Source organism: Convolutriloba macropyga, chromosome 12 (genome assembly GCF_964194025.1).
Source record: "Convolutriloba macropyga chromosome 12, txConMacr16.3, whole genome shotgun sequence".
Taxonomy (NCBI): domain Eukaryota; kingdom Metazoa; phylum Xenacoelomorpha; order Acoela; family Convolutidae; genus Convolutriloba; species Convolutriloba macropyga.
Window position 1 is genome coordinate 32,893,028 of NC_134479.1, and position 127,273 is coordinate 33,020,300.

The 127,273-nt window shown below is 35.2% G+C and overlaps 2 protein-coding genes across 2 annotated transcripts; both read right to left on the reverse strand.

Moving 5' to 3' along the window:
- Window positions 1–12,237: 12,237 nt before the first annotated feature.
- LOC142350468 (neuropeptide S receptor-like) lies at window positions 12,238–14,239 on the reverse strand. Its single transcript, XM_075402318.1, has 2 exons — window positions 14,178–14,239; window positions 12,238–12,845 (listed from the first exon to the last, which is right to left on the reverse strand). The coding sequence occupies exons 1-2, from the start codon at window positions 14,237–14,239 to the stop codon at window positions 12,239–12,241; spliced, it is 669 nt and encodes a 222-aa protein (XP_075258433.1). The 3' UTR covers window position 12,238.
- A 1,841-nt stretch (window positions 14,240–16,080) lies between these two features.
- Window positions 16,081–89,238, reverse strand: LOC142350682 (neuropeptide S receptor-like). The gene is made up of 3 exons (XM_075402608.1): window positions 88,430–89,238; window positions 18,085–18,155; window positions 16,081–16,688 (listed from the first exon to the last, which is right to left on the reverse strand). Exons 1-3 carry the CDS (start codon window positions 88,775–88,777, stop codon window positions 16,082–16,084), a joined length of 1,026 nt encoding a protein of 341 aa, XP_075258723.1. The 5' UTR covers window positions 88,778–89,238; the 3' UTR covers window position 16,081.
- Between the last annotated feature and the right edge of the window lie 38,035 nt (window positions 89,239–127,273).

The following is a 127,273-nucleotide window of genomic DNA, read 5'->3' on the forward strand; positions in this document are numbered from 1 at the left end:
TTCATTTGCTACGCTCAGAATTAGGCGAGCCGTCGTGTTGTATTAAATATTAAAACACTCACGTGCACATTTTAAAATGCCGAAAGTCTGTAGTGCCAGAAGTTAAAATGCCAGAAGTTGCTACTTAGCCAGAAGTTGACTTCCGTTGACTTTCATTTCAAAACGCGCGCGTTTCGTGTTTTAAGCATGGTTAAGTGACACTGCATAAGTCACTTCGAAAATCTGACTTAATATCTATAACCGCTTCGCCGTTATCGATAAACGCCAGAAGTTCTCAGTGACTTCAAGCAGAGTCACTTAACCATTACGTAACGACGTAACACATTCTGAGAAGACTTAGAAACACACTAAATTTCAGCTTCAGCACTTACTTATAGTCAGTCCCATAAAGTTGCAACGCTATCGAACGTTTCAAAGGTCAAAGTTCAAATTTAAAACATGTAGATATCTAGCAAAGCACTGCCCATTTGCATGCCCCGAGCTTTTCGAACGTTCGCTTGCTTTGCAACTTTATGGGACTTACTATTGAACATCCAAATTGCTGTCAGCTAGTTTTGAATAATCAACTCTAAGTTGAGTCTGACGTGAACTTTACCGAAAATTTTACGCATGAATTTTAAAATATTTTGGATTTGGAAAATGGATTTCGTAATGCCATGTTGGGTATAATGTTCTTACGTTCTATCAGAGTGTCGGATTTGTCCAGACCTATGCACCTGACGGCGTCCTTATTAAAACACTGGCATTTTGTTCCCACGCAAATATCTCGAGGTTGAGGTTGCTGCCGGTTAACCATAAGCACCGGGTGAAATTGTGGAATTACAGGAGTAGTTTGTAAACACAGAATGATAAAGACAATAATTGTAGCTTCCTTTGATGATTCCATTTTGACACCAGAACTTAAACGAATCAAATGGGCTCTTAAAAAGTAAAATTTAAAAAATTCGGATCGTTTATGTTCTTAACCCCACCTCACACACGTAACAAAATGTGTACAAACATAGAACAAAATCATTCTGTTGATTATAGCATTTGGGTAGCAAGTAATGTGCATCCTGGAAACTATGGGCGGAGGGGCAAAGCTCAAAATACCCAAGGTTTTAATCTTCTTAAACTCTTATTATTAATATAATAAACTGGTACGTTTCACTTTTCGGATAATTTTTGTAACAGTCGACGATCGTGAACAAAAGTTGAACAGAAATGTTTTTGATACTTTTTTGGATGAAAAACAATGCAATAAACGAAACAGTAATCAAGATAATCAAAACTGAGGCTTTGAAAACAATTTTAGCGTGCTTTGAACAAATAACAACTTGACTATTTATTGTTCAAAAGAATTCAAATTTTGAACTACTACAAACAAGAATACCAATTTATCATCTTCCGGCACACATAGCCAGTGCTTTCAAGTTATAACGCATTTTGCACAAACAACTTGTAATTGGAACATACTCTTTGACGTTTTCTTTTCATTGTATCATTTGAGATTGACAGTATGGTAGCACTTCATTTTCAACAATAAAAACTACAAAAAGTTATAACAAGTGACCTGCAAAAAATAATAATTGTACTAAATTTTCGGAGTATTAGATTGGTAAACTCTAAAAAATGATGTTACACTCTCTTTGATGCAATTATTTCAGCGTAACCTATTTTTTCACTCAACCACACCTGGACCAGTTTGGGTAAAAAATTACCTGAACTACAGCTCAGGTGCCTTTCAGGTATCTGAACACCTGAAGTTCACCTGAACCGACAATTACCTGAATAGAGTTCAAACCTGAACAAATTTACCTGGACTTTTTTAAAAGTGTACCCGAAATTTTCAGCCAAAGGTTTTTCTTACTTTAGTTTTTTTTGTTTTTTTTTATAAACTCAATTATAAAACTCAATGTTTTTTAGCTTATAAACTCAATTATCAACTCGCACATACATTAAAAAATATTTTTTGTCATCGTTCTGAAATTGTCTAGATTGCATAGTGTTGACGAGCAGCAGGAACGCGGAGTTTTCTTATAATTTCCGGTACCAGTGAAATTTAAAAAAATGTACTTGACGCCGGCAATGGGCTGAAAATTTTGAGTCACACTATAAGCGCGCAAAGTAAATTTTGACATCTGTGATATCTCTGACTGTAGAGATATAATTTTATGTCACTAATCCACTTAGATTTAGTTGAATGGATTCGAGGCGCGAATCCAACTTTTATTGAATTAGTGGATTACCACTTTTAGAATTAGTAGCAATCGTGTTGCGAATGCAGACCAAATTACTGAGAGTGGATTTCCTTCTCAAATCCAATAGGATTTCGATTGATGCAAAACAGACTAGATTGAATGCAACTTAATTCAGTAACAAGATTCAAGAGAATGAATAATAATCAAAAGTGGGCGATGTGAACAATATGAAATATTCAGTTTTAGTCGGCGGTAAAATACTAGTATAATGAAATGATGACTTTTAGTCTGACAAGGACAAGAATAAATTATTTAGTACAACTTAATGAATATGAACTAAATTAAGGTACAACCGTACCACATATCCTGGGCTGAGCAAAATTTTAAACTGCACAGTTGAAAATTTATGATTATATTAGCATATGTACTGATTAGTATAAATAATAAAGATTATGAGCAACAACAGACAAGTGGGTGATGAACATTGGAAAAGTGGCTCGAATGTTGAAATATTTTAGAACAATGTAAACGGTTAATCAATTCCCGTAAAATGTATGCGTGCAAATTAAATTAAATCACATTCGCGATGCGAATCCAGTAAAAGTATAACATCAAAGATATGGCTATATTAGCAACATCAAAATTTAACAAAGAGTATCCAACACTAACACAAATTTAAGGTAAACATGAAACATAAAATGAGTGGAAAAGTAATACTATTCCACGTTTAACTCAACAATTACAAGATTGAAATTTGAACAATTGAACAAATAATGATGAAGTTTAATTAGTTTTGAGTTAAATTTGATTTTCGGCATCAAAGACGCTCATACTTATCTCCCGTGCATAATCGTCATAATCATACTCCACGGGTGACCATGTTCCCACTGGAGGGGGTGCAGGGGGGCTCACCACTTGCAATTCATAATCCGTATCAGGAACGGCAGGCTGTGCTGCTTCTTCTTGTATAATTGTTTCTATCACTGGATTTGCGGATCGTTGTTTTTTAGATACGGGTGCAGCTGCATCGTCACTCAGGGAGCATACTGAACTTTCGAATCCGTAATAGTCAGGCGCGCGGCGATTACGTTTAGTATGTGAAGTTGATGGAGAGGCAACTGAAGATGTCGCAGAGGAGGCAGCAACTGATGATGCATAAGAGGTGTTCAGTGTCGTGGATGCAATTCGGGAACGTTTGCCTCCTGCTTGTGGTTTTCGGGGTTTTCTAGACGCCATCGCTTTCGAGATGTTGCTGTTTGCAGACGAGACTCCCAATGATGCATCAGACTGATTATGGCGATGACGGATCTTTCTCCGCGAAATTTTTTCTTCAACTCTTTTGTGTGTTGCGCGATCTTTTCCTCGGTCGTTTTTTCATACGGCAAAGGTCGACGTTTTGCATACTCCCATAAATCAGTATTACGTTCGGCACGAGTTACACTGACTTCCAGTACTCCTGGCTCCTTGATGACTCTGGTTGTGTTGGAAGTACGGACCACTGTACTGCCGGGGGCCAGAGTTTCCCAGAGTCCGCGAAGATCTCGTTTCGAGCGCTTCGTTACCTTCCGGGCCAACTTTAGGTCAAGTGATTGCTCTGTCCGCGGTATTGGGTTGTTCAATTTTGGGTGCAGGATGAAGCGGGAGACAGACTTGTTGTGATCGCCATTGTAGCGACGACCCGCGTCTACCTGAGCCCTCTGCATGGCCTCGTCAATCAAAATGTCGCTGCGATCGCCCGTTACCCATCCATTTTCGTCTAAGTAGTCCTCAACCGGGACAGTATCAGCGTCTAAATAGTGGTGAAGAATGTTCTCATATGAAAGATTAGATGTTTTAGGTGTTGTACTTATATTACTTAGTGGTGTATTTGGCTTTCTTCCAAAATGTGCTTGGAAAGGTGTTACGTTTGTTGTCTTTTGTTTACAGATACGTAATTGATATACAATTGACCTAATTGCTTCTTTAATTGTAAATGTATTATTTCTAGTGTCTAATTTCATGCAGCCTAAGCGTCTTTTAATAGTTTGTATCAAACGCTTCACTAATCCTATAGCTCTATGATCATTTGCTGGGGCAGTGATAATGTTAATATTATGTTGTTTACAAAAGTTTTTAACTTCATAACCTATTAAGCAACGTGCTTGATCTAATCTGATGTTTCGAGGGACACCGTGAATTTGAATGTAATCATCAAAAAATTTAATAACATTAGGTCCATTAGCTTTATCAACTACTTCTACAGAAGGATATTTAGAAAAACTATCAATACATGCAAGAAAATAGATATCTTGATCTTTTTTATTGGTGAAGGGACCTCCAAAGTCAATTTGTATTTCTTCATTTGGTTCTGTACATGGCAATAAAGGTTTCCATTTAGACGCCGGAATAACAGGTTTAAGATTCTTACCAATGTCTGTGCAAGGCTTGCACGTGGCCGCTTTATTCAAAATTTCTCGATGCATATACGGCCAGAACGCGTATTGCCCGAGCGTTACCATGCCCCAACTTCCTGGGTGCGTTAAGTGGAGGCTTTCCAAGACCGCGTCTTGAATTGAGTGTGGAATCGCAACGCGTTCGTCCACACAAACACATCCCGAGCGAACATGCAAATCCCTCCAGTATGAGAAGAGGTAAGGATTTACTTCCTTACACCTTTGCGGGTCGTTTTGGAGAACGCAGTTGCGTACTTCTTTCAGAACAGCGTCCTTACTAGTGAGGACCGCTAAGAATCCCTTTGTGAAAAGTTGTGTCAGATTATTTTCAAAGACCTCTTCTTTTGACAATTCTAAGTTGGGGGAAGTTTGTCCGTCATTTGATGAGCGGGTGGTATTGAAATTGGGGGTAGATTGGAATGTGACCCGGCTGTGTGTAGGGGGAGTTTGCTGATTAGATGCAGAGCTGCTCATTTTGTGATTACTGATTGAAAGGATATGTGATGTATATAAGGGGCAATTGAATTAAGACTGGATTTGAACTGGTTTTGTATTGCTGGTAGAGAGAGAGTGGAATTGTGCTGCGTTTGCAGAATTTTCAAGAAGCAACTGAGTTGTATTTCGATTAATGGCAGAAAGCAATTGAGAATTGTTTGTTAAGCGAGGATGCGAGGCACGTGTGGAATTTGTGTGAGGAACGCTGTTAAAGTGCTGTGATTGACAAGTTTGTGGTGTGGTAATTACATAAATTGCTGAATCGCGTCACGAATGCGGGTAATTGTTGCTACCGCAAATTCCTCGTCATATTTGTTTGTAACTTTTGCTTTTTGATTTGGTTGACGAGAAATATAATCTACCAGCCCCATTTTTGCACCGGGTATATGTTCAATGTTAAAATCAAAATGTAAAAGACGATCAATCCAGCGTGTTAATCTACTATTATAAGATTTGTTTGATCTATGTTCTTTCATGATGGATAGTATTGCTCGATGATCTGTGATAATTGTGAAAGATTTGCCAAATAAATAATATTTAAAATATTCTACAGACTACACCACACCTAATAATTCGAGTTCAATAATACTATAGCGTTCCTCATTAGAGTTGAGGAAACGAGACGCGAATGCAACTGTGTGCCATCCTGAAGGCGAACGTTGTTCTAATGCTGCTCCCAAACCCGCTCTTGAAGCGTCGCATTTGATCCGCGTTTCCAAGTGAGGATTATAGTGTGTATTTTCTGTGGTGTTTGCAATTTTATCTTTAATTGCTTGGAAATGTGTATCATGTTCAGTGTTCCAAATGAATTTTGTGTTCTTTTTTAATAAAGGACGAAGGGGATGACACAGTTGAGACAAATTAGGAATAAACTTTCCGAGGTAATGGACAGAACCTAAGAAGGATTTAAGTTGTTTTAAATTTTTAGGTGCTGGTAGTGAAGCGATTGCCGCTGTTTTTGACTCAAGTGGAGCTATTCCTGATTGACTAAACTTATGACCCAACCATTCTATTTCGGTCTTTGCAAAATGACATTTAGGTAAGTTAATTCGTAAGTTATCCTCGTCTAATTTTTTTAAACATTTATAGACAAGTTTTAAATGGTCATCTTTAGAGCCACGACTAACTATTATATTATCATCCAAAAAACAGTAAGTATTTTGAAGTCCGACTAATGTATAGTCCATTACTTTTTGGAAAGCTGCTGGCATATCGGTTAAACCGTAGAAGCCCGTAATAAAACGGTATGTTCCAGTTTTGTCACCGCTTATGATATTAAAGTTACAATGTTTAGCCGTTTCCGGATCTAATTTAAGTTGACTGTATGCGTACTTCAAATCCACTGTTGAATAATGCGCTGTTTCCTGTTATGCGGATGTATTTAAATTCTGTTGAATTGTGTCAATCAAATTATCAATATTTGGCATTTGGTATTTGTTTTTATGAATAGATTTATTTAAGATTTTGGAATCTAAAGCTAATTTAACTGTTTTATCTCTTTTAACTGTAATGACTATAGGAGAAATGAAATTTTTATCTGAACAACTGTTTAATTTTATGATGTGTTTTTCATCCAGTAGTTTTTTAAGTTCCATATTAACAAGTGGTTTTAAATTAATCGGAACTCGTCGTCCTTTTTGATGTGTAGGTGTAAATTCATTATGGAATGTCGACTTTACTGAATGTTTTAAAGATTTACCGACACAGGTGTTGAGGTCTGGAAAATCAAAAGAGATCTGCCGCTTGATTGGACATTGATTTTGATCAATATTAGCAACTTGTTTCAATTGTATAACAGAAAGGCCTAGCTTTGGGAATAGGTCTCGTCCAATGATGGGTCGGTGACCATCTTCCACGACAGTGACATCAATGCCCCGTGGCTATCCAGTCATTACACTTTATTGATGTGTTGATTACACCTACAATCTTGATTATATCATTTGAAAAGGTTTTCAAATCATGTATTTCGGGTGACTCCACCCAATAGCTTTCGTTGCAATCTGACACCACTGTGTCCGCCAGACTTTTGTTGACAATAGTGCATACGCTGCCCGAATCCACCAATGCTTTTGTGTATGTATTTCCAACACAAATGTTGAAATTTACAGGTTCTACCTCACGTGTGTTGTTTTTGATGGAAATCGCAGCTACACAGTTATCGTTATAGTCATCGTAATCAGAATCATAATTAGCATCGTAAATACTTTTCTGCTGTAGGAGTTTGTTGATGTTGTTAACTTGTTCTGCCGCCGTTGTTGAAGTACCTACTGTAGCCGCCTCAGAAACCGAGTCATCTACATAGTTTACTCTAGGTTTCGGTTTACTAGGTTGTTTTGGTTTGCGACAAACTTTTGCAAAGTGATTAGCGATTCCACAATTTTTACACGATTTTCCACGTGCAGGACAATTTTGTCTATGAGAGGGAGTCCAGCCATAGCCACAATTTGGGCAAATCGTAGGTTTGACAAATTGATTTGTCGGTGCTTGGGTTCTATTCCACGATCCTTGGACACTATTTATTGATTGACTTGAAATTTCATTTGTAGTGTTGGGGATGGAATTTCCAGAAATTTTCAATTGGTTTTGTATTCCCATTTCATTGTTCATTGCCACCTCGAGAGCTTTTTTAGCCGTCCGTGTCTCTTTGAGTAGTTCCCGTTGAATTTCACCATCTTGCATATTAGCAATAAAGACATCTCGGATGATCGATTCTTCGTGGCTTCCCAAATCGCAGTTTAGAGACAGCTCTCTAAGACACCCGTAGAACTTTTCCACCGGTTCTCCTTTCATTTGTTTCCGAGTGAGAAACGTGTATCGATCAAATGTGATATTTTTTTGCTTCGTGAATACACCATCAAGGCAATCCCAAAGGATTTTTGTTGTCACTCTATCTATCTGGATATTCGGTTCTTGTGAACCGAATGTTCGTCTCCCTTATATTCCCAAGCTGAGATATATTAGAGAGACTGCTTTACTATCACAGTACTTCCAAGGTTTTTCTCCACATAGTATGCCAACCAGTTCTATTTTTTGACATCTATTGAGCCACGAATTTTTAAGTTGCTCGTTTCTAGTACGACGGTCTCGTTCACTTTGAGCTGTGCTATTTTCGACATCAGCTTCGTAAATGGGTTCTGGAGGTAGAGTGACTTTGTCCGGAGGATCTTCAAAGAGAGTGTCAATTGATATTCCTTCTTTAGCCATGATAGCCAGTTTTAACACAATCTGCCATCTCTCCCATCGCAATGGAGGTTCGAGTGTAGGTTTGTCCCAAAAGGGTTCGATTCCCAAGAGTGCACGTTCTTTAGTTGCTGACTGCGCCATGTGATATCTCTGACTGTAGAGATATAATTTTGTGTCACTAATCCACTTAGATTTAGTTGAATGGATTCGAGGCGCGAATCTAACTTTTATTGAATTAGTGGATTACCACTTTTAGAATTAGTAGCAATCGTGTTGCGAATGCAGACCAAATTACTGAGAGTGGATTTCCTTCTCAAATCCAATAGGATTTCGATTGATGCAAAACAGACTAGATTGAATGCAACTTAATTCAGTAACAAGATTCAAGAGAATGAATAATAATCAAAAGTGGGCGATGTGAACAATATGAAATATTGACTTTTTAGTCGACGGTAAAATACTAGTATAATCAAATGATGACTTTTAGTCTGACAAGGACAAGAATAAATTATTTAGTACAACTTAATGAATATGAACTAAATTAAGGTACAACCGTACCACAACATCTTTTTCGTACCTTCCATTCAATGTAAAAAAATATTCGAGTTTTCCTTGAAAAAAAATTACATTTATCAAGATCCGTGGAATATTTATTTGCAATATGCAAACTCAAAACCTCCACTCTTGCCTCTCTTCGCTGCTCACCGCTTTTTTTTCTGCCCTTTCAAAGTGTCATCTTGTTAAATTTCTTAAATTTTGACCACCAACTGAAAATGTTTTGTTTCCTAGAGTTACTTTATTCTCTTTATCTTCTAGAGACTCCACTTATTTGCTCCCAATTTGATCTTTTGTTAATTTAGTAACAATAAAAGAAAGCTGCTTTAAAAAATTTCACTAAAAACTCTGTACAGCTGTCTGATCAGTTGTTTATGACATTTTGAGACTTCTGTGAAGACACTATAAAGAAATATTAGGCCGAAACAAAAAAAAACTCACAATATCTCTTTCAGATCTTGCTTGTTTCACACGCAAATTTGATCAAGCATCGAAAGTTTTCGTAAATTTTGCGCTTTAATTATCAATTTCAAAAATGAAGAAAAAGACTATATGGCATAAACAACAATTTGTTTGTTTGTTTCTCACGTAAATCATTAAAACTTTAATTGTTTTGTTTTTAGCCTTAAAATTGAAATTAATCGTCTCAGAAATCATTTTCGGATTCTGTTTGTAGAAAATACTCTCTACTTGTGGCGTAAATTAAAGAATTGGATGAGAGCTGTGCAATCGGTGTGCAAACATTTCAAAAAACGATTGGCATAATTGTTTTTTCAGGTTTCCAGATACGTAGTATGTAGAAAATAGTAATTTTGATCGTCCCTTTAACTCACTTTAAGCATATGAGTGCCCGGACTTGGCCCTAGTCGAGAATGGATGGTAACCTTGTAGTAATTTGGCAGATTCTTACAAGACGATGCATCTGCCAGAAAAATCTGGCAGAATCCTACAAGATAACCAACTTTCTTCCAGATTCTTACAAGATAACCATTTTTCCGCCAGATTCTTACAAGATAACCATTTTTCTGCAAGATTCCTACAAGAGAACCACTTTTCGGCCAGAGACCTACAACATAATCATAGTTCTGTCAGATTCCTACAATATAACATTTTTTCTGCAAGATTACTGAAATGTAAACATTTTTGTGCCTGGCTCTTACAAGGAACTAATTTTTGTCAGATGAACTAAAGATAACAATTTTTTGCAAGATTCCGGTAATCTAAAAAACTTTTTTGGGATTACCCACGAAATTATTTCTTCTCTGGGAATTCTTTTATGTAAGTTTACTGTGCATCAACATAACGCTAATTGAGCTTTTTTTGTACTAAAGTGTTTGAAAAACTGATTAATAAGGAACACGTTTGTTGTAATTATTTGTGTTTCGTATAGGCACAATAAGTATGTCATGTATGGAAGCAAATTTCTGAGAAATTACTTTAAGCAGATTAGATAATATTAACCAATTGAAATGCAGCTCAGACGGAGCGAACTCTTTCTCTTTTATCGGAATCTTGCAAGATAACCTTTCTTGTACCAGAACCTTAAAAGATCGCCATTCTTCTGGCAGGTTCCGCCCGATTGTCATTTTTCTGGCAGATCTTGCCAGATAAAACTTTTTCTGTTTGAATCTTGCAAGGTTATCATTTTTCTGCCAGATTTTGGAAGATAACCATCTATCTGTCAGTATCTGTTCAACTAGGGGAGTCTCTGAGCATTTCAGTGCCGAATCACCATATTTTAAGAGTAAAAACCCGATTTAGTTCTGACATTGCATCTCCAGAAAATTTTAAGTGCCTTTTTGCAGTTTTTTTTTTCGAGGTCAAATTGAGGTTATATAACTAAAATTTTTCTGTATAGTAAAAAAGACTCATGCCCAAAAATTAAGTCTGAGCAGAAAAATGTCATACTTTTACTGCTAATAGTTGTTTATAGTTGCTAATAACTATAGTAGTATACACACTCTTTATAATTAAGCTAGTTTGTAATTAAATTTTGTTGGCGGGAGTTAGGCTGAATATCTTATTTTTCAAGCAGCAAATTTTACTGAAGAATCAAGGCTAGCCAGTGTAAATTGCATCATGAACAGAGTACTAGCCATCCAGAAAAGACAGATTGTCTCTCGACTGGTTTAGCGTTGATTTGGTGTGCAGCCAATTTCCGGGTGTTCTGTATCTGATATTTTCTGAAAACTGTTTTTGTTTGTAGAAACCTTAGTCAAACCTTAGGAACCCTAGTCAGGAGCGGTTTTAAAACTTGCAAGCTGACTCAAAACTTTCAAAATTTTTGGGCCAATCTTGCAAGATATCAATATGGCAAAAATAGAATTCAGAGTTCTATTGTTTCAAAAAAAGCATTTAGAACAAACCAAAGTTGTTAAACAGCTTTCGGAAGCCAAATCGATGGAAAAATTTTTGCTCCTGATTCAAAATCTTGCAAGGATCTGCAAGCATCTTGGTACCTGTATACATTCTTTCGTTTGAAAGATTGATTCCAAAATGCTTGCAAACGTTTCAGTTAATGGACCACTTGGGTACTTACATCAAGAATCAAGATCTTAAATGTATCATGTTTCTTTTCACTGGGAACCTTTCGCCTTTTTAAAAATTAATTATCTTTTTTATCAGTTCAGTGGAGTAAAAATCTTCAAAGGACTGTGTTGGAAAATTGTATAACGGAAGGAGACAAATACGAGACGCCGTATTCACATTATTATCTTTATAGCAAGCTTAAAATTTGGTCTTCTAAAAAGCTGACATGAAAAGCGGTATAAACTAATTCGTTAATTTTTAATTGATAGGAAGTTATCGGGAGAGAATGGCAGGAACGCAGTATTAACATACAATAATTGAAATTAAGTGAACCAAATGGAATAGAATCAAAGAATTAACTATCAAACCTCCCTCCCCCATTTTTGTGTTCTCGTTAGACGAGAGTTTTTGTTTTTTTTTCGGGAAATTGATACTGGGGAATATTTCTATGTTAGATTCAAAAAATTTACTTCTATTAGTTACAAAAGGCTAATTGCGGGTTGTGTTTCAAGCATTGTGTACATTTGTCTGATTCACTAATAAAGGGAGCGAGGGGAGGGGGGCACGAATGAGGGAGAGGCGGAATCTGATAGCTAATAGGTCGAATTATTATTAGACCAAATAGTTGCCGATGAAATCAATCTTGTTTCATTCAATCATTTCAATAGAATCATCGAAAAAGCATCAAGTTCAATAATATTTCGGGTTGTTTCCATTTGTGCCCCCATCGACCATTATTTAATGCCCCCCCCCCGCTCTTATGGGAAAGACGCCAATTTTGAGGCAATAATTTGGTATGGCATATTTGCCCCCCCCCCCTTCAACAGCTATCAGCAAACTTAGCTATTCCATTCGATGCAATATTCATATTTGAGAACTGGAAACTTTAACTGGGCAGTTTCTCGCTCGTGTATTCACGACGTTTTTCCGTCTCGTGCTGTACCCGCAACACAATAGCGGGTTGATCAACGAGTTCAACATAGCCAGACCTTCTGTAATTGTGTACACCCACGGGGGCAAATGAACTTTGGCAAAAACAGCCAAGAACGCCCCGATAAAATAGGGTAACCAGCAGCCTAGATAACTCACGACAATCGCAATTGCCAACTTTGTTGAGTTTTCTCGCTGTGTGATTAAATTTCGGGTTTCGGCTACAGAATTTCGTACTGGTATGTTGACACGCTTGGACCCGTAAAGATAGTACAGAGCTCTTCCATAACAAAACGCATTTGTGGCTGTTGGGATTATAACCACAAATAGGAAAACGGTTCCCAGATAAAACGGGAAAATAAAGCTGGAAAGCCATGACTTCTTAGCTTCGCAGTAAACTTTTCCGGGATTACTGTCGTGTTCGTTCAGGCCGAATCCGTACAATTGGGGTAGGGATAAAACTATGGATAAAAGCCAGCTTGTTGACACCATTATTAAGTTCTGATGCTGATGACGTGTGTTCAGCACAATTGCGTAATATCTAAACACAAAATCATTGTAGAGATGATTTGAATCTTAAAAAAACAAACAGCACCCTTATTGAGGTCAAAAGAAATTAAAAAAAAAATAAAATTCTCCGTTTGTTTCACTACTTGAGCATCAGACAAGAATTGATGCTTTCTGGACAATAGTTAATTAACGACTTTTAGTACCCAAGACTAGTTTGGGTCGCTGACTTGGGGTGTAGATCGACCAGACCGAAAATAGGAGTACTTTCCAGTCCTACCAGACTTTGGCCGCCCTTATCCAGATCAAACAGACGAATCTTTTTTCCATTTTTCCGAGGAAGATAACCATTTTTCCGCCAGATTCTTACAAGATAACCATTTTTCTGCAATATTCCTACAAGAGAACCATTTTTTGGCCAGAGACCTACAACATAACCATAGTTCTGTCAGATTCCTACAATATAACATTTTTTCTGCAAGATTACTGAAATGTAAACACTTTTGTGCCTGGCTCTTACGAGGAACTAATTTTTGTCAGATGAACCAAAGATAACAATTTTTTGCAAGATTCCGGAAAATCTAAAAAACTTTTTTGGGATTACCCACGAAAGTAATTCTTCTCTGGGAATTCTTTTATGTAAGTTTACTGTGCATCAACATAACGCTAGTTGAGCTTTTTTTGTGCTAAAGTGTTTGAAAAACTGATTAATAGGGGACACGTTTGTTGTAATTATTTGTGTTTCGTATAGGCACAATAAGTATGTCATGTATGGAAGCAAATTTCTGAGAAATTACTTTAAGCAGATTAGATAATATTAACCAATTGAAATGCAGCTCAGACGGATCGAACTCTTTCTCTTTTATGGGAATCTTGCAAGATAACCTTTCTTGTACCAGAACCTTAAAAGATCGCCATTCTTCTGTCAGGTTCCGCCATTCCTACAATATAACATTTTTTCTGCAAGATTACTGAAATGTAAACATTTTTGTGCCTGGCTCTTACAAGGAACTAATTTTTGTCAGATGAACTAAAGATAACAATTTTTTGCAAGATTCCGGTAATCTAAAAAACTTTTTTGGGATTACCCACGAAATTATTTCTCTGGGAATTCTTTTATGTAAGTTTACTGTGCATCAACATAACGCTAATTGAGCTTTTTTTGTACTAAAGTGTTTGAAAAACTGATTAATAAGGAACACGTTTGTTGTAATTATTTGTGTTTCGTATAGGCACAATAAGTATGTCATGTATGGAAGCAAATTTCTGAGAAATTACTTTAAGCAGATTAGATAATATTAACCAATTGAAATGCAGCTCAGACGGAGCGAACTCTTTCTCTTTTATCGGAATCTTGCAAGATAACCTTTCTTGTACCAGAACCTTAAAAGATCGCCATTCTTCTGGCAGGTTCCGCCCGATTGTCATTTTTCTGGCAGATCTTACCAGATAAAACTTTTTCTGTTTGAATCTTGCAAGGTTATCATTTTTCTGCCAGATTTTGGAAGATAACCATCTATCTGTCAGTATCTGTTCAACTAGGGGAGTCTCTGAGCATTTCAGTGCCGAATCACCATATTTTAAGAGTAAAAACCCGATTTAGTTCTGACATTGCATCTCCAGAAAATTTTAAGTGCCTTTTTGCAGTTTTTTTTTCGAGGTCAAATTGAGGTTATATAACTAAAATTTTTCTGTATAGTAAAAAAGACTCATGCCCAAAAATTAAGTCTGAGCAGAAAAATGTCATACTTTTACTGCTAATAGTTGTTTATAGTTGCTAATAATTGCAACTATAAACAACTATTAAGTTGCTATATAGTAGTATACACACTCTTTATAATTAAGCTAGTTTGTAATTAAATTTTGTTGGCGGGAGTTAGGCTGAATATCTTATTTTTCAAGCAGCAAATTTTACTGAAGAATCAAGGCTAGCCAGTGTAAATTGCATCATGAACAGAGTACTAGCCATCCAGAAAAGACAGATTGTCTCTCGACTGGTTTAGCGTTGATTTGCTGTGCAACCAATTTCCGGGTGTTCTGTATCTGATATTTTCTGAAAACTGTTTTTGTTTGTAGAAACCTTAGTCAAACCTTAGGAACCCTAGTCAGGAGCGGTTTTAAAACTTGCAAGCTGACTCAAAACTTTCAAAATTTTTGGGCCAATCTTGCAAGATATCAATATGGCAAAAATACCATTCAGAGTTCTATTGTTTTAAAAAAGCATTTAGAACAAACCAAAGTTGTTAAACGGCTTTCGGAAACCAAATCGATGGAAAAATTTTTGCTCCTGATTCAAAATCTTGCAAGGATCTGCAAGCATCTTGGTACCTGTATACATTCTTTCATTTGAAAGATTAATTCCAAAATGCTTGCAAATGTTTCAGTTAATGGACCACTTGGGTACTTACATCAAGAATCAAGATCTTAAATGTATCATGTTTCTTTTCACTGGGAACCTTTCGCCTTTTTAAAAATTAATTATCTTTTTTATCAGTTCAGTGGAGTAAAAATCTTCAAAGGACTGTGTTGGAAAATTGTATAACGGAAGGAGACAAATACGAGACGCCGTATTCACATTATTATCTTTATAGCAAGCTTAAAATTTGGTCTTCTAAAAAGCTGACATGAAAAGCGGTATAAACTAATTCGTTAATTTTTAATTGATAGGAAGTTATCGGGAGAGAATGGCAGGAACGCAGTATTAACATACAATAATTGAAATTAAGTGAACCAAATGGAATAGAATCAAAGAATTAACTATCAAACCTCCCTCCCCCATTTTTGTGTTCTCGTTAGACGAGAGTTTTTGTTTTTTTTTCGGGAAATTGATACTGGGGAATATTTCTATGTTAGATTCAAAAAATTTACTTCTATTAGTTACAAAAGGCTAATTGCGGGTTGTGTTTCAAGCATTGTGTACATTTGTCTGATTCACTAATAAAGGGAGCGAGGGGAGGGGGGCACGAATGAGGGAGAGGCGGAATCTGATAGCTAATAGGTCGAATTATTATTAGACCAAATAGTTGCCGATGAAATCAATCTTGTTTCATTCAATCATTTCAATAGAATCATCGAAAAAGCATCAAGTTCAATAATATTTCGGGTTGTTTCCATTTGTGCCCCCATCGACCATTATTTAATGCCCCCCCCCCCCGCTCTTATGGGAAAGACGCCAATTTTGAGGCAATAATTTGGTATGGCATATTTGCCCCCCCCCCCCCCCCCTTCAACAGCTATCAGCAAACTTAGCTATTCCATTCGATGCAATATTCATATTTGAGAACTGGAAACTTTAACTGGGCAGTTTCTCGCTCGTGTATTCACGACGTTTTTCCGTCTCGTGCTGTACCCGCAACACAATAGCGGGTTGATCAACGAGTTCAACATAGCCAGACCTTCTGTAATTGTGTACACCCACGGGGGCAAATGAACTTTGGCAAAAACAGCCAAGAACGCCCCGATAAAATAGGGTAACCAGCAGCCTAGATAACTCACGACAATCGCAATTGCCAACTTTGTTGAGTTTTCTCGCTGTGTGATTAAATTTCGGGTTTCGGCTACAGAATTTCGTACTGGTATGTTGACACGCTTGGACCCGTAAAGATAGTACAGAGCTCTTCCATAACAAAACGCATTTGTGGCTGTTGGGATTATAACCACAAATAGGAAAACGGTTCCCAGATAAAACGGGAAAATAAAGCTGGAAAGCCATGACTTCTTAGCTTCGCAGTAAACTTTTCCGGGATTACTGTCGTGTTCGTTCAGGCCGAATCCGTACAATTGGGGTAGGGATAAAACTATGGATAAAAGCCAGCTTGTTGACACCATTATTAAGTTCTGATGCTGATGACGTGTGTTCAGCACAATTGCGTAATATCTAAACACAAAATCATTGTAGAGATGATTTGAATCTTAAAAAAACAAACAGCACCCTTATTGAGGTCAAAAGAAATTAAAAAAAAAATAAAATTCTCCGTTTGTTTCACTACTTGAGCATCAGACAAGAATTGATGCTTTCTGGACAATAGTTAATTAACGACTTTTAGTACCCAAGACTAGTTTGGGTCGCTGACTTGGGGTGTAGATCGACCAGACCGAAAATAGGAGTACTTCCCAGTCCTACCAGACTTTGGCCGCCCTTCGCCAGTTCAAACAGACGGATCATTTCTGTGCCCCCCCCCCCAGCTTAGTGGGTTGTGTGCATATTATTTGCACCCCTCCAGGACGCGCGTGCCAAATTTTTAAATAATGACTTACAATGTTATGACACGTGCTCTGTAAATGGGGGATGCATAAAAATACGGGGGGGGGGGGGGGCTTGGTGTGGCACTAACGGAAAAGATCCAAACAGAATTTATAGTCACTATTGGCTAGACCGAGAAGGCTATTCTCCAGTCTAGTGGCCAGGCGGAATAGACCTTAGACAAGATCATTGGCTACACCAAACAGATCAAAATGGGGCTTTTGTCCAGACCAAGCAGACTAAACTAAGCAGTAGACCGGGCCGGCGCGTCGGACCACTAAGATTAATATTTAACATATATCCCCCCCCCCCCCAGTGGGCTGATATCTTTTACGCCCCCAGCCGCACGCGCTGTATTTTTACATAGTAACGTGCTATATAACAACATATAATTTGTAACGGGGGGGGGGGGGTAAAAACACGGGGGGGGGGGGGGGACAGAATAGATCCCATATCATTTAGGTCAATCACGGGACTCCATCAACTGAAACCATTACATTAGTGTTTTGCGAGTTCATTATTGGAGATGGTTAAAATAGGCAAAATCAATATGATCATGACCCAAATATATCACAGGAAATTGCTCTTTCGCTTTCCCCGCAAATATGGCTTCAGGTCGACCTAAAATTGAGGAACTATTAGATAGCACTTCAAACGATTTCAATGCTTTCTTTTCTTTTCATTGCACAAATTCTGACTTGAATGAGCTATAATTAATGGAACGCAAAGCCGAAGACCAATTGCGAAATAAACAATAAACAACTCAAAGTTTGTTGACAGAGTCAAATGTTTTGCATCTTTCAACCTGAACAATTATGCGTGACAGAGACGTACTCTTCGCTGCAGCTCCTAACCCTTCTCTCAGTTCCCTTTTACAATATATGCGTGGCTTTATTTCAGGTCACTTTTGTTAGAAGTTCCATATACATTTTTTTTTGGGGGGGGGGGGGGGTTCGTGCGTATGATTCTACAAAACTCGTTTATTTCCCACCACCTCACCTCCCCCATTTTCAATGCCACCAACTGTTACCTGTCACATGCCATACTGACGAGAAGGAAACTAGTACAAGCAGGTGCCACAACTTGAACCAGAGCTCTCGCCTGAAACAAATCGAATCCAGACTTTCCAAAAACTTTGACTTGTAAGATGTGAGAAAAAGAAGTGTTTCCAACCAGGGAACTTTTTTCTAATTTTCTTAAGAATTGTATGCTCATTGCTATTACATCCCAACTTCTGATTAATGGGGCTAAATTTGAAAGCCTCTAAACATTTTGGTAATAACTTTTGAAGGCGGGAGGTTGTTAAAACCCCTGATATCATTAGACAGTGAAATCTGGCTGCCTGGGTTGACCAAACTTACGTACCATAAAAAGTACCATACATGGTACATTACTCACCATAGAACGGACCATATATGGTCCATCAAAGCCATAAAAAACCGTTTTTGTTCTTGCTATGGTTTATAAGGAACCATATATGATCCCTTTTATGGAAACTAACTTTCAATAAAAAAAAGTAAAACACACTTTCAGCGCCATAAAATTGAGAAAATGAACGTTTTTTAAATGTCTTTGATGGACTAAATATGGTTAGTTCTATGGTAAGTAAGGTACGATATATGGTCCGTTATATGGTTGGTAGGGTACCATATATGATCCGTTCTAATAAGACAGAATTTCTTATGGAAAATTTGTAACCATAAAAAAGTCCATAAAAAAATTTTAATGGCGTTTTATGGTAAATAGGGCACCATAAAAGTAATGTACAGAAATTTGAATTTTAATGCACAGAAAGGTTGTTTTGGAACTACAGGTGGCTCTTTGGAACGTTTGTCTGCAAAACCCAAAATTTTTTATGATCGTTATATGTTTAGTAATTTTTTTTCTCCATAAAATCCATGCATGGAGATTTATGATTGATATGTTTCTTTTATGGTGGTCAACCCAAGTAGATAAGGTTATATCCATAAGACATATCCTTGCAGCAGTCATTGAAAATAATCCAGTCATTGAAAGCAAACATGTCGTTCTTGGAAATCTTACTTGTATCATAATCTTGTAGATTTTAGTTTTTTCGAGAAATTGGGTTATTGCTTGCAAAAGATAATCCCGAATTGAGTTTCTCGCTGAAAATATTAAGTAGCTTCAAAGAAGAGCCTCCTCGGGTTACACTACGCAAACAATTGACATATTTTAGCTGTCTCTGTATTAAGAAGGCTTGTTTAGATACTTATAACTATTCTTCAGCAGATTTACTACAAATTTTCAAGGTTCTTCAGCCGTGTTGTTTACTTTTTTCATCACATTGAGCTTTTGTATGTCCATTTCCCCGCCTACACCACCTATTTGTCAAATTTTCTTCACTTCTACAAAAATTCGCCACTTTCATAACATTTCTCACATATTTTCAACATTTTCCTTACCTAATAGAGGCTATTTTCAGCGCTTATCTTATTTATTGTCAAAAGTTTCCTTACGCAGTTTGGACTGTTTTCAGCAATTGTCCTATATATATATATATATATATATATATATATTTAAATATATATGTAAACATATATATATATATATATATATATATATATATATATATATACATTATCAACCTTCTCTTTATGGAATATCAGCATTTCAGATTTCAATTTTTAAATTTTTTGCTGTTTTTTCTTAAAATATCAGAAAATTTTAGATTAACCAGAAAATATCACAATAGTTTTTGAACTCGTCTCACGCATTTTCGAGAAAGTAACGACGTTTTATTGTGTTGAATTTGATTAAAGATTATATTCAAAAACATGCTAAATTTTTGTAAAGGATGATGCAGAAATATGTGTCTATGTACAAAATTGTTTGCAGAATGTGCCGAGACTTCCTTAAAAAAATTGAAAAATGTGAGGAAATTTGCATGCGGTAGAAGATATTTAGGGAAAAGGTTAAAAATGCTTAATTTCAGAATTTTGGAAGTGCTAAAATATGTACGTGATGCGCTGAAATGGTGTTCAATTTCTGCATTAAATTCAATGATAGAAATTTTGTCAGCGCATTCAGCCACTAGAACAAAACCAATCACCACTTATCATATAAGTTTAGCACATTCATAACATTTTTTACAAGTTTTTGACAGGCAATCTTGCCTTCACCCCGTTGAGCGATGAAAAAATTATTCTCATTGCTCACAGCAGTAGCAAACAATAATAAACAATTCTGAAATAATTATTGCATATTAAACATGATTACAAAATAAAGAAAATATAGGCCAAGAAACGCTTTTCTATTGAAACCGGCCTTCCGCTAAAAAACCCAAATATAAAAATATAAATTTGAAAAGAAAACAAACAAAAATTTTTTCAAATTTGTACGTTGAAAAATCGGCAGTTTGGTTAGTATAAATTCCTTCTTTTGAAGCTGAAGATGTGCTGAATTACATAGAAGTTTCAGCACATTTCAACCCATGTATACATGAAAGAGCATCGTTGAGATCTCCACCTAATGTGTTTTTTTTTGCCTGCAACAATGAATAGTAACTTTTGCTTATGACTGATTAAAGTTCATCAAATATGAAAAAAACACTTTAATAAAAAAAGTTCACTGACAAATTTTATAATCCTTTCAACAAAATGTTCAAAAATTCTTTATCATCTTTCCAATAAAACCACAACCTTAATTTTCATTTTGGGAGAAAGATCAGTATATTAAGTGAAAATTGCAATATCAATACCAAAATTTAAAAAAAACACAATTTTTTATTCAGTTTTATGTGATTAAACTACGTAAATTGTGAAAAATGTATTAGACAAATTTACCATTTGAAAGAACAGATTAGAACACAATTTTGTCACTCATGGGAATATGTTACAATTGAAAAAAAACTCAGTAAACATAGCGACATATCATCAATAGTTAGAAAGTAGTCCAACATGAATGCAATAATCTGACAAATGCATATTTTAATAGTGTTATAATTTTGGTGTATTACTGAGAACAATCTAAAACACTGAAAATGAAAAAAAAGAATATTATAAAATACTGAGGCAAAGTTGATAAAAATCAATTAATCAGTCATGGAATCTAAGTAAAGAAGAAATCAATAAAAAGGAGGTGAGCCTGACCTAATTAAAACTTTTAGACTTGTAGCAAAAAAGCCAACTTGGTCAGTTTGCTACAATCCAGAAGATCATATTAGAGCCTTGGCAAAGAAAGATTTATGATGTCTCAATTTGAAAAAAAAGTAAACTTGCGAAACTTTTTCGAAACTTTTCTCTTTCTTTTTTGCCAGCAACTAAAAATTTACTCAAAAATATGCGAACAAAGGGTACTCTCGGTATCTGAATAACGGGAATGATGTTGAACGTCAAAAATTTTAGGAAATTCATTTAACACATGGAAAACTAAATAATGAAAAGTTCCGGTAAAAAATATATTTCATCTAAGTTTTAATCCAATATTAGGGTACTTTTGATTTACCTACAGATTGAATAAAAATTAGGAAGAAACATTTAGGTGAAATTAAATGCAATTTGTAGGATAGAAGGCTATGTAATATATTTCATTATGGGTTTTCAATTATGGGAATTTATTTAATAATTTTACAGAGCAAGTTTTAAAACCCCAACTTTTAATTTAGCATATATATACACATTACTTTCTGTTTTTTGTTAGTTTTTTCGTTTCCATTTCAAAGCCACAATAAAAGTTTTCACAGTAGGCGCTTGAGCATTTTTTTAAAACGTTCTGCATGATAAATTTTTTCAACATATTTGTAGTTTTTTGTTTAGGTTCTTAAGCAATCTATTTTAAAATTGATAGTTAATCAATCCGTTTGTCGCTTATTAAACCACCTTCCTTTTGTTCCTGTGTTTGTATCGTCGTCAACTCTTCAAGTCAGTTCTCTTGCATTGTTTCGTCTAAACTCCGCTGTGGATTGTGGTTTTCAAAGAAACGTTTCCTTAAAATGAAGAAACAAACTACACTAGCTTTTATGAATTCTTATAGAAAAACCATTTTCGGTCCAAATTAGCGTTAAATGAAAGATCCAAAATAATTCTTGGCTCACAATTAACTCAGTGAATTATCATTTGTATCACTTATGTTAGTTTCTACGGAGGGGTTCTAAAACTCTAATCGATAATAATGGATGAGCTTTTTTATTTAGTGGAAAACAGTAAAGTCAAATCGCAAATAATAACAAAGAGTATCTAAATTTATCGCTAATGAGGACTTGCTAATGGGTTCCCATAAACCTTTCTTTTTGTGTCCGAACAATCATGGCGTCGTATTCAAAAAAAACTATTGAGTTTAAATTTTGAATAGTGAAATATCAACAAACATTTGCAATGAAAAATGCAACTATTTTAAGACTTTTGTAGGAGTGACAATTGGAAAGTCTAAATTTAAATAATGGCGGCGAAGAGAACAGTCTGTCTACAACAAGGTGATGAGTAAAGAAGAGCAAGTGAAAGAAAAACCCGGGCCAATATGCCAGCAAGTGTAGCAAATATTTTTGTTTAATATACACTGACGGCTTTGAAACTATGTAAGAATTGCCCACAGTTTGTTAAAAAGTTAAGTTCTAGATGATAAATGAGGTGACAAAGTTACTCAACTTCACCAATATTTTCAAAAAGCTGCTAATTGGACAGAAATGAAAAAAAATGTTAATTGGTATGTACCCAGTGATATGAAACATGAAACACCTCGATAAAACCAAACCAAACTTGACAAATCTTGATAAGATCTTGGAAACATTCCTGCCACGAAAAGGTCAAGAGTAGTATATAGCGAGCATATGTGTCGGTATTTTAGGAGGGCATTCTGATTGGTCGAGAGGTTTAGTGTAATAAACATTGTAGATGAACTTTAATTGAAAGGAGGGGTAAAATTGAGTGCTGTTTGTGTTCGTTTATTTAGTAAAAATGTTGTCAGAGAAATGTTTACACACAATCCGATCACTCTCACTGTTTTGAACACTTTTTGTGGTGGGTCAAGTTGCGAGGATGGGTGAAAACAAATGCTGCTTGCATTTGTTTATTTAGCAAAACGTCACATATGATTACACATGCTCAGATCACTCTAAATTTTTAAAAAACAATTACTTGAAGGGATTAAAAGGATACAAACTGATTGACAGTTTGGATCTTTTAAATGTTCTCATTACACTGTTTAATTTCACAACAGCGTAGACTGTAAGGATGATAAATGATGTGAGAAAACGAACTGTTTGTCAGAGATCGTGATATACTCAAACCGTTAACGCAGCATGACTGCTGAGAAAAAGCAGGTAGCAGGTTGTCAAGCCAAATAAGGTAAAAAGTGGCGTAAGATATTTAAATTTTTCAATCATTCTTCCCATTTTTCTTCTAACCTTGAGGTGATCTCTTTAGATTATTTCGCAAATGGCTTCTCTTAATGTCACACTTAGGAGAATACCCTCCACGGATTCTTATTTAAGCGAAGGAACCTGGTCCCCACCGACCCCTAAATTCTCTGTACCTCAAGCGGCTAAGAGAACTGGGGGAGGGCCGGTGCTAAGACAGGGTCTCTCTGAGGAGCGTCCCGAAGTTCCGAGTCGGGTACTAAATCAGCCAACAGTTGTTTACGAGTCTCAATAACATCCTATAAGATCGGCGAAGCTTGTCTTCAGACTGCAAACGATGGAACTCAAGTCCGCTGGTCGTATATAGGTTCCCAATTTCTAATTGAGAACAGTAATTACGAAAATTTTCAAAAAAAAAAAATATAAAAACAAAAAAGAGAACACCCACCCAAACAAGTTTTAGATACAGAGATAAGCAAATACTCCTCTCTATATTTAAACTTGTTCAGTGTGGAATGTTCACGACCATAAAAAAAATACCATCAATTGTTAAAACTGTAACATCATCAAAGAATTTGCATCAATTATTAGGTTCATTCAGTTAAAGATGGTTTTGTATGTGTTCTTTCAGGTTTTGTGTGATCATCATTGTAGTCTAAAGAAGGAAGATGAATTGAGGATGGCTACAAAATCAGGTATTATTTATAAGTAAATACATAATTATTCAAGTTCTCTGATGAAGGTGTCCCATTTTAACATTTTTCAATTTTTTTTCCGAAAATTTATCCCAAAAAATCTTTTCTCTATTTTTCATAGAAAAACACGGAATTGTAGGTGAAAAGTAAAATTTTGAAAAATTAAAATTTTTTGGAAAAATCCAAAGGGTGTTCCCTCTGAACTTTTATAAAAAAAAAATGCGAAATTTTCCTCCAAAATTTTTTTTCTCAAGTAAAATAAGTTTTTCTAGAAACTATTTAACTCAGGGGTGAACAAATGGTTGTGCGAGCAACAGTTTATTGATACATAATTAGAAATCAGATATCAAGTGGTTCTTTATGTATACCATCATCTATAACTTTACGTTTTGGGTAGAAGTAGCTGAGTACATTATTTCTAATTTCATAAGTGCACACTTTTCCATGACCAACAACTCTAGATCCTCGGTTGATTGTCTCCTCGCAATGATGATAACTAAACACATTTGAATACTTTTCCAAAGTTGAATTGTTGATAAGACTATACTTATTCAACTCTTTACTGCTGATTTTAACGTTTCCACTTCGCTGATCATAACAGCAATATGTTTTGGAAAACAATGCCACCATTTCCGTGCATCAAAACTCTTCTTTGAATAGGCCTGGGGTTCACTGATCAAATTTGAAAGGTTTAGAATAACAAATACGCGAAAAGAAATTGTATTGTCCATCAGCAAGAAAATCTGACTGACAATCAGAGATTCGATAATGATTCCAGAGCTCACGCATATCCTCCCTTATTATGTCTTCAATCTCTGGCTCTGAAATTGCTACATTTAAACTATCGGTGTCAGTTTCAATAGAATCGTACTTCGTAGGGTCACAAAACTTATCAAAAGAGTTGTAGACGAGCTGTAACATGACAACTTTTGCGTACTGTAGGATGAAAAAACCAACAATGATAGGTTCTATATGCACCACTCGATTTTTGTTTAGCTCTACCTCATATATTTTTCCTGGTAGCTCATGAAGCTTGAAGATGAGTTTGCGTTAATCAGCTTGTCAACCAGAGGTTCAAGAACGTATTTTGTCTTCGTATGACGCGTTCGATCCATTATCTGATATCCTTGAGCGCTATTCCCAATAAGTTTCATTGTTTCTGCTACCACCGTTGAATGCTGATTTCTATCACCTTCTCGCCTAGCTTGCACAATTTGTCAACAAAGGATCCAAAGCGGTTTTCAGCTGTGTACTGTATAAAGAAAAAGATTCTTTTCAGTTCTAAACACTGTCCCAGATAAAACCGTAATAAAGGTGTAATGAGTGGTCCTTGTGATAAGTTCATGCTAGAGATCAACATTCTGCAAGGTTTTGACATGATGTGATTCTCAATGGAGAAAGAAAGCATGTGATCCCCAATATCATTTAAACTAACATCAGCGTTTTTGAAAATTCGAGAGAATTTTTTAAATTTTTCCTGCAGATGCACGGGAACTATATTTTCGCAATCAACAACCCCAAACATGGATCCTTCTAAAATCTTTTTAACAAGCTTTGAGTGTGTCAGAGGATGACAACGGGGGAAAAAGGTTTTAAAAAGGTCCCCAGCACCATCCAAGTTTTCTTGTGCCATTGAATTCCATTTACATTCAAAATAGTGTTGTTATCAACAGGATAATAATATTTAAATACATCATCCTGTTCAACGCATTTAAGAACTGAACCAAAAGCAAAGCTAATGTTTGCGGAACATTCTAGCTCGTCTTATATCAGTTTAATTTTTTCCTGAAGAAAATTGGTGTTTATTTCAGAAACACGAAAATTGTATATTTTCTTGCGCGTAAGCTCGGTTGTTTAATCCTTCAGAAAATGTTAAACGCTAGTTACTTCTTCAAGAAGTTTTTTCATTGTCTTCAAATTCTGATAGATCAATTAGATTGGTGTTTTTCGTTGATTTCTCTCTTTTGTGATCCGTTGTATGTTGTCGAAGCTGTTAATAAGTATAATAAGGTTTTTGACATATCAAGCAAACAAACTTGAGCTTTTCCGAGCCAGCCTTTGAAGGTGTTGAAGAGGAAGCGGAATAAGAATTTCTGTTGAGAGAGTTCGAGTTAACAATGGATCGATGCGTTTGAGAGTGTTGGAGTTACTTAGGTTTAGTTTTGAAAGAAGCAGAACAAGTTGTGCTTTTGAAAGTGTGTTTTTTTAAGTGTCTTGCCAAATTACCTTCCAGGATTGATTTTTTACAAACTGAGCCTTGAACATACTTTTTAGGTATAACCATTTTATGAGACAATTAATGCTTTCAGAAAGAAACAGTTGCGTCCGATGATGTGAGATATCGTACACCAACTGCTGAAAATCGTTACCAATACTAGAGCTAAGTGTAGTAGAAATTGATTGTAGAAAGTTGGCAGTAGAATTTTTATCTCGTTGTTGTGCTGATGAAGAGGGTAGTTGAGATGAAGAGGGTAGTAGAGATGAGGATTGATGAGGGTTTGATGGTGATTCGAATACAGTTGCTCTCAATCCTCTTCGACAAAACTTGAATCGTTTTCGTAGTAGTCGTTTTTTCGCAATGCTAAGTCTCCACAGAGCACGCAATGAAAGTCCAAAATGGAATTTTTGTAGCAGATTGTAGTTGTTTAAATAATTCTCCCTTCACTTGAGTAACACGTCCGAATTAATAAAGGAAAATAGTACAAGGACAATCAGTTCTTTGGAAAAAACATCAAAGAGTTTTTTTCCAAAAAGTTGATTTTCCTTTTATTAATTTCCTTTATTATTTCAGTCGTGTTCCTCAAGTGAAGGGAAATTCATTTAAACAACTACAATCTGCTACAAAAATTACATATTGGAATTTCAATGCGTGCTCTGTGGAGACCTAGCATTGCCAAAAAACGACTACTACGAAAACGATTCTAGTTTTATCGAAAAGGATTGAGAGCAGCTGTATTTGAATCGCCAGCAAAACCTCATCAATCTCCATCTCAACTACCCTCTTCATCAGCACAACAACGAGATAATAATTCCACTGCCAACTTTCTACAATCAATTTCTTTTATACTTAACTCTAGTATTGCTAACGATTTTCAGCAGTTGGTGTACGATATCGCACAACATCGGACGCAACTGTTTCATTCTGAAAGCATTAATTGTCACATAAAATGGTTATGTCTAACCGACAATTTGATGACAATTTATGCTTTTTCGGGCTTTGGCTTACGAAATTTATGGTGAGGAACCATATCTCACTGAGACGTACAATTTTTTCTCTCAATTCATCGATAAAAGCCAGGTAGAATTGAATTGGTTTTCCTCGGGTAAATGACACTCAGATTTCAATCGTTGAAGAGTTATTTCACTGTACCATTCAACTTTACTCTCTTTTTTTTGAAGGTGAAACTTTTTGTGATGAATTGACTTACAATTCGAAAAACATTTTTTCGAGAACAGTACCACTCTTGAAAATTGATCATCTTATTTGTTGGACTGACGATACTATCATGGTATTAAAAAGATTTCGTTGCTCAGTTTGTGATGTTTTTTTCTCTCGATCAAACAATCTCGCAAGCTGTCCTGAACGCATTAATCATATCTATCCGTCTGGACCGTCTCAAGTGAATCAGTCAGTTTTCAAAAAAATAGAAGATTTCGAAATATTTGTTCCGGATGATATGAAATTGTTCAAAAATTTGGTTATTTTTGACTGCGAATCAATTACCGTGCAAGATAACTCTTTACAAGACACTGAAGCTATAAAATGGGTGGAACGTCACATTCCTGTCAGTGTATCAATTACTTAAAATCTTCTCGAAAAGCCTGTATTTTTCTGTAATGAGAACCCATTAACTCTTATTAGAGTTTTTTCAAGAAATACAAAGCTTAGCACGTAGAAACTCCAAACTCAACAAAGAAAAATTTGCACCCTATCTTGAAACGCTGCGAAGGAAGCATAAAAATGTTCACCTCGAAATTCAACGACAAGATCCTCCAACAGCAGAGAATGATTTCGCTATGATCAATAGTGACGACGAGGAAGATTCTGAGTTGACTGAGCGAACAAGAGCTTTGCATTGTGAGAAACGGCTCTTGAAACAGTTACTCGATGAGTTTGAAGACTACTGCTCAACAATACCTGTATTTCGGTTCAAGAGTTCCAGATATGATATCAACCTCATAAAAGAATATTTAATGAAATTTTTGCTGTTTGAATATTAACGCACTCGGTCTGTAGTTCAGAAGTCGAATCAAATTCTAGCTTTGAGCTCCCTTGGAATACAGTTCTTAAACATACTTAATTTTCTTGGTGGTGGGATTTCTCTAAATAAAATTTTGAAAAATTACGGGTGCCAGGAAACCAAGGGATTTTTCCCCCTACGAATCGTTTGATGTGTACAAAAAGCATGAACTCAAAGAGTTACCCCCAATCGACTCATTTTACAGTAAATTGAAAAACGGTAATGCTCTTGGTATGGAGTTAGATGAATACAAACGACTATTATGTAATGGGAAAAGCAGCACTGAGGCCTTGCAAGTTATGAAAATTGACAAAATCCCAATTACGAAGGAAGAGAACTACTAGATGCTCGTTGATATTTGGGAGGAACAAAAAATAGAAACGTTTCACGATTTTTTGAAATGGAACAACGACAAAGATGTGGTAACAACTTTAGTGGCAATTCATGAACAAAATGACTCAGTTCTATCATAATATCAAGATAGATATGTTGAAATTAGGGTTGACACTACCCAACCTAGCAAACAGAATTCTGCAATCATCAACAAACTCAAAGTTTTCTCCATTTGAAAAAAATAGACAACCAGTATGACTGTTACATTCGATCTTGGTTAACAGGTGGACCTAGCATCATTTTCAATCGATATGCAAAAGTTGATGAAACTGTGATAGAGAGGATAACGAACATTTGTCGTGCGGTTATCGGCATCGATGCCAGTCAACTTTATCCGTATGTCATGACCCATGACATGCCAACCGGTCCTTATATAAAGTGGGAGTTTTCTGCTGACACTCAGTTGCTTGTTCCAATACGTAATATCAAAAGTTTTGTGGAACAAGTGGTTTTGTCATATATTGCAAAGAATAGACCCAAATGTGTCATTCGAACTCAATTCAATCATCAAAAGCAAAAGCAGTTTGGCCCCTATCAAGTTGATGGGTATTGTTTGCACTGTGAAACTGTTTTCGAAGTAATAGGATGCTTCCACCCCTTCTGTGAGTGTCAAGAAAAGAAGGTGTTGTCACCTGAAATAAGGACCAGAGGATTAGCAAAACGTGAACAAGATAATTATCGTCGCTCCTTCTTGCAAGAATTGGGACCTCAAATTTTTGAGGTTTGGGAATGTAAATGGAATTCAATGGCACAAGAAAACTTGGATGGTGCTGGGGACATTTTAAAACCTTTTTTCCCCGTTGTCATCCTCTGACACACTCAAAGCTTTTAGAAGGATCCATGTTTGGGGTTGTTGATTGCAAAAACATAGTTCCCCTGCATCTGCAGGAAAAATTTAAAAAATTCTCTCCAGTTTTCAAAAACACTGATGTTAGTTTGAATGATGTTGGGGATCACATGCGTTCTTTCGCCATTGAGAACTACATAATGTCAAAACCTTGCAGAATGTTGAGCTCTAGCATGAACTTATCACAAGGACCACTCATTACACCTTTATTACGGTTTTATCTGGAACAGGGTTTAGAACTGAAACGAACATTTTTCTTTATACAGTACACAGCTGAAATCTGCTTTGGATCCTTTGTTGACAAATTGTGCAATCTAGGCGAGAAGGTGATAGAAATCAGCATTCAACGGTGGTAGCAGAAACAATGAAACTTATTGGGAATAGCTCTCAAGGATATCAGATAATGGATCGAACGCGTCATACGAAGACAAAATACGTTCTTGAACCTCTGGTTGACAAGCTGATTAACGCAAACTCATCTTGAAGCTTCATGAGCTACCAGGAAAAATATATGAGGTAGAGCTAAACAAAAATCGAGTGGTGCATATAGAACCTATCATTGTTGGTTTTTTCATCCTACAGTACGCAAAACTTGTCATGTTACAGCTCGTCTACAACTCTTTTGATAAGTTTTGTGACCCTACGAAGTACGATTCTATTGAAACTGACACCGATAGTTTAAATGTAGCAATTTCAGAGCCAGAGATTGAAGACATAACATGGGAAGACATGCGTGAGCTCTGGAATCATTATCGAATCTCTGATTGTCAGTCAGATTTTCTTGCTGACGGACAATACAATTTCTTTTCGCGTATTTGTTGTTCTAAACTTTTCAAATTTGATCAGCGAACACCAGGCTTCTTCAAAGAAGAGTTTCGATGCACGGAAATGGTGGCATTGTTTTCCAAAACATTTTGCTGTTATGATCAGCGAAGTAGAGACGTTAAAATTAGCAGTAAAGGGTTGAATAAGTATAGTCTTATCAACAATTCAACTTTGGAAAAGTATTCAAATGTGTTGAGTTATCAGCATTGCGAGGAGACAATCAACCGAGGATTTAGAGTTGTTGGTCATGGAAAAGTGTGCACTTATGAAATTAGAAATATTGTACTCAGCTACTTCTACCCAAAACGTAAAGTACTAGATGATGGTATACATACAGAACCACTTGATATCTGATTCCTAATTATGTATCAATAAACTGTTGCTCGCACAACCATGTGATCACCCCTGAGTTAAATAGTTTCTAGAAAAACTTATTTTATTAGAGAAAAAAATTTTTGGAGGAAAATTTCGCATTTTTTTTAAAAAGTTCAGAGGGGCACCATTTGGATTTTTCCAAAAAATTTTAATTTTTCAAAAGGTTTACTTTTCACCTACATTTCCATATTTCGATGAAAAATAGAGAAAAAAATTTTTGGTGGAAATTTTCGAAAAAAATTTTTTGAAAAAAATTCAGATGGGGAACCCTTTGGATTTTTTCAAAATTTTTTTCAAAATTTTTACTTTTGACCTACATTTCCGCGTTTGGATGAAAAATAGAAGAAATTTTTCGGTGGAAATTTTCGAAAAAAATTTTTGAAAAAAATTCACAATGGGAGCCCTTTGGATTTTATCAAAAAAATTTTTTTTTTAAATTCTTGCTTTTCGCCAACATTCCCATGTGTTTCGATGAAAATTAGAGAAAAAATTTGTTGGTTGCAATTTTCGAAATAATTTTTTTGAAAAGTTTAATGGGGGAACCCTTTGGATTTTTTCAAATAAAAAGAATTTTCAAAGTTTTTATTTTTTACCTACATTTCCGTGTGTTTCAGTGAAAATTTGCTTATCTCTGTATCTAAAACTTGTTTGGGTGGGTGTTCTCTTTTTTGTTTTTATATTTTTTTTTTGGTTTTTTGTGAAACTTTTCATATTTACAGGGGGAACCCTTTGGATTTTTTCAAAAAAAAAAATTTTTTTTTAAAATTTTTACTTTTGACTTTCATTTCCGCGTGTTTCGATGAAAAATAGAGAAAAAATTTTTCGGTGGAAATTTTTGAAAAATTTTTTTCAAGGCTTCAAATGGAGTTTATCAAAAAAATTTTTTTTAAAAAATTTTTGCTTTTCGCCCACATTTCCATGTGTCTCGATGAAAATTAGAGTAAAATTTTGTTTGTGGAAATTTTCAAAAAAAATTTTTTTGAAAACTTCAAGGGGGGACCCTTTGGATTTAATCAAAAAAAAAATTTTTCAAAATTTTTACTTTTCACCTACATTTCTATGTATTTCGGTGAAAAATAGATAAATTTTTTGGTGGAAATGTTCGAAATTTTTTTTTGAAAACTTCAAGGGGGGGACCCTTTTGATTTTATCAAAAAAAAATTTTTCAAAAATTTAACTTTTCACCTACATTTCTATGTGTTTCGTATGTGAAAACACACGAATATTAAGCAATGGGAAAAGCAGCACTGAGGCCTTGCAAGTTATGAAAATTGACAAAATCCCAATTACGAAGGAAGAGAACTACTAGATGCTCGTTGATATTTGGGAGGAACAAAAAATAGAAACGTTTCACGATTTCTTTAAGTGGTACAACGACAAAGATGTGGTAACAACTTTAGTGGCAATTCATGAACAAAATGACTCGGTTCTATCATAACTTCAAGATAGATATGTTGAAATTAAGGTTGACACTACCCAGCCTACCAAACAGAATTCTGCAATCATCAACAAACTCAAAGTTTTTTCCGTTTGAAAAAAATAGACAAGCAGTATGACTGTTACATTCGATCTTGGTTAACAGGTGGACCTAGCATCTTTTTCAATCGATATGCAAAAGTTGATGAAACTGTGATAGAGAAGACAACAAACATTTGTCGTGCGGTTATCGGCATCGATGCCAGTCAACTCTATCCGTATGACATGATCCATGACATGCCAACCGGTCCTTATATAAAGTGGGAGTTTTCTGCTGACACTCAGTTGCTTGTTCCAATACGTAATATCAAAAATTTTGTGGAACAAGTGGTTTTGTCATATATTGCAAAACAATAGACTCGAATGTGTCATTCGAACTCAATTCAATCATCAAATCAAAAGCAGTTTGGCCCCTATCAAGTTGATGGGTACTATTTGCACTGTGAAACTGTTTTCGAAGTAATGGGATGCTTCCACCGCTTCTGTGAGTGTCAAGAAAGGAAGGTGTTGTCACCTGAAATACGGACAAGAGGATTAGCAAAACGTGAACAAGATAACTATCGTCGCTCCTTCTTGCAAGAATTGGGACCTCAAATTTTTGAGGTTTTGGAATGTAAATGGAATTCAATGGCACAAGAAAACTTGGATGGTGCTGGGGACCTTGTTAAAACCTTTTTCCCCGTTGTCATCCTCTGACACACTCAAAGCTTGTTAAAAAGATTTTAGAAGGATCCATGTTTGGGGTTGTTGATTGCAAAAATATAGTTCCCCTGCATCTGCAGGAAAAATTTTAATATTCTCTCCTGCTTTCAAAAACGTTGATGCTAGTTTGAATGATGTTGGGGATCACATGCGTTCTTTCGCCATTGGGAACTACATAATGTCAAAACCTTGCAGAATGTTGAGCTCTAGCATGAACTTATCACAAGCACCACTCATTACACCTTTATTACGGTTTTATCTGGAACAGGGTTTAGAACTGAAAAGAACATTTTTCTTTATACAGTACACAGCTGAAATCTGCTTTGGATCCTTTGTTGACAAAGTTGTGCAATCTAGGCGAGAAGGTTATAGAAATCAGCATTCAACGGTGGTAGCAGAAACAATGAAACTTATTGGGAATAGTGCTTACGGATATCAGATACTGGATCGAACGCGTCATACGAAGACAAAATACGTTCTTGAACCTATGGTTGACAAGCTGTTTAACAACAAACTCTTCGTGAAGCTTCATGAGTTACCAGTAAATATATATGAGGTAGAGCTGAAAAAAAAATCAAGTGGTGCATAAATAACCTATCATTGTTGGTTTTTTCATCCTATAATACGCAAAACTTAACAAGTTACAGCTCGTCTACAATTTTTTTGAAAATTTTTGTGACCCTACGAAGTACAATTTCATTGAAATTGACACCGATAGTTTAAATGTAGCAATTTCAGAGCCAAAGATTGAAGACATAATATGGGAAGACATGCGTGAGCTCTGGAATCATTATCGAATCTCTGATTGTCAGTCAGATTTTCTTGCTGGTGGACAAGACAATTTCTTTTCGCGTATTTGTTGTTCTAAACTTTTCAAATTTGATCAGTGAACACCAGGCTTCTTCAAAGAAGAGTTTCGATGCACGGAAAGGGTGGCATTGTTTTCCAAAACATTTTACTGTTATGATCAGCGAAGTAGAGACGTTAAAATTAGCAGTAAAGGGTTGAATAAGTATAGTCTTATCAACAATTCAACTTTGGAAAAGTATTCAAATGTGTTTAGTTATCATCATTGCGAGGAGACAATCAACCGAGGATCTAGAGTTGTTGGTCATGGAAAAGTGTGCACTTATGAAATTAGAAATAATGTACTCAGCTACTTCTACCCAAAACGTAAAGTACTAGATGATGGTATACATACAGAACCACTTGATATCTGATTCCTAATTATGTATCAATAAACTGTTGCTCGCACAACCATTTGATCACCCCTGAGTTAAATAGTTTCTAGAAAAACTTATTTTATTAGAGAAAAAAAATTTTTGGATGAAAAATTTGCATTTTTCTTAAAAAGTTCAGAGGGGCACCATTTGGATTTTTCCAAAAAATTTTATTTTTTCAAAAATTTTACTTTTCACCTACATTTCCGTGTTTCGATGAAAAATAGAGAAAAAATTTTTCGGTGGAAATTTTCGAAAAATTTTTTGAAAAAAATTCACAATAGGAGCCCTTTGGATTTTATCGAATAATTTTTTTTTCAAATTTTTGCTTTTCGCCCACATTTGCATGTGTTTCGATGAAAATTAGAGAAAAAATTTGTTGGGGGAAATTTTCGAAAAAGTTTTTTTGAAAAGTTTAAAGGGGGGACCCTTTGAATTTTTTCAAATAAAAAGAATTTACAAAATTGGAATACATTTTCAAAATTTTTATTTTTTACCTACATTTCCGTGTGTTTCAGACAAAAACAGAAAAAAATTTTTGGGGGAAATTTTCGAAAAAATTTTTGAAAAAACTTCATATGGGACACCTTCATCAGAGAACCTGAATAACTATGTATTTGCTTATATATAATACCTGATTTTGTAGCCATCCTCAAATCATCTTCCTTCTTTAGACTACAATGATGATCACACAAAACCTGAAAGAACACATACAAAACAACCTTTAACTGAATGAACCTAATAATTGATGCAAATTCTTTGATGATGTTACAGTTTTAACAATCGATGGTATTTTTTTTAGGGTTGTGAACATTCCAAACTGAACAAGTTTAAATATAGAGAGGAGTATTTGCTTATCTCTGTATCTAAAACTTGTTTGGGTGGGGGTTCTCTTTTTTGTTTTTATATTTTTTTTTGGTTTTTTGTAAAAATTTTCACATTTAAAGGGGGGAACCCTTTGGATTTTTTCAAAAAAAAATATTTTTTAAAATTTTTACTTTTGACTTTCATTTCCGCGTGTTTCGATGAAAAATAGAGAAAAAATTTTTCGGTGGAAATTTTCGAAAAATTTTTTTGAAAGCTTCAAATGGGGGACCCTTTGGAGTTTATCAAAAAATTTTTTTTTTTAAATTTTTTACTTTTCGCCTACGTTTCTATGTGTTTCGGTGAAAAGTAGAGAAAAAATTTTTTGGTGGAAATTTTCGAAAACTTTTATGAAAACTTCAAAGGGGGACCCTTTGGATTTTATCAAAACATTTTTTTTTAATTTTTGCTTTTCGCCCACATTTCCATGTGTTTCGATGAAAATTAGAGAAAAATTTTGGTTTGTGGAAATTTTCAAAAAAATTTTTTTGAAAACTTCAAGGGGGGGACCCTTTGGATTTTATCAAAAAAAAATTTTTTTCAAAAATTTTACTTTTTACCTACATTTCTATGTGTTTCGATGAAAAATAGATAAATTTTTTGGTGGAAATTTTCGAAAAAATTTTTTTAATTAAGTTCAAGGGGGACCCTTTGGATTTTTTCAAAACTTTTTTTTCAAAATTTTTTTTCACCTTCATTTCCGTGTGTTTCGATGAAAAATAGAGAAAAAATTTTTTATGGTGGAAATTTTCGAAAAAAATTTTTTGGAAAGTTTAAAGGGGGGACCCTTTGAATTTTTTCAAATAGAAAGAATTTACAAAAATTTTATTTTTTTACCTACATTTCCGTGTGTTTGAGAAAAAAATTTTTGAGGGAAATTTTCGAAAGATTTTTTGAAAAAACTTCATATGGGACACCTTCATCAGGGAACCTGAATAACTATGTATTTACTTATATATAATACCTGAGTTTGTAGCCATCCTCAAATCATCTTCCTTCTTTAGACTACAATGATAATCGCACAAAACCTGAAAGAACACATACAAAACCATCTTTAACTGAATGAACCTAATAATTGATGCAAATTCTTTGATGATGTTACAGTTTTAACAATTGATGGTATTTTTTTATGGTCGTGAACATTCCAAACTGAACAAGTTTAAATATAGAGAGGAGTATTTGCTTATCTCTGTATCTAAAACTTGTCTTGGTGGGTGTTCTCTTTTTTTATATTTTTTATTTGTTTTTTGCGAAAATTTTTGTATTTACTGTTCTCAATTAGAAATTGGGAACCTATATACGATCAGCGGACTTGAGCTCCATCGTTTGTAGTCTGGAGACAAGCTTCGCCGATCTTATACGATGTTATTGAGACTCGTAAACAACTGTTGGCTGATTTAGTACCCGACTCGGAACTTCGGGACGCTCCTCAAAGAGACCCTGTCTTAGCACCGGCCCTCCCCCAGTTCTCTTAGCCGCTTGAGGTACAGAGAATTTAGGGGTCAGTGGGGACCAGGTTCCTTCGCTTAAATAAGAATCCGTGGAGGGTATTCTCCTAAGTGTGACTTTAACAGAAGCCATTTGCCAAAATAATCTAAAGAGATCACCTCAAGGTTAGAAGAAAAATGGGAAGAACGATTGAAAAATTTATATATCTTATGCCCCTTTTTACCTTATCTGGCTTGACAACCTGCTACCTGCTTTTTCTCAGCAGTCACGGTTTGAGTATATCACGATCTCTGACAAACAGTTCGTTTTCTCACATTATTTATCATCCTTACACTCTACGCTGTTGTGATAGTAAACAGTGTAATGAGAACATTCAAAAGATCCGAACTGTTAATCAATTTGTATTCTTTTACTCGTTTGAAGAAATTGTTTTCAACAGGTAGAGTTATCTGAGCATGTGTAAACATATGCGACGTTTTGCTAAATAATTTAATGCAAGCAGAGATCTTTTTTACCCATCCTCGCAACTTGACCCCCCCCCACAAAGAGCGTTCAAAACAGTGAGCGTGATTGGAATGTGTGTAAACATCTCTCTGACAACATCTGTTACTAAGTAAACAGACACAAACGGCACTCAATTTTACCACTCCTTTCAATAAAAGTTCATCTACAATGTTTACTACACTAAACCTCTCGACCAATCAGAATGCCCTCCTAAAATACCGACACATGTGCTCGCTATATACTACTGTGAAGATATTTACAATCCTTTGCGTTCTTTGCAAGAAATTCAAGGAATGATAACTTGAAAAAACAAAAAGTAAGGAAATATTTGTTTTTATAAATAAAGAGAAACTAAAAGGCGCTTGGTATAAAAAGCTCTATAGAGAAACAAACTAACAAACAAAAACAAGAAAATGAAGTTTCAAAGTTAACAAGAAGCTTAGGTTTTTAGAGGTTAACATAATATACTGAACTGTACCGCAGGAGTTAAACCATGAGTTGACATCAATTTCTTGCAAAAACACACAAAAGGGGTTCATAAAGCAATCAAACATGTTAATGTTTTCAAAATAGTCTACAGAGAAGATTCCGGTTGTTCTTCTTGTTGGCCTTCATTGAAACGTGGGAATGCATTCCCGATTCGCAAATGGGGTAAGAGTTTTTTTGCAATTTTTTTTCAAACGATGATAACGTGCATGAACGCTGCTATATGGTATTCAGTTAGATACTTTTTTGTGAAAACCATGCAAATATCCTTTCAGTACTCTAACTTAGCTTGAGATTTCTTTTAAACAAAACCTCTTTTAAATCTTATGAAGATATGTGAAACAATCTCACAAGTGGGCGTAGGTAAGATATGGTATTTGGTCAATTTGGTATTTTGTTCATTCAGTCAGTCCTCAGCCTGGCTAAAATGCCTTGGGGACTTGATTCGCCTCTTGGTCTTGTGTAAACAAAAACTATTTACTGAAGCACTTAAAAGCCGCGTTTCTTTCCGGCTGTTGGCTAATTTATTGTCACTCCAACTTTAAAGCAATCATTAATTTTACGCAATTACATTAAAAAATTCTTCCAAGACTGAAGCCTTCTAATACCATGTGACATGTTGTTTGGGAAATTAATCGTTGTTTCGTTTGCTTTTCATTAAGTGAGAGTCAATATCGTTCAAAATTCTATAGAAATTTTGTTACGAGAGACTAAGAACTCAAATAATATACACACCCAAAATCAAATGTTGAGTATGACTACCCAGGTTTTGGTCCAGACCCAAATTGAGCTATGATCAGACCCAATCGAGCGCACAACCCTGTGTTCCCAGACCGAAATTACAGGGTCTGGAAAGTGGTTCGAGCGCACAATAGTCTGGACCATGGTCTGATTTCGGTCTGATCAGAGGTCAATTCGGTCTGGACGGTCTGATCATAGTCTGGACCATGGTCTGCGTTCGGTCTGATCAGAGGTCAATTCGGTCTGGAAGGTCTGATGACAGTCTTTATAGTCTGGACCATGGTCTGGGTTCGGTCTGATCAGAGGTCAATTAGGTCTGGAAGGTCTGATCACAGTCTTTATAGTCTGGATCATGGTCTGCGTTCGGTCTGATCAGAGTTCAATTCGGTCTGGAAGGTCTGATCACAGTCTTTATAGTCTGGACCATGGTCTGCGTTCGGTCTGATCAGAGGTCAATTCGGTCTGGAAGGTCTGATCACAGTCTTTATAGTCGGGACCATGGTCTGGGTTCGGTCTGATCAGATGTCAATTCGTTCTGGAAGGTCTGATCACAGTCTTTATAGTCTGGACCATGGTCTGCGTTCGGTCTGATCAGAGGTGAATTCGGTCTGGAAGGTCTGATTTCGAGTGCAATATTTTTTTTCAATTTTTTTGTTTTTTTTTATTGAGGGACGTTGGCTCTGCCAAGAGGCAACAATAAAGCAGCGTTAATTTCAAATTCTTTTTATACTCATTTCTTCTTTGGATATTTTTAACAAAGCAAAAACTAAAAACTTGTTATCTGGAAAATGAAGAAAATATTTCTTAGCGAAGATGTCACTTTCAATTCAAGGTTTGATGAAAATATTGAGCTAAAATCGAGCCGAGATCGGTCACAAAATGATGAAGAAATGCAAAGTACCAAGCTTTACTGCAGTCCCGGTAATCATAAAAAATGATTTTTTATGTAATCATAATATAATTTCCCGGTAATCATAATATGATTTCCTAGTAATCGTACAAAGATCGTACTAAGAAATAGCGCGTGATTTGTATGGCATCAGATATGATCCTTATATGAAGAATTAGCAACCCGGGTGTAATACTGATTATATTTTACAATTCTTGCAAATAATTGCAACTGTTCACTTGGTCTGATAAACGGATTATAAAAACATTTATTTCCATCATAATCTTCATCATATTTGTGAACAAAAGTCATCGGGGTGCAGATCATCTCGAGACACAAAAATTTTACTCAAGCAACTTAAGTAAATGCCGCATGAATGGCCCATTTATTTCTACCGCAACCGAGGAAATCGAAAATTGAAGCAGCAATTAAATCTCGATTTTCAGCATTTGCTTCCCTTGTGATTTCCCACCCATTTTTCCCTAAATTTTACCCACCCATTGAATGTATGAGCAGGCCATTAAACTCTAATTGTGTCGAGGGAAACCTATAAAATAGACAAATGCTTGTCTTTTTGTTTGCTCACAGGAAATGAGAATATTGTTCAGGCTTTCATCATTACAAATCTGAGTTAAGACAGTTTAGTTCACGCGTAGAGGAATAAACAAGAACGAAAAAAGCTGATCAAATGTAATGAGCGAATGTAAAGTAAAACCTTATCACAAGTAAAAGTGTAATTTAAATGCATGATTGCATTCTGTTTCTCTAGCATTATGGGTTTTTGTTTCGCTGTCAATTTTTGCCCTGAATTTTGGAGCGGGTTGTCGCAACAGTTTAACCCGTTGACAGATATTTAATTGGAAAGGGTGATTTTAAGTCATATATAGTTATTATGCGAAATACTGGGACTTACTTTCTGCTATCTTGATGTACAGACTAATCTCATTCTGGAAACTTAAAATGAAATTAACCGAAATTGTCATCAACTTGATCCATTATTATGCCGGTTCTTTCACACTTGCCGCAACCAGTTCTTATGGGATTAAGATTGGGCACGTTTAATTGTTGCCACCCAGACTAGAGGGCGAGGAACTACATGATGAACTGGCCTTTTTTCTGGTCAGAGAGTTTTGGACGATCGATATATTCATCGCATAGAGTTGTGGGTGGCATAAAAAAAGGCTTATCGGGTTCCGTTTTTTCAATGTTCAATTAATGACAGATGAATCTTCCGTTCAATTTTGCCATTTTAGCTCTTAATTGAAAACATGCAATGTCTACGGTCCCATCCGCACTTTAGTGAAGAACACATTAATTTCTCTATTGGTTTGCTGACTAATTTATGAAATTGACACGATTAGTTTTACGTAAAGAAGTTAGAGTTTTTGATAATGAACACAATCTGTTTATTCTCGTTGTTTTCACTTAATCCCTTTAAAAACAGGCGTCATTTATATTCGAATGACGTTCACTGGACATATTATACGTTTTTCAGAAAAAAAGAACCCAAGTTTAAAAATTTCATGCCTGCGTTTGTTGTCCTGTTTCTAATTTTATGACATTGTCTCATTAATCAAAAGTCCAATTCGCTTCCGGAAAAAAGTATATTAACATATATAATATCTCATTTGATATTTATTGCCTCATATGACTTTGAATACATAAATGGTTTGAAACATATTTGTGAACTTTCGAAGTTTGCTGCTTTTTCGGTCTTTTTTATTTCAATATTTTACTTGGTCTCATTAATGATAGCTCTGATAGGTCCCGACGAGAAAACTAGTTCTGTATGACGTTATTACGTTCTAACTAACCGTTTCGGGGACACATAGTTTCTCATTATAAGAATATGGGTCAACGCTAAAATATTTTGTCTTTTTAGCACATATTCGTTATTGTTTGTTGGTATTCTGTCACGAAAAAGATGTTCGAGAAAAAAGCATATGCATTGAAAAGGGGCGCAAGTTAGCATATCTTATGTTTTCGGTGAATATCCTTTTGGTTTCGATCAATGGGACATTGTTTTCATGCAAATTCTGATTGATTTGTAAAAATTTGTTTTTGCTTGGAATTTTTTTTTATAGTCGTTTGACTTTTTTGGATTTCTGTCATTTCTCAATGTCTTCAAATAATTTACAGGAGAATTTTTTGATGCCTGCATTTGATAGCTAATGGTTTAAGATGCTTTGCACCTATTTGTTTTCTACAAAGTCAATTTACTTTTGAACTTTGCCTTTTTTTCATCACCTTGTCAATGTGCAACTTATTATTCTTAATTACCAGTCATATACCCCTTCTTGTGAAGCAATAAAATTTTAATCTCTCTCTCGGTTCAAGGACTGTTTTATGATTCTGTTACGACGCGCTCTCATATAACATCTTTTTTTTTGTTTGTTACTGTTGTTGTGTTGTTTGTTGTGTTTCTTTTGGTTGTCTCTTCAATCTAGTTTTTTTCAAAACAGATCCCATCAAATCTTGTTTGCGAAAAGCTCTAGTGTCAACTGCAAAGGTTATTTTATAGTTTCATTATTAACTACAAGTTCAGTTGGCTATCAGAAAAGTCACATTTGAACCTTTCTAATACTTTTTAGTTGAAAGGTTAAATGTTGTAAGGTTAACTTTATAATTTTTATTGTTTAAACCACGTTTAAAAAATTTTTGAGCTTTGTACAGTTTGTTTTGTTTCTCAAACTGTTACCTAGTCTAATTAACGAAAAGTTCCGTTTGCTTTCCACTGGGATCATAGCTAAATTGTTTTAGTTCTGTCCAATTTAATATCAGGCTAAATGTTAAAACTAACGCTAACAATAAAAACTGGGAATCTTCAAACATTTATCAACGGAACATTATTGCCTCAAAAGCCTGAGAAGTATTCTTTGCAAGAGATTAGACGCGGTTATTAACTCTTGTTTGATTTCATGAAGGTTTTATTCGTGACCATTAGAATTTTTATAAATAAATTGATTTAGTCATAAAACTATAATGCTTGACAATAAAGACAAATTTGTGAGGCTCCAACTCATTTCCAACTCATACCACATCACTTTATAGTTTTAAAGTTTGTGCTCATCAGTCGAAAAACTCAATTGTAACAAGTTTTTCTCGGCTACTGGTATTACCCAGGTAAAGCCGCCCTCTGATCAGACCATTTGAGACCAAAGTGACCTCTGATCAGACTACCGCGAACCAAAATATTCTCCGGTCAGACTAAAGTACGCTTAAAACTTCTTATGTGCTCAAAGTGCGCTCGGAATTGTCTCTCATCAGACCATTACAACCGGACCGGACCTCTGAAAAAGAGCAAAAACAGACCATATTAAAGCTTGCAGCGTGAACCTAGCCCAGACCAATTCCAAATCATTGCACTTTTATGCACTCGAAGACATCACCGATGAGACCTTCATGCGTTCGAAACCACCACGACTCTGGAATTACCACGGCCCTTCTCCAGACTTGTGTGCTCTGAACATCAACTCTGATCCTACTTGTGTGCGCTTAAAATCATCTGATCAGTGACTGAAGTTTAACATGGACAAGATTTAAAGTATCGCGACAATATATTCTTTTCATTAAGACCTAACTCTCTTGAAATTATTGCAGTAAAGTCAATTCAAAATCCAGGGTGTTTCGTGAAACTTGAAATATTTTTCAGAAATTGATAAATTGAAGCTTTTGCGTGCCATTGCTACAGCTCGCCCACCACCTTGTTAATCTTACCCAGTCATTGTCCTGATGGTTTCGATGGACAGCAAGGGACTCCAAATGAATATCTCGACAGATCATATGTGTTTGCTTGGCTCTTGGCAGAACCAATATCACCTAATCATTACTGAAGAATGCGGAAAAATCAAACTGTTCTATGATAAGAATTTCATGTGCTTGAAGTTAATTCTGATCAGACCTTCCCAGACGAAAGCGAATCCTGACCAGACCAAATAGGACCAAAATGTACTCCGATCACAGTGAAATCAGACAGTTTTGCAGACTTTAGTGTCAAACCGATTTCCAAAAAAAAATAATTTTAATCTGCAAAAACACCTTGTGAATTTGACTTGTGTCCGATCAGAGGTCACTTTTATCATAACCTTGTTTACATTTTTTGATTACATTCCATACAGTGATAATTATTGGTTAAAATGAGTTACGAAATACTTTCTTGTACAAAATTTCTTGTACATTTTGCAATATTCATTGAAAATCATTATAAATCTTTGTTTGACACCAAAGAACGATTCCGATGTTTGAAAGAATGATGAAATCCACATTAAATTTATCGTTTCATTCTGTTTTTCTGTATTACTGCCCAAATTTTTTCATCAAATGAAAACTAAGTACGACTCCCTCAAACCAATTTTCCTGACATATATTATGCCCGAAAAATTTGTAAGTGTTATTAAAACCAGGAAAGTTTTTCCTCATGAACAGTTTTTCAATATCTGGTTAAACCGACTAGAGTTCAAAAATGAAACAAAAGATAAGCATTGATGGGCTTGTCAATAACCATATATGGACGATAAATAGCAAAACACTTTCGTTTTTTTTTCCTTCCATATTATTAAAATCTTTAATGTGTGCGAAATTTTTGTACTTCCAGACTCTCCTACCTAATCAAGGAAACAATGAGCATTTATGTAACAGATTTAATGTTAGAACTGTTAATTCCTAGTTCCCACCAATTTAATTATGATTATTTTATGTTAATTAGGATTTCATTGTTGATAACAAAGAATCCATGGACTAACCATTCATAACCACTTAAACATACAAGCTTACTAAAAGTTTAAAAGTAGAGAAAAGGTAAGAAAAACGAAAACTAAACGAATAATCAGTAGAAGGGATTATTCGAAAAACTTCAGTGCAAAATATTATATTATAAAATATTAAATTTTATATAACTTTGATGTCAACTTGATTGACTCATATCTAAAAAATTGATACTGTAATTGATACCGTGTAAATATCACAGAAAACTCATTTTGCCCAAGAAAAACAGCGAAAAGCAGCGAAAATGGCTGTTGAAAATGATGGAATAGATAGCGGAAGCCTATTTATTTTCCTACTCTACTTAATACTTTGTTGACTTTGCCAAAAGTCCGTTTGTGTGAAATTTTTGAGCAGCTGATCCAATTTCCTTTTGTTAAGGAATCCCAAAATAAATGCCCACAAAGGAGGTACCCGGAGGTTGACAGCAGAGCATATCAGCGCTGAATCAGCCTAGAAGCCTTCTGTTTTTTAGGATGGACAGTATTGTGTTCATGTCCCAATTTACACTGCTTAGACTTGGTTTTTGAGTAAAATCTACTGCATGAGAAATAAAATGTTCAGCTTAACTCCGCCAACAAGGCTTGCCTTATATGCGATTCGAACTTCCGCGTGGGTACTTGTAACATTTAATTTGTATAGTAAGTCGTAACCACTAAGCTAAACGGGCTTTGAGTTAATTGCCTACCCCAAAACTAGATTATGAATAGATAGTGTACATACTACTATAGTAATGACCAATTATAAGCCACAAAAGTATGATATTATTCTGCTCGGACTTAATTTTGGGGAATGTGTAATTTTCAGATAATACAGGGTAAATTTAGCCTGGGCGAATTCTATGGCCTGCATATAAAATAATGAACAAAAACTGCACATAATGAAACTTAAACTTTTCTGGAGATATAAAACAAATAAAAACCGGAAACGTTGAACAGAACGGGTTATCGAAATGATTATAAATTGAACCAAAAAATATTGGAAGTGAACGAAGGGTGAGCTAAACTCAAAATCCACCAACAATTTTTAGATAAAAGCTTACCAAAGTTCTTCGAAATAGATTCAACCCTGAATCGAATGAAAAATCTGTTACAATTATTCCTTTCCATAAGCAGCAATGTACAGTTGAAAACATAGTAATTTTGGTTGCAGAAAAAGTTTCACCTCTAAAAATAATATATTGTTTTAGTTTAACTTGATATTCATCCAAGCGGCCGAGAAAAAAAATGTTAATGATATAATGAAGATAAATGTTTTTTTTTAGTTTCATTTTTTTAGAAAGCTTTTACCGCCAAAATGTACTTAAATTGAGTTTTTCTCAAACATTTAGCATAATCATAAACAGAAGGAATTGCTCCTCTATTATTTGCGTTAGTTTTCTCAATTTTGGCTCAATTTCAATCCAGAAACTGAAGTCCGTTTGATTTTCTGAGAACTGTTCTCCAAAAGCAGTTTACACAGTATAGAGGAATAAAAGTACGTTTTAAAAGTAAAAATAAGTTAAACAAAAAACCTTTTTGGCAAAAATAAGAACGTAGCCTAACAATTCTTGATATAATTCCTAAAGAAGAACGAACAACGGAGCTAATTTTGAGCTAATTTGGTTCCAATGAGGTGCTTAGGAGATTTTTCAAGCTAAGCGTCCTAAGAAAGCACAAAATAAATGCTCTCAAAATTGTAGAAGGTGAGCTAACTATGCGCACATGAAATAAGAAAAAAATAGTGAACTCAATAAAGTTTTTGAAAAAAAAAATTGTTAAAAAGTCGGCTACAATGTGATATTAATCAACGAAAGAATTTATTTCTGATTAAAAAGAAAGTAAATTACTTGACAAAAAGTTTGGGCCAGATCAAAACCTGAAAAAAATTTGAGCATAACTGAAAAACTCGGAAAGATATCAGAAAAGTAGGTATCCAAGTTGTTGCAATGGAGAACCATAGAACATAAGGTTGAAAAAATCCTGTGAAATAAAAAAATATCTTCCGGTTTTCAATTCATTGGCAGCATATCAACATACAAAAAAAATCGAACAGCCGTTAGCTTTGATTACTCTCATTTTTTAAAAATTCTAACCATTTGAACAATGGGCGGAGAAATGAAGAAGAGACGGAAGAATCGCTAATGAAATTTGTTCAAATGTTTTTAGTTAAGAAACACCAAAGGAATTTTAACAACCAGAACAAATCTCTGCAAAATTTTGAACGCATAAAAATTTTCAAAAAAGTGCTGTTCAATTAACTCACAAATTTACTTTAACTTTATCATATAATTTTTTAAAATAAAATGAAGTCTTTTCTCGCTCTAAATCCCCGTTGATCTTTTCTATCTGATTTTTTTGTGCAAAGAACTCTAAAAACTAAAGACAAAGGCAGACAAAAAACCTAACTCGATTTTACTAAAACAAATGACTTTAAATTTATAAAATTCATTTGAAACCCATAAATAGATATACACAATTAGAACACTGAATCGATTGATTTTAATTGTTTTCTGTATTGTCGTTTTAAACAACAGGCGGTGAAGGTGGATTGAAACTTAAATTTGTCTGATATTTTTAAAGAGATATTTTCTTAAATGTGTTTCATTATATTGATCCAATTGGTTAAAAATGGGCTGAAATTTAAATTGTCTCTTTTTTGAATCAGTCAAAAACTGGTCACAAAGACTTCTTATCAAACAGTTCACTGTCACAAAATGCTAGACTCGAAGACCTTTAGCTCGATAAAATTAATGATAGTCTGGGATGACCTGAGAAAAAGATTTAAAAAATAAAAAAAAATGGGCTTGGCGTCAACATATCCCATTTCATCTTCAATTTTATTATCTTTTTTAATTGAAACTTGGCAGCAGTATGGCATTCAAATCAGAATTAAAGTTTAGTTTAAGGTTTTCTCTAATTTGAAAAAAAAAACTTCATCCGACCGAAAATATGTTTTTTATCATAATATCACATGTTTTCCTCTACAACACAATTAAATATATAAAGCCCACTGTGGGAGAGTCGATTTGAAAAATTGATCTTGATTTTTAAAATCCTCAGGTCATATAAAAACTGAATTAATCAATTAGTTGACAATTTCCGATAACACAAACAATAAAATGTTAGAAGATAGATGCTTTGTAGTATACAGCGATAATAATTTTTTACCCAACAAGACAAATTAATGTGACAACACCATTCGAAAGTCTTGTTGAGAAAATCGTATCATTTAACTCCTATGTCATTTCATCCCGCCAATTAGCTGTTGACGTTAAAGACAAATTTTGTCATAGTTAAGTAGATAACTTAATCCCAGATTCGGTTGTGATAGTTTCATATCAAGTCTCACGGGCTGCTAAAGCATGGCCATGGCCACCGAGGCATGGCCAAATGATTATATTGCTAATTTATTAGTCACTATTTTAAAAAAGATTAAAATCGGGATGAAATGATAGAGGGGTGAATAAATCGGGGTTGAATGACAGGTGGTTAAATAAATAGGGGTGAAAAAGCGGGACACCTTATGTGCTGCCTTCTAAAATAAAATTTGATCAAAACAGCGATTGATTTAAAAAGTAGTGCTGATCAGTTCTTTTCTTAAAATAAGATGAGACTACTCAATATGATAATTGAAGAATAATTGACAATCATTAATAAAAGCATTAAAGCAAAATTACGAAAGAAACATTTGCGTAGTTAAAATGTCATTGAAATGCCAAAAGACCTATTTTTTATAATTGAAAATGTTCATTTTTTGCTGTTCGTACGGAGATTTTCAATCTCACGCTCATCCAAGGTCGCCAATTTTTTACGTACCATCATTTTTCAAGCATCAATTTTGATTAATTGAAACTATTTTTTTCAGGTTTGTGTGTTTTGTATAATTGTTCCGATCCCACATAAAGGTTGGAGAGAGGAATAACATGCTCAACTGTTTTTTTATTCAGTCAATTTGATTTTTGATTTCGCCATATTTTTGAAATGCTGAGTGCATTTCTGATATACTCATTTTTACTAACAATTCATCAAAACTAAAACACTGGTAGTTTTCGCGTCTCCAAAACACTGACCTCAAACTTGCTCACACATAACTTCACACTTGTCTAACTGATTCTTAAAAAATTTTTATTCCTGTTAACATAATTTTGTTGCGGTTTCCTAAAATCCAAAAACATTGCATTTTTTAGGGAATTATTTCTCATAATGTTTTAAATACTTTGATTTCAATGAGAAGTCAAACTCTAGTCGCGAATTTGTTCACGCCGACTTGGAGGGAAGCGAAGAACTGACAATCTTTGAAGCCTGAAAATTTTCCCAGATCATTTTTTAAGTGGGTTGAAATTTTATTGTCTAAAAACCTTTTCAGTTTTTTGTGGAGCTTCTTTTAACATTCAGCATTTTGACCCATGATTTTTTGTTCTTTTTAAATTGATATGCTACTCAAAAACAGCAAAATTAAAACATTTGTCCTAATTTTTTAAGAAGTGCTAATGTTTGAAATACGCTAAATCGAACAGGGCCTATTGATTAATTTTCTAGCCTTCGACACTATGTTATGTCCTTAGTTAGAGCAAACATTGATTTCAAATCTTTCCATTTGGTGGCTAATTAAATTCATGATTTTAACAGCGTGAACTTTCATTATTAAAAAAAGGATTTTTGGTGTTGCGGTTGTCACCTCAATAAGACTGACTGCTGATAGAGATCCTTTTGGCTTTCTAATGAGTGATAGGTGGATATATCATTCAAACCTAGATGGTTCAACTACTCCGGTAACTTTTCTTTCCCCTTGTTGCCTGTGTTTTCTCCTTCATTTTATTGTTTTGCAAATTATTTCCAGTAATTAAAGCTGCTAATTTCATACAAACAAGCATTTGAAAAGCATTTTTAAGATTTCAAGCAGTATTACATCAATTAAAGGCTTTGACTTTCATGACTTTGACGACCAGATTTCATAATACATTTGCGGATTATTAATTGGTGCGACTCTTTTTTTATTTAAGTGATGCCTAGTCATTTGAGACGTCAATCACAGGCCCAATTTTTTTAAAATCACTCATGGCTTCATAATTTTGACGACATATTATTAGACACTTTTTGAGCAGATTATCGTATATCGTAGAGTTTTTAATTTTGCATGTGATGTTTTTTTGTTTAACCTTATTACTGACAGCTCTCATTGAAGTTCTAGGTAAACTTTAGTGAATTGATTATCTTTTTTTTAAAGGAATACTTATAAATATGTATATGTAAATATTTATTTATATATATATATATATATATATATATATAAATATATATATATACTTATATATATATATATATATGTATATATATATATATATATATATATATATATATATATGTGTGTGTGTGTGTGTGTGTGTGTTTGTGTGTGTGAATACGTTGAAAAGCGTTGTTGCGGTCGTTGACCTTCAGCTAGAATGATGTTCTAATTTTTTGCGAGGCAAATGTGTCTTAATATTGACAACTTAAAGCATAAGAACTTTGTATTCAATTCTCTGTTCTCGTTACTTTGTTAATTCGTACAGCTTTCGTTATCATTTTATCGTCATTTGATGGATTCAATGGATGAAGCAAGTGGAAAAACTAGGGTCTTCATGCCTTGTGAGTAAAAATACAATTAAGACAAGGTAAATGCAATAGTTTCTACGTTTGCAAAAGTTAAAAAATTTTCGCAAAAAGATTCGGCAGAAATGGATAACCTTAAGACGATAACAAAAAAATTTGAACGACCGACTGCGCGCCCAAGACCGTTATATAAGGAAGGATTCCATTATTATCGTAAACCCCTCATTCGATGCGAGAAAAAATGAAGATGTGACTGCAGAAGCACTGAAATTTTTTCGAAGTTTTTTTGAAAAATCACATTCCCTTTGAAAACATAAAAGCTTGCCATATACTGCCCAACAGTGCAAACGCGTTGCAGTCGCCGTCGGTAATGTGAATCTTCCTATATTTTGATGACAAAAACAACGTTTTTTCAAAAAGATGGCACCTCAAAAAAACAATCCTATTAATAGAAAAAACATTTATATCAACAAACCCCTCCCAGAGATTGAAGCCAGGATAGCCAACGAAGCTAGAAAACAGGATATGATTGTGACAACAAATAACTGTGTAGTGTCTGAACTGATTGATAACGGCATAAACAAACCAAAGTTAATGAATTTCAACGAGCTGGAGGATCTTGACAGAGTAAAAGCGATTAAAAGAAAACAAAACTGCAACAACAAAAAGCCGGACAGCCAATCAGATGAAAACCTGACATCTCCGCCAGAGAAAAAAACAATTTGACGATATCAATAACAGAAAAACCAAACAATGAAAAACAAGTTTGTGCCCAGAGTCAATGCTTGTTTCGATTTGACTGCTTATGATTTACTTTGTAATACTTATCATCACAACGATGGAAGAGGTGTTCAATGGAGCCATTAGGGATGTGTGTTTTTTGTTTTTTTTCCTATTCTCAACCATTCAAAAATCAAAAATTTTTTCATTCTAATTTTTTTTCTGTTTAGATTTTTTAGGCTGAGTTATTCTCTGCTTCTGATTTCCGCGGGCCGTTCTTTACCTAGCCTCGAAATACGCCACTGACAAAGGCGTTGAATGTGAGGAATAACTCGGCTATTGCAGTGTCTATTTGCAATTTCCGCGATAGAACAATTTATTTCTTTTGTCCAGCGGAAAACTCGATTTTTTAAAACAGAAAAAAAGGAAGGAAGAGGGGAGAAAAGTATAAAAATGTTAGAGTAGGACCTATCAGCAATCTGAAGACATGTTTTTACGCAAAACTACAGCAAACAAAATCAAGGCCAGTTGCATTAATTAAATTAACTGTTTGTTTCTAACATTCTCCAATCTTAGACAGACAGATGATTTTAAATAAGCAAACTGTTATTCTACTGAACCTACGTTTCCTTCAGAAAAACTTTGATCTGCTAAACATTCATTTAGAAACTTTAAAATCTAAACTTAAAGCCCTTTGCCTGACAACAACTTGATTTAAGAACAACTTGGAAACTTCACAATTCTCACTGAAAGAATACAAAAAACTATGCAGTTGTGAGGGAAAGAAAAGAGGGGGGTGGTGAAAAAATTTTCGTAATGAACGGCTTGGATTTTGTTGAAGTTAAAAGATGCGATTACAACGATCTGCAATATCTTGCAATAAGATTTAAAACAGATAAGCAGCATTATCTGATTAGTACCTTTATATATGTTCCATCTAGAAAACAAAACATAGTGAATTTCCAAAGGCTAGAAAAATAATTGGATACCTTACCAACTGATCCTGAAGATAAGCATATACTATGCGGAGATTTCAACATTAAGTTTTGGTTAATAGTGCAAACTTCTCAGAACTGGTCAATTTGCCGCCCGGAATTAACCTCTCTACAGTTGAAAACATTGAACCAACACGCGAAACCTCAAGCACGAAATCCAAACTGGATGCGTTTTTTTCAAACAATTTGTCTTCTTTCCAAACTACTGATTCCGGCATATCGGACCAACATACAGTAACACTAACATTTGAACAATCTCTGAAAAAATCGTCCAACGAGCACAAACAGTATACGAAAAAATGGGCCAAATTAGAAAACCGTAAAAATGGCGAAGACCTCAACAATATCTTGTTGGACAAATTTCAAAAAAAATTACCTGCAACGGTAGTGCATGGTCCCCTGATAAAGGTTTTTGAAAAACTGCATGAAATTGTGATTAATATCTTAGACTTAAGCCTACCAAATCTAGATTTAGCTAGAACTGGAGTACAAAAAACACAAAAAAAAATAACCAAATGGAAATTGCTGTGGCAAAAAAAGTTCCTAAGAAAAATGTGTCAACGGAACCTAGATATTAATGTTCTACAAATTGATTACAAGGCTCAATGCAATTCTGTCAGAAATCTAATCAAACAAAAACTAAGACATTTTTACCAAAAAAGATTGAAAAAGAAGCAACCAATGCTGAAAGAAATTGTTTTTCAAACTCTTCATTGAAACATCGGGCAAAACACCAGCGGCTCGCCACAATAAACAAAAAGTAGAAAACATAGAAACCTTTAACTTTTTTTCGCAAACATTGGAGTAAAGCTAGCAAAAACGTTTCATGCAAAGTAGAGAAACGAAATTGAAACTAACACAAATACCATGTTTTGGTTCCCAATAACCAGTTCCGTAATCATTGACGCACTGCGAGTGCTACCATCAGAGTTTAGTTTAGACTGCCACAACATAAACTACTTTCTTCTCAAAAAAGTTTATCGGGCAGTCAGTTCACTACTTGAAACACTAATTAATAAGTGTCTGAAGCATGGCTTTTAGAAACTTTAAAATCTAAACTTAAAGCCCTTTGCCTGACAACAACTTGATTTAAGAACAACTAGGAAACTTCACAATTCTCACTGAAGGAATACAAAAAACTATGCAGTTGTGAGGGAAATAAAAGAGGGGTTGGTGAAAAAATTTTTCGTAATGAACGACTTGGATTTTGTTGAAGTTAAAAGATGCGATTACAACGATCTTCAAACTCTTGCAATAAAGATTTAAAACAGATAAGCAGCATTATCTGATTAGTACTTTTATATATGTTCCATCTAGAAAACAAAACATAGTGAATTTCCAAAGGCTAGAAAAATATTTGGATACCTTACCAACTGATCCTGAAGATAAGCATATACTATGCGGAGATTTCAACATTAAGTTTTGGTTAATAGTGCAAACTTCTCAGAACTGGTCAATTTGCCGGCCGGAATTAACCTCTCTACAGTTGAAAACATTGAACCAACACGCGAAACCTCAAGCACGAAATCCAAACTAGATGCGTTTTTTTCAAACACTTTGTCTTCTTTCCAAACTACTGATTCCGGCATATCGGACCAACATACAGTAACACTAACATTTGAACAATCTCTGAAAAAATCGTCCAACGAGCACAAACAGTTTACAAAAAAATGGGCCAAATTAGAAAACCGTAAAAATGGCGAAGACCTCAACAATATCTTGTTGGACAAATTTTAAAAAAATTACCTGCAACGGTAGTGAATGGTCCCCTGATAAGGCTTTTGAAAAACTGCATGAAATTTTGATTAATACCTTAGACGTAAGCCTACCAAAACTAGATTTAGCTAGAACTGGAGTACAAAAAACACAAAAAAATAACTAAATGAAAATTGCTAAAAAATAACCAAAAAAAAGTTCCTAAGAAAAATGTGTCAACGGAACCTAGATAGTAATGTTCTACAAACTGATTACAAGGCTCACTGCAATTTTGTCAGAAATCTAATCAAACAAAAACTAAGACATTTTTACCAACAAATGATTGAAAAAGAAGCAGCCAATGCTAAAAGAAGTTGTTTTTCAATCTCTTCATTGAAACATCGGGCAAAACTCCACCGGCTCGCCACAATAAACAAAAAGTAGAAAACATAGAAACCTTCAACTTTTTTTCGCAAACATTGGAGTAAAGCTAGCAAAAACGTTTCATGCAAAATAGAGAAATGAAATTGAAACTAACACAAACACCATGTTTTGATTCCCAATAACCAGTTCCGAAATCATTGACGCACTGCGAGTGCTACCATCAGAGTTTAGTTTAGACTGCCACAACATAAACTACTTTAGTAGTAATAGGGTGAGCAAGTCAACCCGGGGGGGTGTAGACCCCATGTATTAAGATAGGGTATAGGAGTAATTTTTGAGAGAGGGTCTACACTAATGTATTAAGATAGGGTATAGGCGTACATGTTTTAAGATTAGTAATAGCGGCCGCCACGTATTAGTAATAGCGGCCGCCACGTATTAAGATTAGTAATAGCGGCCGCCACGTATTAAGATTAGTAATAGCGGCCGCCACGTATTAAGATTAGTAATAGCGGCCGCCACGTATTAAGATTAGTAATAGCGGCCGCCACGTATTAAGATTAGGAATATCCTCCGCAATGTATTAAGATTGGGGATAAATCTAGGGGTGTTCCAGGGGGTGAGTAGTAAGGTGGGAGCAGATCAGGGTGATTTTTCGGAGCCACTTGTCACGTGATTTTAGAGGTCATTTAGGGATTAGCAGGGAATTATACATGCAGCGCGCAGGGAATTGCACAGTCAGCGCGTACGTACAGGCGGGGAATTATACATGCAGCGCGCAGGGAATTGTACAGTCAGCGCGTACGTACAGGCGGGGAATTGTACAGGCAGCCCGCATTAACGGATAATTTCCCTCGCAGTAAACTTCAACATTTTTTGGTTTAACCACAGCAATGTATTAAGATTAGGTATAGCCGCCGCAATGTATTAAGATTAGGTATAGCCGCCGCAATGTATTAAGATTAGGTATAGCCGCCGCAATGTATTAAGATTAGGTATAGCCGCCGCAATGTATTAAGATTAGGTATAGCCGCCGCAATGTATTAAGATTAGGTATAGCCGCCGCAATGTATTAAGATTAGGTATAGCCGCCGCAATGTATTAAGATTAGGTATAGCCGCCGCAATGTATTAAGAGTAGGTATAGCCGCCGCAATGTATTAAGATTAGGTATAGCCGCCGCAATGCATTAAGATTAGGTATAGCCGCCGCAATGTATTAAGATTAGGTATAGCCGCCGCAATGTATTAAGATTAGGTATAGCCGACCCTAAATAGCAAGAAGGCGCAGCGGAAGCGTGCTGGGCTCATAACCCAGAGGTCGGTAGATCGAAACTACCTCTTGCTGATCTGGCATTGTCACAGTACTAGTGGACTTTTACGCGCTCATAACATGGAAAAAAGTTAAATAAAAGAAAAAAAATTGAATTAATAAGTACAAAATAACAGACACAGTACAAACTAAGCACATGCAAATACAAATTTAATCAAACGTTTACATGATGATAGTACAAAAGAAAAGAGTATTAAAGTACATTTAGCCGAGTAGTTAATAAAGTCGACAACAAAAATTTGAGTAACTAACGAAGAATTAAGGAATTTAGAAAAAAATTACTGTCGACTTTATTACACTTCGACGTATTTTACATTAAATTTATCTAATTCACATATAATTACTTATAAAGTTTAAAACATGAACGTCATGAATCTTGATCAGTTTTGTTTGAAAAAATTTAAATAGTTGAAATGCTGCAAATATTGTGTAAAATCCACACAAATTATCAGTTTTCTGAACTGGTTGTTGTATCATTTTCTGATACTTTTTATTCAAAAATTTGTATTTTGTGATTGGACGAGCCAAAGAATCAGCATAGTAATAAGTTCGATTGAGTCGAGCAATCATTATCCAATGCTCTCCAGCTTCACTGCTCGGAGAAGTGTTGATGATAGCAAAACTGAATGTGGGTAGCCTTGGAACACAATCTGCTGGAAACGATCCAATATAGCGGTATTTGAGTTCTGGGATTCGTTCAATAATCTGTATCAGGGAAGTGTTATCCATGACAAACAATTTTTCTCTGCTTTATTTCGCAAGTACCATTAACACACGGATTTCTAACTGTACAGTCAAGCTGAAAAGACTCATTCTCTTCATAAAAGCAACAATCATTGGACTTTTTTTCTTGCTCTAATAAAAGGTTGCTTGACTTTTTAATTTTGTCAACAGAATTGTTATGGGATTTGGGGTAGAATAAAATAATTATAAAAAGAAGTACCAGAAAAATTAGGAGAGGAACCTAAACAAAAAAGTTCGAATTAGTTCGCCCCCAGTTAACGTCCATTTTAAGAAATTATTTGGTGAAGAGAATGGCAACTGGGTGACGATAATATATAACCCAAAAATGTTCCAATGCAGAAAGCAATGATGTAAAACCCATAAAAAACTGAAAAAAATATGAAAAAATTTTCGTTAACGCAAAAATCTTCAGACATTTTTAGCAACCGTTCCGAACTGATCAATTTTAACAGTGGACATCCTTTCTCCTAGAACAATTAATTCTGTCACGCTTCTTAGCGGGTGGTCGAAAAACATTTCTAATCGGATACTTTCACCGCTGAGCTCAGGATAGTTAATATTTTCTCCAGCATCTTGAAGTGAAGTGAGATCAAATACAAGCACGTAATGGTTCTGAAATAGATTATGTGGTAACGCGGGAATCTCTTCGTTAAAATTCATTGCTTTCATTGTTGTTACATATGCCCTACAGTCATTGGTTGTATCAACTGATACGATAGCTCTACCTCCTCGAACAATTCTTAGTTCTCGTAAACCAAATTTCTGATAATGGAAAGGATTTTCTTGAAAATGTCCTGTGAATGCTGAATTTGTGTTCATCGCAATAGCTACTCTTCTGATTGGAGCATTGTTAAAAACATTTTCCTTAATAAACTGGTTCTGTCCTGAAGGAATAATAAATGTGCGTGCAATTGTTTCCATAAAGTTGTAACAAGCAGGTTGATGAGTTAATTGATATTTGATAGTCTGGTGAAACACTTCGTTAACAACAACACGTCTTGTAAACAGGGAACAGTCAAGAACTTTAAGGGAGACGTGAGGATTGTAGGAGATCATGTAAAAATTGGGTCTTGCACGAATCAATTTCAGTCTAACTTTTGTATTTGGAAGCAGTAACTTTTCACATTGGAACAAATCAATTGCTAATTTACTGTAATAAGTAGTTCCATTTTTCAGCAAAAGTTCTTCCTCTCGATCTATAAAAGGGCTTTTCTCAAAATCGCTGGGTTCTTTTTCAAATTCATATCCATGACAAGCCAAAATACCTTCATTATTTCTTGTGGAAGCGTTAAATTCATTGGAAATTATAGCTTTGTGTCCATAGAGACCATTTGAGTTGTAAACCTGTTGATTGTTCAGATACACCTCACAGTTGGAAAAGAGCGAGTGCAATAAATTGTTGACGTGAGTTAGATAATGTAAATCATCATCTGTGAAAGACATTCCCATATCCGCTTTTCCATGCTCGTCTTTTTTCATAAAGTCATCAAACAATCTTCCCTTTTGTAATCCAACTTTGATTTGAAGGTGGATATCTCTCATATCAAGATATATGCTTCTATCTGTTTCAAACTCGAACTCAATGCTGCTTTCATCCAATGAAGTACTGGGATAAACTTCTTGAACGTGAGAAGATTCAATTGGTTCCAAAACAGGAATTTTGTCAAAAATCTCCAAGCAAGAGTTCGTAAAGTGACCATAACGAAAGTTGCTATCGTTTGTTGATCTAGTATTCATTTTAGCTTAGAAAAAATATCTCTTCTAGTTCGACGACGTCGACTGGTTTTTGGGGTAATTCTTCGAATTATGCGCCGTTTCCTAATTTTTCCACCACCTAGCTGTTTACGTAATGTTTTCTTTCCAACATCTGCAGCCACAGATTTGAATTTTTCTTTCCAGTTAGAACATTTCCAATTTCTGGTGCAGCTATATCAAGCAAATCAGCACCAACTCTTTTTGCTGCTGGGACAACATATCTCCTCAAGAATGGAATAGCTGTCCTCCCAATTGTTTGTGCTAACGCTCCGAATCCTCTTCCCCTCTGTCTTGAATAACCACGAAAATACGGTAAATCACTATCAGCAACCATTTTCTACAACTTTAAATCTAAAAATGATTGTCAGAAGTTTTTCTAAACATTAGTACTGCTCTTGTCACACCAACAGAGTTGAAAGGAACTTTTTCACCATAAGAGTCCCGGAGCTCGAGTTTTATGCTGTGGAATGAGTTTTTTAGAATTTTTTTATATTGTAAGTTTGGAAAATTTTGATAATTCATGTATTGTCCCGTTGAGATGATATCTCCATTCTTAACTTTTGATATAAACGGAATGCATCGTAAAAGAGCAGCTTTTGTATCACCCACAATATTGTATTCAACAATATCACTATATATCATTAAGGTGTGTATTCGTACAATGTCATAAGGAAACTTGGGAAAATGTGGACCACCACCACTCATGAAAACACCCATACCATAAACAGCTTCTTCGCATCCAAAGACATGACAAAGATCGGCACTAAAAATGACAAGTAAAGAGTTCTGATTTGGAAGACTCAAAGAAATTCGCTGTGTAATTTTGTTAACGTGTAACTTGATGGGCGTTTTTTCATATTTTTCACGTTCCTGAATTTTTCTATTCATTTCATTGACAATATCAGAGATCGAGGGGTATAGACCTGGATCAAGTGTGTAATAATCCGATGGTTTTGTATCTGGTGTTGCTTCATCTAGATAGAAGAATTTACCCTCTGTTATGTTTTGGTACAAGGAAGGATACGACAGTTCTGTTATCGCTACCTCCCATTCTCCATCAAGATTAATTTGTTCAGGTAGAAAATTCGTGAAAGAACTTAGTGTATTGTTTGGGTAACAATCAAACGACGCATTGGAAACCAACTCAACAGTGAAAGAACTCATCTTTAAATGATACACTTTGAAAGCTCTTGTTCATAAAATTTACTAGAATTTCATCACCTTGTTCTCCACAAAGGTTATAGGTTGGCGGTTTAAAAGTAGCAACTTTAACAATTTTGAATATTTCATTTGTGAACTGTGATTTATAACCTTTTCTGAATGGAATATCCTTTTTTTGATATACGAACATTTTCACCAACTTTAAAACGTGGTCGTTTATATTGGTTAATTGGGTTTCTGTAAAAAATTGACAAAAAGTCTTTGTTTGTTACATTTTTTGGAGCTTTACCTGTTGAGCGATTAACTCTTGTGTTCATAGTTTTGACAAAGGAATCCATTTTTCTCATGTATTTGTCTCCAATTTCTTCCATATAGCGATAAATAATGTTTTTCAGGGATTTAATGGCTCGTTCTGCTACAGCAGCTTTCGTTTCACTTCTAGTAGAGTAAATTTTAATTTTCTTGTCCATACAAAACTTTCGAAACTCACCACTAAACTCTGTTCCCTGGTCAACCCATACTTTCGCGGGCATACTTTTTTTACGCAACATTTTTTTGAAAGCTATAACTGCATCGGTAGAGTACTTTGGCTTCATTGGTTGCACACGAACAAAGCGAGAAAAGACGTCAACACATACTAATAAATACTTCACTCCATTATTAGTATCCGATAATTTATCCACAAAAGCTAGATCGAGACACCAGATCTCATTGATTCGCTTAGCAAATGCTGGTAATCTTTTGAAATGTCGTGTTGCATGACGATACTTTGTGTAGGAATCTTTACTGTGTAGAAAGTAGGCAACTTTCTTTTTGGATAACCCACTTGCCTTTTGTAGATTTTTAATTGATCCATATGCGGCTTTTCCATCTCTATACAGCCTTTGTAGCTTGGCTTTTTCAGATTTTGAAAGGAATCCAGCTCCCTCTGTGTTTGCTTTTGGCATCTTTGTTTATTACTTTTTGCGGATTTATTCCGGTAGCATCAAGTATTGTGTAATATATGTCGGGAAAATCAACGTTCTTTCTTTTTAATGCAAAAATAAAATCTGCAAAAGCTACTTCTGTATCTCTTCCATCTAATAAAATTGTGTCGTTGAGAGATAGCTTGACTCGCGGTGAATTCAAAATTTGATCTACAATTGATTCGTTCTTTAAAGATCTGGTTTTGTTGCTGATTTCCTTGTAATTAGAGTTCAAATGTGTTGGGACAGAAACTGGTTTCTGCTCAAAAGTGTCCAACTTTTTAACTTCTAATTTGAATTTTTGTTCGTAAAGGTGTTGAGGAATCAAAACAAACTGTTCCATTTCAAGACAATCGATTAATGATAGATGGTGTCAAAATTGATATGAGCTCTATTCCTTTTCGTGAACTTAAAATTGCTCTTCTTTTATTTATTCCGGTTCTTTTTAGCACGAGTTGATGAATTTCGTCTCTGTACTTTATTACGTCTTGTTTTTGTATTTCCTGTAGTTGTCCCCCGAGAAGGTTTACTATGCATTCGTTTAGAAACTGAATGAAATCTTTTGGACAATTTCTTAGGAATAATTTCTTGAAGTTCTGGGAATACGTTTGGAACGTTATCAGCGTAGAGAGATGTTGTGTGTTCATCGTTCAAAAAAGTAATCTCTTGTTTCGTTTTAGGGAGAAAAAAAATAGTGGGAATAGAACCACTGTTTCTGCAAAATCTAAGAGAGTCGACTGTTTTCGGAGTTAAATCAATGAGTAAGTGACCATACGGGATTGAAGTAGCTTTTGTATACCAATCTTTTAATTGTGATCCTAACCCGAGCTGTTGACTAAGAGTGTTAATCTGGAGAACATCTCTAGGAGACTTGAATAAAACTATATGAGTATTTTGTAACTCAATATCTCTTCCCAACCTACTCTGATGAAAAAGATTATGCTTTATATATATTGTACTAAGACCTTTGTGTCTTCCAGCTGTCGCGATTTTAACAAATTCTTTCGAGCTTGAGATTTCTTCACAAGAATCACCAAAAATCAGCAAATACTTTGTTCCATTATTGGGTAGACTCTGAATGAACTCAAAGTCAACTCCTTGAATAAATTGAATGTTTTTAATGTTTTTGGACATTAGACCGTAAAGTGATTGATAATGTTGATAAAAATAGTAAATTTTATCAAAATCGGGTTGAAAAGTTCCAATAATTAGCCAATCATGGATAAGATGAGATTTTCCAGACCCGCTTGGTCCCACCAATGAAATAAAAATGCGTTCCTTAGTAGAGATTATTTTGTTCATAGTTTAGGAGAAGGTAAAATATAACAGACTGTACTAGATAAGATAGCAATCCAAACTGTTGTTTCTTCACAGGTTTCGGCAAGAGTTGTTCTTACTATACAGCACGCTAATATTAACAGAATAACAAAAAATTGGGACAAAAAAACCACCAGAGATCTATTACAAGTCTGTCGAAAACATTTCCACGATTGTCGTTCCTGGTTATTATCATCAAAGACAAAATTACCTAAATTTAAACCGTTATCTGTATGCTTGGTCATTTATACCTTATTTTTAAGGGAAAATCAATTTTTTGAACTGGGAATGCAACTTCTCTCTGATTTCCAAAGTAGTAAAATAAAAATAATAAATTACAAAACGATCACAAATACAAATAGAAACTACAAATAGAAATTACAAATATTATACGTTATCAAAAAAATCCAGAGTCCAAGTTCCGTAAGCATAAGCTTTCTTCTCTGCACAGTGAAATGTCTTTTTGTGTCGATACGGATAATTGCTACAATCCCAGTCAGGATCCGAGTTATTGAGAAGTTTGGAAACTTTTGGACAACCAAGATCATCTAGATTCTCCACATCTTTACACAAGTAATTTGAGAGAAGATTACACTTCTCTAACCCTTTTGCAAAGTATTCTGTTGTAGGTGAACAATGTTGGTGAATGATTGATGACAACTCAGTGTATTCCAGTTTTCCCTTGTTCCAATTAATCCCATGTAAATTTTTAGTGTTCCATTTTGCTTGAAAAGTAGGTGTATAGTCTTTGGGAGGGAGGAAACTGTATCCCAATACAATTCCATCCTTGAAAACACCCAACTCCGTGACAATTTTCCCTTCCAAGCACTCAATATCAAACACAACGAGAGACATTCTTTTTTCTAGGTTGAATTATTACAAAAATGATTAGCAGTCTAGCATTTTGAAAATTTGAGGATGATAAAATTTAATAAAGACACAAAAGATTAACCCAGTTAAATGTCCCAAGAAACATGAGCTTGGAAAATTTGGTAACATGTAACAGTATCCTGGTCCCTTGTTTGTAGTTGCTTTAACCGCTCCAGCAGAATCGTGTAGTATAGCATGTAATCGAAAAACTTTCAAACTAGCAAAGAAAAAATCTAAAAAGGAATTTCCATAACCAATAAGTCCTCCATGAGGAAATTTTTGGTTAATTTCCTCCAAATTTATATTCTCGTCCCAAATTTTACAGGCCGCTAAAAAACAGTTTTTGCGTTTTTCATTTTCGGGAAACATTGAAAAAATGCTTCCGTAGCAATTGAATATGTTGACAAGAATGACAATATCCATCAACTTTGCGTTCCTTCATCCATGTCAATGCAAGTTTTCTTGAACTTTCCAATATAAGATAAAAGTGTAGGGAGATGCTCTAGTAAGTTCTCGTACTCTTCTTTTTTTAATTCAATATTTGTCAGAAAACTCCACTGATATCCGTTCCAACGATGTTGTGAAATGGTAACTTGTTGTTTATCTGAACAATATATAAGACTTGTTCTGCGTAATCCGTTGTGAATAACCCATTTAAATTCTGAAATTTGGGACTCTATGTCCAAATTTTCTAATTTGGGAAAATTTTGAGCTTCAAGAACACTATAGGAATATCTTTTAAGTTCGTAATGAAGTCTAACGTGAAAAACCTTTGACTTGTCTCTGAGACTCAAAAATATGTTTCTTGAGCAGCCAATATCCCAACTCATTCTCAGATCAAAGATTTTTAAAATGAAAAATTTATTGTAGAGAAGACAAAGACATATTACAAAATCACACAACGATTATTATTGAAATGTACATTGTTCAATGTTAGAAAAGTCATTCAAATTTTGAATCAGTTCCTTGAACTCGTCCAAAGTGTAGCTGACATAAGTCACCTGCTTGAACTCATTGTTTTCCTTGCGACAAAAGAGCCGAATCTGCACATAAATGGAGGCTGGATTCTCCTGAACGTATTGAATGAAAGTCACATATATTCGTCGATTTCGTCCTATGCTGACCTCTCTCACTTTGTGACATCGTTGCAGCACATCCTCCATACATGGGTTCTTATCAAATTGAGTCGGATGCTCACTCAGTTCCAACTCCCCATCCAGGATATTGTTCTTGAGGAAACAGAATTTCTTGAATTCGTAATCTCCTATTCGAAGTTGTTGGTACTTCTCAAATGTTCCAGAATTATCTTTTTTGAAGACTTGGAAAGTTGGTTCGGAATAATTTTGTCCGTTTTTAAAAATCTGGGACACAGTAAATCTCCCGAATCTTTTTGGGTTAGAACCAAAATCTATATAAAATGGAACCGAATCAGTTCCAGTTTTAGGTTGAGAATAGGTAAACATAGACGGAGCACTGGAGTAAAACGGAGAGATTTGAGAGAGAGACATTTTATCAACTTAATGTGACAGAGAGAAATTAATTGAATGATTTGACTTGCAATTATACTTCCTCTATTGTTTCCGATCACCTTTATTTGGTAATGATGTCATTATCTTTCTTTCATTTCCAAATATGGAAAGTTCAATTGCGTCATTTTGCAAAAATTCCTTATAAGGAAACTAAGTCAGAAATTTTAAGTTGAGCAAACATTTGAACTAGAGCAGCATATTTATCTTGATGTTTAGCACGTCTGTGTTGCATTAGCGAGTAATAGTGTTTGAAATATTTAGAAAAAGTAAAACAACGGATTTTTCTGAGTTGCTGTCTCTTGAACTGTGTCATTTTTCAAATGAAATTTTCGCTGCGTTTGAACTGAATTGCGTTATTTCCTTATACGGTAGTTTAAAAGAATCACTCCAAAATCACTTTGGTTACAGAATGGCAGCAGTTATGTGTCAAGTTTTACCTGACTTTTATAAAAAATTTTGTGAGAAAGCCTTGTTCATTTGCGTATCAGTTAAGGATTATAAACCTTACTTGCTTACTAGTGAATACTCTGTTGCGTCTCACAATTACACTCTTTGTCCTCTGAAAAATTGTTCTTATCACATAATTCTCATTTCATCTTCCATTAATGAATTACTCCAAAAATTGGATGATTTATCTTTTCAATATCAGACAGTGGACTGCTTATACACCTTATATAAACATCAGTTTTTTGGTCACACAAACGAAGAAGCAGGACTTGTTTTCACCCAATTGAAGAGAGCGGTACAACATAATTCGGAAAACAAATTTGTTGAAAAACTACCCAGCGTGTCTAAGAAGAGATTGAGTAGAAAAAAGTTCAAGAGACATCTACTGAGAGCTGAGCAAAGAAATGCAAGCACACAAACATTGAGATCATCCTTCTTCGACCGAATTCAGTCTCTTATGAACTCAAAGTATGAGAGTGAATTAATAAAAATTGTTGATTGTTTACTAGATGGTCATGGAATAATTGATAACCCCATGTTGTACTTTGAAGTTAGAAAGTAATAAAGTGTTTGTACTAAAAAGTTTTATTATTAGTGTATATTCTAAAAGTCGAAATTTTAAGTCGATTTGTTTGTTAGATGTCGAATTTTCACACAACATTTTTTGTTAAAAGTCAAAAATAGAACCTCAGATTTTTCTTTAAAAATCAAAAATGTTACCAAACTGTGCGTGCAAAATGTGCACTTTTTTCTCAATTTTCTTAGTTTTACGGTATGATTTTAAGCAAAAAACATAAATTTTAATAATTTTTAAAATGACAAGTTTTGAATCTGTTCTTGCAGCTTAAAAATCGGATTTGTAACAGTAATTTTTTCTTAAAAATCGAATTTTTTTCTCGACATTTTTGTTAAATATCGAAAATAAATTCGACAATTTTCTTAAATATCAAAATTAAATTCGGTATTTTTCTTAATCGTCGAAAAACAAATTTTCAATAATAACCAAGTACCTAAATTATCAAGTAACCTTTCGTGTTAATCTTTTATTCTGGAAAACTATAAAAAAAATTATAAAATTGAAAATGTAAATTTAATACGAAACACCCAAAAGGTATTCAGAAACTTTATTATTTTTACGAACAAATACAAAATAGTTTACAAAATTGAACATAGATATCATTCAAAAAGAGTTTCAATAACATATTCTGGTAAGTTCTGAATTTCATTACCGAAACCTCTTTGTCGCTCAATTCTACCAGGTAGTTGAGTTGGTTGAACAGTGACTGGGGTATTAGGTACGTCACTCAAAAAGATAGGGTTGTGAGCTGTTCCTTCCTCAATCGATGGGGTTGTCATCGAGGGTGTAGTTGACATGTCAGTAGATCCATAGTACTGCGCTGGATCAAAGTTTTCCAGATCGTTAAATGACGTGGTGGTACTAGTATCAATACTCAACTCGCTATGTTCTCTTCTATGAGCTCTTGAAGCTATTTGGAGAAGATTATTTTCCACCTCCTGGCCTGATACCTCACCTACATCCGGTGTAGTGAACCAACTGTTTGGAATTTGCCCTTCCTCCCAAGGAAATGTGTACTGAATATTTCAAGCTACGTAGTTGGCAGGAAAATCAGATCCATTAACGTGAGGATAGTGGTGTCCACTGACAACAGCAACTTCGTGTCCCATCGCGTGAGTTCCGAGTTGATTCTCTGTGATTGGGACCTGTCCCTGATGATATGTATCAAACTGTTGTCGCTGGTGCTCAATAATGTGCCACACAGTAATGGGTAAAGTGATCAGAGACTCATACAGTCCGTTTGATAAATCTCGAACTCCTATCCGAGCAATATCCTCAGTAAAAGAAAATGAGTACAGAAGGTTATTATTTTGAACGGTGAACTCCATTTTGGAATAAATGATAGAAGAGGTTTTTGTTAGAAAGTGATGAGAATAGATGAAAAGATTCTTGTCGAGAACGTGATAAAAGCAATCAGTGGAGAGAAAGTTATAAAGCAGCAAATTTCCTTTTTAGGAAGGGAACAGGATATATAAATTAGATTTAAACAAAAGTTAGAACTAAAGTAAGTATTTTTAAACAAAAAGAAAGTGAATGTTGGAGCTCGATAGCAGGATAAAATGTTGAGGAGTAGTTAGTATAATGTGAGAAAGTAGTGATGATGTTTTCAGAGAAGTTGGATCAAATGATAATGTCAAAATCAACAACCTCTATATATAGTGTGCTCTGTCCAATCAGACAACAGTAACCAAAGATGGAAGATTTTATGATAAAAAGTGACGTTTAGCTTGAAATTTCTGGACGAACTGAAATTCAAATCCAAATTTGGGTAAAATTTTCTAACAAGGTAGGAAGTGAAGGATACATACAGGTTTCCGACTATGCTTTTACCTAAAATGGTCTATTTAAGTTGAAATGAAGTGACATAATTTACCAAAAAAGTCAAGCTTTGATAAATTTTTCCAATTCGTCAAATTTCAGATCAATCTCGGAAAATGTTCCATTTTTGGAATCAAATTTCTGTATATATACGTTAGGTAAACGAATTCCGAACCTGATCAGTACTCCCACTGCATTGTAGTCGTTGTAATAATGGAAGTACAAAGCAATCGGTAGTGAAGAAGTTATTGTTATTGGTTCTGGGAGAGGAACAAAGTTTGTTTGTGAAATATTTCTGTACTGTTCCAATATATCGGGGACGGAGTTCAAAATGAACAACAATTCGTATTTGCTTACATGCAATTCTGAGGATAAATCGAAAGACTGTTTCGCAATAAACTCCTCATATTCAAATTTTTTAATAGAGAACGTTGCATATTCAAGTCCTTTACTAAATCGGATTATTCTGTTGGATTTTGTGAAAATGTCCAAAAAATTGTAAAAAAAAGTATGAATCTACATCAATTTCGTCAATTTTGTATGAATCAGGTATACCTTCTTTTCTCTTGTAAATCTTCTCCAATATTTGTAAGTGGTTTTTGATCAACATGTTTCACAAATGAGTAAAATTTCACGTATTAATCTATTAAAATAAAAAAATGTTAAAAGAGAGAATGAGATAAGCAAAACGATATCATTAACTTTTACAACAAGTTTCTTAATACTAAAATTTGATTGGTTTGTAGTTTGTAATATAATCACGTTAACGTCAATTGTATATAAGTTATCTTCAATTGAAGTAGGAGTTTTCTTCTCTAATGTGTTAATATTATTGTAAAAACACAATTAGTGTTTTATCGATGAAATTACAAAATTAGTTTGTTTACAATAATATTTGTATTCTCTAAGTGAGCAAGCATCTGACAGATAGATTTTGTTAAGAAGTCTGTTTTGGGATGAATAGTATTGTTTTGTAAAAAAGTAACACAAATCAGCAATATGACAAATAAATATAACTTAAGATTTCCGATTTTCCTCCCAGGAATAAGGTTACACATTTTTGATGTTTTCTGGATTTAAATACAATGTATAATGTAACACTGAGACTGCTTCGTAGGAAGTTCTTGAACTTTCGTATTGCGTAATGTTACTAAAAATAGAAATTACGTCATTTCCTTATATGGAAATAATTAGTCATAAAAGTTATTGTAACTAAAAAACCAAAAATTGTATTCATTCTAACTTTGTTATCAGATACAGTTGCTCGGCAATTTACTTAAAATTTATTCAATTTATTTTAGATCACAACAATACAATGCCTTCTCTTGATAGAAATCTACCTGTCAAATGCTCAAAGTGCGAGAAAATGGTTGTCAAGCAGCAAATGGCTCGACACAAAAAATCGTGTGATAGTGGGACTTTAAAATGTCCAAAGTGTCCACATTTCTACACAAAGAGGAAAGAGGACTTGAACTACCACCTTGCTAAGCATCACGCTCCTCAAGAAAAGAAGCTTAGTACAGTGTGCACTATATGCTTGGAGGAATTTCCAAATTTTTATTCTCTTCAACAACATAAGAGACGGAAACACGGAACATCGACCAAAGTTGGAACCAAATCCAGCGAAAACTTGAAAGAAGTACTAGAATCGGAAGAATTGGATAGGAACAACGAACAGTTACAGCAGGAACTTAGTGCCTGTCAACACTTCTTTGACAATACTGAGATGGAGAATGGGAGACATAGAGTATTCAATTTTAAATTGTCGAGACTTGATCCCAGCAAAATTAATGAAAAACTGAAGGAAGTGTTTGAAAAGCTTAACTGTGCTGCAAAAATAAATTTATCCCTGGGATTTATTTTACGAAATGTTGACACAGACGAATACCGATATTTTTATGCTCATGAGAACAACACCTTCTTTGAGAAGTCTCATTTACTTTGTTCTAAGGGAGACTTAGTCTCACTTCAGGATAGAGTAGAGAAATTGGATTTGATTGAGACTTGTGCTAAAGAAAGGGCAAACACAAAATGGCGGTATGCACTAACTACGAATGTAACAGTTTTCTGTGCTCTTCTCAACAATATCCCAATGGGATGTTTAGATGCTGTTATACCTGAACAGTTGTTGAAGAGAAACGATGTAAATTGTCTTGTTACGAATGGATACGGAGAAACCTACAAGGACTACCTTTGCTTGTTTAGAGCTGTGGCTGTTCACTTGTATGGATCAGCTGAGCTGGAAACAAACGCAGCTAAGTTGTTCAGTGACTTTCTCCACGAGTCTGGTCATGACGCAATTAAATTTAGAGGAGTGTCAATGGATCACCTTGTGTTTGTTGAAAATGCTATAAAACACAACATTTTCATTTATGACATTGACATTGAGGACGGGGATTTTGTAGGTGAACTTGCCAGAAGAAGTATTGAGATGTACGAGAACAACATTAATCTACTGCGCTACAACAACCACATTTGCTATGTTGATGATATCAACACGTTTTTCAAACGATTCCGCTGTCCTAATTGTGATACCTTTATTAAGCGTGCTGGTAATTTCCACCGTCACGTGAAATCTTGTAAAGATAGGATAAAGCACATTTATCCGAAGATTGTTTACACTTTGAGAGAAACTTTGTTCGATAAACTTGACGGTTTTGGAATTGGATATGAGGAAGAACAAAAACTGTTCAAAAACTTGGCTGTATTTGACTTCGAATCAATCTGCGTTCCATCTAATGAACTAAAAGATACCAATACAACTACTTGGATAGGAAAACATGAACTAATATCTGTGTCAATTTCCTCTAATTTATTACAAGAACCTATTTTTCTTTGCAACAGAGACCCCAAGACACTGATTGTATCTTTTGTTGAAGCATTAGAAGAACTAGCTAGCAGAAGTAAAGCAGAAATGTTGCAAAAATTTTCCTCAATTGAAAATGCAATTAAAAACAGAGTAAGTTCTATTTTCGAGAAGCTAAATGGAAGGAAAGATGAGAGTACTCCAATGTTTGAATTTCAATATATCGAAGAAGAAGAAATTGATATGTCGACTCAATTCCTCCAAATTCAGAAAAATCAACTTCTCGAACGACAACAACATTTTTAACGTTATGTCAGCATTTTACCTGTATTTGGATTCAACAGCGGGAAATATGATCTGAATCTTATCAAGTCTTATTTACTACCCTACCTCATTCACGAGCGCGATATTCAACCAACGGTTATTAAAAAAGCTAATCATTTTGTATTCTTTAAATTTGGCGATGTTCAGTTTCTCGATATTCTAAACTTTCTTGGTGGAGCAACATCACTAGATTCGTTCCTCAAAGCTTACAAGACAAATGAGACCAAAGGGTTTTTCCCTTATGAATGGTTCGACTCACCAAACAAATTGGATGTAACTTTCCTACCCCCTTACGAATGTTTCTTTAGTAAGTTGAGAGATCACAATCCCTTGGAAAAAGAATTTACGGATTTCACAAAATTGTTGAATAGTGGACTTTCCCAACAGGAAGCTCTGAAAAAACTTAGGTTGAAGGTAGTGCCCTCCTCGGGATTCGACAACTACAATTACCTGGAAAATGTGTGGGAGCACGAACAAATGACAACTTTTCAAGACTTTGTCAGGTGGTATAATAACAAAGATGTTGTCCCGACACTAGAAGCGATGCAGAAAATGATGGAATTCTATCATAACAAAGGGATTGATATGTTAAAACTGGGTTGCACACTACCTAATTTAGCAAATATTTGTCTACACAAATCAACTAATAGTAAATTCTATCCTTTCGTTGAAGCAGACAAAGATTTACATGATAAAATACGCGAAGATATGACCGGTGGTCCCTCTATTGTGTTTACTAGAAAAGCAATTGTGGATCAAACCTCCATTCGAAACACAGAAAACATTTGCAAATCAATTGTGGGTATAGACGCCAGTCAACTTTACCCCTTCTCAATGTGTCAAGAAATGCCCACTGGGCTTTACACTAGATGGGAGTTTGATTCAGACTCTCAGAAGTTTAAAGCTAGACAAAATAAATCGAGGAAATTTGAGAACATGGTTATGTCGTACCTACAATCTCAACGTCCTAACTGCACTATTGAAAGCTACTACACAACTGGAACTCAGAAAAAGATTGATTGTTTTAATGTAGACGGATTTTGTGCTCACTGTAAAACTATTTTTGAAGCAATGGGTTGTTACTTTCACTTTTGTGCATGTCAGGAAGCAAGAGCAAGCATGTCAGAGGAAGAGACTCAGAAAGGATTAAAGAAACGGGAATACGATGAACTAAGACGAGACTATTTGCGAAACAAAGGATATAAAGTTGTTGAGATATGGGAATGTAACTGGTGGGAAACTGTCAAAGGTGATGAATCTGTAAAAATTCACGTGAGAAACAATTTCCCATTCAAGCTACCTCTGACTCAAGAATCTCTACTTACAAAGATAAGAGAAGATAAACTATTTGGTTACGTTCAGTGTGATCTCGAAGTTCCAGATGGGTTGAAATACAAATTCTCGAACTTTCCACCAATCTTTAAAAACTATAATGTTAGTCGAGCAGATATTGGTGATTATATGAGGGATTATGCAATTGATAACGATTTACTCAAGCAACCGCAACGCATGTTAATTTCAAGCTTCAAGTTGGAGAATGGAACAGTCATAACACCATTACTCAATTTTTACCTTAGTCTTGGGCTAAAATGCACCAAAATTTATCGCTTCGTTCAGTACACACCCAAAAAATGCTTCAACAATTTTGTCCAATCGGTTGTTGATGCTAGAAGAGTTGGAGATGAAAATCCTGAATCAAGCGTTGTAGCAGAAGCAATGAAATTGTTAGGGAATAGTTCCTATGGTTACCAAATCATGGACAGAAGCAGACATACAGAGACAAAATACTTGAACGATGAAAAGACACACAAAGCTATCAACGGGAAATTGTTTAAGAGACTTAACAGTGTGTCAAAAGAACTATACGAAGTTGAACTTGTAAAATCAAAAATTGAGCACCGTGAACCGATAATAGTCGGCTTTTTTATACTTCAGTACGCAAAATTACGTATGTTGGAGCTTTATTACAATTTTTTTGATAAATTTTGCGATGTCGACACGTTCGAAGAGTTAGAAATGGACACTGACTCCTTATACTTAGCTCTAGCGCACGATAATTTGTACGATTGCATTCGTCCATCTAAAAAAGCAGATTGGGAAACTCTGAGGGAACACGATTGTGATGATTCTTTCAAAGCTGATGCTGTACAAAATTTCTTCCCTAGAACTTGTTGTGATAAACATAAAAAGTACGATAAGCGTGAACCAGGTCTGTTCAAGGAAGAATTTAGATGTACTGAAATGATTTGTCTCTGTAGCAAAACATATTGTTGCTACGATGCCAAATCGGATAAGTACAAATTCAGCAGCAGAGGACTGAACAAACGAACATTGGAAGAGACCGGAGATGGACCATTGGAAAAATATCGGCGAGTGATGGAAGAAATCATCAATTTAACATCTACAAATAGAGGATTTCGGACAATCAACCACTGCGTCGCTACCTATGAACAAACAAAGAAAGGACTCTCATATTTTTATCCTAAACGAAAAGTGTTATCTGATGGAATTCATACTGTACCCCTGAACTTGTAATTTATTGAATCAATTTTTGTATTGTGAGCGCTCTCTGTTGTGTTTAAAATTACTTATAATGTACTTGATTAATACTGTGTCTGTCTTTTTGTACCTTCATAATTCATTCTTTTAAAAAATTTCAATTTTCTCATTTTTAGTGGATATAACTGACCTTAATACATTGCGGCGGCTATACCTTATCTTAATACATTGCGGCGGCTATACCTAATCTTAATACATTGCGGCGGCTATACCTAATCTTAATACATTGCGGCGGCTATACCTAATCTTAATACATTGCGGCGGCTATACCTAATCTTATTACATTGCGGCGGCTATACCTAATCTTAATACATTGCGGCGGCTATACCTAATCTTAATACATTGCGGCGGCTATACCTAATCTTATTACATTGCGGCGGCTATACCTAATCTTAATACATTGCTGTGGTTAAACCAAAAAATGTTGAAGTTTACTGCGAGGGAAATTATCCGTTAATGCGCGCTGCCTGTACAATTCCCCGCCTGTACGTACGCGCTGACTGTACAATTCCCTGCGCGCTGCATGTATAATTCCCCGCCTGTACGTACGCGCTGACTGTGCAATTCCCTGCGCGCTGCATGTATAATTCCCTGCTAATCCCTAAATGACCTCTAAAATCACGTGACAAGTGGCTCCGAAAAATCACCCTGATCTGCTCCCACCTTACTACTCACCCCCTGGAACACCCCTAGATTTATCCCCAATCTTAATACATTGCGGAGGATATTCCTAATCTTAATACGTGGCGGCCGCTATTACTAATCTTAATACGTGGCGGCCGCTATTACTAATCTTAATACGTGGCGGCCGCTATTACTAATCTTAATACGTGGCGGCCGCTATTACTAATCTTAATACGTGGCGGCCGCTATTACTAATACGTGGCGGCCGCTATTACTAATCTTAAAACATGTACGCCTATACCCTATCTTAATACATTAGTGTAGACCCTCTCTCAAAAATTACTCCTATACCCTATCTTAATACATGGGGTCTCCCCCCCCGGGGTGACTTGCTCACCCTATTACTACTTACTTTTTTCTCAAAATTTTTATCGGGCAGTCGGTCCACTACTTGGAACATTATTCAATAAGTGTCTGAAGCATGGCTTTTAGAAACTTTAAAATCTAAACTTAATGCCCTTTGCCTGACAACAACTTGATTTAAGAACAACTAGGAAACTTCACAATTCTCACTGAAAGAATACAAAAAACTATGCAGTTGTGAGGGAAAGAAAAGAGGGGGGTGGTGAAAAAATTCTTCGTAATGAACGACTTGGATTTTGTTGAAGTTAAAGGATGCGATTACAACGATCTGCAAACTCTTGCAATAAAGATTTAAAACAGATAAGCAGCATTATCTGATTAGTACTTTTATATATGTTCCATCTAGAAAACAAAGCATAGTGAATTTCCTAAGGCTAGAAATTTATTTGGATACCTTACCAACTGATCCTGAAGATAAGCATATACTATGCGGAGATTTCAACATTAGGTTTTGCTCAATAGTGCAAACTTCTCAGAACTGGTCAATTTGCCGGCCGGAATTAACCTCTCTACAGTTGAAAACATTGAACCAACACGCGAAACCTCAAGCACGAAATCCAAACTGGATGCGTTTTTTTCAAACACTTTGTCTTCTTTCCACACTAAAGATTCTGGCATATCGGACCAACATACAGTAACACTAACATTTGAACAATCTCTGAAAAAATAGTCCAACGAGCACAAAAAGTTTACGAGAAAATGGGCCAAATTAGAAAACCGTAAAAATGGCGAAGACCTCAACAATATCTTGTTGGACAAATTAAAAAAACTTACCTGCAACGGTAGTGAATGGTCCCCCGATAAGGCTTTTGAATAACTGCATGAAATTTTTATTAATACCTTAGACGTAAGCCTACCAAAACTAGATTTAGCTAGAACTAGAGTACAAAAAACACAAAAAAATAACCAAATGAAAATTGAGAAATGAAAATGAAAAAAAGTTCCTAAGAAAAATGTGTCAATGGAATCTAGATAATAATGTTCTACAAATTGATTACAAGGCTCAATGCAATTCTGTCAGAAATCTAATCAAACAAAAACTAAGACATTTTTACCAAAAAAAAAGATTGAAAAAGAAGCAACCAATGCTGAAAGAAGTTGTTTTTCAAACTCTTCATTGAAACATCGGGCAAAACACCAGCGGCTCGCCACAATAAACAAAAAGTAGAAAACATAGAAACCTTTAACTTTTTTTGCAAACATTGGAGTAAAGCTAGCAAAAACGTTTCATGCAAAGCAGAGATATGAAAATGAAACTAACACAAATACCATATTTTCAAAAAAGTTTATCGGGCATTCAGTCCACTACTTGAAACATTTTTTAATAAGTGTCTGAAGCATGGCTTTTTCCACAGTGCTTTAAAATAGCCAAAATTGTGCCTTTTTTCGAAAGCGGTGAACGTAGTCATACCACAAACTACAGACAAATCTCACCACTTCCAGGCATTGGCAAATTGTTTGAAAAATTATTAGATAAAAGAGTTTATACACATTTAGCCAAAAACAATAGATATTCAAAAAATCAATTTGTATTTCGAAGCCAATTAAGTCTTGTTGACGCCATAGCTTCCTTAACTGAAGAAGTCAGAGCAAACAATTTTAAATCTAAAAACTTAACTAGATGCACTTTTTTTGATCTGAAATTTTTTGATACAGTGAACCATTAGATACTGCTGAAAAAGTGTGAACAGAAGAGGAATTGTAATGAAAATGCTTGAATCCTATCTGAAAGACCGACTCCAATATATTAAAATAGCAAAATTGAATCTGTAAAGAAAAGCGTTAAATGTGGAGTCCCACAAGGATCAATTCCAACCAGGACTACTGGTTTTCATTATCTAACTAAACGACTTTCCACCTCTGAAATCAAAAGAGAGCCAGCTAAACTTTATGCTGACGATAGAGTTGTTTCTAAAAAAAGTAGTATTGAGACTGTTGGAAAAATCACAATGCCGCACTAGAGGCAGTTGCGAGCCGGTTTATTAAAAACAAGTGACAATTGACACAAAAACAAAAACACATGGTATTTAGAAAAGGACGCAATCTAAACCAGCACATAACGACAATTGATAGAGCAGAAACTGAACAAACCAGCTCTTTTTGGTATCTAGTGTTAAAATTTGACGACCAGTTGAAACTCAAAGATCATATTAACTATGTCAAAGAGAAAATTTTCAAATTCTTGTCCTTTTTTTTACCGATTACGCCTTATTTTTACGAAAACACAGCTAATACAAAAATTTCTGTCAAACCAATATTACAATAAAGAATTTTGATTTACGCATCTACTAATAAAAACTTTTTAAAACCGATCCCCATTTTAATTAAAAGAATATCAAAAATAGTTTTCTGGAAACATAAATACGAGTCCACAATTTGATAAGCAACGCCTCAAAGTTACATTCTCTTGAATTATTCAGATTACTAGTGAAGCTAATAAAAAGCAACCACTGAGTGAAGTTTTTTCAACCACAATAGCGGACTCGGACCTTAATGAGATCATGAAAAAAAGAAATCGTGGAGAGCATGTAAAAATTAGCAGACAAAAATTCCATAGTAATTCTTTGAAATGTAGAATTCTTGGGATGCTAAAAATGGCATTGAATTGTAAAAATTCTTTTATTGAAGATGTTGGAACAAAAAAGATTTTTGCCATACATTTTTGAGCCTTTATATGATAGCCAACCAGGACTTGCTACTCTTTCAAGCTCTTTCAAGCTCTTTAGAGCAAGGTTTTCGACTGCTACAAACACAGTTTCTACAATATTTAACCTTTACTAGAAAGGATAATTTTTCATCTTTAAGCATTTTTTTCATTATTTCAACTAATATTGCCCACCCCTCTGTAAGGCGCCTGGAAACAAACCAGATATGTTTAATGCGACCTTGTAGTAGTCGCAATTTGTAATCGATTGTATTTGAGCAATGTATGCTTTTTCTTGCATTATATTATTTTTATATTATTTTTATGTATATGTATATATAATTATATAACCTGAAAAAAACTTCTTTTGAAAACTTTAAAAGATTTTTTTTCTGTATTCCCCTTTTTATATTTCGGCCAACTTGTATACTAGTCTCATTAATGACTAGTTTCGTCAGCTTTCTGAGGAAACAACAACGGATCAATTTAGTTTTTTTAGTATCGAAGCAATGGTTTTCTGATTTTATTGCTCTGTGTTATTATTAGAAAATATTCGAAACGTCCCCTATAAGTATTCTTTGTTTTTGTTGCGTCGTCTTTTGTTTTCTATAATAACAGGTGTCTTTTGCACTCTCATGTGGCATCAAATAGATACTTTTCATCCAACTTTTTTCACCGGACAACAATGTTTGGAAATTGGTTTTATATGTCACTTTCAATATAGGTCACGTTACACGTTATTAACCTTGATATCATCTTTGAAAATTTTTTTGTCCTTTTCGTGACATTTTTTTTTCTAATTCTGCCGCAAGATTTTCTAGGTGCATATAGTTTGAACTTCAACAAAAACGCCGTTAATTTAAGGACATCTCGTTTTCTATGCAAAGGGTTTTTTTATTCATTCTTGGGGTTTTATTTCACGGCCATTCCATAAGGTCTTAAAACCTTTTCTGATTTCGTAGTTTATTTCAATTTATATTACGACCATCTGATCAGGTTGTCCAAAAAAGATGCCAAAAAGGTGCCAAACAGGTGCCAAAAAACTGCCTTATTTAGTTTTTGTCTACTTACTACAACTCAATAGTTTGACAACAAGTTTTTTGTTCATGCATTTTTTATTTGGTTTCTGGTCCATTGTTTGAAAGTGTTTTTAGCGTAAGCCAATCGGTAAAATGAATGCACGCACTTAGTTAATCTAATTTTTGAAGGCAATATTTAATTGATATTAATTAGAGGTTGACCAATAAATATTTATAAAGCAGAGTAGCTCTAAGTCTCTTTGCTTCTTCGAGGAAAAAATTACGCATATCTGAGATAATCAAGCAAAAATTGTCGTTAAAAATCTGCTAAAATTTATCTGTAACCTATATATTAATCGCATGAACGCATAAGGCGACAAGTTTTGAAGGCATCACTGAGCAGCATGTTTTAACAGTGCTATTGAAGAGCACGAATAAGTGGTTGCTTAATTGGGCTTAATGACCAAAAAAGTGTGCTTTAAGCTCATTGACGTATTAATGTTTCTTAAAGGTCATTGGTCAAAAAATTTAAAAAGCGCCTTGACCGAAAAGTGGTGCAACAAAGCATCGACCCAAAATGTTGCCAAGAGATCGTGTCATCTAACAAAAAATGCTTTGCGAAAAAGCCTGTTGTCGAAATATCTTTGTTAGAGAAAAAGACAATAATCGGTACCTCAAAAAACAGTAACAAAAGTGTCGAAAAAATCATTGGCCGATTAGTTGTTCAGAAAATGGTCTGTGACCAAAAACTGCTTAAGACAACGGTCTGTGGCCGAAAAGGTTTTGATACTGAAAAGGTAACTGATCGAAAATTTGCCAAGACAAAGAGGGTTTCTGACCGAAAAAAAAACATTGTTTTTCGTAATTCATTGTCAAAAAATTGTTGATGAAGAAAAAGGGTGTCTTGAAATATAAAGTCACTCACCGAAAACGTCAAGGATTTAAAGCTGAATGACGGAAATTTGTTCGATCAAAGTTTCACTGTTTGAAAATTTTCAAGTTTTACAGAAAAATTTAGCAAATATAATTTGTATGTAAAAGACCCAAGATGTGCCGGTGCAAAAACCAAAGGCAGGTGCCAAAAACTTATATATGACAAAACTCGGGTCTGGGAATAAATACAAGTTTTTAGCGCCCAATCGAGGAATTTTACATATTAAGGGCTGCCACGAATAAAAAAAATGCATACAAAACATGAAAGGTATAAATTTTTCCTTCCTCAGATTTTTGCGAGGAAAAACTTTGTTGGTGTCATTAACCAGCCCTTTAACTCAATTTTGTTTTTATTGACTTAAACAAAGCCGTCGCAAAGACTTGCCAACGATTCGTTTAAATCAGCACATTCATCGTTTTGGGGCACATCCATCGTGTTCTCATTAGCACATTCATCCCTTATATGAGAATCGGAAATCATTGTTTTACCGAGGATCTGTTTTCTCTTCTCTCTTGAACTGTTGTATCTCTCACCTATTTCAATTTCTTTCTCTATCTTTCTTTTTTTTCGTTGTAAGATGTTCTATTTCTGCTCTTCAACTGTTTTCTCTAACTGTGATCATTTCTTTTTTGCAGTCAATTTTTTGCTTTCTGCGCTTGATCACTATCTCGCTCTTGTTGTACTTTACGTCTCATGATTTCGACTTCTTTCTTTTTGCAGTCGCATTTTCCCTCCTTCTATTGATTTCGTTTTTTCTTGCATTCTTTTTCTCGCTCACTTTCCCTTTTGCTGCTGCTCCTTTGTCTGCAACTGCTGCTGCTGCTGCTGCTGCTGCAGCTGCTGCTCCTCTTCCTCCTCCTCCTCCTCCTCCTCCTCCTCCTCCTCCTCCTCCTCCTCCTCCTCCTCCTCCTCCTCCTCCTCCTCCTCCTCCTCCGCCTCTCTCCACCCTCTCTCTCTCTCTCTCTCTCTCTCTCTCTCTCTCTCTCTTCTCTTTCTTTTCTCGGTTGTTTACTTACTTCTTCTTTTCTTTTTATTTGTCTGCTTTTGATTAAATGTTTTGTTTCCTATCGTTTTTCTTACGGTGGGTTCCTGATGTTCTTATGGTTTCTGTTGCATTGTATTCTTTCCGGTGTTTCCTCTCTCATAAGTTTCGATTTTTCCTTCTCTTTTTTAGTTAGTTGTCCTTTATTTGGTTTTTCGCTCCATTGGATTTCTCAAAGAATCGTTTTTTTTCTGTTTTCCTTCTCTGCTTTCAACCTTCTTTTGTTCTCTGTCTTTTGGATTCTTTTTGTATTTTTAAATCGATTTGCTCTGCGACTCATTTTATATTTCTGCCGCTATCAATATCTCTGTGTCTCCCCCTCTTTATACCTCGTTTTATCTGTTTTAATTTTTTAAAGCTCTGTGAGAGCGTCTATGACTCTTAGTTCGCATTAAACCTTTCTTTGACTTGTTTGGCTCCCTTCATTTTTTGTTGGTATGTTTGCATGCACACCAGTTATCATTGAAACGATTGCATGCACACCAGTTATCACGAATAAATTTTCACTGAGAATATCAATTGTTAAAGTTTCAAGATAAGAGGACTTCAGAGAGCCTCTACGTACCTGCTAGTTTACTATAAAACGGGAACCATTTTTTTAGGTTTTCTCATCAACGTCACAGTTAATACTGCTTTCTGACAATTTTTTTTTCGACGAAAACCGATCCGGATTACAGAGGTGCTTTTTTGATACAAGTGTGAGAAATTCAATATTTAGGCGCCCGGTAAACAGATGAATACAAGGAAACCAGACGTGAAATCGAAGTAGAATTGAATTGATCCTAGAATTTTTTTATGTTCAGAAACAAAATTATCAATTTCAGGCAGCCGTATTTTTCAAGTATAATCTGCATTTAGAATTGCTTCTATTCACTGCAAATTTGCAATTCAAAGTCTGACATTTACAAGGTCAAAAAGAGAAAGGTATGCTTGAATGGCTCATTACCCATTAATATATTCATCTGCATTTATACACCCCCGTTGCTGCTTCCGTCTTTTATCATATCATTTCACTGGTATCAAAAGTTGGGCAAATTTTTTTAATTAATGTCAAAAGATCCAATTATTTTCCTAAATTTCGGGAACGAAAGATTGAGAGCTTTATAATGATAATGTGATTACAACCAGTGTTATTATCAAAAATTGTTCAAGGTTAAATAACCTAATCAGTCCCCTAATGGGACCCTAACTTGTAATCAGACGGGAATTTACTCGGATTAGCAGAAAATGATTAGTCTTCCTAACCAGTATTTCAGTCAGAAGAATATAATAATATCAGCCAGAATTGATTAATAGCAAGTTTGCTCAATGACGCATTGGCTTTTTTATAACAAATACAGGAAAAAAATGATGGGGAAATTCTGACTCGAACAATTTTGCAGAAAAAAGCGCTCATAAAAAACGTTGTTAAATATGCCGACATTTTATTCTTAGTTTGTTCGTTTTATTTTGCAAAATTTTAAGTCACCACTTAAATTAGCAAACATCTCTTATCTATGACTTTTCCCTTGTTTGTTTCCCATTGAGAGTTTTTCATCAATAGCAGATTTTTTAGGGTATTTTACACTTGAATTCTGCATATTCGGCTTTTTATAACATTTTTTCGACTTAGTTCATAGTTAGGCTAATATGAGCGGTATGTCACTATATGTAACCAATACCCTATATCTTGATCATCATTATGCTAGTTAGGCTAATACGTAAATGATAGCGAAATGGAAACTGCCCGGTGGGCGTTGTGGGCCAACTTTGATAAAAAGTGCATTAAAATAGATCACGTTGTGGTACGAGCACAGACAGTGCCATGTAAATATGAACACGAAATAGATTTTGATAGCTATCAATCAATATTAAAAAAAATGCAAAGTCTCAATCGATCTAGCGAGGCAAAAGAATATACCCATTTCTACCAACAAAGATGCCTTTCTATACCCAAGATTTTATCGCAACCTGGGCAAAATCGATCACCCTTTTTTGAAACTTTATACGAAACAAGCACTACTTGTCTCCGAATGAACAAAAAAGATTGAAGAGTATTAAAAATATTGAATAAAAAACGGTATTAAATTTTATAGAACAACTGTAAAATTCAAATATTTGTACCTAAGAAATGAAACCCTAGATTTGCTGGACAAACAGCATATGCGCATCGTAGATTAAAAAGAAGCACAATCACAAAACAAACAGACAGAACTGCTGGTAATGGAAAAGCTAATTTTACAACAACTGAAGCTTTATATATCTTTTATATCCGTTTACAAGATCGTTATCAGAACCATTTCGTTTATTGTAATCAGTTAGACAAAATAAAACGGCAATAAAAATCAAGTGAAGTGGAAACATCCAGGATATTGCATAAGATTCGTTTCCTTACAGTAGTCGCTTCTGAGTTCTCGAGCGATAGCAAATATTTTACGTCAATCTGAAGATTAAAAAAACAGACAACGAAATTGACTACTACATAAACCACAAGTATTAAGAGCCTCCGGCACAAAAAAGAAACAAAAAATTTGCAGTTATCCTTCAAGTTTTGAGAGGCGCTATCGTTTGTCCAAGAAGTGGTATCGTTGGCTGTATAGTATTCCAGCTGACATAATAGTTAAATTTAGGTTACAGAACCAGTTGAAAATTATCCAACAAAAATGACAACGTCAGACTCTTGAGACCTCCACACAATGTAGGCTTAGAAAGTAGACACCAGCTTCGCAGAAAACCTCTGCAGAGAATTAAAACGACAGCAAAAACAACAGTTGGCCAAAGTAAAACGGTTTTTACTAATGCCATTGAAAATAAGTACCATCAAAGTCAATAGGACATGCATCAAAGTCTTGGACTTTTAATCTTTTGCACTATTTAGAACAAAAAGGAACTATCTAATAATGAATAGAATCAATTCAGGACCAGGCAACAATAGTTGCAACAAATAGAGGCAAGAATCAAAAGTCCAAAATTTTGTCGACAACATTTTTTGTCAAAGGAAAATCAATTAGTATCATTTATGAGACTAAGAGACACGACAACAAAAAAAAACAATAAAAAGGGCATAAACCAAAAAAAAATTAATAATATTTTACAAACGCGTGTAAGTTAAGAAAACTGTCGAATGAAGGATAGCTTCTGAAAAGATGAGATGATAATTTGCCGAGAGATCTATCATTATTGTGCCTAAGTGACCGAACAACAAAAACAACTACAAAAACTTTCAAAATTCAAGAAAATCACTGATAAAGAAGGAACACAATTTGTATAAAATCGTTGATACCTGGAGTTTTGAATTAAAAAAATTAAAAAAATTGAAATATGCAAAGTAAAGGAGCCAAACAGACCTAGCATTAATGAAATTAAACGACAAACCGAAAAAATAAAGCCAGCGGTGTGGAAGTGGTGAAAAGTCCTAGCTATGAACATAGACCTTTGGCTTGATCAAAAACGGATCCTAAGGGAGCCACGCTTGAGCTACATAAGAGCCACATAAAGGAACCGTTCATAATGGGACTAAGTGGCAGCTCAAAAATGAACTACAAAAATGGAAAAAATCTGTAAGATTATTAATATTTTTCCAAAAACAGTCAACTGAAATCACTGAAAAAATTTAAACTTGCATCGGTAGAAGCATTCAGACCTCTCCTTGATGAGATTAAACAACACAACAAAAAGAGTGACAAAAACAGGCAAAATACAAAAAAAAACTTTTGTTTCATGAAACCCAGTAGCAACAAAGTCTTCGAAAACTATTAGTTGCTATTTGAGGGGCTTAAAAATAGCATTTTGCAACATTAAAACAAATGTAAATGCTTTATAAGCGCTTGATTTTGAAAGTATTCGTACAGAAAATGAAAAGAGAAAACAGCTGAAACAGAACTCAAATTGCCGCAACAAAAAGTCAATTTCAGAAACAGAAAATCTGTTTAGACACCAATTTCTCACTTCACTTTAAAAAGCACTTTGATAAATGTCAGACCTTGACACTGAATAACTTTGGCTCCTCTTATTACATCAGCTTGACTAAAAGCTTTACTCCATTTTGAAATTCCAATGACAAGGAAAGGTCAAAAATGTATGAACTGATCTTAAAAAAAGACAGCGCATCAACAGACTTTAAATCTTTTCAATTGAAAAAAAAACGCCGCGCACCAATAAATTCTTAAAAATTTTGAATCGTAAAAAAACGGAGCACCTATACAATCCAAAATCTTTGAGTTGTAAGAAAACGATGATTAACTTCTGTGGCGAGATATCTGTTACATGTTCTTTTAATCTGCGTCATCAACAGAAATCTGATTTTAGCTCTTTTTATCGCAAACAATTTTCTGATGTGTTCCTATATAAAAGATAGATCTAAAATATCCGAATTCAAAAAATTTATCAAATGAACAAAAAGTTACCTGTCGTTTATGATCAACAAAAAGCATGATCAGGAAGAGAAAAGAAGCCAAAAACGAAAAATACTGTTGAAGACGTTTTGAAGCTCGGTAGTTCCTCGAAAAAAAAACAATTCCGGATAAGCAGCAGTTTGAGATATTCTAAGCTTCCTTGGATTTGAAGTGATATCACTTAGATAGTATTTACTTTTTGCATGTTTCTGTGTGAAATAGCACGCGGCTGAAGCCAACTGAACAGAAAAATGAACTTTGATTAAACATAATTCTCTACAATAAGTGTTATTGGAACGGTTGAATGCGATATAATGTAATTATGTAACACATAATTTACGCCGTTTTTAGCTCAGTGTTAATAAAAATGAGAAGCTGAAATTTTCTAACTATATCTTTTTTCCTCTTGTCTTCACGCTGGCTTCACTCTATCGCTTAACAAATGTAGTTGCAATTTTCTTCAATTAATATTTTTTTTATCATATGGATTCCTGAAAACGAAGTAGGCTTGGTTAGTAGAGGGAACTAAATGAAATTAGAGTGACAACTAATTGTCTTCGCCTCTTAATTTCGCACAGAGAAACCTGCGCAAAAACTTAAAGTCCAAAATATCGATTGGTCAAATTTGACTGCATGAAAAAAAACCCGTAGACCATGTAGTCCGCCTTCCAATTCAGTGAGTTCGGAACAAAAACGAAAGACGAATATTCCTAGATATTTTAATCAACAATATTTTGAAAGAGCAAACAGAAAGCAATAAAATAGGTGGCAGATTGCCAGAAAATAGCCTCAATAGCTTCAGTTTCGTATATCCGCAGTCTCAAAAAGATATTAAAAGAAAAGCAGCAAAAAAAAGAAATTTTTATTTATTAAATATTGAGATGTGAGGTGTTGATTAGGAATCTGTTCACTATGTTGCTGCATCTATTAGCTGCCCTTATGAGCCTTCAATTACAGTGACACATACTCGTTTGACTTTTTCTCTTTGAATTAAAGTGAAGAAGCAGCAATTTAATAGAGAGAGAGGAAGTCATTTTTGAGAGTGAGGTAATCCCCGTGTGATCAAAAACTTAATCACGCGAATGAACAAAAAATTCGCTCTACTCAAAGCGAAAATGTAATGGTTTTCTCTGTAAAGGAAATTACTCTTTGAATAAAAAAGAAACTGTTGAAACGACTGATAAAACTTTAAAAAATCAAAAAATTAAAATTAACTAAAAAAATAAAAAAAGTCAACTACTTTTTTATACAATAGAAATACAAGTAAAAAAATTATGCAATTGAAAACATGAAATTACTGACAAAACAGAAAAGAAGCCATTCTACGCTCTCAAGACTTTCAAAACAACAATTTTCTAAGTGAAATTGAAAAACTGCAAAAAAAGTTTTGATTTTTTTATCACTATACATCAATTTTCCTTCAGATTCCTCTATCAAAAGAACAAAAGAATCTACTAAATAGTACAAACAGTAATCAACTGGAAGCAAAAAAAATTTGCATTAGCCGTTGTTTTACTTATCAATGAGCAAAATGGAAACAGTTCAAAGACTCGAAACATTAAAACAATTCGAAAATAAGCTGTCAAAAAATTTGTTAAAACTATAACTATAAATATATTTCCATTGAATTTCAAAAACCTATCGCAAGAAAAATTCGATTATTATTAACACGAAATTAAAAACTCTAGGGGTGCGGGTAAAGAGATTTTATAGCAATTAAATCCAAAGTAAGAACAAAAAACTTAGAAAACTTAGACAAAAACAAACAAATGTGGCAAAAAATTTAGAACTATACGCCAATTTTTTCTTCAAACGTATTATTAGGCAACACTTCGTTAGTAATTTTGTTAGGGTTAGATGTTAAGGCAGCATCGATCAAAACATATTTCTACAGACAACCATCTTACAGCCAAAAAAATTTGGCCAACTGGAAGAAAATATTGTTGAAAACTGTCATCTATATAAGCCAATCTCTCGAAAACATTTTTCAATGTCGAAAAATCATTCATTAAACGCAGCGCATTGTCAAATAAATACTCTCGCTCAGAAAAAGTTAGTTCACGTTGCAACTTTAATCAGTTTCGCTTTTAGGTCAAAACGCCGTCTGAACAAATAGTACTTCCGGTAAAAAAAAACCTCAGGAAAACCAATCTACCTCTTCGAGTCGTAAACAAACCAAAAAAAGGTAATAATAGCCTCAGCTGTCGCTTTTTGCGGCTAAAAACGGTTTTCAGCATATCTATAATGAAACAAAAATTGGTGCAGTTTCGCATTTTTGCTTATATATATCAAATTTGTGCCAATAAATTTATATGACGCTACAGTAAATGAGGTCAGCATAGCAGTCTTTTCTTTTAGACAGTCTCTACCGAAGCAGCATGAATGAACTTGATGCCACTTGTTTTTAGACAAGGATGCTTAAAGTTTATAGTGGGTTTCAATTTTGCCCGTCAGCCACCATTAAGCACAAAATTTTGATGACTATTTTGACAACACAAATGTCGTTTGTACAAACGGAAAGCAAAGGAACGCTGCCTAAAAAGAGATACATTACTGATAAATTTGCACTTAAGAAAAAATATTGAACAAGAAAAGTGTGACGCGTAAAGGGCTTATTTTCACTTATGACAGCGAGACACTTTAATAGACAGGCTTTAGTCAATCACATTACTCGAGGTTTTTCTTCTTAAAAGAAGTAGAAGAAGACGGTTCAACCTTTGGATATTAAAAACTGATAGATGTTTATAGAAAACGACAGCCAATTAATCAAATCTCAGCATTTTCTTCAGTTTTCTTGACGCGATAGGAAACACACTGAAAACTTTGGTTAAAAGGTAACGCTATTTCAAGTCTCAAGAAAAAATCTCGAAAAGTTTCAATAAAGAAGAAAAATAAAATTCAAGTGATGAAAAGGGTTTCACTTTACTTCCAATCACAGTTCTACTCACCGCTTTTTTTCAAAAAATGTATTGTAATTGTTTTCTAGTAAAGTTAAAAGAAAATAACATTTTGGTCAACCCATGTGCTTTGAGGGGGGGGGGGGACAGAACAGATCCCACCTTTTTTGTCGGGATAATAATGATAAGTAAATAGGTATTAAACATTTCAGTAAAATATTCAAATTTGTCGAACTCTGGTCCATATTGTCATATATTTCACTTATTTGGAGCACATTTAGTTTCTGTGCAATTAGTTTCCGTTTTAAAATAAGTGAAATATGACAATATGGAGAAGAATTAGACAAAAGTGAACATTTTACTGCAATGTTTAATACTTATTTAAAATTTATGATCACGGCAAAAAATGGGATCTATTCTGTTCCCCCCAGCTTAGTGGGAATATATGTTTTACAACCCCCAGGCGCACGAGCATTATTTTTACATAGTAACGTGCTATATAACAACACATAATTTGTAACGGGGATCATAAACAACACTGGGACTGCCAAAACAGAAAAGATCCAATAGATGATATTTATTTGTATCGGTTACCTCATTTTACTTGCTAAATTAATTCAATTGCACTTTGAAGTTGAAAATGGAAAACATGCTTCCGAAAGAAAATAGCGTTGCAATATTAGACTAAAGACTGCTGTTGTCGAAAGATGAACAAAGCTCAAGTTTTGGAATTTTATGGTAATGAGAAATATATTTTGATAAAATTAATCAAAATTTTTGATAAGAAAAAGTGGTCTTGGCGACTAGCTGAGCAATGTCAATGGTCTAAAAATCTCAAAAAGATGAACTTCAACTAAACTATAAAAAAATAGCGTTGAAGGTCTTTCAATGTGAAACTCGGTCGTTAAAAGTGCTGATTGCAGTTTTCTTCTCTGAATTTATCTTTTTTTCCCTACTAATGTTGGATTAATACTGTAACAAAAAATATCTTTAAGGTGGCTGAATGATACACAAAATCTAAATTTCTTTGAACAGCTCTGCCATTTACATCAAACAATTGATATATTAAGAAATCATCTGTGTACAATAAATAAGCTAGAACCAATAATTAAGATAAGGTAAAAAACTATGATAGAGTTCTTTGCATTTCTTTAACATCTCTGCGGAAAAAGGAACGGCGGATTTAATTTTTAACGCTGTTCTACACGTTTTTGATAAAATGCAGTGCGAAACACAATGCAAATGAAGTCTTAACCTCAATTTTGAGTACTCTTAATACATAGGACAAAACTTAGGGAATAATAGTTGAAGGAAAATTTTTTGAGATTTCAAACGAAGGTTTTTAATTATGACGGGTTTTTAACTCTTTGAGACCACAAGATAAGAATTGCGCTGATTGACATCTGGATCTTCGTCCCCAATTATGCGTTTTTTACGCGTAAACTATCTAAACTATATTTAGTTTTCTCAAAATTGTGCAACTGTAAATATCATTTATTAAAAAATGCGCTGTGCTAATATTACTTTATGCCGATGGGTTTTCTTCTTTGCTCTCTGTTTGATTTTAGATACGGTTTCAATAGCCATCAACTACTCAATCCAAAAGCTCAAAGTGACAAAATATCCAAATGTACTAAAAAACGGATCTTTTCCGTTTGTGCCCCCCCCCCCAGTACGTTATGCTCCCCCCAGTGACAGAGCACGTGTCATTACATAGTAAATCATTATGTAAAAAAATTGCACGTGCGTCTGGGGGTTGCAAATAATATGCACCCACTAAGCTGGGGGGGCACAAACGGAAAAGATCCAAAAAAAACTAGTCTACTGTTTGTATAATCTGAACTACAACGGGCATGATAAGATCTAAGTGAGAGACAATTTAAAGTGGAATCATGGTGATGCCTCAGCAGAACGTATGAATTGATATGACACTACCACAACCGATCATTGCATTGAGTGTAATTAAGTGTAATTTACACATGATAATTTAGAATATCCCAGAATGAACGTTAAGTGCTGATTCAGTGATTTTGCATGTCTTAGATCACAACTGTATCAGAGCTCTGATCATGTCACTTTCAAGATTTGGCACGTCTTGAAGTACATCTTGAGTCTTGACAAGTCTTGGGCAAGTCTTCAGAAGTCTTAAGAATTGAAGCAAAACATGGTCAATTCTGGTTTGGCAAGTCAAGACGTGTATTTCACTGGAGAAGTACTGTTCAAGACTTTAAACTCGTCCCGGGATGCTTTAAAGAAATAAAATCCACGTACAAATTGGTGAAAAATTTTGATCTATTCCATTTCGAACCCCCAGCTTAGTGAAACATATTTTTTACGCCCCCGGGCGCACGTCCCGGGTCAAGGTTTGGCGGTGAATATTCGTAAGAAATGTGTTTAAATGCGTGAAAAAAAATAATTTTTACCGCGGTTTTCTTACATCTTTTTGCGGTGAATGCGGTGAATTGCGTTGAATTGTTTATTTTCACCGCGCTCTCAGTATTCTTACAAAAAAGAATCCTCCCCACACGGGTTCGAACCTCTGACCTACTTCAAGCCTTCAACTCCTGTGTCTACTGCGCCAACTGTCACTTGAATCTTTCAAATTTCTTTTGAATTTAAATCAGATTGAGTAAACTTTGGAAATCATATGCGGTGAATTTTTGTAAGAAATGCGTTGAATTTTTTTAAAAAATGAGGTGAAATGTGATGAATTTTTTTTTTACCGCATTCACCGCTTTCACCGCATTTCTTACATTAATTTGCCACAAAAGTCGATGCAGTGATTTTTTGTAAGAAATGCGGTGAATTTTGCGGTGAATTTTTGTAAGAAATGCCGTGAAATGCGGTGAAATATTTTTTATCACCGTATTCACCACAATCACCGCATTTCTTACAAAAATTCACCGCATTCACCGCATTTCTTACAAAAATTTACCCAAAAACCTCGACCCGGGGTGTTACATTTTATATAGTAACGCGCTATATAACATCACATATTTTCTATTGAGGGGGGGGGGGGGGTGGGGTAAAAATACTATGGTAAACAGAATCGAGGGGGTTTTACTCACTTTGCACAATTTGTCCCCGAAAATCCAGACATCATCCGTGGGCACTGAAATCAAGGTTGCGGGCATCGTTGTCAAGGAAACAAGCAAACCCGCCACTGCAAGGTGCGCTATGAACAAATTGAGTCGCCATCTTCTGAAGTTGGGTTTTTGTCGTAATACGAAGTAAATCACGCACGAATTGCTGACTAAAGTAGCAAGAATCAGACAAGAATAGAATATGAACTTGGGGTTCGCAAACTTCAAAAGGGTCTGTGAAAGTTGAGAAGAATTGCCGCCTCCAGTTAAGTTACCACAGGTAACATTTTCAATCGGATTGAATTTATCCGAGCAGTTTTGGTAAGAACTCATAATTTCGCAACAGTTACCAGTTGTTTTTATAAGATAGAACAGCCACTCGAAGTTCCTTGCTGTGGTTGATAAATTGACAGTTTGTTGAACAAAAAAATTGATCAAAAGAGAAGATGGTTGTCCTGAATTGAAACAAATAGAGGGAAAAATTCACAGAGGGAGGGAATGTTGATATTTTGAACGAAATAATTATGAAAAATAAAACAAAAAGAGCATATACTTTGGGGGTAGAACTTACTTTTTTAAAGAAAAAGAAAACAAGATAAGAAAAAACGGTTTACAAAAATAGGAAAAATACTGTAATGAGGTCAAAAAAGAGTGAAAATCAAACGGGTTTCAACGGGAAATCGAATAAAGTGTAAACTAGTTAAATCAGAGAACTCAAGCGTGAGAGAGGAAAAATCAGAACTAAAAATTGCTGATATTATTGTGCGTAATTCCTTTTATTGGGAGTCATTCCTTAATTTGAGGGGGGGGGGGGGGACAATTAAGAGCGGTGGAAATCTTCAGCACTGGAAAGTAACTTTTTGACTGAAATTTTGACATTGAAAAAATGGAACAAATTGCTTATTTGTACTTTATCAGAGCATAATAAACCGGCAGTTTTTTGTTCCTTGTCTGTTTTATACACTTCTGCCGAGAGGGAAAATACAATTCGTCAAAAAAGATCATTTTTCCATTAGCGTGTTATTTACAGCACCAATCGCGTATTTTCCCGCGGCTTTTAATACCAAAAAATTTGAAATTGCAGTTTTCCATTAAAACGGATTCCTCGGTATAAATATATGACTTAGGAAATGGATATCTCTTTAGAACGAGAAGGGTAGAATTAATTGCAGCGGGATTTCAGCGTCGTAAAAAGATTTATTTGCAGGCGTTTAAATTTCAATTTCCTCGATTCGATTATTAACGCAGACTTTGCAGAAAACGAACGCTGCTAAAAACCCATTTTAACTCGCATTTCAACATAAAAAGGCAAGGTAAACCTAATTTCAACTAAATTTTTTTGATTTGCCTCTTAGCTAATATTGGGTTACCAAAAAACTGTTCTTATTTGTGAATAGGAGTACCAGTATATGCTTCATTTTCGGCTTGCAGCTCTGTAGGTGTGTTGCAATGCTAAACCATGTTTACAGTTTCCTGTTTGAGACTATTATTACATATTTGCAGGTAATCTCGTGGTATAACGCGCAAAGAGCTGAAATTAATATTGGGGACAATTTTACCCTGGTGTCAAAAATGAATTATTTTCCACCCAAACGCCTTCAGTTTATTACACTCGAAATTAAACTATGGAGAAATAGCATTTGATCACATTAAATTTTCGGCATGAAAAAATTGAAATGTTTGATGAGAAATCAGGATTTAAAAAAACATAGTTGGATACAGAAATAAAGAAGCGAGAAATATTTCTGCTGAAATGACATTTTGCTAAATGGATCGGCAAGGTTCGATACTGAATAGATTGGGGAAAAATCGATTTAGCATGCTTTTTGTCCTCCAATATGTTAGAACACGAAAGCAATTATATTAACGCAAGTAGGTAGATAGAAGTCAAAAGCATCAAATAAGTTTGTTCACTGCTATAGCGATTAGCAAGGCATTCGCGTGCTTCTCTAAAACAACAAATTATTTTCGCCAAAACAAAAAGCAATTTCAATCAAAAGTATTTTCCTCAATTTGTTCACGCGAAATTTGATTTTCTACTGTGAAATTTTGCCGTAAAAATGTCATTTTTAATTTACTTCCAAATTACCAGAGTTTATGGCACGCAATGTTCATAAATTATCTGCCAGAAGGAACATTTTATGTGATTTTTATGATCAAATAGGAAAAAAATGAAATCATTTATAATTAAGCTTAGAAAATGCTATAACACCTACGATTTAACATTAAAGAAATTTTTGAGTTTTGATTTATATATTTTTCAAAGTTATTCAGAAAATTTGTTCCACAGAAAATTGATATCAATGAACAAAGATGAACAAAAATTGACAAAAATGAATGAAAATGGAGAATGCGTTTCTTTATCAATAGCATATTAGAAATAGGACCTGTTTTTTCACGCAAAAATTTGACAACAAAAATTCCCGTTCAACGTGAAATATAGATCTAGAAAAATGTCTGTTGTAATTATATCAAATTTTTGGCCAATCAGTTAGTTTGTAATTATATCAAATTTTCTTTGCCAATCATTTTGGAGACTACAACAAAGACCCAAGATATCGTACAAATGGGCTTCATTAACTAAAAAATTAGCCAATTACGTTAGCTATTTTAATTGCATTGAAGGAAAAGTCAATCGACTTAGCTAAACGCAACTGAAAACGATTTGTTGAACTATCTAGATTATACTCGAAACGAGAGTGGTAGTGAAAGCATAATTGAATGGTTTTTGTTCCGTTCGCACCTTAGTAGGGGGATATATGTTGTTCATTCAATTTTGGTCGATCGATACATTCATGGTAGAGAGTTAAGAATGATATCATTAGAGAGCCCCTCAAGCGCAGAAGTTTAAAATGAAAAATGAGTATATTTTATTTTTTTCGAGTAGTTAAAAAGTTTTAAAATTTTTGAAAAATTTGAAATTTTTGAAAAATTTGAAATTTGATTAAACGTGATTATGTTCACTTTTACAATTTAGGATTTTCTGCAAAAACTTTTTTCAAATCATTTATGACGCTAAGAATTGGATCAATTAGGCGGTTGTTCAATAAACTCGCAGCAGTAAAATTGATAGTTTTGGTCTCATCATGGTTGCTTACAATAAAAATATTCGAATTGCCTTGGGCCGCTGTTCCTTTTAAAATTTTTGAAAACTTTTTAAGCTCTTGTCAAAATGAGCTAAGTCAGTTTTATATCGAAATTTTATACATTTCTTTAAAGCTTCGACTATATGTTGTCGTTAACTTTTAGTTTATGTTTGCGTTTTGCCCGGTTATTGTTGCAAGACTTTTTCTCTCTACTGAAAAATCATACTGGCATTAAATACAGGCTGAATAGAACTTCCAAACAACTTTGGCGATCTGCTTAACTTTTTAATGCCTTCAAAAATTTGGTATTTGGTTGCATTTGCTGTTTCCGTTGTGAGCACAAGAAAAATTCGGATAAAATAATCTGCTTAAACAGTAGTTTGGTCTCATAGAAGGCATGTCGTAAACACTATATAGTAACGTAAACATTGAACTTTCAATTGGTTTTGTTTTTTAACTGATGTTTTATTATTTGCTAACTATATGTTTCTAATGTTTTAAGGGTCCTCGAAATTGAACATTATTTATGGTTCTTTTTTGATCGAAGATAATCCATTTGGTTGAAATGTAATGGATGTTTTTCAAAGTTTAATATTGGCCCGTTTTCGTTTTATCTTTTTTCTATCTGGTGATTGCTAAGTATTTTCGAAAATAGATTTTGATTTTTTTTGCTGTCATTGACATTTTGTTTTTATTTATTATGTAGTTGGTCTCGCTACCTTGACATCTTTAGGTTAGATCTCATCAGCGCTGTAATGCGAGCATGCATTATTAAATTGCTTTTCCAAAAGGATTTTTAGGGATATTTTTAACTCATACACCAAAAATTTTTGAGCAATGAAAGAATTTTTGAAAATTTTCAAAAAAAATTTCAAAAATTCTTTTAGCAGACAATTGTCTGCCTCTTCTTTTGGCAGACAAGTAATTCAAATCAAAATTTGAAAAACTGTAATTGAGCACGATCGGAAGATCATATGCGAACGCGCATTTCTAACGTTCAGTTCAAAATTCTTTGAATTTTATGTCAACAGCCTAAAATTATCCACTACGTTGGAGCAAAGCAGACTTGTCTTAAAAGATTGTTGTTCACTGTTTGGATAGTTGTTAGTTTTCTCTTCACGCGTGAAGAGAAACTAACAACTTTCCTAACCGTGAACAACAATCGGCTGTCCAGAATATTCACAGAAGGTTTTTTTGACTGAGCATGATAAACGAAGAATTGGGTTTTAGACTGCTCAGAGTGATTTCAGAGAGCCGATTTTTCAAATCACTGATGACGTTAAGAATTGAAACAATAGCTGGTTTTTCAATAAATTGAGAGGAGAAAAATTGATAGCTTTATTCTCATCTTGGTTGCTTGCAGTCAAAAATCTTCGAATTGCCTTGGGCCGCTGTCAATTTTTATCTCAAAGTGTCAATGGTAATAGATGATTCGCTATCTCCAAGCACATGAGACCAAATGAACATTCATTTTTCAAAGACCAGCTCATTTTTTTAAAGCTTCGGCTAAATGTTGTCAAAAAGTTTTAGTTTATTTTTGAGATTTGCAGACACTTGGGATTTTTCTATTATAAAGATTTAGACTCAATAAACAAAAGTCCAATAAGCTTCCTGTGGATGATTCACTGAACCTATCTAATGTGTTGAGTTGATGCCTGATGGCTCTTAGGTCTTGGAAAAATTTTTTTCAGATTTTTTAACTTTGCCACAGTTTTCATCTTATTTCTATCAACTTGTAATTCGGTCGCCCGGTTGTTGTTGCAAGATTCTTCGTTTTACTAAAAAGTCAAACTGGCATTAAATACAGGCTGACTAGAAGATCCAATTAACTTTGCCGATTTGCTTATCTTTTTATTGCCTTCAAAAACTTGGTATTTGGTTGCATTTGCTGTTTCCATTATGGGCACAAGATAAAATTCGGATAAAATAATCTGCTTGAACAGTAGTTTGGTCTAATTAAAGGCAGTTCTCAAACACTATATAGTAACGTAATCATTGAACGTTCAATTTGTTTTGTTTTTAAACTGATGTTTTTTACTTGCTAACTATATGTTTCTTATGTTTTTAATGGTCCTCGAAATCGAACATTATTTATGGTTCTTTTTGTTTGATCATAGATAATCCATTTGGTTAATAGCTAATGGATGTTTTTCAAAGTTTAATATTGGCCCGTTTTCATTTTTATCTTTTTTCTTTCTAATGATTGCTAAGTATTTTCGAAAATAGAATTTGATTTCTTGCTGTCCTTGACATTTTTGTTTTTATTTATTATGTTGTTGGTCTTGCTGCCTTGACGTCTTAAGGTTAGATCTCATCAGCGCTGGAATTCACAGGCATTATCAAATTCTTTTTCCAAAAGGAGTTTTAGGGATATTTTTAACTCATAAACAAATAGTTTTGTAGAATATAGGAATTTTTGAAAGTTTCCGTCCAATTCTTTTTTTGGCAGACAATTGATTCAAATAAAAAATTTCGAAAATGTAGGTGAGCAAGGTCGGAACATAATATGCGAACGCACATTACTAACGATCAGTTCAACATTCTTTGAAAATTTATGTCAACAGCCTAAAATTATCCACACCGATGGAGCAATGCAAACTTGTCTTAACAGATTGTTGATCGCGGTTAGGATAGTTGTTAGTTTCTCTTCACGCGTAAAGAGAAACTAACAACTATCCTAACTGTGAACAACAATCGGCTGTCCAGAATATTCCCAGAATGTCTTTTTGACTGCGCATGATAAACGAAAAATTGGATTTTAGACTGTTCAGAGTGTTTTAGACTGTTGGTTTTTTTACTATGATTTTTTTTGTCTGAACAGTGTAAAAAGTGACAGGATCATAATCTGTTCATAGTATAAAACAGACTGAGAAATACTATGATTCAGCGCTGAATTACAATTTTACTAGGATCCGGGCGTATACTCAACACTTAATTCTATTTTAAGTTCAGAAAAACGTTTTCTAAGGTGCCGCAGAACTTCATGATATTATTCTCAATCATTGTGAGAAAAAAGAATTTTCTGCGGTCATTTTTTGTAGAATGGTTTTGCAACAAGGTTCAATTTGTTTTGTTGCTTTTATTCAGACAAAAAGACTTAACGTTGTTTTGTGACCTGAAACGAAATTGGTTTTTTTTAAATAAAGAAAAGTGCAAAGGATTGAATTGAAGCTCAATTTGAAATGTAAAAAGAGGGAAAACAACCGAGCTGGTTTAACTTCAAGTCCGACTTATAACTTAACTAGCCTTAACTTCAAGTTCAATCTCTTGAGCAAATAATTTCCGTTAATGTTCAAGTCTAGTAACACAGTTTGCGGAGTACCTCAGAGAGAATTGTTCAAAAACTACAAGATAAAAATAATTATTAACAACCTAGATGGAGAACAAACTTGTAAACATAAGAAGAGCTAGAACAAGAAGGTGAAAATCACGTAAAGACTACGGACTAACAATCTGTTTTAAAAATAAATCAGTTTTCAAAAGTTCTTACAAAATTGTTTCAACGTCTTTACAAAAATGAGTAAATCTACTCGGAAAATTTGGTGCCGGTAGACGCTCATAATGACAATTATCGCTTGTCCCCAAGTATGCTTTTAAAAAGTAAAGTTTATTTAACCGATTGTTGAAATAACAGCATTTGATGATAAGTACAATACAAATATGTCAACCAAACAATCGGAAGGGACAACGAATGAGCCATCCGGCTCTCCATAGTTGGACATACTGTAACTTAAATCCGGATTAAAGGAAAAATATTGCCAGACTTGTGCCTTTGTCGAAAACCGACTTACTTTTAAAAGATTTAACGGAAGTATATAAAAACGAAGCGAATCTAAATTGTGGACGCGTTCTATCGCACTTTTTGGGATCGACAACTGGTTTATAATGGAGAGCAAACATATATTTTGCATCGCGTGTTGAATAATACTGTTTCAATGATAATGGTTTTTGAAAAGAAAACAATCATTTGTTTGTGGATGGTACCAGAGAATTCGGGAAAATAATGCTGCTTAGCAATATCAAACAACTGAGCCAGCAGCACATCTGGGCTAACAGAATTAAAGTTCAGAATCAGGAGCAATTGAAGTTGGGAAATCATCTATCAGAAGTGAAGTTAACAAAAAGGAAGTGTAATAACCCAGCTTGCGGTTTGTAAAGCTAACAAAGTTGCTACTTCAGCAGAGCTTGGGTGCAACGGTAGCATGCCTGGCCGCAATTCTGGAGATAGTAGGTTCTAGTCCTCTAGTTCTAGTGCAGTATATGGAGTTAGCTAACACCAAAGCTGCGTTGTTATGATTAACTTTTTCTTGCAAGAATTTTCGTGATTAAGTTTTTCGAAAAGACACCCTACAACAAAGTAAAAAAGCCCAAGAATGGTAGAAAGCAAACTATCCTGCGTTGCAGGAACACAAAGTTCGATAAAATAGCTCTCCTGCAATCGATCCTACGTTAATTAGAAAAATTTGTTGTCAACAGTAGGAATTGAATTTACAGAATAATCAAAAGTAGCTGCACAAAAACTAAAGACACTATCAAGAATCTATCAAAACAAGAAAACCAATGAAGGTTGTTCGGCCTGCTGCATTTTCTTTTTTGTTTTAGTCATTTATTTTTCTCTATAGTCTTTTTCTTGTCCTGGTCCTTAACAGAAAAAAAACTGAACAACACAGAACAACACAAAAAATTCAATGCGCAAACGTGTATTGCTACTCCTTCCCTCTGGAAACCAATTCGAAAGCTTTTTACAAAGTACTAAAACAAAATAATTCCATGGAAACATAACTTGGGAAGATAACTCTTTGTTAAGAAAAGTTGGAATTATCTGCTATTTTTAATTTTTTTAGTATCTAATTGTGCTTATCCAATTTGGATGAAAGATTTGTTTGCACGTAAACCTCAAGCGTATGTCAAGGTTTTGATAAAGAATCCCCTTTTTTTGCTCTCTAACATTTAGCTACATCTCGCTATAAACATAAAGCCAAAAAATTGATTGCTTCTATCTTCTGAAGAGGAAGAGAAAACAAAGTTTGTAGTTCAAAATATATACATTTTAAAAACCAATTGCATTTTTTGAACCAGTTCTTTTTGTTATGGGAAGTTTCTCAGTTTACACAGATGCTAAAAAGATGAGACGACTTTTTGAAAAATGTTTAAAAAATCAGCGTTCAGGTAATATTCATGACACTGAAAAGTCTCGAATCAAATTTGAAGTAATTTTTCAAGAAATGAACCAAAATTTTTGCCCGATGACTTAAATACTAGGAAACAGCTTTTCGCATAAAGAATAAAACCAGTAAAACTGCTACTAATGGGATTTTTTTAAGCGTTTGGGATATTTTATCATCTGGGACACAATTCAAACAGCAGTTGATTTCAGTAAGACATTACGAAAAAACTTTGCAAAAACAAAATAATGAAACTCAAATGATAAAATTGTGCCATCAATTTTAACATGGTTTACAGTTTGAAGAAATAAAAAAATTGGACCTTTCTCATATTTCTTGCTCAGAGTGCTGCTATTTATAGTCAGAAAAGAAATTTTAATCGGTATACTTTAACTTCAATACATCTTAACATTGAGAAAGAAATCTATAGAGATCAGTTTGAAGGATTTGCAAAAATTAACAATATTGGTAAAAAACAACTTTTAAGCTCAGTGAAAACTATTGTAGACTTCAAAACGGATCTCGTTCAACGTGGATTGAAAAATTGCAGCCATTGGCTAGCAAGTAAGAAAACAACCAGCTGTGGTAATTTTTCGCGCAAAGTAGAGTATCAGAGATTTGGAGGTCAAGAACCTAATGTGGACCTTAAAAAAATCTAACAATTGGTTATCGGTTGAGAAATCCATGGAAAAAGCGCTGCTTCCTTCACATTATGCCAGCAATTTTTACATTAAGTGTCTCCGGGTATATATTGAGGCAATAGCATAACCACGGTAGCCTTTAACTGTCATTTTCAGGAGTGATAATCAAAGAAACTAATTATTTAGTAGGTCGGCTCGAGAGAAAAGGTTATATGATGAGTAAGAACATATTTGAAACCATGCTTTAAACGGACATCCATTTTTTATTTTTTTTAATATGAAAAAGTCAAAAGCCATGATTCAAACTCACTGGATTCGTGATATCAATCTCCCCTGGTTGGGTTATCCACCTAAAGGGATGACAAAGGCTTCCATTTTGTTTCGAGCTGAGGCCATTCTTTAACCGGAAAAACTTTTTCCACCTTTATTAATGAATTATTTTGTATGAACTGTTGTTCTTATTGCGGCATAGAACAACAGTTCAAGCGTTAACGACTCAAGCGCTAACACCATGATACGAGGTAAAAAAACTGCCTTTACTTGCACACGAATCTTCAGCGATCTTGCAAGTGGTTGTTTTTCTTGCAAGTTTCTTGGAAGATAAGATCAGTCTGGCAGGAATCTCGCACAACTTCATAGAAAAAGTTTGCTTTATTGTGTATGCCTAATCCTTCACCTTCAAAGTCTTGTAAGATTATTATCAGTTCTTGACTGTGGTTGTCATATTGCATTAACATAGGCTCAAAATCTACACGTGTTTATAAGGAAGCTCAATGTTTCAATGAAGCGTTGATACTTTCTTATCAAGGCTTAATAGTCTTTATGGTGTTGTTTTATACATGAGTTACTTTTAATTAGCTGAAGTAAATGTATCTTAGGTTGGGGTGCCAGGCGGAAGTGACCTCTGATGAGACCCATGCCCAACGCACACGGTGTGTTTCCAGACAAAAATTACAGAGTCTGGGATTTGGCTCGAACGCACAATAAAATGATCAGAGGTCACTTCGATCTAGGAATGGTCTGATCAGAGGTCACTTCAGGATGGTTTTGGTGTGATCAGAGGTCAAATCCTTCTGGAATAATCTGATCAGAGGTCACTTTTGAGCGCATTTAAGTATGGTCAGATGTCATTTCGGGCTATAGATGATCTGATCAGAGTTCATTACCGTCTGGGCTGGTTCGTTCAGAGGCGAATTGAAGCACTTTTTTAATCTTTGTATTTTTTACTTTAGATTTTTGAGATATTGGCTCTCTCTACCAAGAAGCAAAAAAGCAACATTCTGACCAAAAGACACATATAGAGTCTGATCGCTGTTAACGGGACGAAAGAAGTCCAGCTGATAGCAAATTCCGGTTCCCTTTAGAGGAAATTTTAATTAACTGTAGACCACGAGGTTTCTTATAGAAAGCTGTCTAAGTTCATCCATTGAGTCAGAAACATACACTAATGCTTTATTAAATAATTTTTCTCTCAACTGTTGGGCTTTATTTTCAATGGCATTACATTTAGAATTGGCTTTTCCTTAGATGAAATTAATACTGCTAACATCAAATTTCTATGATATGATTATATTTAGCAAAATTAAAGAGATTCGCTCATAGTGAAAACCATTCAGTGATCAGACTATTTCGAGCTCAATTGAGTCTGATTAGAGGCGATTTCGAGCGTACAATAGTCTGATCAGGAGTGGCTTTTGAGCGCATAATAGTCTGGTCAGAAGTAATTTTGAGTGCACAATCGTCTGGACAATTTTCTGGGTTTGGTCTGGCAATGGTTGCACAATCGTCTGAAAAATGGTCTGATTTCGTTCTGATCAGAGTTCATTTCCGTCTGGCAAGGTCTGAGGAGTGACAACTTCGAGCGCACTCAAAGCGCACACGGTATTTCAGGCGCAATTCAGTCTGATCAAGAGCATTTTGGTCAGAGATGGCCTGATCAAAAGCACTTTGGTCAGAGATGGCCTGATCAGAAGTTACTTTCGTCTGGCATGGTCTGATTAGAGGTCACTTCCAGATGGCATCTCAGCCTGGGATATAAAACATAATAATAGTTTATTGAATAGTCATTATAAGAGCAATTTTACTGCGCTATATTCTGGTTCAACTTTTTCGATAAAAGTTCAGCTCTGATCAAATAACTCAGATTTTTTTTCCGGCTCCAAACTCAATTTATTATCCGGGACTTGGATATTAGCTTATGTCTAGGAACAAGGTAATTTGCAAAATGACGTACGGTTGATCTAACATAATGGTGGTCTGGGCAGGAAAACCAGAGAGACACCAAGGTGACATTTACAGGAAATTAGGTATATTAGTTGGGCGAATGATCAAAATGCACGTTTGGTGGCGCTAATAAGCCAATAGGGGTGGGTAACGATGTGTTTTTCAAGATGTTAATACATAAATACTATAAATATTTTCTACGCTAGACCAAAAAATTGTACGGAATGAACCTGCTGAAAACTGCCGAAAAAATTGCTGGAATGAGACATGGAATTTGCGCCGAAAACTGCTTCTATTTACCGGGAGGATCTTTAGGAAACAAAGTCAGACGTTAATCTTATTTTAAAAAATAGGTTTGCAATAAAACATGAAGGATATACAACGTTTGGTCAGCCAAGTTTTCGAGAATTAGTAGTGGGGGGGGGGGGGAAGCAAAAGCAACTGTAAGGTGTAAGAGCCCAGACAACACGGCGCGAGTGATAGATAATGAATCGCGAATCTTAAGGTCGGCGACGCTCCCTGGCGTTATTTAAATAGTCTGGACCATAATATTTGGCGCGTTTTTTCGAATCATACGCGCGTAACGTCGAACCATGAGACCACATAATCGAAACATAAACCCGCCAGTTCGATGTCAGATAACAAGTTCAACAAAAATGCGATTATTCTATTCATATTCTGATTAATTTCGCGTCATAGTCTCACCGAACTAAAATTTTTTACACGTTTTTTACAATTCAAAGAATTTGAATTGTATTGGGGCGCTGTCTTTTTTTTTTACGACTCGAAGAGGAGTATTGGTTTTCTCTCGGTTTTTTTTTTTTTACAGGAAGTAGATTTGTTCACGCGGCATTTTGACCTAAAAGCGAAAGTGAGAAAAGCTGTCTTGGTGAACAAATTTTCGCTAAGCGAGAGAAGTTTTTTGATCATGCGCTGCGTTTAGTGAATGACTTTTTGACTTTGAAAAGTAGTTTTTGACTGAATGGCATATATAGATAACCGTTTTTAGCCGTTTTTTCGTCTAAGTGGCCAATTTTTTTTGCTTTTAAATTGGTTTTTTGTAGAAATAATTTTTATTCGATACTATATTGAAATGCCAACATCGGAGATTGATGCCACAGTGTTTTGCAGAGCCTGAATATGGGTTTCAATTTGAAAATTGGCACATATTTTTTGATTTTTTAGTTAATTTTTGACTTTTTTTCTATTAATTTCTTCATTCTTAGATCTTTCAACCGTCTTTTTGTCAAAAATCAGTTCATTTGGCAACTTCCCTTTGATAATTCATATACTTAACGCCTCTCTCTACCTCGGTGTATTTATGTTTCTATAAAATTGTACATATGCTAATCCGATTTTGGTAGTTTTTTCCCGATTTTTGTCAGTTTTTTGTTTGTATTTTGATTGTAATTACTAGAAATAGTCTTTTTGTGCAACACGAGGGACCTTAATTGCGTTTTAATAAAAATTCAACCATTTTTTGGAGTTCAGTTTTTGAAAAACAGTTGAAGCTTTTTCGTAAATGCAGTCTTAAAAGTTTTTTGATAGTTTTTTTTTTGACAGTTTCATTTTGATTGAAATGTTTCAATGTTTTATATTGAGTTCTGCTTCTTCGTATTTTTTTGTTCTCTTCAGGAGGATAGATTTTTGTATCGGATGACTAGTTATCTTTTCTAGGTCTCGATTGTTGAGCAGTGAACTGTATTTATTTTTCTTGATTTTTTAATTTGATTTTTAACTTTTTAAAAAACAAGAATGCCTTTTTGTTACGGTGTTCCTTACATTGTGCCCATATTCTTAAAATTCTAGTTAGTATCATTCTAGCTTTGTCTTGGCACCTATTTTTTTTTGGTATATTGATTTTCTCAGCTTCCATTTTTCATGAAATCAGTATTAAAAGTTTTTTGACCTTTTTCTGTAAAATATTTAATGTTTCGTATGTTTGATATCTGGTTTTTCTTATTTCTTTGTTCACTTCAGGAGAATAGATCTTTCTATTGGACGACTAGTTATCTTTTCTATGTCTCTAATGCTGAACAATGAAATGTATTCGTTTTTCTTGAATTTTGTTTTTTTTATTTTTGACTTTCAAAAATCAAGAATGTGTTTTTATTACGGTGTTCCTCATATTGTGTCCATGTTCTTATCATTCTAGTTAGTATCATTTTAGTTTTGTCCTGGCAGCTTTTTATGGCACATTTATTTTTGGTTGTTTCAGTTGTTAAAAAATTGAATGATTTCAGCATTTTCTTAGATTTTCGTCATTTCTTTGTTTGCAATTGATTTCATTCAACACAAGGCAGTACTGAGAGTTTGCTAGCCAGCTTTTTCCAAAAGCTCTACTTAATACTATCTACTGCAACTTCCTTCCGGCCTTGGGGTTAATTTAAACGATTTTTGCCTTTGAACATTTTTCTGCTGCTTGTCTTTTCTATGATTATTTTAATTTTTGAATTAGTTTTAAATCATGTTGTCTAGCATATGCAGAACAAGCATATGCAGAAGTATGTGCCGTTTTTTGTTTTAATTGCAGTGATTAGAACTGTAATTATAGTGGTTTTCTGAATCTTAAATTTGAGTATTCTTTTTTTTTAAAAAAAAATTAACTTAGTTTCTAAGATTGTTATCTGCCGTTTGCTTCTCTGATCTTTTTGAGATCAGAATCATGAATTATTTGAGGGCAATTGATAGCCCTTTCAGTTGTTTTAGGCCATCAGTATTTTGACCTGCTTATCTATTTCGGATTTTTTAACGTTATCAAACATTTTCAACAATATAAAATTTTGCTGCATTTTTTTCTTGGTGACAGTGGTTTAAGTTTCACCAATTTTTAGATCAGACCAGGGGAGGTAATGAGTTAATGGTTGAATTCAAATGGTAATTGCTTCAGCTGCAATTAGGGTTTTGTTTGTGAGGTTTTGCGACTTCGAGTCGCTTCCGGAATTCTTCCGGCTATGTTTTAAGATCTGTTCACACATTTTCATGATTTTTGAAGTCAAATTGGAGTAGTGATTTTGGTCACGCCGAAACAGGAAGTGGAGCGAAAAAGCGAGTGGTTTTGCGGCGTGAAATTTTTTCGCTCTGAATTTAAAGTAGAGTGAGAAAACGGTGTTTGAACAAAAATTCGCTTTCTCGCTAGTGGTTTTTTGTTCACATGCGGCAATTTCGCTTTGATTTTTTTCTGTTTTTTCGATTTTTTAGATCGGATTTTTTTCTAAATGGTTTTTCCAATCCATTCATAGTCCTTTCTAGGTCTAGTTTTCTGTTTAGTCAATGAAAATTCTTTGAATTGTACGTCAGGACTTGTCCTGCTATGTTTTTTATTTCAGGTGAGATCACCGCAATACATATCTCAGATAACTTTGGATCTGCTTTTGGAACTGTGTTTTCAGTCTTGTTGTTATTTTTTGATGGCTTCTTGAGGATTTTTAGGAAATTAAAGATCATTAAAAAAACAATTAATTTTGTTTGTTTGAAGTTTAATCATTTGTCTTTATCAATTTATACCACAATTCCTTCAGTAACTCTTTTCAGTAGCTGTTGTCAAAGATGATACATGAAAAGTATAAAATAGAAGATATTTGGCTTGTATTCAAGTTTTGTCTGATCGCATCATCGCAGTGTTTCTTTGGTTTGTTGAAACATAGCCGAAAAGTCATCCACTGTCTGTTCCGTCGGTTGATGTTTGTCTTAAGGTTTACCTTTGTTGAACAGTATTCGCACATATGCGCACAATTCCCAATCATGTCAATTTTTTTGAGCATGTAACGGCTGCTCTCCTATCAAAGTCAAGGAAAACTTTACACCGCGCAGTTCGTTTCAGCGGTTTCAAATCTGTGCGGATATTGTGTTTTGCAGTTAACTTTTGTGAACTGTATTATCCTCTATACCGTAGAATGCCGTTGCATTACTCAATACTCAAAAATTTCAAATAACTACTTGTTCAGCTTTGTCGAATAACAAACTTGTTTCTCTCATAATAACAAAATAATTCAAATTGAAACAATCAATTTTTTGTTGAGTTTTGTTAATAACTCAATTTATAAACCGAATTTAGGAATTCCCGTTCCTACGAATTGTAGCCCTATAACTTGGCTCAAACTCTGCAAAGTTTCAACCTGCTACAGTTAGCAGTTGTAAAACAGTATGTCTTACCAGTTACGAATCTGATAATATTAAAAGTTTTCTAACTTCAAAGTTAGCAAGTCTCTCTATTGGTTTCAGTAACACCAATGTTGAACAAGAGTAGGCTTTGCTAAAGCCAGTAAGAGCAACTGACTATGTTCTTTGCACAAAATTTCTCTTACTTAGGAACTTTGTACCTCAGAAAGAAAGTTTTGAGAACATCAAAGTTAATTCTCTTTTCACAAGTCAAAGTAAACATAAAACTGAACAATCACTAATATGATCTACAGAAACAAGACACAGTAACAAGTAATTTACCGCTAAAAATAGTTACTGAATATAAATGTTGAACAAGGTGAACAAATCTTTAATGCTTCGATAGAAGGTAGCATTAAATTTCGCTTGTCATGCTATTCTAAATTGGACTGCTTGAAATGACCTTGAAGCGCTATTCAATTTGTTCGTTGAGTTATTTTTATTAGGCTCAGCCGCCACATCGCCGACCCTGTTTGCCATCGCGAAAACATCTTTTCCAGTTAGCACTGGGGCGAGCTTCTTTACTGGTCTCTTGTACACTCTGTCGTTCGTTCGAACCAACGCCGATCGAATCACACCGTCAGACCCATCGATGGTCTCCGTAACTCGACATAGATTGTAATATCCACGCTTATTGCTGTCTTCAATCAACCAAACGAGATTGCCTTCTTTAAGGGTTTCGTATGCCGTAGATCGCCATTTTTGCCGGTTATTCAGAGTTGGCAGATATTCTTTACGAAATCTGTCCCATATGAGATTTGCATATGCTTGAGTTTGTCAAAAAAGCTTTCGATGATCAACAAATTCTTCTGCGCACGGTAGGTAGGGTGAGCAAACGTTCTTGCTGCCAAGCGAGAAGTGATTGGGCGTCAATGCTTCTAGGTCATTAACATCTGAACTGTCTGGAGTCAACGGTCTTGCGTTCAACGTCTGCTCCACAATACACATCGTTGTTGAAAGAACGCCCTCGGTGACTGATCTGTTCCCCAATATTGCATACATTGCTTTCTTGCAACTTCTCACCAACCGTTCCCATACTCCTCCAAAGTGTGGTGATGCGGGTGGGTTGAACTTCCGTGTGATTCCTCGTTGAAATAGATGTTCTTCGATCCCGTCTTTTTTCCATGCCGTAACGTTTTCTGCAAACTCTCGTTCTGCTCCAACAAAGTTTGTCCGGTTGTCGCTTATGATCGTATTCTGTTTGCCTCTTTGAGCAATAAATCTCATTTTTGCATTGAGACAACTATCTGTGTCCAATTTGGGTAACACTTCTATATGCACCGCTCTGATAGTTAGACAAGTAAAGAGACAACACCATCCCGTTTCGTTCCTTCGCTCAATCCTCACAGTGAAAGGGCAAAAATAGTCAACTCCAACATTTGTAAAGGCTCTTGAAGCATCTAACCGCTCTTCGGGTAGATCTGCCATTACTGGTGCTATCGTTTGTGCACTGCATTTTCTGCAGGTAACACACTTGTTCTTGATTGATCCTAAGGCGTTCCGTATGCCTAGGATCCACATCTTCTGCTGAACATTGTTTCTCACATGCTCACTGCCTTCGTGTTTTTTGTCCTTGTGCTCGTTTCGCAAGAATAACTCAAACGCATGATGTTTCCAATATAGCAAAATTGGATGCTTTGCATTGAAGCCCAATTGACTTTTGCCTGTTCTTCTTTTGGCTCGAATAAATCTTTCTTCATCTAGGAAAGGGGAGAATTGTAAGATTTTGCTGTCTTTTGGAATTTCTTTTTCAGCTATGAGAGATTTCATCTCTTCACCAAACTGTTCCTGCTGTAGTAGTTTGAACATTGTGGCTTTTGCTTTCAGCGGTTTCAAATTTGTCCGGAAATTGTGTTTTTGCAGTTAACTTTTGTGAACTGTATTATCCGCTATACCGTAGAATGCCGTTGCATTACTTAATACTCAAAAATTTCAAATAACTACTTGTTCAGCTTTGTCGAATAACAAACTCGTTTCTCTCATAATAACAAAATAATACAAATTGAAACAATCAATTTTTTGTTGAGTTTTGTTAATAACTCAATTTATAAACCGAGTTTAGGAATTCCCAATCCTACGAATTGTAGCCCTATAACTTGGCTCACACTCTGCAAAGTTTCAACCTGCTACAGTTAGCAGTTGTAAAACAGTATGTCTTACCAGTTACGAATCTGATAATATTAAAAGTTTTCTAACTTAAAAACTAGCAAGTCTCTCTATTGGTTTCAGTAACACCAATGTTGAACAAGAGTAGGCTTTGCTAAAGCCAGTAAGAGCAACTGACTATGTTCTTTGCACAAAGTTTCTCTTACTTAGGAATTTTGTACCTCAGAAAGAAAGTTTTGAGAATATCAAAGTTAATTCTCTTTTCACAAGTCAAAGTAAACATAAAACTGTAAAATCACTAATATGATCTACAGAAACAAGACACAGTAACAAGTAATTTACCGCTCAGGAATGCGTGCTCCAGTACGCACTGTATGTCAGTTTAAAATAACCAAATTTACGAGTTTCTTCTGATTTTCTGTAGTTTTTCAAGCGCCTTTTATGCTGCTAGTCAGGTGGATTTACAAGTCAAATTCAACTGTTGATTGGTTGAAGATAATAATGATGACAGAATTTGAACACTTTTCCATAACGTCACTATTTCAGGGTAAATTTGATGTCATGGGAAATTTTTTAACTAGGTAGAAGTTTTTTCGAATATTCTTTATCAATAACAGGTTGATTCGCAATCCAATCGCAAAGAATCTGATGCCATACTGTTGAGTCTTAGTATTGTTTTGCAGGTGGTTGAGGTAGTTCGAGTTTGAGATTCAGTTTAACTTCATGTATGGCGATTTTGTACTAATAATAGTTACTGAATATAAATGATGAACAAAGTGAACAAATCTGTAGGGCTTCGATAGAAGGTAGCATTAAATTTCGCTTGTCATGCTATTCTAAATTGGACTGCTTGAAATGACCTTGAAGCGCTATTCAATTTGGTCGTTGAGTTATTATTATTAAGCTCAGCCGCCACATCGCCGGCCCTGTTTGCCATCGCGAAAACATCTTTTCCAGTTAATACTGGGGCGAGCTTCACTACTGGTCTCTTGTACACTCCGTCGTTCGTCCGAACTAACGCTGATCGAATCACGCCATCAGAACCATCGATGGTCTCCGTAACTTGACCTAGATTGTAATAACCACGCTTATCGCTGTCTTCAATCAACCAAACGAGATCGCCTTCTTTAAGGGTTTCGTTTGCCGTGGATCGCCATTTTTGCCGGTTATTCAGAGTTGGCAGATATTCTTTACGAAATCTGTCCCATATGAGATTTGCATATGCTTGAGTTTGTCGAAAGAGCTTTCGATGATCAACAAATTCTTCTGCGCACGGTAGGTAGGGTAGCAAACGTTCTTGTTGCCAAACAAGAAGTGATTGGGCGTCAATGCTTCTAGGTCATTAACATCTGAACTGTCTGGAGTCAACGGTCTTGCGTTCAACGTCTGCTCCACAATACACATCGTTGTTGAAAGAACGCCCTCGGTGACTGATTTGTTCCCCAATATTGCATACTTTGCTTTCTTGCAACTTCTCACCAACCGTTCCCATACTCCTCCAAAGTGTGGTGATGCGGGTGGGTTGAACTTCCATGTGATTCCTCTTTGAAATAGATTTTCTTCGATCCCGTCTTTTTTCCATGCCGTAACGTACTCTGCAAACTCTCGTTCAGCTCCAACAAAGTGTGTCCCGTTGTCGCTTATGATCGTATTCTGTTTGCCTCTTCGAGCAATAAATCTCATTTTTGCATTGAGACAACTATCTGCGTCCAACTTGGGTCTCACTTCTATATGCACCGCTCTGATAGTTAGACAAGTAAAGAGACAACACCATCGCTTTTCGTTCCTTCGCCCAATCCTCACAGTCAAAGGGCCAAAGTAGTCAACTCCAACATTTGTAATGGCTGTTGAAGCATCTAACCGCTCTTCGGGTAGATCTGCCATTACTGGTGCTATCGTTTGTGTTCTGCATTTTCTGCAGGTAACACAATGGTCAATGGTTTTTGATTGATCCTAAGGCGTTCCGTATGCCTAGGATCCACATCTTCTGCTGAATTTTGTTTCTCTTATGCTCAGTGCCTTCGTGTTGATTGTCCTTGTGCTCGTTTTGCAAGAATAATTCAACAGCATGATGTTTCGAATATAGCAAAATTGGATGCTTTGCAATGAAGTCCAATTGACCTTTGCCTATTCTGCTTTTGGCTTGAATAATTCCTTCTTCATCTCGGAAAGGAGAGAATTGTAGGATTTTGCTGTCTTTTGGCATTTCCTTTTCAGCTTTGAGAGATTTCATCTCTTCACCAAACTGTTCTTGCTGTAGTAGTTTGAAGATTGTGGCTTTTGCTTTTTCTCTTTCTTCACTGCTGACTACGTGTTTTGCTGGTTTGTATATGCTAAATGCTCGCTGTACGTATACCACTGTATTTACTAGTCTGTTGAAGTTTCTGATTCGTTCCCACTGAATAACAGCTTTCTTCTCTTCAGCCTGTATCATGCAGACTGATGAGGGTATATTCTCTTCATCTGATGCAAAGATTAGGTTCACTTGCCCTGGCCACTCGCTTTTTGGTCGTTTCAACCAGGCCGGCCCCGTGAGCCACTCACTTCTCTTGAGTTCTTCAATGTTGATTGCTCTGGTGCCAATGTTAGCTGGGTTGTTAATACCGCTGACATGTTTTCACTGTGAAACATCAGTTGTATATAGTATCTCAGCCACTCGATTGGCCACAAACACTTGTTGTTTGCGATGGGAACTGTGTAATCACTGCAATACTGTAGTTGAGTCTGACCAAAACTGCAACTATTTATCTTCATTTCATGTTCCTTGACTATCTGTTCGTTCAACATCACTGCCATGACTGCCACTTGCATTTCCAATCGAGGTATTGAAAGATGCCTCATGGGTGCCACTCTGCATTTTCCAATGACAATTGCTAAGTCAGCAGTGTATTCTTTTGATTGTGAACCTAGATAGGCCACTGCACACATCGTGTCTTCGGATGCCTCAGCAAACACATGAAGCTCGGCTTTATCCCTCTCTCTGCTGAAGTATCTTCTATCGATGCTTGTTTCAGCTACTATTGGAAGTTGTTCTTTCCATCTCAGGAAATCTTCTTTTTCACTAGGGTCCACTTCGTTGTCCCAATGTTGTCCATTCTTAATCCAGATGCCTTTCAGAAGTCTTCTCAGGTGAACACTGAACGGAGCAAACAATCCGATCGGGTCGATTACTTAAGATACCAATGACTAAATCTTCCTCTGGGTTATAGGTGACTCAACTTCCCTGTTTGTACCTCTGCATACTTGAAGACTGTCATCAATAACGTTCCATTGTAGTCCTAGCACTGAGGATCCCTCCGTATTGGGTTCCACTTCGACTTGCTTCGTGTTGCTGATTGATTTCAAGTCTTCTGGGATTGCTTTTGTAATTGCATGGTTGTTGCTTATCAGTTTTGTCAGTTCAAATCCATGTCGTGAGAGACGAGATTGTAGTTGATTGAAGACTTCAATTACTACTTCCGGGGCTTCTACTGATTTGATGACCTCGTCCATTTAGAAGTTGTTCTGCATTGCTTTTGTTGCTATTGGATACTTTTTTCGTTGTGCAGTCCCACTCGCTTGCAAGCATAGTTTGCACAAATTGGAGAACTTTTAGCTCCAAATACGTGACGCTCATATTTGTATATCTGAACAGGTTCGTTAGCTCTTGGACGCCATAAGAACCTCAAGCAACTTCTATCCTATTCGGAAACTTGCACTTGTAGAAACATTGATTCGATGTCAGCTGTTAGGGCTATTGGTCCTTCACGGAATCTGAATATTGTTCCAATCAAGCCATGTAGCAGGTCAGGTCCTGCTAGTAGCTTATTATTAAGCATACTTCTTTGTACTTTGATGCGGCATTGCAAACTCGTCTTACTTTGCCAGGCTTGTTCGGGTTTATCACTGGATTGTGTGGCAAATACCATTCTTTTCCGAAGGTGCCATTGACTTCAGACTCGTCCAATATCTTTACGAATCCTTTTTCTACATCTGTATCTATTGACTGTTGATACAAACTCTTCAGGTTTGGGCCCCTTTGGAATCTTCGCTCCAGTGAGTAAAGGGCTGAGCTGTAGTTGTTCGGTATGTTTGGCTCTGGTTCACTCCACAGCATTCACCGCTCGCCTCTGAACTTCGTCTTACTCTCTAGCATCTTCTGTGCTTGAAGTTCCTTCTTTGACTGACTGACGACGTTGATTTTGGAAGCATAGGTTTCTATGTCCCACCAGGTTTGGATATTCTCAGCCACTTTCACATCTTCAGTTAAGGCGAAATGACAAACATTTTGTCTTCTTTTGCCCGTCATAGGTCCACTGACTACCCATCCTGGCTCTGTTAGAACGGCGAAAGGTTCACTTCGTGTTCTTATCTTATAGTCCAATGGGCGTTGCAGCTCATAAGCATCTTAAGCAAGGTTGATGCCAACCTCCGTCAAGTTGAAGCTTTTGTTGGGTAGAGCACTCAAGCGATTGAAGTTTTGCTTCAGCTTGTTGTAGTTGTATTTTGAGTTTCACAAGCAGATTGACGGGTGTGCAAACGCTTCGATTGAATGCACCTTGTATTGTAGTCCCTTTATTTTGTGAGGAACCTTTTCTGTCTTCAGATCCTTGGTTCCGTGTATGCCAGCTATGTTGAGCTTCACATCGGTGCCTTGAGCTCGTAACTTCTCTTGCCCACTTTGAACGATGAATGAAACCGTTGATCCACTGTCGAGGAAAACATATGTGTTCAGCCTGTTTCCACCACTCTGTATTGATACAGGAACTATCTGAAGAAAGCTAGTAACTTCGTTACTCTGATTGATTGTTGCTGCGCTTACGTTCACTGCGTGATTGCCCTCATCCATTTGGATTTCTGAGTGTAGCAATCAGCTGTGCTTCTTGATGCATCCATGGATACCGCAAACGTTGGCTTTACAATCTTTGATTGCATGTGCTTTGCCTAGACATCCGTAACGTAGGCGTTGCTTCCTCACTGCTGCGAACCCATCATTCACACTCATATCCCTGAATAGTGGACAGTTCCATTTTTTATGAGTGCCATCAGCTAGCGGACAGTGATCGCTTTGAGTTTGCTTCGTTTCTTTCACGTTCGAACTTGCACTGAGGTTCGATGTATTCGAGAACCGTTTGTCTCTATTTGTGCTTCTTCGGTCTTCTTCTCTTCGCACTCCCTTGACAGCTAAAAACCCTTCGTGCACGAATGCTATTCTAGATAGCCCCTTTTCAAACATTATCAGATCAGGCCAATCTTCATCTTTATCATCAACACAAAACCACCACTTCCTTTTGAGAAATTGGGGTAGCATATCTACTGCCATATACAGTGTCGAGCTTGATCGCAGATCACCAATCTGATTGTACTCTTTGAGAACATTCACAAAGTTCGAAACAATAACCGAGAAACTGATCAGACCTTTTGAGTTGTGTGGTTTTACCTGAATTGCTTTGCGAAGACTCTCCAGTTGTGAATCAATGATCACATGAGGCCTTCCAAATTTCCTACCCAGAATACTCCATGCAGCACCATAGAACTGTCATGAATAGCCCATTCCAGAGATTGCTGAAATTGCCTTGCCTGCCAGTAGAGTCTTCAGATGGCTCATCTTCTCTGAGTCTGGTATTGGTCGTTGATCCACTGTAGCAATGAATATACTAGAACACTTCGGCCATTCGAGAAGGTTTCCGTCGAATTTGTTCAACTTCAGTTTTGGTAGGTTACTACTACCTGTGTAGCCACTGTTGTGCCGTAGTAGACCAGCTCTGGGAGAAACGTCCCGGTCTTCAACACTTGAGGATCGGTCTCGTTAACTGCGATATTGTGAGAAGTGACTATACCTGTTCACTTCAGGGGTTACTTCGAAGCGAGCTGTTGATCGTTCTTGTGTTACAAGGTTGTCGATCCTGCTGGCCCAGTCATCTCTCTTCGTTGGGGTCCAGTTGAAGGTTGATTTGTCTCGAGCACCAGTTAATTGGGAACGACCATCATCGTTCTCTAATGCAGTTCTCTTCACTTTGCGCTCTAGCTCGCGCTCCTCCTCCAGTAGTTGGTGCTTGGTTTCCAGCTCTTTCATTTGCATTTCCAGCTCTAGCTTCCTCCACTCAAACCGTGCCTGATCCAGTTGCTTTTTGGTTTCGAAGTCGATATCGAAATTCTTCATCCTTGCCTCGCGCCTTTGCTTTGCTGAAGATGTTTCCGAAACATTCTCCGTCTCTTGGCCACTTGCTGTTCCTCCATTTTGCAATGTTTGAGCAACTGGGTTGTCCGTTGGGTATTTTTTATTGCCATCGCTGTCGTTCACTTCTTGGGTTGCGTTGCTTTGCTCTGCATTCATTGCTGGTTGCGTGCCTTTGCTTATATATGAAAAACAATGATAGTCCAAACTTGCTCTGCACTTCCTTGCTTCTTTCAGATGCTCTTCAACGAATTTAGCTTGATAGGGCACAAGCTTGTTTCGAGGCTGCAGTTGCTTGGGTATTTCTTCATCTAGAAGGTGAACGGTCTGTGAGCACCCTTAGTTTTTTGGGGTCGATCTGAATCTTCAACTATTTTGTAGCCAATCCCTGTTTTAGTGTTAATTTCTTCCAATAAATCTTGGAACTTCTTGTCGTACCTTTGAGCTGTTGATTGAAGCTCCTCTCAGCTGGTTGTGCTCAAATTGCTCGGTTGCTGTTTGCTTTTAATTTCCTTATTCCTTTTAAGCGAGGTTAGCTCTTCAACGTAATTTGTGAATTGCACTCGCACCTTTCTCTCTGCCTCACTGGGATTGCGCTGTTGATTTGTTTGTTTTTCTTTGGGGGTGCCTTCGGCACTCTCTTCATCAGATTGGACAGCAGTCTGCTGTCCACTGTTCGGGTCGGCGGACCAAATGTAACGGCTGCTCTCCTATCAAAATCAAGGAGAACTTTACACCGCCCAGTTCGTTTCAGCGGTTTCAAATCTGTCCCGATATTGTGTTCTTGCAGTTAACTTTTGTGAACTGTATTATCCTCTATACTGTAGGATGCCGTTGCATTATTTGTTGCTCAATTAACCTGAGTAACTTACTGCTCAGCTTTGCTGTATAACAAACTTGTTTCTCTCAGAATAACAAAATAATTCAAATTGAAACAATCAAACTTTGCTTGAGTTTTGGTTAATAACTCAAGTTATAAATCTAATTTAGGAATTCTAATTCCAACAAGTTGTAGCCTTTTAATTTGGCTATAGTTATGCAAAGTTTCAACATCCTAGCGAGTCTCCTTCCAAAAAAGGGCGATCAGAGTATAACTCGAATTTTGAATACTCCAATAAATCAATAATCAAACTTTTGTTTCCCATTGGCTTCAATAACCACCAATATCAAACTATGCTAGGCTTCCTTAAAGCCAATAAGAGAAACTGACTTTATTCTTAGCACAAAGTTTCTCTTACTTAGGAACTTCGTTCCTCAGAAAGAAAGATTTGGGAATATCAAAGTTAATTCTCTTTTCAAAAAGTCAAACTAAAGTTAAAACTGTACAATCAGTAATATGATCTACAGAAACAAGACACGATAACAAATAATTTACCGCTCAAAAATGTCAGCTTAAAATAACCAAATTTACGAGTTTCTTCTGATTTTTGGTAGTTTTTCAAGCTCCTTTTATGCTGCTAGTCACGTGGATTTAAATGTCAAATTCAACTGTTGATTGGTTGTAGATAATAATGTCGACAGAATGTGAACATTTTTCCATAACGTCACTTTTTCAGTGTGAATTTGATGTCATGGGCAGTTTGTTAACTATGCAGAAGTTTTATCGAATATTCTGTATCAATAACATGTTGGTTCGCAATCCAATGGCAAAGAATCTGATGCAATACTGTTGAGTCGTAGTATTGTTTTGCTGGTGGTTGAGTTAGTTCGAGTTTGAGTTTCAGTTTAACTTCATGTATGACGATTGTGTACTAATAGTAGTTACTGAATATAAATGTTGAACAAAGTGAACAAACCTTTATGGCTTCGATAGAATGTAGCGTTAAATTTCGCTTGTCATGCTATTCTAAATTGGACTGCTTGAAATGACCTTAAAGCGCTAATCAATTTGGTCATTGAGTTATTATTATTATTAAGCTCAGCCGCCACAGAGCATCCTCGTTCTTTCCATTTACCCGGGTTGCTCATCATGCAAAAATCCGGGTAATCATACAAGGTCATATATGATCTCCGGTCTTCGTACAGTCATGATTTGCATGATATCCTGATAATCATACAAGGGTCATAAAATTTTTTGAAAATGCTTAAACAGTCACAATTTTCACCCCCATTTCGCCTGAAGTAAGTTGAATTATGATATCTAATCAAATAATCCCGAATATGGTAATGATTTTTCCTGGTTACTGCCATAAATGACATTATGATATCCTTGTAGCCATACAAGGATCATAAATAGAAATTGAAAGTTTTAAGAAAAGTAAAACAAAAAAAGTCCATCAGGCTCCAACATCCTATATAGTCGCGAAAATTTGAATAGTCCCGCAAGGTGAAAACATACACAAATTTCGTCGGATTATGTTGTGGTAGTTTGCGCAAAAGCGGGATACTGCGAGTTATTGCCAACTTTTTGTTTTGATCGTCTAATCATGGCGACTTTGTGTCTGGATTAACCGGTTCATAAACATAGAACCTCACCTTGGCAAACCTACTCACGACAACATATCTAGACCCCATCCAGACTCCTTATTTTTGAGTAAGATAAGTTGGCTATCTTGTAAGACTCTGGCAGATAAATGGTTATCTTGAAAAAATTCTGGTGCCTATATACAATTTCTGGCATAATTATAACAGAATCCTGCAGAATTTTCTAAGATATCAATCTAATTTGGACCCGCGCACCAATACAAGAATCAAACGTATTACTTGTATTACTTGCCGAAGTAATACGCGAAGTAATACAGGACTAGAAAGTTTCTGCTTTCTGAATTCCTGGATCTGATAGATGTTGCACAGCACGCGAGAATTATACTTGGCCTATGGAATTTCTTCTTCTCGAATCTAACTAAATTTATAAGGGAACTCATATTTCGAAAAAATTTATCCCGCTATAATTGTACTAACAAATACATATTCAACTAGCACAGTTTTTCATTTCATATAAAATTTTAACAAAAATGTTGATATATAACTCCTTCCTGTTAAAAGTTCTTTCAAAATAAATGGCTCGTAGATGGGATAATTTTAAGTGTGCGTCCCCAAGATAACGTGCTAAAAAGTACTTAAATACATTTTGGATCTATTCTGTCCCCCAGTCTAGTGCTCACATTATTTTCACGACCACAAGTTCATGTGCTAGTTGCTCATTAGTTTTTTTCTTTATAATAAAAGATGTATTATAATTGGGACATTTAATCATTTACAGAAGAAATTTAGAAATTTTAAATTATTCAAATGTTGAAGCCTTGAGCAACCAGTTAGTAGTGAATACTACAAAATAATGATGCCCGGTTGCCATAGAATTTCACATACTGTAAGAAATATTTTGACTATTTATATAAATTCATGTCCTGATCTGGGTTTGTTTATTAATTCCCACAATATTTTTAAGTTCTTTAATTGAGAAAAATAGCTAAACATAGCAAGAAATTGGTTTTTAATTTTTTTACATCCCATAGCCAGGTTAAGTGTGTAATATATAAAAAAGAAACCATTTTCAAAAAAATTTAAAGGAACGTTAAACAGCAGTTCTTGATTGCATAATATAGCAAGAATTTATATTCAAAATTAACGTCAATGAAATTTAACAAATAACGATTTAAACAGACAAAAGTGATGTTGCTTCATAGACCCAAAAAAATCCGCAAAACCATTTGCTCAATGTGTCAATTTAAGTTTAAGGGAGCCAAGATATTTAGAAGGCGTACAATTTTTGTTATAGGAACCAATTTGTTCCTTTTTATTGCAGCAACAGAAATAAAAGCGAATTATGAGATTATTTTGAAATATACAATATGTTTATTTGGCCTAATCTAAGGTGATCTCCGTAATGATAGGGCACATGTTATAGAACAAAGACAAATACTTTTCAAATAAAAAGTATGTGAAATGCTTCCAATACATTTTATATGAGATTCAAATATAAAAAACTTATATTTCACATTCAAAAACCATTGAAATTTTTTTGTGCACACCTGAGGGATGCCATTTCCAAATTTTTTGATAAAACGTTTGTGATAAAAAATAATTAAAATTGATTAACTTCAAACACCTCATAGCGTTTGAACTTAATTCTTTACTACTCCTTGCTTTTTTAGAGCACTTAGAAACCTGACTATCGATAAAATTCAGAAATCTCAAAGCACAAATATTTCTTCAAAATTTGCGGCCAGAGATGTTATACTTAGTGAGGTGTAACGAACCATACAATGTAGAAATTACCTTTGGGACTCCCTGTAAAAGGCCTCAATTTTTTTTCAGCTTCACGATTACCATGTTCTTCCTCAAGTTGAATCTTGTCGCAATATTGAAGTCGGTCAAGCCAAGGCACTGCCGTATTTGCTATAATTCTCTAGTTTGACTTGAGGTCATAGCTTTCACTAATAACTTTTAATCTTGATGATATATAGCATTGTGATATTTAAAAAGTTCACGAATTTCAGCGTTGATTTTCTTCTTTTTATGCGTTGATTTAATTCTTTACCAAAGATAAATTAACTGCTGAATTTTGTGTGTGTATTGTGTGTGTGTGTGTGTGTGGGGGGGGGGGGGGGGGGGTGTGTTTGAGAACATAAACATTGGTGAGGAGAAGAAGTTTGATTGGCTCCACAAAACTCATAGCATTGAAGTCACTCGACAATATGAAGCAATAAATCGCCGATTCAATATGATTTCCAATTGACACAAATGGAAGGATAACAAGGATTCAGTGCTCAGCTGTAACTGTAAAATATATGGCAACTTCCCTTCTCATAATTTTTAATTCAAATTGTTGGAATAGTTTCGCAATGAGTGCGTTGAAACCACTTGCAAAACAATTTCTAAATGGTTTAAATGTTAAACGCAATTTTTTAAATAGTGTTCAAGTTCTTATTTTGATTGACGGAAATTGAAGCCTTGATCAACCAGTTAGTAGTGAATACTATAAGATATTAGTACTCACTTGTCATTGCATACTGCAACATTGCATGCTGCAACTTCACATGCCGCAACAAAGTTTTCGACAATTTATATTAATTCTTGTCCTCATCTGGGATTGTTAATTAATTCCCACAACATTTTTAAGTTCTGTATCTGATAAAAATGGCTAAATACGCCAGGAACTTTGTTCAAAAACGTTAAAACTCCCATAGCCAGGGTAATAGTGTTAAATAAAAAAACTAATTTTAATAATCTTCAAAGAAACGTTAAATAGCAGTTGTTGGTTTGTATAATAATGAAAAAAATTATATTCAAACTACCGTCGAAGAATTTTGAAAAATAACGATTAAAACAGACAAATTTTCCTAGACATTCTCACTATCTCAAATGTAAAAACCAATAGCTAGCTAATATGTCACAATATGCTGTTTATAAAAATTTCAAAAAAAATTGAGACAGAGGAAACATAAATGGTAGCATTACAATCCCCGCAGATAATTTGAGGCTTAGAACTTTCTGCTATCTGGTGAAAAAATGACCGAACTACTTTTGAACACTTCATAGTGTATGCAGCTTTGCAACACGTAAAATTATTCAAAAAAGCAGCAGGCTCATGATGTTGTTTCATAGACACAAAAAAAATCCGCAAAACCATTTTCTCAAAGTTTCTCAATTTAAGGGAGCCAAGATATTTAGAAGGCGTACAATTTTTAGTATAGGAACCAATTTGTTCCTTTTTATTGCAGCAACAGAAATAAATGCGAATTATGTGATAATGTTGAAATATGCATTATGTTTATTTGGCCTAATCTAAGGCGACCTCTGTAATAATAGTGTAATAAAATTGTGTGAAATGCCTCTTTTACAATATACATGCAAGATTTGCACCTGAAAAATCACTTATATTTGACAACCCATTGAAATATTTTTTGCACTCACGAGGGATTAGATTGATGCCGCTTCCAAGAATTGTCAGGTATTGATAAAAAATTTTCAAATTGGTTATTTGGCCTAATCTAAGGCATCATCCGTACTATTAGTGCAAGTGTCATAGAACAATGATGTAAATATTTTCTAAAAAACTTGTGTGATATGCTTCCATTACATATTATATATGCAAGAATTAAATATTAAAAAGGTTACGTTTCAGATTTGAAATCCATTGTTTTTTTGCACTCCTGAGGGATTAGATGCCGTTTCTGTGTCACGTTTTGATAAAAATTTATCAAATTGGTTAACCTCAAGCATCTGATAGCGTTGAAACTGAAGTCTATACGACTTCTTGCTTGTGTAGTGAAGCTAAAAAACCGTTCTAATTTCAGAAACCTCAAAACGCAACTAATTCTTCAAAATCTGCAGCTTGAGCAGTTAAACATAGTTGTTAGTGCGGACTAACTATACAACGTAGAAATTGTTTATGGCGAGGGTCTTTTTGAAAAAGCACTCTTTTTTCAGCTTCCCAATTATCGTGTTCTTTCTGAACTTGAACCTTATTCCAAAAACGAAATTGCACAAGCCAAGGCACACAACAACTAGCTGTAATTCTCTTGTTTGCCTTGAGTGCATTGTATGCTCAATATTAACTTTTAATCATTATGAGAGCATTGTGATGTTTAAAAAGTTCGCAACTTTCAGCGTTGATTTTCTTACTTATGCGTTGATTTAATTCTCTGCCAAATATAAATTCACTGCTGAAGTTATTTAAGTTTTTGTGTTGTGTAGAGTTGATCTTAAAAAAATTGAGCACTCAATTAAAACTTATTTCAGCGTTGACAATATCTAACTTTTCCGCCGAGTTTCTTATCGACCTGAGCATTGTTTTTTGACGAATAAGCAGTTGATTTAAAATTACCATTTAACTTTCGCTTAGATTAGAGTTAGTTTTAGCAGCCTAAATCGGTCAAATGTGTAATAAAAACAAACTTGTGGTATAAGAGAAAATTATGCTGTTGTTGCTGCTGCTGTTGTTGTTGCTCCTGTTGTTATTGTTGGTGTTGTTGTTGTTGCTGCTGTTGCTGTTGTTGTTGTTGTTGTTGTTGTTGTTGCTGCTGCTCTTGTTGTTGTTGTTGTTATTGTTATTGTTGTTATGTTGTTGTTGTTGTTGTTGTTGTTATTGTTATTGTTATTGTTGTTGTTGTTGTTGTTGTTGTTGATGATGATGATGTTGTTGTTGTTGTTGTTCTTGTTGTTGCTTTTGTTGTTGTTGTTATGACCCGAAGAAGAGTTTTGGTATTCTACAGATTTCATCTTTTTAGCTGAAGTCATGACTTGAGCTTCTGACGTTTGTTTTTGAACATACATTTTCTTATAATGTTGATTTCTGTTTGCCAACACTGGACTTTAAAAGAAGCTTAGTTTGAAATGTCATTTTGAGAATTTCGACCCCATTTAAGTCCCTCCAACCTATCTAAACTTACCCCCTCCTCCCAACCAGCCCCCCACCCCACACACACACACACACACACACACACACACACACACACACACCTACACCCCACACCTTCCCCCAATCCCCACACCTACCCCCCACACCTAGGCCTCCAACTCCCCACCACCTCTGCCCCTCCCCCAATACCCCTCGAACGTCGCCTATAGGTAGGGTTATATAAGTGTTTTTTTGCATGACACTTCGAGTCGTTTCCGGTATTTTACCGGCTAGGTTTGTTGTTGTTGTTCTTGTTGCTGCTGTTGTTGTTGTTGTTAATTGCTGTTGATGTTGTTTTTGTTGCTGGGAGTGGAGGTGGTGGTTGTTTTCAAGGTGGTTGTTTGTGTGTGTTTGTGCGTGTGTGTGTGTGTGTGAGTCTGGTTGCGAAGATAAATGTTGGACAGGAGGTGAAGTATGAAGAGTTCCACAAAACTAATCACATTGAAGGCACTCGACAAGATGAAGCAATAATTCGCCGATTCAATCTGATTTCCAATTGACACAAATGGAAGGATAAAAAGGTTTCGGTCCCGAGCGGTAACAATAAAATATATGGCAGCTACCCGTCTCTTTATTTTTTTTAGCTCAATTTGTTGGCATAATTTTGAAAATCTATAAAAAAAGAGGGTCTTTCCCATTATAGCCCCCCCCCCCAGCTTAGTGGTCAGATAACCTATAGCCCCCCCAAACATGGTAATTATACCATAATGGGGGGCTATAATTTCATGGGGGGGGCTATAATGGGAAAGAACCAAAAAAGATTTCAACGCATTTATGTAAAATTATGCAATATAATTCCAATTAAATTTTTACACGATATTAACTGTTTTCTTCAAAATTCATCTCAAGGAACTTTCCTATTTTTAGTAAGGCGGTATATTGTTACTCATTTCTGTTTTCGTTCATTGTTGCAAAAATTATTATTTTTTTTTCATATGTTACACAAAAATTGGAGAATTAAATCTAGTTATTAAAAATTATATTTGAATTCTAGCTTTCCAACTAAACGAGATTGTCGCGTTTAAATTGGGACTTGTATGTATGAAACTTTCTAAGTTTTTGAGCCACATTTCAGTCCTTAAGCAGAGGGCTTAATTGTTATAAATTTTGACAGGTAGTGTGGAAATAATTTTTGTCAAAATTTGTCTCAATTTTTCTTTATTTTGTCTCAATTTGTCTCAATTTGTCTCAATATCTTCAAACCTGTTTTTGAATCAAGAAAAAAAAATAAATGAAAAAATCAGTTATCACTCTGTGACCAGATTTTTTATGACATAACAAAGCGGCCTATGGTCTGACTTTTGTGCGACCACCTGACAGAGCATCACGCGGCTATATCACTTTCTGGACTTAGCACTACACCCCGCATGTGCAACCCAATTGGTCTTATCAGAGGTCACTTGGGTCTGGCACCTCAACGCGGGTTGGGAGTCTTAATGGTCTTTTGGTTCCCTTACGGCATTATGGTAAACAACAGTGGTTTTTGACCAGGCAGAAGAGCATAAGTAGCCTTTTTTATTGCTTTTGAATGAAGAAAGCCCATTAACAAATCTTATTGACGAGAATGCTATTATTTATTGTTGAGAAACTAATGAGTCTGATTGTCGCCTTTTTCTGTGAAAAAGATTTCAATCGACAAATCATACATATTGCCTACCTAACAAAATTTTCCACTAATGTGTAACCGTCTACTGGTTTTCGATATATCGAGATTTTAATGGAATGAAAAGAGGGCGTAGGAATCTATTCACGCATACATCTGTAATGTAATAATTTTTCACTCGTCTACAAGCCTCATTTCTATCGATTAATATCTCGATATGAAGAAAAGAATTAGTCTAAATACACCTTATTGGAAAATTTGTATAAAATCAAGAATGTTTTGACAGTTGACGTAACAGGTAGCTGTAGTACCTTAGTGTTTGACGTAATTTTCAAAAAGAACAGAACTGATCTTGGTATACTGTTTTATCAATACAAAATACGCTCATTTGTAAATTATGATTACCTCGAATTGGAGGAGAAAATCATTACAAGAGAAATTTTCATTGCTATTTTTTTCTGAAGAGAGGTCTAAGTGATCTTCACACAATTAGTCTGATTAGAGGCGCCGTTTTCTGTATCAATGAGGCAATAATTTAAGTAAATTACAGGGAATAATTGACCAGTCATGGGAGCAGGAGGTGCTTACGGCTGATGATAACACTTTTAAAGGCATTTGTCGCCTATTGAGACGAATCAAATTTTATAAATGAGGCGCGTTTTTTCTGTGATTGGTCTTGGAGAGAGCATGTAAACTATTAAGAAAAAAGATATGATGAAATGTATATAGGCATGATACAAAAACAAACAAGGCTATACAGGATTAAACTTTGAGTGAAATTGTACTTCCTTCATTTATTTGATTCGACGCGTATCATGACGTGGGCATTGTCCATAAAAGCAAGTTTCAATAAATTTGGCGATTTATGAAAACGCGTGGCAAAACTTTGCAATCAATTTTCATTTTGCACGATATAGTTACTCAAAACGTGGAAATTAGTTGCTTAATTTTTATTTACAAAATTATATTTTGTGACTATTAATCAACTATCAGCGTATCCAATTTCGAGATATTAGAAATGTAATTAGTTGAAACTTTAAAGCCCCAATTTTATTAAAAATTAGTTGAAATTCAATTCAAAGGCTTACATGTTCTTAATATTGGTTGTGATTAATGTTCGTGTTGTACTTAATATGGGTTAACGCAAAATCGTCTAATCGTCTTCTCAGTTGGCAATAAGTATCAAGGGAACATTTCTGAAGTATTTCAGCAGTTAGGTGTTGTGCCATTTTGCTCTAATTGACACTATCTTAGTCTTTATATGCTGCAACCGTGGAAAATGGTGACGCGTGGAAATTGGTTACTTATGGCGAGAAAATGAGTTAAAAAAAAGAGTCAATATTCTTCACTCTAGCGGGAAAAAAAGCTGAGACTGTCTATTCATTACTTTGCACTCCAATTGAGGAGGCTGGATAAGGTTTTCAGATGGTCAAACTACTTTTCATTGTTTCGTTAGCTCATGCGATTCAAGTTTTTTTTACGCTTCTAGAGAACAGACTTTTATAAGAAATGGTGTGGAGGCCACAAAATTCTGAAACTTTTGTCTGATCAGATCTGTTATCAAGTGATAACAAGTCTGAAAGTTGTTCTTAGGAAACAACTGATCAAAATGGTTTCAAAAAACAAAGTTTTACTTGTTTGAAGCTTTATTTGATTGTTATTTGACGAGCTCTTCGATTAATTATTTCAATATTATTTCAATTTGACGAGCTCTTCGATTAATTATTTCAATCTTAATGTTTGGCTCAATTAATGAGGTTTAATGATCTTGGCATCGAACAAATGATATCACAACTTAACAAAATAAAATAATTTTTTCAATTCGGAAAATAATTTAGGGCCTTCAAGTACACTCTTTTTTATGACAAAGAGACTGACTCTAGCCACTTATAATAGGCATCTATGCAGTTACAGCAGAAAGTAATTACTTGTGATCCAAAACATATTTCAAATAATTTTAAAAGAATTGGGCAACATTAAAGTGCAGGTATGATTTGAAGTAATCTATCTTATTGTTTTTATTTTTTACACGACCTATTCAATGTTTTTTAATGAAGGATTGATTTCAATGAAGCGTGAGGATAAAAATGTTGGTCAGAACATAAGTCGTTGTCCTAAATGCTATCTACATCAAAGACAAGATGTCTTCAATTTATTGCTGCTTTCATTTCTCATCCGGACTGAAAGTTTTAATCGAACATGATTCAGTGACTGTATCAGCAACGATCAGTGATTCAGTTACTGAATAAGCAAAGCTTGATGACTCCGATACTCAATCAGCAAAGCTCAATGATTAAATGAATGAATCAGCAAAACTCAAAATTCAGTGACTGAATCGGCAAAGCTCAACGATTAAATGACTGAATCAGCAAACCTCAATGATTAGGTGACTGAATAAGCTGATACAGAGCGATCACAGCCAGCGTTTCTGAAATCTCTGTGTCATTGATTTTTGCTGATTCAGTCGCTGAATTTTGAAGACTTGTCAATATTCGGATAAGACGTTGCAGAAGACTTGATTTCATTATTTGTCTATTTTGAACCAAGACTTAGAATTTGAATCAAGAAATGCAAATTCTAAAATGTCACTAGCTCAGAACTCTATAGCTCTGATCGTGTTGCAATTTAGAATTGGTTTTTCTTGAATCAAATCCTAAGTCCTGGCCCAAAATAGACAAATAATGAAATCAAATCTTCTGCAAAGTCTTATCTTAAAATTGACAAGTCTTCAGAATAGTTGCGATAGCTAATTACACATCTTGTCTCCCGAAATCTACCATTCTTCATTCATAATCTTTGGATACCTCTAAGATTTCATGCACTTTGGGGAATTCAAGAGGTGCTTGACTCTGTTCTTTTACCTGTCTGCAACGGTTATACAAGTAGCTCTTTTTGAATTAAAAATTTGCTAAAAATAAAGTTTAAATTCAGCCATCATTTAATACTTTCGCACTCTTTAAATGAAAAAAATTCACCGGTTTTCACAAGTTTCACAGAACTAGTAATTTCGGATTTATTCTGTTTTGCCCTTCCCCTAGTTACTTCATCAGCAACGCTCAAAGTTTCAGTAACCGAATCAGCCGAATTCAATGACTCCATGACCGAATAAGCAAAGCTCAATGATTTGGTTAGTGAATTAGCAAAACCCAAAATTCAGTGACTGAATCGGCAACGCTCAATGACTAAACCACTGAATCAGCAAAACTCAAAAATTGAGTGACTGAATCGGCAAAGCTCAAAGGTTAAATTTTATTTTTTTCTATATTGGGCCAAGACTTTGTATTCGATTCAAGAAGTGCCAATTTTAAATTGCCAAATACTCAGAGATCTAGAGTTCTCAGCCTGTGCTAATTTAGAAATGCTGGGCAAAAATAGACGAATAATGAATTTCTGAAAGTCTTCTATAACGTCCTATCCGACTATCTCATTTGGAAAATGCAAAATGTGGTTGACTCTGCATTTATGCCTGTCTGCCACAGTCATACTAGTTGCTCTTTTTCGATTAAAAACATAGCTACAAATGAGGTTCAAATTCACCCATTGTTTGAAAACTTGCGCATTTTTGGTGAGCTGTTTAATTCCACGGAACTAGCAATTTCAAATTTATTCTGTTTTGCCCCCATCCCCCATGTTTTTACGCCCCTTTCCCCCAGTTACAAATTATAGTTTGTTATATAGCACATTACTTTTTAAGAAAATAGCACGTTCTCCTGGGAGGATAAAAGCTCACTAAGGTGGGGGCCAAAACAATACACATCCGTAATTTTTTATGACTCAAGGCAGAAGTCAAGAACTGTTACGTCTTGGATATGACTTGACAGGTGATGACAAATCTTAGGCTTAGGAGCAAGACGTGACCAGCAATGATTTGTTCAGCCAACTCTTAAATTTCGCAGAAGAGATATTGATCGATGCGTAAATCCAGTTACGAGCAAACTGGTCAAGCGCAAAGCATGCTTTTTCTGCTCAACCAGATGGAGGTATTGGAAAGAATTTCGAATATCCAAAATGCCCGCCCTGTAGCAAGATATCTAAATATTCAAAATGTTAATAATCGCTTATTTTGCATTCAAAATTGTCTACTTCGAAAGCTTTCCAGACACTAGGTAGCTATCTCTGAACAATTGTTCATTTTTGTCAAGAATTTTGCGCTCTGGATACCATTTTCCTGGATACTAAAGAATCAAACACCTAGTGCACTCATTTCTATATTTCTTTAGGTAGTTCCATATTTCCATAACGTTTAATTTTTAACAAATATTTCGTCTTGGTGAGGTAATCAGTAATTCAATTGGACATAATGTTATCCGTTCTGTGAACTCAAACTGGGTTATAGCCTGAAAACAATGAATCTGGATAATTAACCGAAATCAGGCAATATTGTAATTTGTTCGTTAATTATTGGTGAACTTCTTCCATATTGGGAGCACCCATATCATTTTCTAATTGTAGATTGCAGCTTGATCGTTCATCGCCTGATGGCTTCCAAAGAAACATTCATTGAGCAAGCTAGTGCAACAAAACTCGGTTCAATTCCAACATTGTTTTCAGGCTATGGGCTCCAAGAACGAAGTAAAGTACGTCCAGACTCATCCAGACGGAAAGTTTCTATTTACATCCTTTCATGCGCTCATGTTCAGACTTTCGTGCGTTTACCAAACCTTCATGCATTTAATTATCTTGCGTTCAAGTTAAAACATTCTTGAGTTTCTCGACGTTTCCAGACAAGATATTTTGGACGCACAACGTTTTAAGTCTAGGTGTACTTGCTTTCGATACAACTTTTTTTTCAATTTTTCACAACTGTTTCAGGAGGCTGAAAAGTATAAGTTTGAAAGAGAAACTTAAAAATTTTGTTCAGAATAGTTGTGATTGCTAATTATGCATCTTCTCTTCAGATATCTACCATTCATCATTCAGAATCTTCGGATACCTCAAAAAATTTGTGCACAATGGAGAATGCGAAATGTGGTTGACTCTGCTCTCATACCTGTCTGCTACTGTCATACAAATTTTCGAATTATAAAAATTACTACAAATGGGGTTTAAATTCACCCATCGTTTGAAAACTTGCGCACTCTTGAAAATGAAGAAAGTTCGCCAGTTTTTACTAATTTCACAGGACCAGTAGTTTCGAATTGATTCTGTTTTGCCCCCCCCCCCCCCCCACCGAGTTTCCGTGTTTTTACGCCCCTAGTTACAATTTAAACGTTATTATATAGCACGTTTATATGTAAGAAATTAGCACGTGCTCCTGGGGGGAGTAGAGAATATAAGCTCTCTGAGTTGGGCGGCCAAAACAGAATAGATCCGTAATTTCTATGCATAAGTCAAAAACTTTCATGTCTTGACCATGACTTGACAGGCCATGGCACGTCTCAGGTTTTGAAACAAAACGTGACCAGCATTGATTTGTTAAGCCAAATCCTGAACTTCACAGGAGAGATACTGATCAAGGGGCCTAAATCCCAATGCGGGCAATACTGTTCAAACTGGTCAAGTGCAAAAGGAGCATATTTCTCACCCAGTTTGAGGTACCGGAAAGAAATTCAAATGTCCAGAACGTCCCGCCCTGTAGCAAGATATATAAATAGTCAAAATGTTATTGATCACTTTTTGTACATCAAGGTTGTCTAGTTCAAGACCTTTCCAGACAAAAAGTACCTATCTCTGAACTCTTGTTCGTTTTTGTCCAAAATTTTTGTGACCTCTGGATGCTAATTTCCCTGGATACTGAAAAAAATTAACACCTAGTGCACTCATTTCTATGTTTCTATATTTACATCCATATTTCCATGACGTGTAATTTGCAAAAAATAATTTTTCCCTGTGAATTAATCACTAACTCACCTGGACATAATGATATCCGTTCTGTGACCTCAAACTGGGCTTTCAGCTTTTGAAATTATTCTGGATAATGAACCCACATAACTTAATATTGTGATTTATTCAGTAATTATTGGTGATTGTCTTCCATCATCACTTCAATCATTTTCCAGTTGTTGATCACAGATTGTTCCTTCATCATGTGATGGCTTCTAAACAAACACTCACTGACCGACAAACTAGTGCAACAAAAATTCCGTCATTTTCAACATTGTTCTCAGGCCATGATCTCCAAGAATGACATCAAGTACGTCCTGTCCTGACTTATCCAGACGGAAAGTTTCTATTTCCAGACATTCATGCGTTCATGTTCAGACTTTCGTGCGTTCACCAAAACTTTCTTGCGTTTATGTTGGATCTTACATGTTAATCATCCGTACTCGAGACGCTAATCTAGCATTCAAATGTTTGCGGTAGCTCTGGTTTTTTTTTGCAAATTCTGATAATCATACTTCAAAA

Excerpts from the sequence above, each read along its gene's own strand:
- LOC142350468 (XM_075402318.1), bottom strand. The coding sequence starts at position 14,239 with ATGACAATCGGGCGGAACCTGCCAGAAGAATGGCGATCTTTTAAGGTT. Across the intron at positions 12,846-14,177 it reads AAGGTTCTGGTACAAGAAAG|ATATTACGCAATTGTGCTGA; the intron begins GTTATCTTGCAA and ends TTTTGTGTTTAG.
- LOC142350682 (XM_075402608.1), bottom strand. The coding sequence starts at position 88,777 with ATGAGTTCTTACCAAAACTGCTCGGATAAATTCAATCCGATTGAAAAT. Across the intron at positions 18,156-88,429 it reads TCGGGGACAAATTGTGCAAA|GCGAGAGCTCTGGTTCAAGT; the intron begins GTGAGTAAAACC and ends GATTTGTTTCAG. Across the intron at positions 16,689-18,084 it reads GTCAGTATGGCATGTGACAG|ATATTACGCAATTGTGCTGA; the intron begins GTAACAGTTGGT and ends TTTTGTGTTTAG.